This window comes from Balaenoptera ricei, chromosome 17 (assembly GCF_028023285.1).
Source record: "Balaenoptera ricei isolate mBalRic1 chromosome 17, mBalRic1.hap2, whole genome shotgun sequence".
Taxonomy (NCBI): Eukaryota; Metazoa; Chordata; class Mammalia; order Artiodactyla; family Balaenopteridae; genus Balaenoptera; species Balaenoptera ricei.
The window spans coordinates 1742225-1883768 of record NC_082655.1 but is presented as its reverse complement, the minus strand read 5'-3'; the positions used below and the strand labels follow the sequence as shown (position 1 = coordinate 1883768).

The 141544-nt window shown below is 58.3% G+C and overlaps 1 protein-coding gene across 5 annotated transcripts; it reads right to left on the bottom strand.

Moving 5' to 3' along the window:
• Positions 1-39436: 39436 nt before the first annotated feature.
• TSNARE1 (t-SNARE domain containing 1) lies at positions 39437-131354 on the bottom strand. 5 transcript variants are annotated; one of them, XR_009498508.1, is made up of 15 exons: positions 131187-131354; positions 101402-101527; positions 89395-89472; positions 88593-88662; positions 83794-83884; positions 81003-81077; positions 80504-80563; positions 70371-70529; positions 58937-59009; positions 57129-57587; positions 53590-53672; positions 51592-52165; positions 49632-50513; positions 48573-48959; positions 39437-39457 (listed from the first exon to the last, which is right to left on the bottom strand). XR_009498508.1 is itself a non-coding variant. In XM_059901967.1 (14 exons), exons 2-14 carry the CDS (start codon positions 101487-101489, stop codon positions 48949-48951), a joined length of 2703 nt encoding a protein of 900 aa, XP_059757950.1. In that variant the 5' UTR covers positions 101490-101527; positions 131187-131354; the 3' UTR covers positions 48349-48948. The 5 variants fall into 5 exon arrangements, 4 of the variants coding, with proteins under 4 accessions (XP_059757950.1, XP_059757952.1, XP_059757949.1 ...); XM_059901967.1 differs by lacking the exon at positions 39437-39457 and having other exon boundaries at positions 48349-48959; XM_059901969.1 differs by lacking the exons at positions 39437-39457; positions 48573-48959 and adding an exon at positions 102613-102712 and having other exon boundaries at positions 49337-50513; positions 131187-131282.
• Between the last annotated feature and the right edge of the window lie 10190 nt (positions 131355-141544).

Below are 141544 nucleotides of genomic sequence, written 5' to 3'. Positions count from 1 at the left end.
TCCTTCCCAGGGGAGCCCTCAGGCGGGGGCGGGGGGCTGGGCGGGGCAGCACCAGCTGGGCCTGGGCCACAGGCCGGTCCCTGGGCCTCCCCCATCTCACATTTCACGCCCATGTTGCCACCTCACGCGCACACGCACACTCACACTCACAAACCCATGCCACCCTTCCCACCCAACGCGGCCCAGGCTCCATCTCTGGGGTCCCAGAGCCGGAAAGCTGCCACCCGCCGACAGATGACAGATGGTGACAAGTGCCCACCGCGGCTGGCTACGACAGCAGTTTATTAGGGCTCTCCGCCAGGGCCGGCACAGAGGCAGGGGGTTGGCACACGGCAAGAGGCAGGAAGGTGCAAAGCTCTGCGGTCCATCCACGCAGGCCAGGTGACAGCATCAACCTGCAGAACGAGAGGCTCCATCAGCTCGGCGAGAAAGCCGAGGCTCAGGTGCAGCGACAACGGGCAGGGAGGAGGCCAGGGTGCCAGCAGTGGGTGAGGGGCCATGCGGGCTCCCAGGCCTGGGTCTCTCAAACAGGCCACCCTCCCTGGGGTCCGAGAGCTCTCCCTCGGGCAGGGCTGTCAGAGCAGGGGTCTTGCCTCCCTGCTCTGCTGGGGGCAGGAGGCTAGGTCATAAGGCAGCAGAGACTTGCCCCGGCGAGGGTGGGCCCTGATGACCAGGTCTCCATTTCACAGATGAGAAAGCGGAGGTCCTAGGGGGCGAGCCGCCGCCCCTAAGCCCCTAAGCCCCTAAGCCTCAGGCTCACCCTGGACCCCCTTTCCCTCACCCCAATCCATGAGTGAGTCCGGCAGGCTCCCCTCTCCCGGCCACGCGCCCACCTCGGCGCACGCCCTTCCCTCCCCCGTTTCTCCCCCGCCCCGGTCCTCCGCAGCTCCCTGCGGCCTTCTCCAACAGCAGAGCTGGTCAGGGCACCGTCTCTCTGGGTCAGAGCCCAGCCCCCGGGGACCCGGGGACCCGGGGAGCCTGGCTCGCCTGCCAGCCCACTGGGCTCTGCTGCGGCTCTGGCCAGTCTTATCCCACCTCAAGGCGTTTGCACACTGCTCCCTCGGCCTGGAATGCTTTTCCCGGGGACACCAGTTGGCTCCTCAAATGGCACCCTCTTAATGAGGCCCCAGAGCACCCTGCTGAAAATCACAACCAGCCTCACTCCTGGCCTGAGGTCAGGAACCTGGATCCCAGTTCTCCTGTGCTCCCCACATCCGGGGCCCAGTGGGGTCCGTGATGGCTGTGGTAAAGGTGCCGATGGGCCCCTGGCCCCTCCGTGGTAGTCGCTGGCCAGGCCCCTGCAGAGGCCCTGAGGAAGCAGGATCCCCACGCGGGCGCCCCCGGCAGGTGGAGGTGTGCTGCCTCCCCTTCCTCCCCGCAAGCACCCCTGCCCCCAGCCAGGGCCGAGGGCCCAGCAGCAAACCTGAGGACCCCAAGGAGAATCGGCCCCCAGCTGCTCGTCTGTGGGTTCCCTCACCTGTTGGGGAACCTGGCCCGCACCCTCCCCCCGGAGGGGATGCTGAGTCCCAGAGAGGGGCGGGCAGGCCCCCGGGGAGCAGCGATCTCTCCCCACCCCCCACCGGACGCGGGCCCGCGGGAGTGACCACCTGGCACCTTGCAGAGGCTGCACCTGCCTCAGCCCCACCCCAGAGAGCCCCTGCCTGTACCTGGCGTGTCTCCCCTAAAGGCCTCACCTGCCATTCTTGTAACCCCATCCCTACCTCCACGCCTGTCACCTCCTCCTGAGGGGGAGAGCTGGTGGGGGGGGAGACCTGTCCTGAGAGCCGGTGCAGGCCACGCCCTCTAAGCTCAGTCTCCTCCTTGGTGAGATGGGGCAACGGTCAGCTGGCACCCCCTCTCCGCCCCAGCTGGCTTTGTGGCCCCAGGGAACTCTGCGCAACTCACAGCCCCTCCCGGAGGTCTGGGCGCCGGCCTGGCTGGCAGGACGGGGAAGCCCCAGGCCTGCCCCCCGGGCCTGTGCCGACCCCACCCCAGCCCTCTGCAGGGGCGCCTGCAGCTGCATGAATGGCCTCATGCAAGGTGGGGCTCTCAGAGGAGGGCAAGTGGGGGACTCCTCCAGAAGCAGCCCCCGCCCAGCGCCCTGCCAGCACGCTCCCCGCCCCCAAGTGCCCAGCCCCCCGCTCCTTCCTCTGCGGGCTGAGCCTCAGCCATAGGGCACTTCAACAACCATGCTATGGAGGAGATCTTTGGACCCGAAGAGATGGGCGGCAGCCGCTGGCAGGATTTGGAAGGCGCTGGGGGCGGGGAAGGCGAGGCCTAAAGGGTGAGCGGCAGGCACTGGCACCCGCCTGGGCTGGGGGTCCGAGGGGCCTCTAGGAAGGGCACCAGCAGGGCCACCGTGTCTGGAGACAGGCTCTCAGGGCCTTGGGGCTGGAGAATGGCCGTCTTTCCAGGCTTTGCACAATCCTGCCCACCCTGCCCTGCTCCCACCCCCACTAGTCAGGGGCCTCTGCACCCCCTTCCCTTTGCTAGGGACCCCCCCCATGGCGGCCCCTCCCCCATGGCCTGCCTCCCAACCCTGTTTCTGTTTCTGCCCCGCGCGTTGTCCACCAACCCTCAGAGGACCCTCACCCCGGGCCAACTCTTCCCATCACTCCCCTCCTCTGCAGACCCTCCCCGCCCTGGGCCCTGTGTCCACCCACAGCCCCTGTGCTCCCAGGACACAGCCTCGGCCAGGTGGCCCTGGGTTCGAATCCTCGCCTTTCTCAGCTGCGTGTCCTGTGAGCCGCTAACTCCTCCGGCGGTTCCCATGCCTTTAAAACAGGCAGGTGTTTGCACGGGCCCTTTCGGGTTGACGTTTATTCTCCTCTCTGGCAGTGAGGATGCCCCGAGCAGCCCTGTGCCGCACGCTGGCTGGACACACAGACTCCCAGGCGGACGCGGTCAGTGAACCCGCACAGAGAAGGTGCCCAAAGAACGGGCCTGGGCCGTCTGGCTGCGGGGGAGGATCTGGGAGGGCGTGGCAGCCCGTGACCTGTGGGGCCGCTGCCCGGGGCACTGAGAGTCGCACGGAGTGCCGCACGGGAGCTGGCCCCAGACAACAAATATCGACACGATGACGGTGGGGACTTCGCTGGGCTCTGAGCCCGGGAAGCACGGGGGTGTCCTCCCCAGTGGCTGACCAGGGACAGGGACGGCCTCTCCGCCTGGCCACGGGCGTGGAGCCTGGGCCCAGCACAGGCTGTGCTAGCCACAGGTGGGCCATGTGGGGACACCCCGCTCTGTGCCAGCCCCCCGGGCCCTCCGTGCGGTGGGCACACGGCACCTCCCGTTCCTGCCCCGGCCCCACCTCCTCAGTCCCCCTGTCCTCGTGGTGGCCGCCACCACAGGGGCCATGGGGCCTCACACCCCACCACCCCCGCCATGACTGTGCTCAGCTCCAAACACACTCAGGGGCTCACTGACACTGGACTAATCTAGATCCATAACCCGCATTCACCACCGGCATTGACCCTGCCCTGCCCGCCTTCCCTACCTCACCATCAACTTTGTGCTGCAGACAAACACAGTGTGCCTGCCCTGTGCTTTCTGATCTCTTAAAAAGAGGGTCAGGGCTGGTCTATAGCCAGGATCAGCTTCAGAATCAGGCTCATCACGTGACCAGGGCCAGGGCTCAGCTTGTGACCAAGGTCAGGGGTCAGCCTGTGACCAGGGTCAGGGCTCTGTGTGTGACCAGGGTCAGGGCTCAGCGTGTGACCAGGGTCAGGGCTCAGCGTGTGACCAAGGTCAGGGGTCAGCCTGTGACCAGGCTGTGCTAGTGTCCACCCTGGACACCGCCCTTTGATTGTCTGGGGCTCCGACACCTCTGAGCTCCCTGGGCCGTGCGGTGACAGTGAGAGGCCTTCTTGGGGTGCAGGCACCACACAGAGACTGGGCCTGGCTCACCAGGGTCCTGAGGGGAGTGGCGCCCATCCCTCAGGTCACATGTCATTTTCTCATCCACTCACCACACGCCAATGGCACGCCCACTCCCTTGGTGACGGGCAACCTCAGTTGCTAGGGGACCCAAGCCCAGACCCTGCCGGACAGGCCCCGGCGCTGGCACACTGACCATTGCCTCCTGGACCGAGGCTGCGTGTAGGTTAGTCCTGCCCTGGGAGGGGGGCCCTGGGGCCAGCAAGGGCTCGGGGGCCAGGCAGGGGAGTGCCCAGCACAGACATTGTCTGCGGGTTCTCCCTGGCGACACTCTCTGAATAGCTTATTAGAAATTAATATTTAATTCTCTTCTGTGGGTTTAGCTTAATTATTCAATTTATATTGCAATTACTGAGAAGCACCCGGAAGCAAAACTGCTTGCTTTGAGTAGGGAAACAGTCGGGGGGCGGGGTGGGCAGGTTCTTGCCAAGCACAGCTGGTGCTCAGAACTCGCGCTTGGTAGGCTTTGCCCCAGGGGCTCCCTCTGGCCTCCCCGAAGTCCTGGTTCTGCGTGAAGCCCTCTTTCCTCCTTCCAGGTGTCTGCCCTGCAGGTGGGGCCTGGAGCCTCGTCTGAGGGGGGTCCTTGAAGGCAGGACCCTGCCTGCTGCCTTCTGCATGGTTCTGGAAAAGCGGGAGGAGGAAAGTGGCCAGGGACTCACCTGCCTGGCCGGGCTCCGACCGGGGCCCCTGGAGGAGCCCCCCATGTCCGCACAGCACTGCGTCGGGGAGGGACTGTCCCACCTCACGGGTCTGATACCAAAGCTCCACTGAGTCGGTGACATGTCCCCGTCCCCCAGGAGGAAACGGCAGGCGGGGACTCAGACCCAGGACCATCCCACCGCACAGACGAGGGCTCTCCCCTACACTCGGCCTCGGGCGGGGTGTCCTCCTGCCCTGCCACGGGGGGGCGGCTTGCACCCCCAGCTAAGCCCCGAGCTCCCTCCCTCCCTCCCTCATCTCCTGCTGTCTGTGTCCTGGGGAGGAGCAAAGGTCCGGGGCTGCGGGAGCCCGTGCCTCCTGCTGCCTGGTGAGTGGGGGTCGCGGTGGACACGGGACTGGATGCCCGGGAGGGCGGACCCTGAGCCCCGAGGCCGAGGTGGGCATGCGGGTCGGGCCCGGCTTCGCGCTTCCCCTGCCTTGGATGAGCCCCTCTGAGCCTCAGGTGACATCCGTCAGGTGCGCATGCCGGCCCCCACTCCTGTCCTGCTGTCACTGAGGGCCCAGGGCCCCGGGACAGCCCTGGGCTGCTGTGTGTCTTCCGTGGTCACTGCAGGGGCACTGTGACCCACCAGACAGGTGCTGACCCAGAGCCAGAAGTCACAGCACCAAATCTGAGGCCAATGCCAGCTGGGGAGTGGAGGGGGTGAAGGAGAGGTGGATGGCCAGGGCCGGGGGCTGCCCCAGGGACACAGAGGGCCACGGCCACCTCTCCGGGAGCTGGGCCCGCAGGAGGCTGGGAGGCTGATGCCTGGAGGCTGGGGTCTGAGCGACGTTACCGGGCCTGGGCTTCAGGAGTAAGAAGGGGAACTCGAACCCCTGCTTCTGGGGTGTCTGTGGTAGGGGCAGGTCAGTGGCCAGTCTGAGGACAGTTCCTAGGAGAGGGGCAGGGGAGGGAGGAATGCACGTTTATTGTGCGCCAGCTGTGTGCACAGGGCACCCGTGGCCTCACCCAAGCCTTCCAAACACCCCAATAGGTCTTAGTGTCCCACGCCCACCGGGGAGGAATCGGGGCTCCACGCACGGCCTCCACAGTGCTGCGAAGGGGGCTCCACCCGGGTCATCGGACTCCAGAGCCGCCCCACCAGCTCCAGGCTCCCACCCCCTCCACAGGTCTGCAGCAGGGAGCTGGCCGACCCAACCGCTGTGGCCCCTTGGGGACCTGGGGCAGCTGTTCCCTCTGCCATCCCAGGCTGGGGGTTGTAAGGCTCCATGCCCGCCCCGTCTCCCAGCCACTGGCAAACACCACCGCGTCCACCAGTCTCTTCCAAGCTTCTCACACGGGCAAGCTGCCTTCTGTGCTGGCCGCCAGCACTTTCATGCTTTTATTTTTTTCCACCTTTTTCCTGGTGCAGCCTGATTCCTATGGGCCGGCTGGGTCGGGGGGCCCCTCACGTTGCCATCTGCCCAGCCATGGGGGGAGTGCCCGGGGCTGGGGCAACCACACGCAAAGGGAAGGGGAGCCCGCTGGGAGCGCTCGCCACTCCTGACAAGTGGCCCCAGGAAGCCTCCGGAATGTGGCCACGCAATCCAGCCGGGCCTGGCTCTCGCCTCAGCGCTCCACCCACGGTGACACTGTGCCTTTGCCTGGGCCCTGCCCTCGGCCCAGGGGACCTCCTTGCCTGACGGGGGAGCCCCTACCCGCCTCGCTCCAGAGCCGCCTCCTCAAGGAAGCCCTCCCGGCAGAGCTGCCCCTCTCCCGGCTTCCACTCTGCTCCTGGCAGTTCAGCACCTCAAGGGCCTGCCTCTGCCCCGGCTGCGAGCTGCTCCGAGCGGCGCTGGGTCTGACTTCCTCCTGGGGCCGACCGGGCGGGGCCCGGGTGCTTCCCGCATCAGACAGGCGCCTCACTGGCCTCTGGGCTGCTCGCAGCCGTGCCTGCGTGTCCTGCCCGAGGTGCCAGGGAGGACACGCCACGGGCCTGCTGGCGAAGCGCCACGCGGGTACCTCAGAGAGAAAAAGCCAGCCGTGCCTCGTCTCCATACACGAGGGCAGGTTCGTGGTAACAGTAATACCACTGTGATAGCGATGGCGGCGGTGAGGAGACAGCCCCGTCGCGGAGGGCAGGGCTGCTGTGGGCCAGGCGCCCGGCAGGCCTTCGTCACCGATGCCACGGGGACTCCAAAGGCAGCGCTGATGGCCCCATTTCCTAGGCGAGGCGGCCAAGGCTCAGATCGGGGCCGTGATGAAGGCCACAGGCCCCTTCCACTCCCCCCTCTGCCTCCAGCCTGGCTCACCGGTCTCTGCCCATCTGCCCGCTGACCCGGGGCTCTGGGAGGCGGGTGCTGGACCCCAGAGGGAGACTTCCATGTGTAAACCCCTAGGGAGCCACACGACCTTCAGGGAGCCTCCCGGCACCGCCGGCAGGCATGCCTACAGGCTGGGGCAGGACAGGCGGGGCTGCCCAAAGTCACCATATCCCAGGTGACCAGGCCCCTTGGACAGGCTCAGCATCGAGCAGCCATCTGAGCCGCCTGCACGAGCACACCCCAGTAACGGCGCCACTGACCGCCCAGGCCATGTAGACTGTGTGCAGACCCCGCCCCGCCAGACCTCCGGGTCACACAGACCCGGCTGGGACCTGGCACCACAGTCCCGCTGTGTGGCCTTGGGCGGCCCCTCAGCCTGCTTGGCAGCGTTCCCCTGGCAGTCCCAACCCCAGAAGGCTCACCCCTCTACACTGCCCCCTTCTGGCTAAGTCCCTTCATCTCTCTCCATGTCAGTTTTCTCATCTGGAAAATGGGGACATACCAGCACCTCCTTCATGGGGCCGTGGTGAGGATTAAGTGAGGTCCTCTGGTGTAAACTCCTACCGAGCGCCCGATGAATACATGTAAAATACACGCAAAATACACGCATGGAGCACAGCCGTCTCCTGCCCCGCCCGGATGACACGCTCGGGTCCTAACACTGCAGCCCCTGGGGAGGGGGAGCGGGCAGCTCAAGAGGGGGTTCTGTCCCTCCCTCCTGACCTCACACATGTGCACACACAGACAGACGCACACGCAGACACATACATGCAGATGCACACATGCACAGAGAAGCCTGGAGATGAAGATCCCACCACTTGCTTCCCAAATGGAAATCAATGGCTTTGAAGTCGATATTTCACGGCTTTCAGAAAACATTAAAAACTCGACTTGCTATGAGCCTCTATTGAGCCTCTTAAATTTTTGTGCCCGTGAAAAATGCTTCATTGATTGTTGCCCAGATACTGTAATTTTCTATTTGCTGAGGCCCAGCCCTGTGACTCTAGCAGGGAGCCACCGAGGACAGGCCCCACTTGCCCTGGGCCCCCTGCTCCCTCCCCCACCCCCTCCCCATGTCCTGAACCAGGCCTGGGGACCCAGAGAGCCCACATCCCACAGAGACACACAGACAGGTCCATGGTGAATGAAGTTCCACGTGGAAAGAGGTCCTGAGGGTGCAGGTGCTGCAATCATGGGCGTCCAGGAGGACAGAGGAGTGGGGAGGCCCCTCAGATCCCAAGGACTCACCTCCTTCTACAAGTTCCCCCAGCTCCTTCCCTGTAGGAGCCACGGCCGAGACCTGGGCAATCCTGCTGCTGGCCAGCTGCACCAGTGTACAGGTGACCCCGCTCCCCCGCAGCCTGGCCCCGCTGCCCTCACATCCCTGAGGAATGGCAGCCGGGGACATAGCAGTGTCCTGGGCAGTGCCGGGCACTCAGAGTCACCATAACATCGTCTTTCTGACCAGGAACCGAGTCCCCGAAAGCCGAGCCTGACCCCAAACCTTCATCTACAGGAGCCGCACAAAGCGACCAGGCCTGGTGGTGCTTCTGGAGACAGCTGCCCTTTCCTAAATGGGAAGGGGGTTCCCATAGAGCAATCAGGAGCTGAGCCAGGAGCTGGGCTTCATCAGGATGGGCACGCTGGCTTCCGCTGCTGTGCTGGCCCAGATGCTCACCAGGGCTGAGGAAGCCCAATGCTGACCACAGACTCGGTCTACACCCTGGTCCCACTCTGAGCCCTGACCCTGGTCCCACTCTGAGCCCTGACCCTGGTCACACGCTGAGCCCCGACCCTGGTCACACGCTGAGCCCCGACCCTGGTCACACTCTGAGCCCCGACCCTGGTCACACACTGAGCCCCGACCCTGGTCACACACTGAGCCCCGACCCTGGTCACACTCTGAGCCCCGACCCTGGTCACACTCTGAGCCCCGACCCTGGTCACACTCTGAGCCCCGACCCTGGTCACACTCTGAGCCCCGACCCTGGTCACACTCTGAGCCCCGACCCTGGTCACACACTGAGCCCCGACCCTGGTCACACACTGAGCCCCGGCCCTGGTCCCACTCTGAGCCCCGGCCCTGGTCACACACTGAGCCCCGACCCTGGTCACACACTGAGCCCCGACCCTGGTCACACACTGAGCCCCGACCCTGGTCACACTCTGAGCCCCGACCCTGGTCACACTCTGAGCCCCGACCCTGGTCACACTCTGAGCCCCGACCCTGGTCACACACTGAGCCCCGACCCTGGTCACACACTGAGCCCCGGCCCTGGTCACACTCTGAGCCCCGACCCTGGTCACACACTGAGCCCCGACCCTGGTCCCACTCTGAGCCCCGACCCTGGTCCCAGATGAGCCTTCATGCTGGCTGTACATTGAGTGCAGGGACCCCGGGTGGGCAAGGCTGCTGGGCGCCATCCTTCGTCACTCTGCTGAGCTCCCTGTCCTGACCTGCCCCTCAGGCCCCTGTGAGGACCAGGCAGAAGTGGGCTTGCAAACCTTGGCAGCTGGGAAGAGCTGGGCCCGGGCGGGGTCACAGCCCTGAGAGCCGGGCAGGGGTGCTCGGGCGCGGCCTGGATAGCGCGGGTGGGTGGGGATGTGAGGTGGGGCTGCACCTCCCCTTGGAGCTCCCTGGAGGGCACGCCCCCCCCCCCCCCCCCCCGGACGCACAGCAACAGGCACGTGCGAGGCCCGTAGGCACAGGGAGCCTGAGCCCCTCCCTCAGGGACTGCTTTTCTCTGCAGAAATAACAACCCCCTGCATTTGAATAGAGCCTTTCCCTTCCTCAGAGTGCTGTTTATATTTAGCCATTTTCCGCCTTTGTCCTCAGAGCAACTCGGCAGCAGGGAAAGAGGCAGACGCTGCAGCCCCATTGCTCTGCGGAAACCGGGCCCAGAGCGGGTGGGCCTCCAGGTCCCACAGGCGCCCCTGCCGCCTGGCCCAGTGGCTGGTCAGTGGTCACAGAGAGCCCGGGGGTGTCCGGACGGGATCTCTTCCAGCTCGGCGGACACTCCACAGTTGAGGTGCCCCTATGTGGGCTCAGGGCTCCCCTGGTCCCACGGTGCCCAGAGACCCCCACACCCACAGACCCCCACACCCACAGACCCCCACCCAGAGAGCCTGGGGTCTGGCTGCAGGAGCAGGAACTCCTGGCTTGTCCTGCCGGGCTCTGAGCTGCTAGGAGCCGGAGACCCCTCTTGCCCTCTGTGCCCATGGGACACATAAGTGGCTACTGGCTGGCCGTGTGGCCTGGGCCTCAGCCTCGTCTTCCATCTTCCGTCTCCCCGGGGATGGGGCCATGGCTGGCAGCCCAGCCGCTCCGGCCAGGGGGCTCACTGGAGGGGGATCAGCTGTCCCCACGGGTCTACATGAGCTGGCCGTGCGGCCCTGGCCCAAGAACGCCTCCTTGGGGTCCCTCTCGCACCGCAAGGGGTTCAGGGTACAGAGCTGCCCTGCCCTGGGGTGCAGTCAGATCTGATTGTGCAGCGGAGGGTGGGCCGGAGCAGAAAGCGGAGGGCTGCGTGGCCGCTACGGATCCCTAACCTCGGAGGAAAGGAGGGCGAGGGGGCTGTGGATCTGAAGGAGAGGAGAGGCAGCTGGAGAAATCAGGAAGCCCAGGCAGACCGGCCAGCCCCTCCCCCCGCTTCACCCACAGCGCTGGCAGGTGTCCCCACCCCAGGGCACAGGAGCACACGGAGACCCAGTCATCACAGCCCCTCACGCATGGGGGAGCCCGGGCTGGGATGCCACACGCCCTGCGTACGACCGTGGGCCTCAGTCTCCCCTGCAGGACGGTGCTGACGACGCCCATCCCGCAGGCCATGACAAGGACAACCCGAGTAACACGCGTGTCCCCCTCAGGCATCACACACACGGAGCTCTACCAGTGCCCTGGGGCTGCTGTCACAAATGACCGCCCCAGCTCTGGAGGCCAGAACCCAAAATCAAGGTGCCAGCAGGGCCATGGTCCCTCTGAGGCTCCGGGGGAGGGTCCTTCCTGCCTCTCCCAGCTCTGGTGGCTCCTCGTGTTCCCTGGCTGTGGCCTCATCTCTAGAGTCTCTGCCTCCGTCTCCATGTGGCCTCCTCCCATGTCTCTGTCCCTCCCCTTCTGACAAGGACACCTGTCATTGGATTCAGCACCCACCCTCTTCCAGTCTGACCTCATCTTAACTAATGAAATCTGCAAAGACTGCTTCCAAATACACTCACATTCTGGGGTCCTGGGGGTTCATCTGGGGGGACACAGATCAACCCAGTACAGTGGTCGTTGCCGTTGCCATGGTCACTGTTGCTCCCACGATGGCTGGTTTTGGGCTCCTTGCACGGCCTGGTCAGCGCAGGCTGGGACGTGGGGATGGGTGGCCGGGGCGCGTGGCAAAGATGCACCTGCATGTCTGCACACAGCCGTGCTTGGGCAGATGGGAACCCACCTGTTTGGAGGACTCGGTCGAGGAGGGAGGCCCCGGTGACACCCTCTGTGACAGGGTTCCTCCCAGGCCCCCACACCCAGAGACCCTGCAGCCTCTGTACCCGCTTAGCTCGCTCATTGGGCTAAAGTGCACCTGCCTTGGAGACCTGGCAGGAGGAGCCGGGGGACACGTCACGGCTCCTGGGCCCTGGCTGGGGGCCGCCTGGGCTCGGGGTAAGACGACAGTCAATCCCGCACAGGAGAGCCACGGAACCTCACCCAGACGCCAGGCACCACAGCAGGCACACCTAAGTCCTACCCGCGATCCTGCCCGCTCCCACCCCCAAGAAGCTCTAAGCACCAGGAGTTCTCTTTGCAGGGCCAAGACTTCAGCAGCAGAACCTCCATGTGTCCTGCTTTACGTTCATGTCCAGAAGTCCTGAAGCAGAGGGTGGACAAGCTGACCAGGGACACGTGGGGGACCACGTAACACCTGGGTCACGCGCCGCATGCCTTTGGGGAGATCCAAGACCTTCTGAATCCAGGGCCCCAGGGATCCTGCCCATCTCAGGAGGTGGGGAGGACCCATCAAGGTCATGGATGGGCAATGCCCACTCACAGTAGGCTGACAGTAAATGGGAGTCTCCCTTCCCCAGGCTCCACCTTCTGAAGTTCAGCGCAGACCAGAAGCTGGCTCCTCGGCCTCCTGGCGGCGCCCCAGCCCCAACTTGGGGACAGTGTCATCTAATCAGAAGCAGCCCGGCGAGGACAGGGCTCTGGACAGCATGGCAGCCAGTGCTCCGCACCCCGACTTTGCATCTCAGCCTCACCAGGGCGGCTCCTTTCATGACAGGGGCCCCTTCTAGGAGAAGTCTGAAATCCAGGAGTCCCAGGGCTCAGGGAGTTCGGCTGGCTGTGTGGCATGTCCTCTGCGAGGGCTCCCGACTGCAGTGACTTCCGTGGGGCTGCAGCAGCCCCTCACCTTCTGACCCCCACCCCAGATGCCGTCACAGGCTATGGTGGGGATCACGGGGGACGGGGACGGGTACACCCGAGGGCGGCCACGGAGCTCACTGGCTTGCCTGCCCCTCCCTAAGACCCTCGCCTGGCTCCTGCCATGCCCCAGAGCTGGGCCCAGGCACTGGATACCTGGATGCCCCAGAGGAGGCACACTGGACAAGATGAAGGCCGGCGCCCCAAGGCACCTGACCCTCCTCTGCCCCCTCCCTGAAGCCGGAAGTGTCCTCCTAAAGGGCCAGTGCACGAGCAGGTGGCCTGGGCATGGAAGCCAGCCTCCCAGATGCCCACGGTCAGCCCCCTGGACTCACTTAGGGGCCCATCGCAGCAAGTGGCACCGACCCTGTTTGAGCAGCAGAATGAGGGTGGCCTCCGCCTGCCTCTCCAGGAGCCCTCACTCTGGGGGAGCTTAGAACCAGACCCTCCAGCCCCTGCCGGGCCCTCAGATGACGCAGCCCGGCCGGCATCCGTCTGCACTTCCAGAGAGACCCTGAGCAGAACCGCCCAGCTGAGCCACCGCCCAACTCCTGACCCACATAAACTGCGACAGTACACGTCTGTTGCTGCTTTAGGCCCTGAATTTTAAGCTAATTGGTTACACGGCAGCAGGTAACCCAGACACCCGCTCAACACGCTGCGGGGCTCCGGCAGTCCATCAGGGCACCACACATGTTCTGTCCCAGATCAGCCTGCTCCGGGTCCTGCCCAGAGCCCGTGCCCTGGAGGACCCCCACCCCATCCCATCCAGGTCTCAGCACCCCCTCTTCCCCAGGAGCCCGTGAAGCTCCCTGACGACTCTCCCCACGAGGGGCCGCTCCCTGCCGCTTCCCCAGACTCCCAGCACAGGCCCACTGCACGACCCAACACGCTCTGCTCACGACTGCCCCAGGGGACTTGCCAGCCATGACCTTCTGGAAGTCAGTGCCTACACAGAGGGGAGCTTCAGGAGAGCCTGCCCCAAGGCTGTGAGTCCCAGGAACACAGGGCTCCCCTCTGCCTTGTTCACCAGTGGTCACCAGGGCCCAGCCTGTGCCTGACACAGAGGAGGATGAATGGATGGGTGGACGGATGGACGGATGGATGGAAGGATGGATCAAAAATGGGTAGATGGGTGGATGGATGGATGAATGGACTTATCAAGGATGGGTGGATGGGTAAGAGGAGGACAGATGGACGGTGTGGGGGCAGGTAGGGCACTCACCACAGTGGCATCACTTTCGGACGGAGGTGGCGACGATGAGGATGAGGACCAGCAGGACGGTGACTCCCGCCAACAGGAGGTAGCACTTGACCTTGCGTCTCTGCAGCTGCGGGAGAGAGAGAGTCGTTGTCGTGTCTTGCCCCCGCCCACCGCCTCCCATCCTGGGGGACAGTGGGCCTGTGACTTGCAGGGGGCTGGGCCCACCCGGGGGCAGGGCCCATGCAGAACCTGCCCGTTGCAAGGGGCTCTGCCCTGAGCTGGCACATATTCATTCAAGATCTGCCCTGGGCTGGCCCTGGAGCCAGGCCCGCAGGGAAGGAGGCAGGAAGGCCAGTGGGATTCCCGCAGCTCCAGAGGCAGCCAGGCCTGGGGGCGGCTCCTGGTTTGCCGTCCTCGAGCCAGGATCTTAGCCTCATCCCTTCTTGGGACCTTGGATTCTTCTGAAAGCATAGGATGATGTCATGGGCTCCACAGGGACACTTGAAACCTTAATGAAGATGATGCAGGGAAAGTACATAGCCTGGGGTCTGGCAAATACCAGACATGAAGTCCTCACCAGATACTCTCCTTATTCCTGCACACTGTCGTGGTTATTATAAAGTTAACAACTTCTGGGCCCACCAGAAGGCTTCATGGATGAGAAGACACACAGATCTGGGCTGGGAAACTCATTAGGGAGGGTTGGGAGGCTTCATGAAGAAAGTGATGCCTCATGTAGGTCCTGGGTGGAGGGGGTGTGACTCCCCAGACAGGCCAGGAGGTGGGAGGTAAGGGACCAAGGGAGAGCCTGGGTAGAAAAGCGAGAGCTTAAAATAACTGGTAGGTCACCAAGTGTCCGTGGGATGGGGAAGGGGAAGGGAGATGGGTAGGTCAGGCCCGCAGATCACAGAGAGGTTTGGACAGCACGCCTGAGATAGCACAGTGAGGAAATGTAAGCAGGGGAGTGACATGTTCTAGAGAGTTAGTGAAGAGGCCACTTAGGAAGAAAATAGGAGGATGGATAGGAAAGGGGAGGAGAAACAGGAAGACCGATCCCTGGAAGGACAGGGGCCTAGTGCAGAAATGGGAGATCAGAGGGGACAGAGGCAAGACCAGGAGGGGAATCCTTAGAATCTGGCTGTGACGGGATATTGGAGAGAAGTGAAATAGGTCAAGAATGAGTCCCCAGGCAGCTCATCTGAGTCATTAGGTGGATGTTGAGGCTGGTCATTCTTTCATCCATTCATTATTCCACTCACTCATTCACCCACCTACTTGCCAATCCATACACCCGTCCATCCCTCCATCTATCCATTCGCCCTTCTATCCACCCACCGTCTCAAGGGGGCTCTAGGCTCTAGAGTAGGGGTTGACAGTGGAGCATCTACTCAGCTGTGGGGAAGGGAAGAGACTGGCAGGGACAGGGTAGTGGGGGGCAGTTCCTGGAGTAGGTGGGACTGAACTCTGGTTGGGGAGGTCGGTGTCCTCCCAAAACAATGAGTTTTGGGGTGAGGACTGGGTCTAGGGAGGTGTTTCAGATCTGCTGGGCATTGGATGGATGACTGGCCCCCATCTCAGCTGCCTTGGTGTCTTTCCATTTTGGGAGGGACCCACACACCAGCCTGAAGACCAGCCATCATCAGAACAGCCCTGCCTCCCAGGCCTGGGAACAAGTATTGTCACTGTGTTCTGGGCCAGGATGCTGGTCTCAGAGAGGTTAAGTGACCTGCTCCAGTCTTCACAGATGGTGTGGGGCAGATCTGAGGTTCAGGCCTCTCTGGCCCTCTTCCCAGCTACTGTCACAAGTCACACTGCTGCCCAGACATGCCAGCTGTGAGGGGCTGGGAGGGGCCAGAGCGAATCAGACACAGCCCTCAGGGAGCGCACAGCTTGGGGTGGGCAGGAGGCCAGAAACCCACAGCCCTCCTGGCAGGGAGAGGGCTCAGAGGGAAAGGTGCTCCGAGCCGGGGGCCCTGCAGGACCCTGGACAGCACCCATGCCCTCGGTCCTCGTGCGGCAGGACAGCCGCTCCTTCCCGAAACCCTGTGATGAGCCCCGTGCCCTACTCGGGTTGCGTGGACTCAGACCCTCGCCCGGCGCTGGCAGGCGGGTCCCGTCGACACACGGCTGCAGATGAGGCGATGGCTCAGAGAGCCTCCAGCTCGTGAACGGCAAGCAGGGTTCGAGCCCGGCGCCCGGCCGCAGATCCTGTGCGCGGCACTCCACACCCCTCACAGGAGGGCCGACGCAGTCCAGCAAGGTGCGCCCTGAGGGTACTCAGCCCCCCAGCACACCCAGGCCCCCAGCGAGGACCGACGGGGACATCTGCGGGAATCTGGGTGCCCGTGAGGAACACAGCCGCGGGGGTCAGGCAGGGCGGGCTTCCAACCCCGTCCTCGTGTCGCAGCCTGACCACGTGACCTGGGGCACATCACTGGCCTCTCAGCCTCCGGGTGGTCGCACTCGGCTCTCCCATCGGTGCGGCGCAGGCAGAGCCCAGTGACACGGCCGGCACTGGCCGAGTGCTCACCACCTGCCGGGGTGGGGGGGAGCAGGGGGTGGGCCTGTGCCTGCCCAGCCCGGCCCAGATCAACCTTCCGGGGACCCTCAAGCTGGCCTCACACTGGACAGCGGCCGAGCGCCCGCTTGGGTGTGATCTGCACTAGGCCTGTCCCTCCCTGGTCCCCCCTCGTCCACCCTCCGCGCCCCACCCCACCCCCGCCGGGTTGAACAGAGGAGGGGAGGGAAGGCAGGGAAGCTGGGAGCCGCAGCAGCCGAGGGACCTGGCTGGAGGGAGAGTGACCCCAAGAGAAGCGGGAGAGGTCACCTGAGGGGAAGGGGGGAGGCGCGTGACGTCCCAGGGCCCTCTGAGCCCACACCCAGCCTCCACCAAGCCCAGCCCCTTCCCGTCCCTCCTCTTCCCCCCAGCAAACCACGTGGGGCCTCTCCACCGACTTGAAGGGGAAGAGGCGGGCAGGCGATGACAGGCGGGGCCCAGGGGCCACCAGATGCTTGGGCGAAGACACATGGCAGAGGCAGAGGCAGGCCTTGATGCTGCGCTCTGCTCTGCAGCCCCCGGTCCCCTCCTGGCACAGGGCAGAGCCCCCAGCCTCTGCTCAGCCCCCGCACCTGCAGCCTCGCCCACCGGGAGGGAGCTCCGGTGCAGAGGATCCAGCTCCTGGGGGGCTGGCCTGCCCGGAGCCGCGGGCCTCCTCCCAGCTCAGTGCCAGCAGCGGGGTGGGGGAGGGGGCAGCCCAGGTCCCTCAGCTGGAGGCCGCATCTCGCTCCCCCAGGAGCAACCAGTGAGACGGGAGCCCCTCCCCGAGCTCTGGGGAGCAGGCGGCCGCCCTGAATACCACCTCGACCGAGGGGCTGACCTTTCCAGCTCCCGATGAAAGGGTATTGACCACATCCGTGACCCTCCAGGAAAGCGTGGAGGAGACTTCCTAAGGGGGCAGGATGTGTTGTCCTGTTCATGTCACTGCGCCTGATAAGGGAGAGGGTCTGGAAAGGCCCTCAAGGCGCTAGAGTGGGCATGGCTCATTTGCATGGAGCTCGGGCCATTTATAAAGGCGGGAGGGACCCAGGGACCTGGGCAGGGGCTGCTGGATGGACGGTCGGGGCCTCGGACCCCATAAACCCCTACTCTCCAGGCTGGTGGGGGGGGGGGCGCCCTCGTCCACATCAAGCTCTCATGACCCCACACTGGGCTCCACCCTCGCCCCCTGCTGTGGAGGACACCAGGCCACAGACCTGGGACGTCCATTGTTACAGGCTGAACTGTGTTCCCCAAAAAGACATGCTGAAGTCTTAAACCCAGGACCTCAGAATGGGACCTTATTGGGAGATGGGGCCTTTACAGAGGCCATCAAGTTAAAGAGAGGTCATCTGACCGGCATCCTTGTAAGAAGGGGAAATTTGCACACAGCTTCACGGGGAGAACACTGTGTGAACATGCGGACGGCCGTCTACAAGCCCAGGAGGGGCAGAGTCTCCCTCACAGCCTCAGAGGCAGCCAGCCATGTCTTGGCTACTCTGAACAGAGCTGCAATGAACATAGGGGTGCACGTGTCATCTCGAACCACGTTTTACTCCAGATATATGCCCAGGAGTGGGACTGCAAGATCATATGGTAGCCCTATTTTTAGTTTTTTTAAGGAATCTCCATACTGTTCTTCATAGTGGCTGTATCAATTTACATTCCCACCAACAGTGCACGAGGGTTCCCTTTTCTCCACACCCTCTCCAGGATTTATTGTTTGTAGATTTTTTGATGATGGTCACTCTGACCAGTGGGAGGTGGTACCTCATTGTAGTTTTGATTTGCATTTCTCTAATAATTAGTGATGTTGAGCATTTTTCATGTGCCTCTTGGCCAACTGTATGTCTTCTTTGGAGAAATGTCTATTTAGGTCTTCTGCCCATTTTTTGATTGTTGTTTGTTTTTTTGATATTGAGTCGCATGAGCTGTTTGTAAATTTTGGAGTTTAATCCCTTGTCGGTTACATCATTTGCAAATATTTTCTCCCATTCTGAGGGTTGTCTTTTTGTTTTGTTTATGGTTTCCTTTGCTGTGCAAAAGCTTTTGAGTTTAATTAGGTCCCATTTGTTTATTTTTGTTTTTATTTCTATTACTCTAGGAGACGGATGGAAAAAGATATTGCTTCGATTTATGTCAAAGAGTGTTCTGCCTATGTTTTCCTCTGTTTACAACAGCCAAGACATGGAAGCAACCTAAATGCCCATTGACAGATGAATGAATAAAGAAGATGTGGTATATATATATACAATGGAATATTACTCAGCCACTAAGAAGAATGAAATAATTCCATTTTGCAGCAACATGGATAGACCTGGAGATTATCATACTAAGTGAAGTAAGTCAGACAGAGAAAGGCAACATCATATGATATCACTTATATATGGAATCTAAAAAAAATGGGGCTTCCCTGGTGGCGCAGTGGTTAAGAATCCCCCTGCCAATGCAGGGGACATGGGTTTGAGTCCTGGTCCAGGAAGGTCCCACATTGCCGCGGAGCAACTAAGCCAGTACACCACAACTACTGAGCCTGCGCTCTAGATCCCGTGAGCCACAACTACTGAGCCCACGTGCCACAACTACAAAAGCCCCCATGCCTAGAGCCTGTGCTCTGCAACAAGAGAAGCCACCACAATGAGAAGCCCGTGCACCACAACGAAGAGTGGCCCCCGCTCACTGCAGCTAAAGAAAGCCCTCGCGCAGCAATGAAGACCCAACACAGCCAAAAATAAATAAATAATATTTTTTTAAATAATAAAAAATTTTAAAAAGATACAAACTTATTTACAAAACAGAAACAGACTCACAGATGTAGAGAATGAACTTCTAGTTACAAGGGGGAAGGGTGGAGGGGAGGGATAGATTGGGAGTTTAGGATTGACATGTATGCACTGCTATATTTAAAATAGATTACCAACAAGGACGTACTGTATAGCACAGGGAACTCTGCTCAATATTCTGTAATAACCTAAATGGGAAAAGAATTTGAAAAAGAATAGATACATGTAGATGTATAACTGAATCACTGCTGTACACTTGAAATTAACACAACATTGTTCATCAACTATATTCCAATATAAAATGAAAATTAAAAAAAGAAGACAAAAGAAAAGGCAGCCAGCCATGCCGACACCTAGATCTTGGACTTCTGGCCTCCAGAACCGTGAGACAATAAATGTCCACCATTTCAGCCACCCAGTCTGTGGTGTCGGTCACAGCAGCCTGAGCTGACTAACAGACCAGGCCCTGGTCCATCTCCTCCGCTGACCCTGGGGAGCAGCGATGTCCCTGGGTGCCAGGGGCCCTCTGACAAAGAGCTCATGGGTCCAGCGGAGTCCCGGGCCTCGTCCAGGCCAGCCCTGGGCGCCCCCCACGATAGCACAGCTGCGGCTCCACCTCAGCCCTGCTCATCCAATGCCCTCGCTGCCCTGGGTGCCCTCGGGCCCTGTTTCTGACCTCCCAGGAGCTGGGTGCAGGACGCGAGGGCCCAGAGACCAGTAGGGCTGGGGGTCCACCAAGGCCACCACGTCCTACAGTGGAGGAGGTGGCCTCACCAAGGATGCTGTCAGGGCTGCGGACGCCTCCGGAGGCGGTGAGCACCTGCGCTGGGCGTGTCCAGGCAGCAAGGACCACAGGTCACTGTCTGGGAGCCATGCTGGTGGATGGCCCAGAGTCCCCCAGCCCTCTGCCCAGGTCCTGTTCCCACAGGACCATCACGAGGGCCCCGGGGAACAGGCTCCACGCAGAGGCTCCCGAGACACAGAGCAGCCCCGCCCTGGGGGCTGCCCGCCTCAGTCCCCGTGGAGAGGTGCTGGGCGCTACACACTGACCACCACCCTCAGGACAGCCCTGCGAGGGGCCCGAGCGCACCCATTTCACAGGCGCAAACACTGAGGCTTGGGAAGTGCAGCTCGCCCACAGCCCCTCAGTAGGGGTGTGGGGACAAAGCTGCTCAGGGACCACACAGAGGGAAAGAGCAGGAGAGGACACCATGGGGACAGAGCGGGTGAAGCCAGTAGGGGGGCCTCAGCCTTGCCTCCCCACCCAGGAGGGGGTCTCCTGCCTGCCTCCCGCCTCGCTCCCCACACTCCGGGTGCCCCGGCTGTCAGCCATCAGCTGATTAATCACTCTTAAACGGCAGACCCACAGTGAAGGAGGCTGATGGGGGCTGGCGGTGGGGAGCCAATTAACCTGAATTACGCTCTTGATTGGGGCCCAATTAGTGTCAGCTGCATGGGGTCAGAAGCAGTCCTGGTGCAGTAATTGTTGAATTAATTCCCTGGCTGGGAAGAGCTGCATCTTCCCAGCCCCAGCACCGGACGCCGGCTGGCTTCCCGCCACTTCAGTGAGGCTGCGGCCTCCCCCTGGCCTGGCCTGGCCTGGCCTGGCCCACTCGCGCTGTGAGAAGGGGTGGCTACGTGATGGTTTGGAAAGGGGGGCTTGCTCGGCACGTCCCAGCCCTGCAGGGCCTTCCCACATGTCCCTCCCTCTGCCTCTGCAGCTCTTCACTCAGAGAACTCCTCCTCACTCTTTAAAACCCAACTCCAGCATCACCGCCTCCAGGATGGCCTCCCAGGTGCTCCCTGGCTGCAACGGGAGCTGTCTCCGGGGTCCCTGGCCCTGCTTCCCTCTTCACCAAACTTGCCTCCTTCCCTCTACACCTGCTGAAGGTGACCATGACCCTCAGGAGGATTGCTGCCCTTAGCTCAAGCAGGACTTAGTGGAAGCAAGATGACCAAGAGGAGCGAACCAGCCATCCCAGCCAAGGGGTCCGGGGAGGGGCTCGGCAGACACGGCCCTCAGGCCCCCACAGGCTTGTGTCCACAGTGAGGAAGGGTGGACGCTGGCTGGTCAGTCCAATGCGCTCACCCACGTGCTGCCCTCTGCCTGCTCCCCCTTCCCCTAAAATGAGGGTCCAGGGTGTGCACCGCGGCAAAGACAGCAAGTGCGAGGCACAGGGGCTGGAGGTTGTTGGAGGTGATCCTGGCTGAGCAGGGCAAGGAGGTGACCCCCGGGGCCTGCAGGGGCATGGCCACAGTGAGAAGCAAGACCCTGGCTCCCAGAATACCGGACAAGCAGGGCCTCTGAGGCAGGGGAGGGCAGGAGGACACCGGCTTAAAGTGCCGAGACCCACCCCCAGGCTCCTCCCCGCCCCCGGGGACAAGGGCTGATCTCTGGAGGAATTCTCTGGGACCCTGGGCTCTGGGACCCCAGGCCCAGTGAGGGGAGCAGAAGCTAGGGGTCAGAGCAGGGCTCGGGGTAGAGTCAGCAGCGCCGGCCCTGAGCCCCGCAGGGAGAGCTCTCTCCAAAGGCCCAGCCGGCCCAGGGAAGCCACCACCCCAGTAAAGCTCACAACGGCTCACACTTCTCGAAGCCCCTTCCAGCCAGCATGTTAGCGCCCCAGCCCTAAGTACACGCAGACATCAGGGACCCCAGATAGTTGCAGGGTACCCATTGCAAAGGACAGAAAACAAAACAAACACAGAAACTCAAAGAAAGAGTCAGTGCAGGGCACAGAAGGAAACTTCCAACAAGTAACACAGTCCTGGGAGAGCAAGGAAAGCAGTGCCAGCAGAGTCCCCCGGGACAGTCCCCAGGGGAGGGGCCTGGGTGGTGGGTGTGAGAGGGCCCTCCAGGCCCCCAGCCCCTCCAGGCCCCCAGCCCCTCCAGGCCCGCCCCCTACACCCGCCTGCTGCACCTGCACCCCAAGATGGCGCCAGTGGAGTGGCCGAAGGAGAGGCCCCAGCCCCCCAGCCCTGCACCGAGGATGGGCCTGGTGGGAGTGGGGTGCGGAGGCCCCGGAGCAGCTCTGGGGTGGGACGTGCAGGCCCGGCGCTCCGCCCCCTCCCTGCCCCCTCTGGCCCCACTGGTTGCCCGGCGGCACTGGGAGCCCGGGGAGAAGGGCCTGGACTGCCCTCGGCCAACTGCTCTAAGGCTCCTCGGCCATAGCAAGGTCGTGGCTACGGCAGGCAGGAAGTGACCTAGTGACGACCATGGCTGCACAGTGCACGCTGCACGGGCCCACGCGTCCCCCAGACACACCAGAGGGGAAGCAACTCACCCACACCCGTGGCAGGACCTCAGCCTGTCCTGGCAGCCCCCCTCCCCGCCCCCTCTTCTTACCCATCGCCCCCCAGAGGCTGGCCTGCGCCTGGCTCCTCTGTCACACCAGCCCCTCTGAGCTGTTTCGGGCAGTCACCTCCCCTCTCTGAGCCCCAGTTTCCTCACGTGACAACTGGGGACAGTGACACCCCTCCCCATGGGTTCTCTGAAGGCGGATGCCCCTCCTGGACCCGGCACGGCTCATTTCTCTGTCCCTTCAGCCCCCAGTTCAAGGGCACCCCCGTCACAGGTGTCCCAGGCCAGCAGGGCCCGCATACAGTAGGTGCTCACTGAAGCGCGAGCCTCTTCCAGGGCCCAGGGCTGGAGGCCGGAGGCCCAACATGTGCTGAGCCATCAGGCCAGCCCTCTGGGCCCTTCTGGACTCGCTGTGCCGTGACGAGTGGGCCAGATGGGCTCGGGCCCTGGAATCCCCTGTCTCCAGCAGCTAGGGGCTCCGTGGGGGAGGACGGAGGGAGGGGCGGGGTGGGAGGGGTGAGGGCATTTGAGCATCAAGTGCCAGCTTGGGACTCAGTGGGACCAGCACCCGCTCTGCTCCCTACCCCGCCCCCGCTGCCACCATCTGCAGGGGGCCCTGGGGAGCAGGAAGCCCAGAGAAGGGCGGTGACTCGCCCAGGGGCCCCCAGCGAGGGGGACTCCCGGGGCCATGTGGTCCCTGTGTCCTGTCTCGGCCCCTCTCCCCATCAGCCCCTTCCCTCTGACCCTTGGGCACCCTCGTCCCCTCCTCAGAGGCCGTTGGGCTCCCACTCCCTTCCTCAGAAACCGCTTCTCATACAAATGTATTCAGAATACATGACATTTCAGAAACATCTATTTGTATATATTTAGACTCCATTTCAAAAGAATTATTCAAAATCGGAGCCATTTGGATGGATGGGTGTGGAACGGATTGTTTCTTAAGTGTTAGCCTCAAAAATACCATGTTTTCTAAGTGGATTACAAATGCTGTAATTATTGAAATGGGCACATTCGGCTGGGGGAAAATTTCAGAATTATGACTTGATTTAGGGATTCTGTGTCCTAAGACAGGGCCTCGGGGGCACCCACCCCGGGGCTGGAGCCCGAGGGCGGCTGAGAGCTCTCGGCTTGTCTGCCGCTCCGTCGGGAGGCTGAGGGCCCCTAGACCGAGCCAGGTCCTGCACGGGCCGCAGGCCTGTCCCTCCAGGGCCTGAACTGTCCTTGTCCGCTCTCCAGCTGGCTCAAGTCCTGACCAGAAGGCTGGGTCCAGTACCCCCGGGGCCAGAGCCCCACCCCATGCCTGCCCCGCTCCTTGATCAGGACAGGCGAGCTGGCCTACTCTCCCCTCCCCGACCATGACTTCTGGTTGCAGGGCGTGGCTGGGCCAGGCCTGGCACCCCACCCTGGGCAGTGTTGCCGGTGGGGACAGAGGAGGGCCGGGAGCCGGACCCCAGGCACTGGCTGTAAAATGGGCCAGGTGACCGCCCTTGGGGGTGCCCAGGGGCACAGTATCTGCCACATGCCCGACCCAAGCGGGCTCCCTACTAGTCAGCAGCTCAAACAGAAGGTCTTGCTGGTGAGTTAAGCCCAGGCTGTGTCCTTCTGCCGGTGGCGGCCACGCTGCCGGTCAGCTCGGCTGAGAAGCAAAGGCGGCTGAACCAAGCCAGCGGTCTGGGCCGGGCTCTTCCTGCCACACTGGGGGCGGAGTCCACTGGTGGGACCTCCTCCAGGTTCAAGGGCACTCAATAACAGCTAGAAGGCTCCACATAGGCTCCCCGGCCCAGCAGTGCCAGCGGGGGCTACACAGGAAGTGATGGGCACTCACGGCCACACGGTCCCCGCAGCAAGGGTGAACCGGAGGTGCTCCGGAGGCCGCCCGCCAATCAGGCGCTGGTCGGTCAGTCGGGGCACAGCCAACAGCAGAGCCTCCTGGGCCCGGGGGCGGCCCGAGGAGTGAAAGGCGAGGGCAGCCTCCCCACCGGCAACTCCCGTCTGTGTAATACATGTGCACACGCGTGTGCGTGACGATCCGATCACTGGAAGCATCACGATTGTTATGTTGTCAGCAGTCTTTCCTTTGCAGGTGGGGTTATGGGGAACTTTGTTTGATTTTTGGTTTTGTGTTTTGGCTGCAATGAGCTTCTGTAACAAAGTTCCGGCTCCTCCAGACGTCCCCCCACCCCACCCACCGGGAGGCCCACAGGAGAGGCAGGAGGAGGAACCTGTGGGGCGGCAGCATCCGGGCTGAAACTCACGCCCCAAAGAGGTCACAGCCCCCGGCCCTCAGCCCTGACCCCCATTCCCTCGTTTCTGCACTGAGCCTCCCCTGGGCACCCTCCCTGTGCCAGGTGACCCTCTGGACACATCAGGCACGAGAAATCCCACCGAATTACCTCTCCCCAGTCTCCGAGCACGGTCCAGGCAGGAGGGCAGCACGTGCCAAGGCCCTGAGGCAGGGGACACTTGGTGTCCCTGGAACGAGGGGGCAGCGCTGGTGTGGGCTGAGCAGGGTAGAGGCCTCCACACGCACTATCCCTCCGCCTGGGTGCTCATCCCCAGATATCACACGACCCACCCCACCTCCCGCAGGTCTCTGCCCATCTGTCACCATGTCAGCTATCCCTCACTGCCTATCCTATCTAAGAGGGCACGTCCACGCACTGGCCACCCCTCCCCGACTCATCTCTCCGCCGGTTCTCCCGGGAGCCGAGCTGGATGTCTCCTTCACTCCTGGTCATGTCTGGTTCCCGTCACGGCAGCGTCAGCTCCATCAGGGCAGGGTCTTTGTCACTATCGTTCACTGAGCCCTGGGAACAGCGGCTGCACGTGGTAGGGGCTCGTATTTTTGTGGGCTGTGTTGGTGACCAATCCCACACAAGGAATCCACAGGCCTTACACAAGCTGCTCCATCTAAAACGGCCTGGCACGAGGGTGGTTCCCTGAGAACGGGCGGGTCTCCGGTCTCTGCCACCTCACACTAGCTGGGCGGCCTGGCCCCTCTGAGCCGCAGTTTTCTCATCTACAAAACGCGGTAATGAACGGGTCTCGTGGAATCAAAGGAGGGGACGCAATGGTCCCTGGTGACTTCATGCTGTGGACATGCGCGCTCTCATGCTTGTTAGTAAACAGCCCCCAGACTCTAGGGGATCACCCTGGGTATGGCTGCTCCCGTGCTGAAGCCCCAGGGACCCCACCGGTCCACGCCGGGCAGGAGCAGGAGACTCTGCGCCCTGGGGGGGAGCAGCCGCTTGCCTCGGGCAGCGCGCATGCCAAGGCTGCCCTCGGGCTCCTCCGTGCTGGGCTGCAGCCTCCACGCCCGTACCTGGCAGCTTTTCAACACATCCTACTTAGAGCGAGTGTCAGAGCGGGGGTGGAGGGCGGGTCTGTTAGAGACAAACCTCTGTTTGCTTCTCCCCCTCCCTCCTGCCCTGCCCCACTTGCCTGGGCCTCCGAGGTTCTCACCAAGGGCGGCAGCGTGCCTACCCCGTCCAAGGAAGCCCATCTGTTTTACCTAATGACGTGTTACGCCCCACCTCCGCCCGCGGTTTCTCCAGGAGAAGGAGCCTCTTTGTCTCTTTCAGGCACCAGGACTCTGGCCTCTGGTACCCCCACCCCTTCCCGGCTGCATGGGACACGCAAGGCTCCCCAGACCCCGGGGCCCTCTACGCACGGCTTCCCCGGGCCCCTAGGTCACCACCCGGCACCACCACGCCCGGCAGTTCTGTCTCCTCTGCCTCCCACTCCATCCGCTCCCACCAGCCGAGCGCCCGCACTGGGTGAGGAGCCATGGACCCCAGCCAGCAGCTCACCACCGTCCAGCAGGGGGACGCGAGGACGGAGAGAGGGCCTCACACTCCCGCTCTGCCCGTGGGCTGCCCCCGCACGCCTGCCAGCTCCTCCCAGGAACCCCTTTCCCCGCTCCACCCCAGCCTGAAACAGAACCCTCCCCTGCCTGCAGCGCCCAGAGGTTGCCACGCCCCCCGCCCCTGTCCCCAGAAGCGTGCCCTGTGTGGCTGGTCCCCGTTCAGTCTCTGTGCCAAGTGTGAATTCTCAGAAACCCCACAGCCTGACCCTGCCCTTGGGACTCCCTGCCCCTGAGAACCCAAAGATGTAAGCCGAGGGAGAGATGCGCAGGGCAGGCTGTGAACCTGCAGCCCCTAGCACCTCCTCCAGGGAGGCCCCCAGGGTTCCACTCTCCTGTGTGGGCACAGGTCTGCTGGCGGAGAGCCCCTGAATGTGAACCCAACCGTACCACTTCCTAGCTCAGTGACCTTGGCCGGTCCTCGAACACTGAGCCTCAGTCTCCTCTTCCCAAATGGGGCTGAGCACGGCCACTGCCCAGGCTGCTGGGAGGATTAAGAGATCTCGTGAGTGCTGAGCCCAGAGCCTGGGGCTGAACAACCAGGAAATGAGAAGCATTTGTCTCGGTGAGACTCCGCCTCCCTGGCCGCCTCCTCCTCAACATCAGCGGCAGCAGCAGCACAGACAAGGGACCACAAGCTACCCCCGTCCCCAGACAAGGAGAGGAGCAGGGACACAGAGGGGTCACCCTCCTCCCCCGGGCCCACCATGTCAGGCAGTGCTGACCGGGAGACCCCACCCCCAGCCTGCTCTTGACAGAAGCACACTTTTGGGGAGTCTTTCCTTTGGGTTCAGGCAAAAAGGACCCACCTTGGGAACACCGAAGTCTGTGGGGAGGTGTCCCCATGGGAGGGACAGGGATGCATCTGATTCCCCTAAGCAGAGTGTCACCCCTTCTCCCCACCTCCCAGGAGGGGGCCCTGCAGCTTCCACAGTGGTTTTCACCCCCCGATTCCTGGCCTGGGCAGGGCCTGTGCCAGCTCGCCCTGCTGTGGGCCCTGGAGGAATCAGTGTCCAGTGCAGGTCAGACCCTCCAGACCCAAGCTCAGCGAGGAAGCCCACAGCGCTGGGCTGACCTGGCGCTCCTGGGACCCCTCCCACTGCAGGACCCTGGGAGGGGCACTCTTTGAGTCCCATCTGAGGGGGCGGTCTCCCAGGAACTCCCTCCTTCAGAAAGCAACCCCAGAGAGTTGGGCAGGAGAAGCAGGAAGCAGGGCTGAGACGTCCAGCAGCCGGCAGTGGGGACCACCCAGGGGCCACGCTGCCAACCTCCTGCAGGAAGGGAGGCCAGACTCCACAGATGTGGTTACAACACCGTAGCGGCCCTGGCGGCCGGAAGAGCAGAATTAAATGCTCTCTGGATGAGAAGTCCCCCAATTCCAACTCAGTGAAGCCACAGGCTCATAATCAAACATCATCAAACAAGGAAGAAGGCAGGCAGGTCAAGAAATAGATTAGACAACCAGAGACTGTAAAAACGGAGGGAAACGTAAGGATAAAATGTCTAAAGAATGAAATATACGGTCATCAAGAGGCAACAAGGGACTATTAAGAATGAACAGAAGATCTGAAAAAGATATGAACTTCTAGAAATGAAAAACACAATTTTTGAAGTGAAAGACTTAGTTGACAAGTTAAGCAGAAGATGTGACCCAGCTGTAAACTTAGAGGCATATCCGAGTGAGTCAGCCATTATCCCACGAGACAGACGGGGACTGGAAAACACAAAAGAGATGGTAAAAGCGACGGGGACAGAAGGTGGGGTTTCTAATATATGTCCAGTTAGTGTTCCAGAATGGCAGGGGACGTGGGAAGCAAGAGGACAGGCGGTATGTAAAGGGGTGACAGCTGCAGTTTACTAGGACTTATACACACAGGCATCCACTGATCCAAAAGCACATAGAGCAGAAGAAAAAAACAATCCATATCTGGACATACCTTGGGAAAACCGCAGAACTGTAAATACAGAAACAAGGTTTTCCATTGGCCAGGGGAAAAAAGACAGATCCTGAAAAAACTAAGGCAGGTGGACGGCCAGCAGACTCCTCGGCAGCAACGATGGAAGCCAGCCGGCACTGGAGGGAAATCCCACTCAAGCTGGAAATCTGCACCGAGCCACACCTCACGTGAAAGACAACATGGGCAAAATGGCATTAAAGACAAACAGAACCCGTCCATGTGATCACCAAGAGACCTGTCCCAAAGGGTGACATCCAGAAAGGAGGAAGAGCCCAGAAGATATGAGATAAAGGAATGACTGGTGACCAAGGACATGACACCGCTGAGTCGTAATCAGCACGGGCTGCAAAAATCACACCATCCCAGGCGTGAGGTCCTTAAAAAACGGAGAACTAAGGATGGGGGTGAGAACAGCACGTGAGTTGAAGGCAGTGACCTGAGCTCAAGTGCTTAGAGGCCCACGTGTCCATCAGGAAGGGAGAGAGGGTGATAATGTCTGCCTTTAGACTCTGTGGCAAAATTTCAAGGGAAACAAATGAAAGGTTGAAATAAAGTGTAAGAAAAATTGAACTAACTTTTAAAAACGATGGATTAAAGAGACACGACTAAACCCATCTGGATTAGAATCCTGGACGTCAAAGAACGTTACTGGAATAATCAGTGACACCTGAATAGAGTCTGTGATTCAAGAGCAATGTTTGATGAGTGTTAATTTGCTGGTTTGCTGGTTACGCAGGAGAGCGTCCTGGCCCTCGGTAATTACACGCTGAGGTATGAAGGAGCGACGGGCATCGTGGCTGTAAGTGATTCTCAGGGCAAAGAAGTGCCAATGACTGGGGAGCACGGCTAAAGAAATACAGGAACTCTGGGTCCTAGCTCTGCAACCTTTACGTAAATTTGAACTCTTTTTCAAAACAAAAAGTTTAAAACTCCAGTACTAAAAAATAAAGCAGCTTTCAAAAATAAAGATAAGTATAAATCAAAAAGTAAGATGAGATAAACAAGAGCTAATATATCAACAATGGCTAAAGCTCAGCCAGGGAAAGAACGAGCGTGTCACAATGGATTTTAAAATCCAGCTCAATGCTGGAGACATTTCAAAAGCATAAAGGCACAGAAATATCGAAAATGAAAGAATAGGAAAATATATAGTGAAAGCATTAATCAAAAGAAAGCTGGAATAGACCCATTGATAGCAGACAAAATGGGTTTTAAGATACAAAGCACCAGGACTTCCCTGGTGGCACAGTGGTTAAGAATCCGCCTGCCAATGCAGGGGACACAAGTTCGATCCCTGGCCCGGGAAGATCCCACATGCCACAGAGCAACTCAGCCCAAGCGCCACAACTACTGAGCCTGCGCTCTAGAGCCTGTGAGCCACAGCTACTGAAGCCTGCGCACCTAGATCTCGTGCTCTGCAACAAGAGAAGCCACTGCAATGAGAAGCCAGCGCACTGCAACGAAGAGTAGCCCCCGCTCGCCGCAACTAGAGGAAGCCCACGTGCAACAACGGAGACCCAACGCAGCCATAAATAAATAAATAAATAAATAAATAAATAAGATAAAAAGCACCATGTGGGATAGAAAAGGTCACTTCATAATACTAAGAGTTTCAATTTACCAAGATGATACACCTATTCTACACTCATATGCAACCTAGAAAAAAGAGCCATAGAACATATAAAGCAAACATTTATAGAGCCACAGGGAGAAATTTCCAAATTGAGCAATGTGGTACAAGATTTCAACAGATTTCTCTCAATTTATGATAGGTCAGGCAGACCACAAAAGGGAAAGACAGAGCAAATTTGCATTACCAAGTTAACAAGCTTGGTTTAGTGGACACTGATAGAACTTTCCATGTCTGTGTATTTAAAGAATGCACATTCTTCTCAAGCACATTCTCAAGTATGGAATATTTAGAGAATTGGAAAGCTCTAAGCCATAAAGCAAGTCTTAACAAATCTCACATAAAAGAAATACTCTAAACAAAATGCGACTGTTAGAAGGTAAGAAGGGTAAATCTTAAATCCCCGTGCATTTAGAAATTTTACCATTCATTTCTAAATAACTCATAGGTCAAAGAAAAAATCATAATAGACATAATATTTTAAATTGAACAATAATGGACATATGATATATCACAACGCGGGGGCATAGTAAACGTGGCCCTTTAAGGGAGGTTTATAGACTTGAAATGCTGGTGTTAGAAAAAGAGAAAGGCTGAAATTTCATGGACTGAGCATCCAGCTTTAGACATTAGGAGGAGGAAGAACTACCATACAACTGAGAGAGAGAAAGCGAGGAGATGACAAAAAGTAGACAGCAATCGAAAATCGAAACTAGCACAAAATAGAACAAAGCCAAAGACACTAATTAAAATTACAAACCTCTGGAAAGACTGACCAAGGCAAAAAGGAACTGGACAGATAAAGTAGGAATGGAAAATGTACAGACCTCAGATGAATGGGACACTGTGTAGTGATATACAAGATTATTAGCACCCAGAGCCACCACATCCGAAAACCTAGACAAGTGGATAGATTCCTAAAAACAGGTGACTTACCAAAACAGAATCAAGAATAAAAAAGAACCTGAATGATCTGTGTGTGCTATGAGAACTTATAATATAGAACAGAGGACGCAAAAGAGAGAATACATCCCTAACTCATTCTATGAGGCTGATATAAACTTGTTATCGAAATCAGACAAGATCAGGAAAAGTAAGGAAATGTAGAGGCCAATATAGAAGCAAAAATCCTAAATAAAATAGTATCAAATTAGAACCTTCAGTGAAAGTGAATCATCATCATAATCATCATCATTATTTACTATTATTATTTACTCTGGCACGAGTGTGAGAAAAGCTACACATGCCATGCACCACATTTAACAGATTCAAAGAAAAAAACCAAATAATCGTCTTAACAGATATACATATATATATAATGTAATCCAATACTTTTTTTAAAAAAAAAGCTCTTATCACGCTCCTAGCAAATTTCCTTCATCTGACAAAGAGTACAATAAATCTAAAATTAACATTCTTAAGGGGGTAAGGTTGGAAGCATTCCTTTTAAAATTCCTTTTAAAATTCCTTTTAAAATTAGGAGCCAGACAAGGATGCCCATTGTCCCTCCTTCTAAGTCAGGACTCACCAGGGCTCCCTGCCCACACAGTGATCAGGAAAGAGAAATTAAAGGCATAAGTATAAGGATGGAAGAAATAAAGCTGTTATTATCAGTAATAACAGGATTATCTTCAAAGGAAACCTAACAGAATTCTTAGGCAAAGTATAAGAAATAATGAGACATTAACATCTGGTTGAATATAGACTCAATTCACAAAAATCACACATATTTCTATATACCAGCAATGTGCTGGTACATGTACCATTTATAGAAACAAACAAATATATGTTTAGGACTACATCTTTAAAAAGGTATGAGATATATATGGAGACAATCGTTTAAAATGTATTTTAAAACACTTTAAAAGACATAAATATAATAGAGAGACATATTGTGTTCACAGATAGGAAGTCCCAATATCACAAGGATATCAATTCTTACCCAACTTGAGCCATAGATTCAATGCAATTCCAATAAAAAATGCTAACAGGGTTGCTTATGGAACCTGACGAGGTGATTCTAAAATACATACGGGAGAGCAAAGGGCCAGGGAGACCCAAGCTGCTGCTAGAAATAATAAGGATGGGGTCCACCTGCCAGCCAGCATCATTTAGCACAAAGGCGGAGTGATGAACACAGGGAAGAAATGGTGCGGGGAGAGGGCTTGGCAGGAACAGAAGGGGCCACGCGTGGAAGCTGCCGTGGGACACGGAACAGGGCAGGTGGATAAGGAGGGGTCTTCAGACACGGTGAGGGGGACTGAATACCCGAGTAGGAATGTAAGAGGCAGAGCCGGGAGTCCATAGAAGAGAACAAATGAGCACATCTCCCGGACTTGGGATGGGGGCGCTTACAAGTGTGCAGGGACCCCCGGAGTCGTCAGGAGACCCCACGCTGGGGGCGGGAGGGAAAGCACCGGCGGGCAGTGACGCTGGCAGCGGGACCAGACGCCCGGAGCAGTGGCGTCCAGGTTACAACACCCGCGCATGTGTGTGTACGTTCCACAAATCACCAAGGAGGAAAAACAAACAATCCAAGTTTTTAAATGGGCAAAAGGCATAAACAGACCTTTCACAGCAAAGGAAACATAAATATAAATGTATGAAAAATTCCAACCGCATTAGTAATCAAGGAAATGCAAATGAGGACCACAATTACATCCTTATTTTACTCCCACCAGACTGGCCAAGATTAGGGAATCTGACGATATCACATACTGGACGGGCAGAGCCCACAAATCGCTGGGGGGAGTGTGACGATCGACACCCCCTTTGGAAGACAACTTAGTCTCATCAGGTCAAGTTGAACCGTCCACGTGCCCCACTCCTAGGTCTCAACCCAGAGAAACCCTTCCCTGCCAGGAGCAGACTCGGGGCACACGCTCTCCCTGCCCCGTCCCTCCCCCTCGCCAGCCGTGTCCCAAAGTCCTGGCTTCAGAGGAGGGAGGCAGCCTGACCGGACCCCCAACCTAGGGTCAGGCAGGCGGGGTTTCAGTCAAGCGTAACTGGGAAGGCCCCGTAGCCATGCTGAGCCCTGGGCCTATCTTCCACATGGGGACAGGGCGACGCCGGGCTCACCGAAGATCGCAAGTGAGCTGACACCTGCACACGACGAGGCTGGTGATCCTGAGCCCAAAGCGTGTGGTTCACACTCCTCTTCCCAGGCACTTCCGCCGAAGTGCGGCCGGTCCCGCTCATGCCAGCAGCCCCAGGTGTCTGGGCACAGGACGAGCCAGGAGGTCACAAAGGCTGCTGCCCAACGTGGCCGCAAAGCCCACGCGTCCAGCGCCCTCCGAGCACCCACTCTCTCACAGTCCTGCACCTGTGCCTGACAGCACCCCACCCGTGCAGCTCTCCTCCTTGACAAGCGGGGGCGCTAGTCCTGGCCTAAGGCACCCACAAAGCCCGAGCCTGGGTGGCCAGGGGCAGAGGCGGGAGACGGGCACCCCCAGAGGCCCGGGACCCCACCCAGACCAGAGGCGGAGGCTGAGACCTGACAGGGGTCAGGAGAGGGCTTCGGAGGGTGAGGATGCAGGGATGCAACAGGGACGGAAGCTCCCCAGGCAGAGCAGTACGAGGAGGGCCTGGAGGAGGCCCCCTGGATGAGCTCCAAACCCCACGGACCAGGGGCCCCAGGCCAGGCCACCTCCTCCCTCGGGGGTGGACTGTGCAGCCTGGGAGAGCAGGCCCAGGGGGTGAGAGGAGAGACGGTCCAAACCCAGCGGGTCACTGAGGTCAGTGTGTGTGGCGGGGGGACTGGGGTCCCTCCCTGAGTCCAGGGAATGAAGGAGGGGGTGGCAATTCCCCAGACCCCTAAGGAGGGCAGGGCCTGGGCAGAGGCCACGAGAGGAGGGGACGAAGGAAGCCGGGGTGGAGAGGGCTTGCCGGAGGTAGGGGTGTGATTCTGAGCAGGGGGCAGTTTCTACCCTCATTCCAAAGTGCACGGCCCTTCTCTCAGCACCTCTCCCCCCTCCCTCTTCCCTGCAAGGCCATGCACAGCAGCCCCGTTGGCCCCAGGTCTGGCCTGTGAAGTGCCTGGTGGGTGCAGCAGGTCACTTGCTGTTCCCAAGCACACACCCAAAGCTACTGTGAGATTCTTCCACTGCTCTGGTCTCTGCTGTGAGCCTGGCAATGTCTGAGGGGGGCTGCCCATCAGTCTGGGTCCCAGAGTCAAAGCACAGGAGCAAAGGCACCTCCAACCCACTATGGGCATGTAACACAAGCTAGAACCAAACCCAGCCTTGGGCTCATTTGTTACTACAGCCAAACAGCCTGAGCTGACTGATACAAGGAGGAACAGGATGAGCTCCGTTTAACAGAGGGATGTGAAATCCTGCCGCTAACCTGCTGTGTGATCCTCGGGGGCCCTTGGGGCCTCTCTGGCCTCTCGCTCCCTCCTCCAAAGCCGATAGCAAGGCTCTGGTGACCATTAACACACGGGACCCGGTGCCAAGGCCGGCAGCTCGGGGGGATGTGTGTGCTAGTCATTAATGCCGGCAGGCCCTGAGTTAACAAACACCACTTGGAACCCCTCACGCTCACAGCCACCTGCTGCTCTCTAATTCTCACATGTATTCTCCTGCCAGCAGCAAGAGCATTTTGAGGGAAAGTGCAAATCTGGGGGGCATGGAGAGCTCCTCACCAGCCTAAAAATGGTGTTGTAACGAGGCCTCCCTCCCCCAGAGCAGAGCAAGTTGAAACTCCTCAAGGTGCTAATGTTTCAAGCATGGGGGCACCAAGGTGTGGCCCCCGATCCCTTTCCCGGCAGACAGCAGTGGACGCTGGACCAGCGGAAACGGACACAGCCATCAGCGCCGAGGGCATCAGCGTGGCAGAAGCCTTGCTTGCGGGGACAGCATCAGGGATGGCTTAACAATCCCGGGATCGAAGCTGTCCCCTTGCTTCTGTTTTCCCTTCTGAGCCTTTTCATCTGCCCTGTTGGCATCATTAATGAGCCATCAACAGATGTTCCTGAAGCAGCAGTGAGGTACCGGGGCGGGGGGTGGGGGGCGGCGTGGGGGGGGGGGGGCGGGTAGTGGGGACCACGGAGTCACCGATGTGTGAGGGAGGCAAGGACATGGCTGAATGGGCCACCGGTGCAGGGGGGTTAGCCTAACCCCCTCCCCCCTTCTGCAATGTGCACTCAGCTCCTACCCTGGGGCTGCAGGGAGGCTCACCTGGGAAACAGGTAAAGCCTCGCAAAGGGGAGGGACGATGCTTAGTGACTACCCTTCCCCTCACGGGAGCCCCGCAGAGTGACAAGGGTGAATCGCTGCCCCCCTAGGCCTGGGGTCTGAGCCGGGCAAAGGAGAGCACATCCTGAAGGATGACCCAGTGTCCAGCTGCCCCTGCCTCTGTCCGTGGTGCTGACGCTCCTTCCGTGGTCCATTTACAGGCTGGGAACACCAAGGCCCGTGAACACACAGAAGGCAAGTGATGGGGTCAAGCCCAAGTCGTTTGGAATGGGATCCAGACTTCCCACGCCCACCTCGGTCAGATCCCTGTTCCCCAGACTGTGACCCCAGATCACGGGGATTCATCCAATGGTGCCCACTTGGGGCTCCTCAGAGTTCACGGTTTCCACCAGTTGGGGCTGAAAAGGAGAAGCCAACCCTCCAAAAACCACAATAAAGAAGGAGAGCTGGACCCCCCTGTTTCTGAGGGACAAGGAGGCTGGGGGAGCAGAGCGTGGGGAGCATTGGTCCTGCTCACGCCCTCCTCGCCACAGCCCATGCCTCCGGGACAGCGCTCCAGGCAGGTACAGCCCTTCCAATTAGGACGCAGCACACACCTGCCCACCCCGGGCGGGCTGCCTCTCGCGCCTGCCTTCTGAAAGCATCAGTCAGGCCCGGAGCCCTCCCGCCCTGGAGACAGGCCCGCGATTCGCTGGAGGGGTTGCATCCTTCAGTCTCCCAGCAGCCGTGATCCGCCCCTCCGCATTCTTCTATCTGCAGAGCACGCACTTTGAGAGAGAGCTTGTTTGATGTCTGGGCGGTTTGTTTGGCTTAATTTTGTTGTTTCCCCCTCTCTGCTGTCAAGAGGTAAACAGACACTCTGCATGTCTTCCTGGGAGGGCCAATTAATAATGCATCGGCCGCAGGTGGAGGAGGATGGCCAGGACCCGGGCACTGGGGTTTTCCTCCAGGCTGTGCCCCCGACCAGCTGTGTGACCCAGGCCACGTCTCTGAGCCTCTCTGGGCCTCTTCTCCTTGCATCCAGATTGGGGCTGGAACCCTGCCCAGCTCTGAACTTTGAGGTGGTGCCGGCGGTGACAGTGCTCAGTGCAAGAAGGGCCACCTGCGCAGGTGGGGCTCCTAACAGGCAGTTAGTTACCTGCACGGTTTCACCTAACCCCCAACCCCGGGCAAAGGATATTTCCAGACAAGAAAAGGATGGCTCAGAGATAATACGCAGTTTCGTCAAAGTCGCACAGCAAGTAACTAACGCAGCCAGTACTCAGGCTGGGGCATTTCCAAGCTCCGCTCCTTCCCCGGCTGGGAGCTCGTCAGGACCAGACAGCCCTGCAGGCACCCTTGTTACCTACTGCGATCACTGCCACCATCACCCCCACATGCAGGCCGCCCAGGGGTGGCCTCAGCACCGAGTCCCCATCCTGGCTCCTCCTTGAACTGGGGGCCCCCCAACCTCCCCGCACCTCGGTTGTTTCATCTGTACAATGGGCATGCTGCCCCCTGCCCTGTCCCCTGCGTAGGACAGGTGTGCGGCTCGGCTGAGTGAGGTTGGACTCGCAGAGCTGGGGCACAAGCCCCCTCCGTCCTGCCCTGCGCCTCCCATCCTGGAGGACACAATCTGATCCCTCACACAGATGAGGAGCCCAGGCCAGACACAGCCCCTCCCAGGGCAGGTGGCATTTTAGGGAGACTGGACGGGGCAGGCGGTGCTGACTCGGGGGGAATGGACTCAGTGGCAGGACAGGCTTGGAAGCCGGACAACCAGGGTGCCTGCCCAGCCACTGCTGGGTGTGACCGCGCTCATGCGACATTGCAGGAATGGCAGCAGCGACACGAACAACAAGGCTGGTGACAGGACAGGGGGCGGGGGAGATGGGGGTCTCAGGCCACCCCACTGCAGCTGCCCACCCACCCCTCAGACCCGAGGCTGGACCGGGGTGGCGGGGCTGGGCTAAGAGCTGAGCCTCTTCCAGAAACAGAAATCGATCTCACGCAAACACTCCTGGCTTCTCATTGCAAAAGGGCTACACAGTTCTGTCTCCCTTTCCCCTTCTTTCTTGGCGGCAAGCGCACGAGAGCCGTGGGCCCGGGCCTGTGGGCCTGGCAGCGCTGAGGTTCTCAATGAAACCAAATCTATATCTGTTTGCAGAAGGCAGGGCCCAGCCAACTGGATTCCGCTGGGTTCCAAGCCTAGGGGCTGCAGCTGGCTTCCCCGGCGCCCCATGTGTTCCGAGTCCTGGCACGGAGGCCACCCCCTCGCCCCAGCCTCCCCCTCCCACCGCCCACACACCGCCCCTCTCCAGACCACCTCCACCAGCTCGAGGCGACAGACACACCAAATCTTCCCCGAGCTTGCAGAGAGCGCAGAATCCCCGTCTGTGCACAGCCGGTGGGGGTGGGAGCTGTCCCATGGGACCGCTGCACCCTGCCTCTCTCTGGCCATCCTCCTCCTCCGGCTCCTCCCGCTGCCAGTACAACACCTGCCTGCTCCCGACTTCCTGGCTCTGTCCAAAATTCCGAGGTGCGCGGGAAAGCCTGGGCATCAGAGACTGGATTTGAACGCTGGCTCCGCCCCTCACCAGCTGCACGATTTGGGGCAAGTGCTGGTCTTTCTTGAGTTTCAGTCCCACGTCCACAAAATGGGCAACAGTGGGCTGTTTGTCTTGAGAGCAGGACAGGGACCGGCCACGCTCTGGGGCTCCTCGGGTGCTGTAGCCCCACGCCCCACGCCCCCCACCAACTGCACGCCTGGTGGGAAGCTCCCAGCAGGCCCAGCAGGCCCTCCGGCAGGTCCTGGACACACCCTACGCTCGGCCCTGTGCCAACAGCCAGCGTGACGAGAGTGGCAGACATGCCCACCTGGGGAGCTGGAGGCTGGAGGAGGGGCGGGGGAGGCTGGAGGGCCCCAAGGCATAATGAAGACAGTGGGCTGGGGGCTCTGCTGCACAGAGGACGGTGCGGGGCCCTGCGGGGCTGCAGTCTGAATGGAGCACAGAGTGTGTCCTGCGGGGGGGGTGGGGGAAGGGTGGTGCCGCGAGGCCACAGGAGAACAGTGGTCCCCCAAGAGCCAGGACCACGTGTCGTCCTCCCTGTGCTCCCTGCCCCCACCTGCCTGCACCGCCCTCCTGACACAGCAGGGGCTCTAAGGAAGGTCCATAGGTCAAGTCACAGCTGCCGTAAGGCAGGCACGCTGTCAGCACCGACAGCAGAGGTGACAGTGGGAGGAGTGTGGAGAGTGGAGCTCTTAGGTACAGAGGCCTGCAGGGGCTGGAGGGCACAGACGCAAGTTAGAACATGAGCCCCACCTTGGGGAGGGCTCTGAAGAAGATATGGGCATCGCAAAGACAGAGATCACTTTTCTTCTCCATTCTCCCAGGGCCTTGTACCATGCCTGCTGTGGAGGACTCGCTCCTATCACCATAGTCACCACCACAGCAGGATTCACCACCACCACCACTGCCACCACCACCACCACCACCGTCACCACCATCATCACCACCACTACCACCAACACCACCACCATCACCATCACCACCACCACCATCACCACCGTCACCACCATCATCACCACCACTACCACCAACACCACCACCATCACCATCACCACCACCACCATCACCACCATCATCACCATCATCATCACCACAACCACCAACACCACCACCATCACCATCACCATCACCACCACCACCATCACCACCATCATCACCACAACCACCAACACCACCACCATCACCACCACCACCACCACCATCACCACCACAATCACCATCAACACCATTACCATCATCACAACCATCACAACCACCACCATCACCACCACCACCACCATCACCACAACCACCACCATCACCACCACCACCACCATCAACACCATTACCATCATCACCACAACCATCACAACCACCACCATCACCACCACCACCACCATTACCATCACCATCAGCATCACCACCACCACCACCATCACCACCAGCATCACCACCACCACCACCACCACCACCATCACCACCACCATCACCACCACCACCATCAACACCATTACCATCATCACAACCATCACAACCACCACCATCACCACCACCACCACCATCACAACCACCACCATCACCACCACCACCACCATCAACACCATTACCATCATCACCACAACCATCACAACCACCATCACCATCACCACCACCACCACCATCACCACCAGCATCACCACCACCATCATCCCCTCCCCCACAACTACCATCAGCATCAGCATCACCACCAGCATCACCATCAGCATCACCACCACCATCATCCCCTCCCCCACAACTACCATCAGCATCAGCATCACCACCACCACCACTGCCACCACCATCACCACCACCACACCATCATCAGAACAAGTCACTGTGCTAAGTGCTTCCCATGCAACCCTCTGAGGCACTACTGTCTGTATTTTACAGAAAAGGGAAACGAGGAGCAGAGAGATTCAGCAACGTGCTCGAAGTCACCCACAGGCAGTCACTGCAGGGCTGGGATTAGAACCCAGTCTGCGTGGCTCCAGGGACCGTCCTCATCTGTTAAATAAACAGCAGCGGCTGCCCCTACTCAGCACAGCTTCCGAAGAAGGGGATTCTTGCTGTGAATCGGACAAGATGCTGGGCTCACTCTGGTCCTCCAGATCACTGTTTCTCTGGGCCACTCACTGGTACTGGAAGGAAGAGAGGTTCATTTGCATGCAATTTGCATACAGCTGCTGAAAATGAGCCCAGATTCCCTACCACTTCAACACTGCATTGTTTCTGCCTTGAAAGGGACCTTCCCACGCACACAGCCATCCCCCAGTCACCCCGCGGTGGGGTGGTGTCCCCTCGTCACCTCTCTGGAGCAGTCGATTCCCCACTCCCAGCCCAGCCCCCACTCAGAGGTGACCTCAGCCTGAGAACCTCCTTCCTCTGGAGTAGCCAGGAGCTCCCACGGCCCTCCCAGCTGAAGCCTGCGGAGCAGGGCAGGGCGGGGGCAGGCGGGAGCACGGGTCCTGCAAGGCAGACGCTGAAGCGGGCCACCTGGCACGCGCGGGAGCTCTCTGTGAGCCCCGGCACCCTGGACAGCCGGCCCGGTCAGTCTGACCACCAGGCCTGGGCCGGACGCCAGGCGTTGCCTCAGGAGTCTCCTCCCCTCCTCCAGGCCACCGTCTCCCCGCGGGACCCCCGGCCCGCCCCTCCCGTCTGCCTGCCCTGTGTCCAGGCTCGGGAAGGCCAGGCAGCTCCCCTGCTGGCACGGTGCTCCGCAGCTCAGTCTGGGACGGGCAGACCGGGAGGAAGCTCGCCCCCCAGGTGGGTGTTCAGGGGTACTGTGGGCGGGGCCTGGGCTCTCTGCGGACCCGCCCAGGAGAGGGGCCCGTCTGATCAGCGGCCAGGTGATGTGAGCTGCGGCCAGGCGCCCCTCCCGTGGAGGGGTGGGCAGCTCAGGGGCTGGAGGCCTGCCCCGTGCCCGGCTCCCTCACCGGCCTCCCACAGACCAGCGGCCTCCCGGAGAAGCCCTTCTGCCCACCCGATGCCCCATCTAGGAAGCGGACGCCTCCCACCTTCATGCTGCGGACACTGCCTGGATGGTAAGCAAGGAGAACACATGCCTGCGCACAGGCACACACGACACACGTGCGCACACACGTAAACTTCGTGCACGGCACTGCAACACACCTGAGCACGTGCGCGCGCACACCCATCACGTACACACACGTGCAGGTGCACACGTGCATGCACACGCGCACACACACGCACCGCCCCCCAACCAGGGCCTGCCCATGCCTGTGTCCCCCGCATGCTGTGAGCGGTGGTGGCTGCGTGTCCCTGAGTCTAGGGCAAGTCTTCACCATCTGGCCTCACAGGTCTCATCTGTGCAGGGGGTGAGACTCTTCTCACCTCAGGGGCTCAGAGGCCCCCCTCGGGGGGCAGGCACTACGAGCTTTAAGACTGCCCCTCAGAGCCAGTCCCCGCCTCCTTTGGAGGCCTTTCCGCATCCATCTGGGCCGTGTTGATTTATCCTCTGTCCTCCTCTGGCCCACGGGGCTGGCATTTCTTTAGCCATCTCTCTGGCAGTTTCTCCTGGGCCTCAAGGACACCCCTGACCCTTGTCTCCAGAACAGGAATGTGTGCCAGGCTAGACCCCCGCACCCACAGGGAGCGCCATTCGTGTGCTCAGCACAGCAGGAAGAACACGGGACGGCCCTGCACTCACTCCCAAGGGGCAGGCCCATCTCCCCTGAGCAGAGGCTTCTTCGCCGATCCAGAAAGGGTGAGAGGGTCTCTGCTGGGAGGGGCTTTCCTGCCCAGCCTTGCTGCCAGAGGTCCGCAGGCTGTAGTCGCTCACCCTGGGCCCAGGGCAGCCGGACCACAGCCCCAGGACCTGCGCCACCTCCCTCCTGCCTCCGGGCTCCGCAGGCTCCACCAGGTCCGGTCCCCAGGCCGGCCAGACAGCAGGCAGGTCGGCCCACGTCCGCCGCTTAGAGGAGTGGGGGCACCCGCAGAGTCACACTGAAGCTGGGCCAAGGCAGCGCCCACCTGACCTGAAGCTGCTGCGAGTCGCCAAGGACACTGGGGCAGGTGGAGCACAGAGCGGGGTGCAGGGCCCCCCCAGTCCCTCTGCCCTGTGCCCGTGACCTCTGCCCGTCTACCCAGGCATGGTGAGTCCAGTCACCAGCAGATTGACCTAAATCTTCGCCTGGGGTTACTTTTCTGCGGGCGATCACTCAGAGCAGGGCTGTGGAGCGCACAGAGCCGCGGTGGGCGGGAAGGGGCACGGCTTGGGGCCCAGCCCGAGGCCTGGGTGCACAGGGGGTCCCCCTCCCCGCCCCCCGCGGCCCCACCAGCTGTCCCTCCCAGCGCCTGGAACCCAATTCACATTTACATTTCCCAGCAGACGGTGGGGAGAATTTATAACAATCTGATCACGAAAATAAGATTCTCCGCTGTTCTCTGCACCCAGGGACTCAGGCCTCGGCAAATCCAATTGCTGCTTATTTACCCTGCTCGGCTCCAAATTAAAAGGCAGCCTCCCCTCCCCCACAGGCTGCCCAGCGTGGCCCTCAGCCTGGCCAGGGCAGCAGGTCCCAGCCTGGACGAGGCCCCTCGGGCTCTCAGATTACAACATCCTGTCACTGGGAACAGGATGAAGGGCTCTGGCCAGAGAGTCCCTCCTCATCCTCCCTGGAGGCTCGGGGCCTGGGCCAGGCCACCAGCTGGGCTCTTCGCGAGTCCTGCCCCTGGCTGGACTTGGATTAGCTCAGAAGCCCAAGCTCCGCAAGGCACCATCTGACCCCGGGCCTGGCCCACTGGAGACCTTCCTTCTTTCTGCACCTCCTAATCTCCCCTGCCCAGGGGACCATGCCCCGGCCCTGCCTTCCGGGTGCCTCTGCACAGGTACGGGCGGTGCGCGGAACATGCAGTGCGTCGACAGAGCACGGACTGCACGCTGAGCACTGTCGCGGGGGCCGGGCGCAGCCAGAGCCCGGCCTTGTGGAGGTCACCTGCCCAGGAAGACAAGGACTTACAGGGGGTGTTGGCACGTGTGGGGCTGGGAGGGTGAGAGGCAGCAAGGGAAGCCTCTCTGATAAGCACACGTCTGAGTAAAGACCTACACTGGGGAGCAGTTAGGATGTGGAAAGGACGCAGGAAGAAAGGAGGCCGACCTTGTCCCTGGCACCCGCGGGGCGTTCACTGCTTTTCTCTGCTGCTGCTGCCGGAGGACAGTTGCACAGCTCCCCACGCAAGGCCTCAGGGCGGGCGTTCAAAGTTCAGCATCATCCCTCACCCTCGTCCTTGAGGCAGCTCCATGGAGGGTGGGGGCATTACTTCCCCCAAAGCCGGTGGTTTGTCCAGGCTTCCTGCTAAACTACCAGCTCCAAAAGGCAGGCCACGGGACTCAGCACGGTCCGCTTGTGTTGTGATAGGATGACCAGGTCTGTGTCCATGAGACAGACAGGCCCACGATGATCCTTTCCCGTACGTATGTCATCTTTGATTTGACCTCGAGTTATGTATTTAGGAATTTCCCCTTTTTCCGTTCTCCGGGGAGGTTTGTACAAGACTGGATCTCTGCCCTGAAAGTTGGGTAGAACGTACGTAAAAGACCAATCGGGCTTAGTGTTTCCATGGGAGAAAGTCTTTCCGACGCATTCTGTTTCTTTAATGGCTACAGAACCACTGATCTATTTATTCTTGAGTCAATGTTGGCAAATTGTACTTTTCTAGGAATCTGTCCATTTTTTCCCTAAGTTTCCAAATTTGTTGGCATAAGACCATTCATAGAATTCTCTTATTACTTTGGAATTTCTGCTCTTTCAGTGCTGGATCAATCTTACTAGTGGTTTGTCTATTTTCACCATCCTTCCAAAGAACCAGCTCTTGGCTTCCTGCAGATGCTATTATAACTTAATAAATTCTGCTTAGTCTCTATAATCTTCTTCCTTCTAATTTCTCAGGGTTCATTCTGTAGTCCTTTTACTCTTGATGTCTTTTAAATATCTTAATTCATTAATTTTCAGCCTTTCTTCTTTTGTTGTGTAAGTATTTAAGGCTATTAATTTCCTTTGAAGTACCCCACAGATTTTGATATGTAGTATTTTCATCATTATTCAATTATGTCTTTTTTACATATCTATTAATGATTTCTTCATCGACCTCCCAGTTAGTTAGGACTGTTTTAAATATTTCCCAACATACAAGGAACTTTTTCTTTATTTTTGTGCATTTTCCTAATTGCATTTTCTAATAATTGCAGTGTTTTACCCATTACTGATTCTTTGAAGTTTGTTGACACTTGCTCTATGACCTAAGTCATGGTCAAAATCTGTAGCCGTCCCAGGCGTCCTGGAGAAGACTGTTATCTGCTGTTTGAGGGTCCAGTAAGTCAAGTGCTGATTATTACTGAAACCTGCACTATCTTCACTAATTCCTAGTCTCTGTGACCATGTTGACAACTTCTACTCTCCTGATGGAGTCCCTCTGCAGGTGGAAAGTTCTGGCTTTATTTATCTATTTAGAGCTCTTTTATTAGGTGTATAGAAATGTAAGATTCTTCATCTTCCTGAGGGGATGAACCGATCATGCAGTAATTTGTGCTATCCTGTTTATTTACTTGTATGATTAATTCTGATAGTATCCATGTACATATTTGTCTTCACGTCCATTTTGTCCAAAGCTGACCTTACCACTCACACCCTCCCTGACTCTGACCGGTGTGTTTTTCTTTATAGTTTCAGTCTCACCTTCTGGTCCTTATGTTTTACTGGATCACTTCTAAACGGCAAAGAGATATTTTTTTCCTACAGTCTGATGATCCTTGACATTTAATAGGCTCTTCTAATCTGTCCACATTTGTTTACTGGACAAGATTTCAAAAGCTTGCCTCAGGTTTTCTATTTGTCCAATTTCTTTTTCTTCTGTATTATTTTAGTTGCTCTTTTTTTCCCCCCTTTTTTATTCAGTAGACTTTTGTCTGCTTACTTGCATTCTTACTCCTTTCTTCCTGGTGTGGAAGTTATAGACTCCTACAATACTCTTCCAGAGGTTACTGCTGCCTTCAATTTTATTGTATTTTCCACTGTTGTCTTGTGTGTGTAGGTCTGTGAGACGCTATCGCACATGAAGATCCTTGTACCGCTGTGGTGACCGGATACAGAGCTGCTCCAATACCTCGGGGGCCCTCGTGCTGTCCTAGAGTTGCACCCACCCAGCGCACCTCCCGGCCCCGTTTCTATCTCCACAATCTCGTCCCTTAGAGGATGTCAGACCCACGGAATCACCCAGCATGGGCTCTACAAGACAGGCTCCTCCACTCAGCAAAATGCCCTCAGAACCCTCCACCTTTTCATCCATCTTTATTGCTGAGTAGTATTTCTTGGCGTGGATGCACCACAGTTTAACCATTTACCCACAGAAGGCATCTGGGTTATTTCCTATTTGGGGTTGTTACAGATAAAGATGCTGTGAATATCTGTGTACAGGTTTTTGTGTAAACATGACTTTTTATTTCTCTAGGATAAATGCACAGGAGTGCAATTGTTGGGAAGTATGGTAAATGAATGTTTAACTTTTTAAGAAACTACCACAGTGTTTTCCAGAGTAGCTGTATCATTTTGCATTCCTGCCAGCAGTGTATGAATGGTCCACTTTCTCTGTATCGTTGTATCTCTTATTTTAGCCATTCTACCAGGCGTGCGGTGGTATCTCATTATGATTTTAATTTGCATTTCTCTAATGGCTAGTGATGCTGAACATCTTTTCAGATGCTTATTTTCTATCCATATATCTTCTTTGGTGAAGGGTCTGCTCAAATCTTCTGCCCATTTTCTAATTCAAGTATATTTTTTCTTATTGTTGGATTTAGAGAGCTCTTTATATATTCAGGATACAAGCCCTCTGTCAGCTATGTGATCTACAAACATTATCTCCCCGTAAGTAGTTGGCCTTTTTATCCTAACAGGGTCGTTTGAAGAGTCTAAGTCTTTAATTTCAATGAAGGAATCCTTGAGTTTTTACCATGTATAGTTAACAGACACCAAAATTAATATTTAGTTTCTCTGAAAATGGGCTCAGAATAATTTAATCACTATCATTGTCCCATTGTTGTTCTGTCCTTTCTAAAAACTTAACTGCACAAATAAGACATTACAGTCAAAAATCACTGTTTAATATGAAATGATGTTATTATCTCACACAGTCCTTTGTTGGATCTGCCCCACATTTACCAGCTCCTTGGTTCACTTTCCTTGTCACAGACCTTCCTTCGAGGATTATTCTCCATCCTCGAGTCCATCCTTCAGAAGCTCCTTTGGTGAAAGTCTGTTGGCAGTAAACCCTCAAGTTTTCACTTGTCTTTGCTCTCCAGAGATGGTTTTGAGGGCGGCGCGATTCCAGGCTGACAGTCCCTTCTCTCGGCCTTGGTGGGTATCACTCCACCGTCCCCAGCCTCCACGGTTGCTGCTGTGACTGAGCTGGGAGCGGGGCTGTCATTCCGCCCCTCCTCCCGAGCCTCCTTCCCGCTCTGGGGCCGCGGTTTCTGGGAGGCGTGGAGCTGCCAGGTGTCAGGTGCCTCCTGTGTCTGCGGGATGGTGGGCGGTCGGGTGGGGCCTCCTCACGCACTGCCTTTCCTCATTCAATTCTCTTCTCCTGGGACCCCGCCCAGACCTGTGCTGAATTGCTGGTATACCCTCCGCACCCCTTCACCCGTCACCCTTTCCGCTTCCTTAGCTCTCCCTGGCACACTGTCACTTCCCCAGCTAAGCCTCCCAGGTTGCTCCTCTCACGTCATCCGGGACCAAATGTGTTGCCCGGTCCCCCGCCGACTTCTTTGTTCTAAAAGTCATCACTGACCTTTTCCAGACTCATTGGGTCACTTTTGATCATCTCTTATGATTACTCATCTTTGTGATTTCATCTTCTTTTTAAAATATTTCTTAGACACTATCTTATGTTAGGCATCTGATTAATTCCTTGGGGGTCTGCACGAGTCGGCAGTGGCTGCCCTAACAAGTAACACAGACTCGGTGGTTCAAACAACAGAAATGCACCCCGTCCCCGTCCTGGAGGCCGAAAGTCAGACGCCACGGCGTGCGCAGGCCTTCTCCTCCTGAGGCCTCCCTCCCTGGCGTGTGGACAGCCCTCCCCTCCCGTGTCCTCACGCGGCCATCCCTCTGTGCGCATCTGTGTCCTGATCTCTTCTTCTTATAAGGACACGAGTCACGTTGAATCCGAGGTCACCCCAGAGACCTCACCTTACCTCAATCACCTCTGAAGGCCCCAACTCCAAACACAGTCACCTGCTCAGGTCCTGGGGTGAGGACTTCAACATGTGAACTTTAGGGGGACATAGTTTAGCCTTTATCGGGCCTAAAGCCGTGGCCTTGTTGTTTCTGCAGCCGCTGGCCCTCCCTCCTCCTCTGCACCCGTGGCTGCCCACGGCAGACTAAGTGACCTCTGCCTGCGGGCTCACGTGGCTCTTCTTCTTCTGAGGGTCCCCCAAGGCCTACGGCACTCTCCCTGAAAGGACCGTCTGCCAGGATCTCAGCTGCCTCCCGTCCAGCGCTTTTGACTGCGGTGGCGAGGGGCTGGCGGTGAGGGGACAAGCCTGGTTATTTTGCTTCCCCCTGCAAGCCAGCAAAGCATTTACAGTCATGGTTTTTTCCACGTGAAGCTGTCTCCTAGCAGGGGAGCCGCGTGGGCTGCCTAACCCGCAGTGTACCAAGAGGGATCTGCCCAACTCCCTCCTTGCCTGCGGCTCCCCGGGGCCGGGGACCTGGCCTTGCTCACTTGGGGTCACATGGACGGGCTCATGCACTTGGTAAAGCAGCGCGACGAACGGACAGGGCATGAACTGGGAATCCGGAAACCGGGCTCCAAACGGCCCCCAGCTCTCTCCATGACCCCGGCCATCACCCCTGCGCCCCCAAGGCCACCCGGCCTCAGATTTGCCATGGTGACCTGGGGTCTCTTCAGGCTCTGATGAAAGCTGTCCCAGCCGCCCTCCAGCCTGTCTCTCTGGAACACAGAGGTCTTGCAATCAACCAGAGCAAGCCACAGAAACATGGTCTGCCGTGGTGCCTGACGCCTTCTAGACGCCCCGAGTCAGGGCCCTTCGGTCTTCACACCTCCGGGCTGTTCTGTGCACAGGACGCTGCTGCCCCTCCCCCTCTCCTTAAACGCCCCCGGGCACCTGTCACCCAGCCTCCACGGGGTCTCCTCCTCTCCCTGCCGCCCTGTCCCCGGGGCTCCCACACGGGGTCCTCAGAGCCCCGGCCTGTGGGCCCCGCCCTCCTCAGGCACACGGCCCCCGACCCTGGGCTGCCACAGCCCCCCTGGCCCCCGGGCCCCGCACAGGACAGCAACGCCACCCGCCCTCCCCGCCCTCCCGGTGGCCCTCCTCTCCCGCATGTCCCTGTCCGGGCCCGCCATCTGCCTGGTCGCCCGGCCCAGAGTCTGGGCAGAAAGCACACGAGGTGCTGGAAGCCCCCCAGAGGGGTCAGATGTCTCCCCGCTGCCTCACCTCACACGCGCCTCCCTCAACGCTCTGCTTCTGACCAGCTCCCGTCTAAACCAAGACCCAGCCTCCTTCTTAACGGACCTTCAGGCCACTCCCACCCCAGATCCTCGGCTCCCCTTCCCGCATGAACACCCCTGCCCTCGAGGCCAGGCAGGGCCCCTGTCCCCCTGCCTGCCACCCAGGCTCCCTCGTGCACCCCCAGACCGATGGCCCGACAGGCAGGCACCCCATCCCCGCCATGCCCTGCCTGGCCCTCAGCGGGCAAAGAGCATACCGGGCCTGTGGAGGCGGCCAGACCTCTGCTCAGCCTGGGCTGCTGTGTCCTCAGCACTCAGTGCAGGGCCCAGAGCAGGTGTCCAGTAGGGGTTACGGGACTGGCCAGAGTCAGAGTTCAGCACGGGACCAGGGTCAGAGTTCAGCACGGGACCAGGGTCAGGGCTCAGCACGGGACCAGGGTCAGGGCTCAGCGTGGGACCAGGGTCAGGGCTCAGCGTGGGACCAGGGTCAGGGCTCAGCGTGGGACCAGGGTCAGGGCTCAGCGTGTGACCAGGGTCAGGTCTCAGCATGGGACCATGGTCAGGGCTCAGCGTGGGACCAGGGTCAGGGCTCAGCGTGGGACCAGGGTCAGGGCTCCGCGTGGGACCCGGGTCAGGGCTAGGTTGGGATCTGAGTAGGTGCTGACCAGGGTTAGTGGGTAACCTTGGAGAGCAGTGTTCATTGCCTAGAGAGGTGTGTGTCCACTGCAGTGGGCATCTTAATGGACAAGCAGGGTCCATGCCTTTCACCTGGAATGAAGCTCTAGGAAGACGCCAGACATGGCACTGAAATGCACTCCGGCTTTGTAGGGCTGAAGGAAAGGCCGCCGTGGAGAACACACGGTGTCCTCCGGACCGCAGGGGAAGAGGAAGGCTGGAAGGGCGCTGGCCACACTGCAGAGGGCTGGATGGGCAGCTAAGGAGCTCGGGCTTTCTTTTGTGGACAAGAGTTGCTGACATGCTGCCGGCTCCACGGTAAACAGCGAAACCAGGAAAAGTCCCCCCCGCTGTGTTTGTTCCACCCTGGTCTCTGCGCCCCTCAGTGCCAGGCTGCCTCGGAGCCCCGGGACCAGCACGCTGTCCAGTTCATGCCAGGACCTCAGCCTCTCGCTTCCGGAAAAGGCTTTCACCACGAGTCTGGAGAAGGAGGCAAAGGGGAAGCTGGAGGTGGCACAGCTCCAGGGCCACGAGGACCCCAACAGCCACCCGAACTGTGCGCTGAGGCCCGTGTGCCCTGCCTGGCGGGGCCGGGAGCTGGGGCCAGCCCCGAGGGACCCCACAGGGCCAGGAGTCACAGGTGAGGCGGATCTGACACCCGGGGGGATCAGGGCTGCCTGCCAGGCAAGGGCAGAGGCAGAGCGCACGCGCAGACAGACGGGCTCCATCTCACTTCCTGTCAGCGTCACCCTCATTATCATCACTGGCTTTTTTTGTTGTTATTTTATGCTTATATAAGAAAAATATTTTTCTAAGAAAAGTCGACAGGTATAAAACGGCATCCCACCCCATCCAGTACCAACGAACATATGCGCACATACATATATATACCCCACACCACAGACATAAAATTGAGAGAAATACCCGCAGGCCCACGGGGCGTGGTTCCCTCGGGGCAGCATCAGGAGGATGCAGGGTCCCAGCCCCCCTCAGTCGGTGCGCCCACGGAGCACGGGGGCTTCCGGGAGTCACTCCAGGGCACACGCCGGGGGTTTCCTGGGTGCCCAGCGGAGCCACGCTCCAGGGCCCACACCCGAGGCAGTGGTTTGGGGGCGCCGCGCCCCGCGTGCTCCTTCCCGCAGCTCCACTCACCCACTGCCCGCCGAGAGGCGCCCCGTCCTGCACTCCACAGCACGCGCCCCGACGGTCGGAGCGCGGGATGGGAGCGGAGCGGGCTCGGTCCGCCCACCGGCGTCATCCCTGAGTAGACCCCAGCCGGCCCTCCTTTCGCGTCACTGAGGCCCACGGACAATGGCAGGACGGAAGGGGCAACCACAGGCGGAAGTCCTGCGTCCTCTCTGGCTCCATCGAGGCCCCGCCTCTGCCCCTCAGAGGGGCAGGACCGGAGTCCCTGCTCTGCACGCGGCCCACGGGGTCCAGACCCTAGATCTCCTCCTCCACCTTCAGGATCATCCCTGAGAAGCCCTCCTGGCCTGTGTGCCTGCCCTGGGGGCTGCCCTGGGAGCCTCCAGCTGGCCTGCAGGCCGTTCCGCCCCCCAGGGGAGCCATCCGGGACTGCGGGCGAGGCGCCCCGGGTCGGGAGGGCCTCCACCAGCCTCTCCAGGGTCCGGTTGAGGGCCTCGACGCCGTCGGCCAGCCGCTGGCTCTGCTCGGCCAGACGCTGCAGCAGCAGGTTCTGCTGCGCCATCAGCGCACTCTGCTGCTGGGACCAGGCGCCGAGCAGGGCGCCCTGCTGCCGCTCTGAGTCCAGCAGCCGCCGTTCCAGGTCCGAGGCCTCAGCCCCTGCGGGCTTCCCGGAGGGCTGGGGTGCCGCCGCGGAGGGCGGCGAGGGCCGGGAGGCCCCGGGGAATGTGGCCGCGGGGGGTGCCGAGGCCGGGGAGGCGGGCGGGGAGGGTGAGCAGGTGGACGCGGGGAAGGCTCCTCGGGGGTCCAGGGGGTCGGCTTCAGGCAGGCTCGGCCCATCCAGCGTCCGCAGGGGTAGCCACAGGCAGCCGGGGGCCTCGTCCTCGTCGGCTGGCAGAGGGAGACAGGAAACGTGAGCCTTCGCCGGCCAGGACCGGGGCGGTGCCGGGGAGCGCCACCTGCACGAGGCCCGCTGCCCACGCGGCTACTTCGGTCTCGCGGGGCCCCTCTGCAGCGGGCAGCAGCACCCTCACTAGGACACCAAGACTCAGGGGGCAAAAGACGTCCTCCAGTAACGCCGAGGTAGAACTTCAACCTGGCAGCTCCAAAGCCAAGGTGCCACCACCACATGCTGCCATCTGTCTGTCCATCCGCCCACCCACCCAAGCTGGCCATTAATCTACCCACCCTCCTGTCTGTCCAACTGTCTACCTACACATATCCACCCACTCATCCATCCCCTCATCTATCTGCCCATCTGTTTGTTCATCAAGCCTCCATCCGTCCCTCCATCTGCCCACCTCCTTCCTTCCTTTCATCCTTCTTCCTTACATCCATCCATCCATCCATCCATTTGTTCATCTCTCAGCCATCCATCCTCAAACCATCCATCCATCATCCATCCATCAACTATCCATCCTTGATCCATCTATCCATCCACCCACACCTCTATCCATCCACCCACTTGTGTATACACCCTTCCAATCCTTCAGTCCATCCATCTACCCATCCATCTGTCTGTCCATCCATCCACCCATCCATCTGTCTGTCCATCCATCCATCCACCAAGCAGACATCCCATAAAGATGAGCAGCTGTATATAAAGGCAGAGCTACCCCAGGGTAGCAGGAAAAGCCAAGACTTGGAATCCTACAAACTGGGCTCCCAAATCAGCTCTTCCTCTTGACAGCTGTGTGACCTTGGGGAAACCCTTCTCTCCTTTGGGTCTCAAATCCCTAGTCTGCAAATGAAAGGCCCAGCTGAAGGCTAACCTTCCAATTGGCTGGGTGTGGAGGGTGAGTCAACCAAGGTCCCAGGGAAAACCCCTGGGCCTGAGCCCCAGGTTGTGGTGTCCTGCCTTGCCGACTCCTGCCGACATGCTGCGTGGCAGTGGGCAAGGGCAGGAGGAATTACTACGGGGTGGCAACTTCGGGCTGTACCTCCTGGATCTGAGCCCCTCTCACCTCACCTATGGCACAGGTGGTCCTGCTTTGCGATGGAAAAGGGGCGATGACGGCATCACCCCCGAGGACTGGGCCCACGAGCTCCCGGGCACCAGGTAGGGGTTCTGAGCCTGATGTGTCCGTGGGCGCAGGTGGCTGCCCGGCCTCCTCCTGTTCTTCCTTTTCCTCCTCCTCCTCCTCACTGTCACATCCTCCTTCTGGGGTCCAGGCATCTGCGGTCCAGGCACTTGCTGACCCTTCTGAGCCCGGAGGCTCACGGGGGGAGCCACCCTGCCGGCGTGCTGCTTCCCTCTCGAGAGGAGGCTTCCTGGGGGTGAGGGCCCTCGGCAGGCACTGGCCCACTCGGAGGGCTCCCGTTGGAGAGGCCGGGCCCTGGGCGCCCGACAAGTCCGCCTTGCTCGTCAGTTGCAGCCTGTACCTTCTATTCTGGGAGGCCCTGGAAGGACCCAGCCAGGTGGAGAGGTCCGGGTGCAGGTCTGGCCGCCCTCGGCGTGCTGGAAGGTCGGGGCCCGTGGCTGGGGCAGAGAGTCCCGAGCTGGCACCAGCAGATACGATCTCCAGCCCTGCCTCCGCCCCGTCCTGCAGACACATGCCGTTTCCCCCCCTTGGTGTGGTGTTCACCAGCTGTCACGTGTGGCCTACGCTTGTCGCCCTGACTTAGGAGTCCAGTGGCCACTGACAGAGAAAAGGGGAGGCCAGCAGTGGGGCCAGCCTCCACCCCACGACGCGCTCTCGTGGAGTCCAGTGGCCTCCAGGCCCGCGTGTGCTCTGCCCACTGGGCTCCCTGAGGGAGGGGAAGCCTGGGAAGGGAGCGCAGCTGCTAGGAGGGGGCCGCCCTTTCCCGCTCTTTGCCCCGTCCACACCCCTGCCTGGTCCAGACCATCACCCTGTGCCCTCTCCTCCCCGCTAAGGCAACCGGAGTCCCTTGCCCAGCACAGCCCTGACTTCCCAAAGCCCCCAGGGAACAGGACGTCGTCCATCATCTCTCCCCGGCCCCCTCCCTGCTCCCGCCGGCAGGGCCCCCACGCAGCATCAGCACCCCGGCCTGTGGCGCCCCGAGCTCGCCTGGGCAGCCCCTCCCTTGGCCTCTGTCCCCTCTGCCAGGACAACTCCCGCTCGGCGCTCCCCCAGGAAGCCCCCCCTGCCTCGGCTGGCCCAGGGCCCTCGCGTCACTGGACTGGACTGTCCACCCCGCCCTCCCCCAGGACGCACGCTCCAGGAGAGATGCGCTCTGTGGGCTCCACCTCTGCGAGTCGGGGCGCGGCACGGAGCGGGGGGCCAGCGAGTGATGCGGAGCAAGCGGAGGGCCCAGGTCCGAGCCTGCCTGGCCCAGTCAGGGGCTCACGCGGCGGCTGCAGGTCAGCACGGCATTGGTCCCCAAGGCTGCCCTAAGCCCATCTCAAGCAAAGAAGGGTCAGATATTTGTCCTCACTCTCTGTGAGCCGGCCAACTCGTCCCAAGCAGAGAGGGCCCCACCAGCTCCAGCCGGGGGCCAGGCCAGGGGCAGACACGGACACAGCCGGCCCAGCGGCCGGAAGGCCAGGCGGCCCTCTCCACGGCCCGCGCCCTCCAGGAAGGCAGCAGACACGACAGACCCATCCTGCCCTTCTGAGAGTGAGGGAGAAGCCGCAGAGCTTCCTGCAGGGGCAGCTGGGGTGCTGCGCACCCTGGACACAGGGAGACACAGCCACGTCGGCACCCACGGCAGCGAGACCCAGCTGGCGGGCGCTGCTCCTGGCCGCCCCTCACCCCTGCCCTCTCACTTCACTGCCGAGCGGTGGGCAGAAGCCCCGACCGCGCTCTCGGCGGCGGGGTTGAGGGAGGGGGTGGTGCAGACTAGGGGGAGGCGGGACCTCCCACCCTGGGCACGCGGCCCGCAACCCCTTCCTCTCCCCTCCCCCACAGCAGCCCGCCTGGGCGCAGAGAAGACCCTGCGGGCCTGCCCCTCCCAGGCGCGGGCAGGGGTCGGAGGGGCGGCGGGCTGTCCCCTCACACTGACTTACTTGGTGCCGGCTGGCTCCAGCCAGGAGCTCACTGGCCGCCTCTGCGTGCGAGGACGCAGCCTCAAGGCCGGCTTCAATACTATCTGCAAATCAAGACAACAGAAGCAATTACAGAGTGGAGACCCCGAGGTCACCCAGGGCCGTGGGGATGGGGCGTGGACGGCATCTGCCCCCCGGTGATCCCTCAGAGGCACAAGCGGGGAGTCCAGCCTCCAGAGAAGAGAGGCTGCGGCGATGGGGCACCGGTCACCCCCCTGGCGTGGGCGCTGGCCGGCCTGAGCTGCCAGGACAGAGAGCCTGGGGGTGCCTGTCCCTTGGAGCCGCGGCAGCCCGCTCAGGAGAGGGTGAGGCCCGGCTCTGCAGTGACTCTGCACGCTCACAGAGTCGCCGTGAAGACGGCGAGGCTGGGCCTGGGAACACCCCGCTCCGCACTCGGCCCTGGACATCAGCAAGTGCACTGACCGGCCGGTTCTGACAACGGTGAGGGGCTGAGCGGGGACCAGGACTTCGGGCAGGGGCCGGCTGGGTGCGTCCACGCAGCCCCCGAGATGCCAGCCCCACAGCACACCTGAGCCGCCGGGACGAGGCCCAGGGGCCGCCCTTGGACAGCAGGAGACTCCCCTCAGCGACGCCCTTGGTAAAAAGGCAGCATCACATAAAACAGGTGCCAAAGCCATCCTTGCCCTGCTGTTGACGCACTGCCCAGCTGGGGGCACGCAGGGCAGGGGTGAGTTCGGACCGCGGTGCGTGACCCCAGCAGGACCCGGGTTTGCGCCCAGCTGAGGACCAGGGCGATTCTCTATGCTGTTTTCTCTCCTCCCAAAGGGAAGGCCCGCCCAGACGATCAGGGAGTGGCCGCGGCCATGGGCACGGCCCTCAGCAGGGACCAGACGCAAACACGCATCAAGTAAATTCTTCCAGGAAAAGAGGACAAGCTTCCAAATTCATGCGTTTTGGTGAGAACTCCAGAGGCAGAAGCGGCTAAACGCATATATCTCCCTGGAGAGCTGCGCACCTGGGCACCATCCAGGCCGAGGCAGGGACCATTCCCATAAACGCAGGTGCCGCCCAGGCACCAAGTCCCCTGGGCCCCGGGTTGAGCAGGGGGCGTCTTCCCTGCCTGGGGTTCCCTCCCTGAAGTCTGAGTCCGGCCCCTCCATGGGGAGCCCCATCAGGAGAGTATGGGGGCACCCCTGCTTCTCTCACATGCGCAGGGCCGGCCCCCCCAGAAGAGCAGAGGCGTCCTCGCCCCGTCACACCGAGGTCACTGTCTCCAGCCAGTCTGGAAGAGCAGCAGGGAAGGAAGGACTCACAGAAGGCTGATTTGTCCCTTCACAGCTGCCAGCGAGGCAGGACCAGGAGGCGCCCACGAAGGCCCCCGCCTCCCTCACCGCCACCGACTTAGGACTGAGGTGAATAGGAGCCACCTCGTGCCCCAGACCCTCTCGCCAGTGGCCCAGCCACGCCCGACAGGGAGGGAGGTGGCAGAGAGGTGAGAACGGCTGCCCCGTGTGCCGGAAGACAGCGGTGTCCGGGCCAGCTGGGCACTGGGGTCACAGCCTGGAGGGCTGGATCGTGGTCTGCTCAGTGCCCCCCAGATCAGACGCAGCCCTACCCTGGGACATCGTACACGCAGACCCCGGGTTTGCGGCCAGCTCCCTCCTCCTGAGCCCTGGGGGCTGCCAGGCAGGCGGGCAACGCCCACCACGGGGCCTGCGGCTCCGGTGCCTCCTCGACCCTGGCCACGGCCTTCGCATGTCTTGAAGACCCCGGGCTGGCCGGGGGCAGCCCTGCAGGGCCACAGGCCCCCGGGCTCACCCCCAGTCCCCGCGGGGGGTGCTCGGCGGGAGCTGCCCTGGAGGCCTCCGCTCTGGGGGTCTCCGGGGCACCCAGACTCTGGGCCAGGCCCCCCGGGACCAAAGAGGAGCCCCTCAGCACCACTCCCCCAAACTCGGACAGAGCTGCAGGCACGCCGGGGGGGCCCTGCACTCTGCCAACCAGCCGTCCTCAACCCTGCAGCCAGACCCTTGCCCAAGCCCCAGGCCAGAACCGACCCAGAGGCAGGAGCCGGTGGGGCTGGGCCGCGAGCCACCCCCGAACCAGTCGTGGCAGCCACTCCCCTGCTTGGTCTCAGCCCACCGGAGGGGGGAGGGGGTGTCCTGCCCCTACCCCTCCCTCACTCATTCCACAAACCTCTCTGAGTCAGCACTGTGCCCAGCCAACCCCAAGAGGAGCTCACCGTCAGCGGACTGTCCCGACGGAGGAGAGCCTGGGAGCCGCGGGGTCCGGGAGAGGGGGCGCTGGCGCACCAGGGCGGGCAGGGACGTCTGGGCCAGGCTGGGCCTCGTGACCCAGGAGTATGCCGAGCGCCACACACAGGGGCCACCAGGAGAAACACAGCCACCAAGCTGCTGCCTCGATCCGGGGCTGGGAACTCGCGGGACGGGTCTGAACACGCAGGGCCACACCCGTGCCACCTGCTGCCAGCCCCCCTCGGCCCTTAGAGTGTGCCCACCCTGCAGCACCCCAAAACCAGGTCTGGCTCTGCCTGTAGGGGAGCAGGTGGCCTCCCGAACTAGGCCCCGCCCCATCGTCCAGGCCCACGACCTGGTCCAGCCCAGGGCACGGCCGTGTCCCGGGTCTGCGTGCATCTCTGATCCGCCCAGCCCTGCTCGGCACAGACCCCCCACTAGAAGGTCTGCTGGGGCCTCTGCTGGGGGTGTCTGTGGCCCCTGCTTGTCCCCATGAGGCTGAATCCTGCCGTCCACTCTGCAGCCCTCAGGAGGGAGCTGGTCCTGTTTCTGGCATCGTCTCCAAAGTCCTTCCAGCAGCTCCCCAGGAAGGGGTGAGGGAAGGGTCCGGTGGGGCTCAGCTTCGAGCTGTGGGTGGAGCCATCATGCACAGACAGATGTACCCCTGGCGAAGGGCGCTCCTGGCGGACATTCAGAGGCGTCTTGAGGAGGAGGAGGAGAAGGAGTGCGAGGAGGGGGTGCTGGAGGCGGCCGGGAAGGCCCAGCCAAGCACCCGTCTTCCTCACCAGGCTCAGAACCTTCTGCAAAGGTGGCCCTGGCAGTGGGCCCTGGGCTCCGAGGGGTCAGCAGGCCCTGGGAGGCTGCGAGCCCCAGACACTGCCCTGGCCTGTTCTGGGGGCTGAGTGACCCAGGGAGAAGGGCCCCCACTCTGAGAGCACAAGAGGGCGTCGGGGGGTGAGGTCACCCCCACTGCCTGCCCCACGCCCGCGACAGGGCACAGCAGGGGCAGGGAGGTGAGCTGAGCCGGGCCAGTGATGGAGGAAACAGCGCCGGCCTCCCACGAGCACCCGAGCGATTCACGGGGACCTGGGCTCCCCGAGGTCTCTGAGGCCCTGCGGAGGCCCTGTCATGCGGGGCGACCCCAGACGGACCTGGCCCTGAGCCTCAGCTCCTTCACGCCCAGGACGGGCCTGGAGCCTCGGCCTCCCCATCTAGACGCAGAGGGGCCTCAGCTCTCCCCGCGGTTCTTGCTCGAAGCTCCGTGCAGGCTGTTGAGGGTCCACTTACTCGGCAGGGCCTCGGCGGCCTGGCCCTCGCCAGCGGGGCCCGGGGCCGCGAAGGTCTCAGCCACCATGCGCTCGACGGGCGTGAGGACGGGCCCGGGGGCCCGGGGGCGCTCGGCCAGCTTCCTGCGCACCGCCCCTCGCAGGTCCCGCCACTTGTGCTTGACGTCGCCCAGGTCCCGGCGGCAGTAGCCCAGCGCGTTCACCGCCTGCAGGATCGCGCTCCACACGCGGTGCTTCCGGGCGGGTGGGCCCCGCAGGGCCCCGAACAGCAGCGGGTAGTGGCGCGTCACCCTCTGCACCAGCACCTCGGTCTCCTGCGGGCTGAAGTTGGGCTTCCGCGTCTTGGTGCGTGAGTGGGAGCCCGGCCGCAGGGGCGCACAGCCCGGCCTGGGCAGCGGGGCCACCACGGCCGGCTCGGGGCTGGAGCTGCGCCGGCACGTGGCCTTGTCGCTGCTGGACCCTGGAAAGGCACCGGAGGCTCAGGGCGGGCGGAGGCCGACGGGCGCCTGGCGGCAGATGGGACGGGCCGTGGAGAGCAGAGCCCCCGACCCCGGCTCGTGGCCCCGGGTCTCCACCGCCCCCCGTAGAGGGGACAGTGGCCCCAGACCAACAACCATCGTCGCAGGGACACCCATAACAGCACGCAGCACGCAGCGGGGTCCCGTCTGGGCCCAGGTGCCCATCCCCTCTGCCGGGCCCCAACCAGGGTCACAGCAGGTGAGTCCTCGCCACCTCCCCGCCCGGGGGACAGCCCCTCCCAATCAGTGATGGGGCTGAGTGACCATCCGGGTGACACCTGGGTGTCCATCTGGAGCGTACAAGCCTCCTGCACACCCACCACGAGACGGCCAGCCAGAGCGAGGGTGAGGGAGGACGTGGAGACAGAGGGGGTCCTGGGGTGACGGGCGGCCCCGCCCAGAGCAGGGTCCTGCAGGAGCCCAGGCTCCGCAGGTGAGCGAGGGGCCTGAGGCAGCGCGGCCCGACCCTCTCCAGTCGCTCTGCTCCTGGGGGTGCAGCACACCCCGAGGAGGGCAGCCGGGCTGCCCGCTGGGGAGCAGGACGTGCGTGGGCCTCAGCACCTCCCCGGCGCCCGGGCCTGAGAGGCGGGAGGTTATTCACAGCCAGGGGACCCCAGTGAGGCAACGACTCGGCAGGGGAACGGGGTGGAGCGGGGGTGGGCGAGCCCTGGGCCGTGGCTGGGTGCTGACTGTTGGCCGAGTGGCTCTGGGCGCCCCGAGCCGCCTTGCTCTTCCAGGCCAGGGGCTGTGAGTACCCCTCCCCGACCTCCCCGCTGCCCGGGCCACCCGGGCACTCAGGGCAGCAGCAGGAAAGCCCCAAGGCCACAGCGGGTGGCAGGCCGGGCTGGGTGGGCGGAGGCCCTCACGTGGGGGAGACTGGGGACCAGCAGGGACGTCAGCTCCCCCCTCACAGCCCTGTAACCCACCACGCACGTTTCCTGGGAAGCAGCTCCCGGCTCCACACCCCCAGCAGTCTCCGCGGGGGGACCCGCTGCAGTCCATCCCCCGCCCAGGACAGCTTGTCCTCCCCCGGGGAGTCCTTGGTTGGGGAGGAAGGCCCGGTGGCGGGGGGGCGGGCAGGCAGGCCAGGGCTCTTCCATGAGCAGAACGGGTGGGCCAGCCTGTTGCGTGAGCCCCCTCAGGCCTGGCCTTCCCGAGGGGCTGGGGGCGACCTGAGGAGGCGGGGAGGGAATACGGCAGAAGCCCAGACCTCCAAACCTGCCCAGGCCTTGCCGTCTGCCCACGCCTGGGGGAGCGGGCAGGTGGCTGGGTGGATGGCATGGGTACCCACCGATGGCCTCTCCTTGCTCTGACACCATGGAGGCCAAGTCCTTGATGATCTGGTTCACATCCAATAGGTCACTCTGTGGAAACAAGATGGCAGCCATTAGGTCAAGGGCACGGCCACCAAGAGTGCTAAGTGAGAGCCAAGGACCAGAAACAAGCCCAGGGTCACCCCGCAAGTCAGAGACATTGCTGGGATCTGAATTACTGTCTCCTGACCCCAAGGCCAGACCCCATGCTGAGGATCCCAGGGCTGTGCGCTCCCTTGCTGTGTACAGAGGACCCAGGGTCTGGAAGGCTGCAGTCTAGTCTAGTGCAGGGCTGCGGCCCCAGCACGGTCCTGCAGGCCTGACTAAAGGAGGGAAGAGGCTGTCCGGAGCAGAGGGCACAGGCTGCACCTCCCACAGGCCTGTCGGTCCTGCAGACACCTCACTCCTCATTCCCTCCCGGGGGGGCTCCTTGACGGAGGGTCCACTCTTCCTTCTCTGTACACTCGGCACCTAGCACGGGCCAGCACACGTGGGTGGGTGGTGGGTAGATGGATGGATGGTGGATGGATGGACGATGGAGGGTGGGTGGGTGGCTGGACGGACGGTAGCCCCACTGCTGTCTAAAGAAGGAGTAGCTTCGTGAAGCTAGTGAACAGGGTAAGCAGCAGAACTGAGACCAGGAAACTCTGGGGTACCTCCCACCCGGCATGTCATGCTGGCCTCTTGCATCCTCCACGCCGCCCACCTCTATCCTAACTCCACTTGCCCAGCAAAAGCACCAATGATGCTGGTGAGGGATGTGGCCACACCACTCACAGACCACAGGCCTGGGGCTGTGCTAGGGGCACATCACACATGGCCACCTTCACACTGGCAGCACCTGTGAAGGGAGGTCACGGCACCCACCTGACAATGGAGGTTGTGGGGCTCAGAAAGGTGCGTGACCTCCCGGGCCTCACAGAAAGGGGGAGGGCTGGGGTTGGCACCGATGCCCGCTGACTTGAAGCCCTCTCCCTGCAGGAGACGGCTCCTCCACCGGCCAGCCAGGTGACCCTGCACAAAGCCATTCACCTTGGAGCCAGGTGCCCCCACCTACCACTGGGCAAACGCAAACCTCCTCCTCCCTCAGTGCCCGGCGCATGGCCAGGGTAGAGCCAGAGGGAAGGTTCCTTCACGCCCGTGAGACAGCGGGGGGGGGCGGGGGGGGTGAGAGTTCACACCCCGCCCCTGCCCCCACCACCCTGCAGCTCATGCGGAGCCTGGATTGACTTCCACGAGGGTCATTTCACCCCACTGCAAAATATTACAAGGAAACTCATTGCCTTTTCAGGAGCGCTCTGGGAAATGAAGCAATTAGCCTGATCTTAAACCAACATGTACTATCGACTGCAATTCCACCACTGGCTCACACACGGCGGAGGCGGCGGCTCTGCTGGGACGGAGCCCACGGCTGGGAAGGTGGTGGTGAGCGTGGGGCCTCGAGTGGCCTTGGCCTGGGCCCATTTCCGGGATCCGCGTCCCCACGGCCCTCCCTGGCTGAGGCCACTGGTGGGGAGGCCAAGCTTAGGCGCCACCCTAAGGTCCAGACCTCAAGGTCACACGCAACAGCCGGGGGCTCAGCCAGGCCTCAGGCAGACAGACCCACCTCTTCACACTTCCAGGTTCCCATCCCAAGGCCACCAGACCACCAACCTTGACTTCGGCCGCTGAGCCTGCCCGGTGGGCCGTGGACAGAGCCTCTCTCGCACAAGGCTGGCCTGGGGGCCCTGAGCCTGACCGTGGGTGCACTTGGACTCGGGGGCTCAGAGGAGCTTTTCTAGGGCACACAGCCTCCCATGCCGCGTGAGGGCACCGCTGGTACCCACACTTCACAGACAGGGAAATCGTCACCAGAGGTTAAGGGACTTGCCCCGGGACACGCAGCTGGGAAACATCGGCACCCACGTTCACGCCCGCCCGGCCCCCCGGCCCTGGGTCACCGCTGGGAGCGGGGCAGCCCCGGCAGTCGGGACACCTGATCAGCACCCAGGGGCGGCGGGCTCGCTCCCAGGGAGGTCCGGTGCCACAGCCACTGGCACCGGCAGACTTAACGTGCACGCGCTGGATCCCTTCCCGTGGGCACAGGGACAGAGCCTCGGCAAAGGAGAGGACAGGGAGGGGGTGGCTGAGCAGGGCCACGAGCCCGGTGCCTCCTGGGGGCCTGGGAGCGAGCCCGCCGCCCCTGGAGCAGGAGCAGCCGTGCGTCGCCGTGGCCCGGCCTCGGCGGGACACACGGCTACTGTCGCGGGTGTTCCTTGTCTGGAGCAGCACCGACCCCGAGAACCCGGGACAGCCCGGGGGGAACACGGGGTCCCCAGTCCGGCCCATGTTCTGGGCTTCGGGAGAGGCCCCCAGGGAGATGCGGCAGCCAAGGCAAGTCTCCAACCGCTGCCAACACACAGGCGCAGTGGCTGCCGACCAGCTCGACAAACTGCCGTCTCCACCAGGGCCTTGTCTCCTCCCCACGTGACGTTTCTGTAGCGAGGAGCCCTCCGAGCACGGTCGGGGCTGTGGCCGAGGATGGCGGCCAGGAGCGGCAATGACCCGGTCCGCTGGCGTGAGCTGAGATGCACCCAGAGCACCGGGCACACAGGCCGGCAGCACCGAGGCGGCAGAGCCTCACGCGGGTGACCCACCCGACGGCGCTCCACAGGCACCCGCGTCTCATTCTCCGGAAACTCATCGTCATGGCTGCCTCCTGGGACGTCTCCACTCACTGGGCTCCGGGGAGTCGACGTAACCTTTGACACGGACACCCTCCTTCATTTCCAGCCTCCCTCTTTTTAAGATGCCTGAGACCTCGACCGCTGACCGTCGCCACCTCTCTGCTGACGTTGAGGAGCCCCGCCAGCCCCACGTCCTGTGCAGACCGTCCTGGGGCCCTGCTTCGCCCTCAGACCCATGACCCTCTGAGTTGTTCAGCGATGAATAAATCGCTCGCTTGGAAGAGACGCTCAGGCTGGGCTCCTGGCAACACTCCGTGTTCCAGGAACGGCTTTCTGCGGAGACCCTTCCCCACGTGACTCGGACCTGACTCGCCCAGGACGAGGCTGGACCCGGACCCCTAACTCCCTCTCTGCCTCACACAAGATGAGCCGAACCACTCATCCCGCGATCCGTTGGGACAGGAGGCGTGCTGGCCACGTGTGAACCCAGCTCCTCTCCACGGCCTGGGCCCCCGCAGATGCCCCAGCCCAGCCCCTCCAGCTCGGCGCACTCCCTTGCAGACGAGAAGCCTGTCCCGACTCCCAGGTGTTTGCACGTCTTACATCACAGCGTTCTCCTCGCTCAAGAGCCCCCCACTCCCTGGAACAATCCTTTTGAATAAAGACCCACTCAAAAAAGAAGGAAGCCGCGTCGGGGGGATAAGGGGAGTGAGGGTGTCCCAGGGCCCCCTTGCTCCAGCGGGTCTCCACCAGCCTGGGGGCCAAGGGAGTGAGGATGGGAGCAGGGGACACTGCCCCAGCACCAGGCTGACCGCCGACCTCGGGCCACCGTGAGGGGGTCAGCAGGGTGCGCCCCCCGCGCAGAGCCGGACAGACTACGGGGAGAGGGTGGCGGGCGAGCCTGGGGCCACAGACCCCGCCTGGCCTCCCGGGCAGCAGCCTCCTGTGTGGCCGCAGAGAACGGACCAGACTGGCTCCGAGGGGCTGCTCAGAGCACGGGGACCCCAGGATCCCAGCTCCCAGCCAGACGAGCCTGTGGGCGCACAGCCTCCAGCCCCCCGCAGGGTCTGGGGCAGGGAGCCCCACGCGCACTTTCCTAGTAGTGGGAGCAGGTGTGACCCTGGCCGCCCGGGGGCTGCGGTCCCCACCCCCAGCCCCAGGCCTTTGGCCGGCGGAGGAGTTTGTGGGCTAGCGCCTCCTCCTCGTCCAGGGTCACTCACGGATGCTGGGACATGCTTGTTGCGGGTAGACCTGATGATGGGCCAGGAGAGGGAGGGGCCCAGGGGAGGGGGCAGCACACAGAGCGGCAGTGTCCGGGCACAGGCAACCGGCATGGATGGCTGTCCCTCCGGTCACCGTGCTGGGCACCTGAGCAGGCCTCGGCTCCCGATGGAGGATGCCAAGGGCAAATGAGGGGCATGTGCCAGAGATGTGGGCCCCACCAGGAGCTGGGGTAGGAGCCGAGCTCCAGGCAGAAGTCCAGGACTCAGTCCCCGGGGTGTGAGCTCAAAGCCAGGCTGGTCACGGGGACCATGCTGGGAGCCCAGAAGCCCCCCAGGGGATGGAGCCCCCGGGGACGGCAAGCAGCCCCAGCCGCGATGCACGAGGGCGGCAGGCACTGGGAGCCATGTGCCCAGGCGTGGGCACCAGAGAGCGGGAGAGACTATAAAACACCTTAACTTAGTAAATGTTTAAATCAGGCAATTATTTTCCTGATTGCTTCTAAAACTAGAACTCATTAAAAGCTCTCACGGAATCTTCTCTCTTCTTTCACTGGCGCTGAGGAATAACAACCTTGCACAGGACATAATAAAACCTCGGGGTGTGTGTGTGTGTGTGTGCGCGCGCGCGTGTGCGTGTGTGAGTGCCCTCCACTTTTAAGAGCAAAAAGAAAGAAAATGCCACTGCATTTTTCTCTATCATGCAATCTCTTCTCATAATTAGGATCTTGGCAACCATCCACCTACAGAGACGACGGTCCCAGTCAGTGGAATAGCCAAACTTTATTTATCGATTTGTTCACATATTTATAGCTAGATATGGGCCAGATCAACCAGCCCCCTGCGCTCTGGCCGCACAATGTCAGCTACTGGCAGGGCGGCTGAGGCCCCACAGGCTCTGCTCAGCCTGGAGGCCCCTCCTGGCCCCTCTTCACCCCAGCCTCCTCCCTCCTCGGCCTCCCAGGTAGCCATGGCAACAGAGCAGCTGGTGAGCACAGAGCTCTGCACCTGGGTCAGGTGACGCAGCAGCCCAGGAGGGGAGCAGGGAGCGCCAGGCCTCACAGGTGAGATCAGGTGAGCCGGGCTTGGCACAAGGAGCCGGTGAAGACATGGCAGCACAGGACGGCGGGCAGAGCTGGCCGGGAGCCAACAGGTGACTCGGCCAGACCAGTGCCTGGCAAGCCCGTTACATGCTGGCAGTGGCTGGGGGCACGTGCCCGTCTCATTCGACTTCCTCCCAACCCCCTGGGGAGACCAGGCACTGCCCTGCCCTCCAGACAGGAAGAGCCCACCTCAAGCAGAGTTAAGTGACCGGCCATGGGCAGGCGGAGCTGGGCCTCGTGGGCTGGCTCCCGGGCTCCACCATCCCCTCGTGGGGCGACCTCAGTGCCCTGCTGCATCCTCCTCGTCTGGGGAAGAGGTGTCAGAGCATCGCAGTCAGGACAGCCCCGCTCTCGAGTCAGGCAGCCGGGCTCCAGTCCCAGCTCGGCCACGCGCAAGCTGTGTGGCCCGGCCAAGTGACACGACTCCTGCGAGGCGCCACCTCATCGCTGGTAAAACTGGGGCGCCGCAGCGCTCACGCTCACAGGGCTTTCGTGTGGGCTGATGGAAGGTGCATATAAATAAAGGCAGCAGAGCCCTTTTATTATAACACAAATCTTCTGCGGAGTCCCAACACGTAAAACTTCTCAGCCATTCACCTGCCATCCACTCAACCCTGTCCATCTACCCACCCATCACCCACCCGTCCCCCTACCATCCATCTATCTACCCACTCTTCCATCCCCCATCCCCTTGATTGCTCCAGAGAGATTCACTGAGTGCCCAGACAGTGTCGTGCACCCTCTGGGGCGCCAGGGCTAAAACAGACGAAAATCCCTGCCTCCATGGGGGTTACGTTCTCCTGGAAGAAGAGAAATAATAACGAGATAAGTAATTAAGTGGTATGTTAGACAATGCAGAGGACAACTGAAATTTTAGATGGGGAACATCTGAGTCAAAACCTGAAAATAAAAGGAAACAAGTTGCTGGAGTGTCTGGAGGAACAAGGGTCCAGGCTCGGGATGGGGGTGGGGCTGGAGGGACACACCGGCCCGGTCCTGGCACTGTGACCTCAGCCCCACTCAGGGAGGAGGGACAGGGCAGCCCACTTCGGGGGCAACGAGGAGCCCAGGTCTGGGAGGTGGGACCAAACTGCCCCCGGGCTGGAGGGGGCCGCCCCGCAGAGGACCTGGGAGGACGTGGGCCCAGAGCTGTCCAGGGGGCAGCAGGAGCACGGGGGTGTGGAGGCACGCCTGGCAGAGGCGAGGGGCAGCCGTGCAGGGACAAAGCAGGGGTCACCCGTTAGCACTTGGGCAGCAGGGAGGGGCCTGAGGGTCCATGAAGACTGCCGGCCGCAGCTGTAGGGACAGCGGGCAAGCCACTGGCCAGAGGGAGACCGTGGGCTCTCAGGGCGGCCTTGTCTCCAGAAGAGGAAGCTCTGGAGGCCTTGCCTCCGCCCGCTGGGAGGACGGTCTCCCGGGAAAGGGGCCCCGGCGGAGGTCTGGGCACCTGAGGGAGTGTGGTGGGGACCTGCAGGCACCCCTCCTGCCCCTCGGGAGAGGCCTCGCCCTGCCTCCCAGCCCGCAGCTCAGCCTGCAGCCCCAGGGGTCACCCCCGCGGCACCCAGGGATGCCCCACCTTCCAGCCTGCCAAGCACCCCGCAGCCCAGTATCTGAGAGTCCCCCATTTCTGATCACCCCACAGGACTAAGAAACAGGCTCAGAGAGGGGACTGAGGCTGGAAGGGACACGAGGAGGGGCCAGCTGGGAGAGCTGGCTCTCCCCAGGCTGGCCACAGCCTTGCCGTGTGTCTGAAGGGACCCCAGCCCTTCTCTCGGGGCCCCACACGCTCAGTTACAGAAGGCACACAATGGAGGGTACACGGCCACTGAGAATGGGCAGTGGGCACCCAGCCCTGCAGGCCAGACTCCAGAGGAGGGAGGGCCGAGGCCCTGGAGGAGGCAGGGCTCTGGCACAGCTGCGGGTGGACAGACAGGCCGTCGAGGAGCAGAGGACAGGCCTGGGGACAAAGCTGCCGCTGGCCGACAGCGGGGAGGGGCAGCAGCTCCTGGACACTACTTCACCGGGAGCCCAGACGCCTCCTGATGCCCCCCGATCCCGCCGCTGCCTGCCCACACCCAGCCTCACACCGCTGCCTGAACCCACTTACAGCTCACACTCCATAACGAGATGGACGTTCCCTCTCCTCTCTGCTCCAGGCAGGGCCACTGGCCAGGAGGCTGCGAGCTGCCACCTCCGCCCCAGCAGCACCCCTCCCTGACCCTCGGGGTCCTGGGAGGTTTGGGGCCCCTGAGGCCTGACCCACCTGGGACCAGTGTCAGGGAGGTGCCCTCAGCTGGGAAGCCAGAGACCAGCCACCTCCAAAACAGGGCGGGGGGAAGGAGCCTGAGAGGGGAGCCAAGGGTTGGCGGAGGGTGGACGGTGCCGCGGGTGCCCTCCCGTCGGAGGGACCCGCCCCGCAGACCAGGCTCCTGTATGCTCGGAACTCCCCTCGGCCTGGCACGGCCCTCCTGATGCGCCTCACCTGGGTGCGGCCAGGGCTCAGACCACCTGGGTCCCAGCCATGTGGCGTGCCTGTCGGGAAGTGGGTACCGACATCCTGGCTCCACGGGAGCACGTGCCAGGGACACGTGTGCCCTGGGCTGGCGCGGCTCCCCTTCGTGATCAGCCACTCTGCCCTCTGGAGCCACGAGGTGCCCCCTGCTCCTCTGGCCGGAAGGGGCTGTCCAGAGGGGTCTCCTGCACTCTGGGAGCCTGCAGGCCAAGCACAGCCGTCCTTGGGGCAGGGAGCCAGCTACTGGAACACCCGGCACACAGCTCTCCATTGCCAGGGCCGCCTCTAAAGCTCCAGGCAGAGGGCAGAGCAGGGGAGGGGACCTGGGGAGGGGCTTCCGGGCGGCAGGCGCCACAGCAGTAGTAGGTGAGGGCATCACGGGAGCCCAGGGGTGGGGGGGGGGGTGTCTGCGGGGTAACAGGGAAGAGGGCAGTGGGGGCCATCTGATCGGGCCCACAAATGGGGAGCCCCCAAAGGGTCTTAAAGGACATTCTGTGCTGCCAGAGGACGGGTTGCCCGAGGAGGTGGGTGGAGGTCTTTACGGCGCCCTCAGGGCAGGATGCCCTCACTCGAAACCTAACTGGGCAGGTCCAGGGGCCACTGAACCAGGGAAGGGCCCAGAATCACTGCAGGAGGCCCTGGCAGCCCTCAGTCTCTTGCCCACTCACCACCTGATCCCTGGCCAGCAAGCCAAGGTGCCGGTCAGCCCCTGACAGCCCTCCATGGGCCATTTGAAATGGCAGGGCCCTGAGAGGGAGGCTACCCCCTGACCCACCCATTTCACAGATGAAATGACCGAGGCGAGAGGCAGACCCAAGGTCACCCAGGCAGTTAGTGGAGACTTGGGTCTAAAGCCAGGAAAAGGCACCCCAGGCTGGCACTTTATTTTGTCCCATAAGGTGATTCGGGGAGGGGGAGGAGAGCAGGGACAGACACTGAGCAGACCCATCAACTCTACACCCTCAGCACCAGGCTGCTTGGTGCCCAGCAGCCGCCCCGAAAATGCCCATCATGGACCAGAAGCAGAAAAGAGAAGACTATGAAGGAATCGGATGTGATTAACCTGTTGTCGTGACTTTAATTCCACCTTTTGGGCCTCAGTTTCCCCATCTGTCCACACCCCCTACCCCCCACCTAATAGGTAAGTCCTTGAAGGCAGAACAGGGCCTCAAAGGGGCTCCCTGGGACCACAAGTCTCACTCCAGTAACACTGTGAATGCATAAACCCATGCAAGTCCAAAAGCCCCCTTGGAATGTGGGGGGCAGTCGGGGGGGTTGCAGTAAGGAGTTTCCACACAGAACCAGTCTGCAGCCTGCCAAGATGAGAAATGCCACGTGTGTTTCCCGAGGCTGTTCCCACAGTCACCTTCCCAGAGCACTACAGCCCAGCCCCCGAAAGGCCCTGCAGATCTGGACAAACCAATCCCAAGAAACCTAAGCAGTGGGGTTCTGGCCGTCCCTCGAGGGGGCCGGGGGCCGCCCACCTGCACTCAGACCAGTCTCTGCTGCCGAGACTCCTGGCTGGGAGTCTCAGCACCTTACCGACAAGTCCTGTCAGAGGTGTGCTGTCACCAGGACAGCTGCAAACCTGGGGGAGGGCTTTTTAAAGGCTAATGACAATTTGCATTTGTCTTTCCCACTTCCAAAGACCCCGAAGTGGGGGAGGGAGGGAGGCAGGGAGGTGTGGTGCCCAAGACCAGCGATGCTGACTCCCCGTCCCACGCCATCACCCTCCGGCCGGCACCTGCTTCGTACCCACATCACCCCACGCTGCAGATGAGGAAACAGGCAAATCAGCGAGGCTGGCCTCAGGTCCCGCCCACGGCCGCCCAGGAAGCTCCAGCCTGGCTCTGAGGGCCACAGACAAGACACTGAATTCAGGCCGGCCCCGCATTAACCGAGATCCTAGTCGGCCCAGAGCCCCACTCCCCTCCCACCGGCCCGTGCGCCTCCATCTTGGCTAAATGACAGCAGTGGCCTCCACATGGGGCCCCCTCGCCCCCAGTAAAGCCCACCCCCTGCCTGTACTCACCACTCACACGAGGAGGGGCTGGCGGTACCTGGGCCTCTGCTCCCCTGAACCCCACCCTGGGGGCCTCCGCGTGGCCACAGAGCTGTGCATCTGGCCCCCACCTCAACCTGGCGGCCACGAGAGGCTGTCCAAAGCGCTGGCTGACCCCCTGAGCAAACCCCACGACCTCCTGGGGCTTTGCCCTCAGAGCGGAGCGCCCACCTGCTCAGGAGCTTCCAGCATTTCCTGGGGCGCGGCCCTCACCCCACCCACGTCCTCAGGCCCTGGGCCCTGCTGGGAAGCCTGCACCTCTGCTCCCTAGGCGCCAGGCCAAGGCCAAGTCCGTCCTAAGCAGCCGCTTCATCCCACCTCACACAGGCGGTCCAGACCCCCGGGTGTGCCCGAGGGGCTGTCGGGGGCTCTCCCTAAGAGGGCTTCAGCTCTCGAGCTGCAGGAAGAAGCGGGTCCCTCTCCGCCCAGGCCTGCCGGCACCCGGAGTTGTCAGGGCGATGGCTCCTGATTTGTTCTCAGCTTCTCTGGGAAAGCAGGTCTCACTGTGCCAACAGCGGGATAAAAACATCTCTGTGTGTCTGGTCCTTTCTGGACCATCTCGGCAAGAGGGAGAGGCTTGCCTTCCGAGACACGGCCCCCACGTGGCCGCCTTCCTCTCTGGGCAGCGAGGTCTGGTGGGGGGAGGCGGTCCGCTGAGGCAGGTCCTCTGACGGGGGCTGAAGGAACAAGCATTCCTCCACCAGGCCGAAGTGCGGAGGTGGGCAGAAGGAAGGGGGTCGAACCCCGCCTCCCAGGGGGGCGTCCACCTCCTTCAAGAGTGTAGGACCTGCTCGTTGCAGACATGGTGACAGAGCCTGGGCCAGTGGCTCAGTTTACCAACTTGCCCAAGTCTCTGTTTTTCTAAAAGAAGCTGCTTTTAGGGAAACTTTGTTCCAGAAACCCAGCTCCTGAAAGCTTCGGGGCAGGCAGGCCCCCCAATTCCTCCACCGGCAGGCAAAACCGAGGCCCAGAGGGAGGAGGGAACACACACTCGGAGGCTCAGGCCCCACCACCAAGAGAAACAGGCGGCCCAGCGGCTACATTCTACATGCACTTCCCACATCAGGAGGCCCCCTCACACACTCACTGGCACACCTGCCCCTGCACCTGCACATCCACCCACATACTGGCACACCCACTCAGGCACCTGCTCCCACAGGCCCATCTCAGGGAACTGCACACCTCTGGCAGTTGTCACAGGTCATCCGTGGCCAGCAAAACATCTGGCAGCACGTATGACACACGTGCAAACTTGAGAAGAACAAAGAACTAGCAGCCCCCCACATCCCATGGTTGGACCCTGACACCACCACTGCCACCTGCTGGCAGCTGCCCCAAATTACAGGGTCAGTTCTCTGGGCAGTTCACTCAACCACTCAAAAACTATCCACTGGAACTAACTGCTCTGGGCGCTGAATGGCCTCATCAGAGTGAAATGGCTTCCTGGAAACCTAAGCATGCAGTGAAGGAAGCAGCCACGGAGACTGGCACGTGCCACCCGGGCACAGGCCCTGGGCTCCAGGCCAGAGGGCTGAGCCCACTAGGAAAACGTGGGGGGGGGGGGGGGGGCGATGAGACACAGGGTGAGACTCTGTTGGGCTCCCTGGACTCCCTCTCTCCACCGGGCGGCCCAGGTGGCCAAGCTCAGGCAATGCCCTGGGAGCCCAGGTCCAGCCCCTCTGGGCTCGGGCAGGGGGCGGGCCTCAGTCTGCTGGTCACAGGGCAGTGGCACCAGCGCAGGGCCGGCCCAGCCTCCCCTGCTGGAGGGCCGAGAGCTGCCACGGCCGGGAGCCGGGGACACCCGTGGGCACACACACACGCGCGCACGCGTGCTCACGCCAGCCCGCACCTCGATCTGCAGGATGGCCTCCTCGCGCAGCCGGATGGCCTCCAGGTCCTCCTCGGTGATCTCCGGAAGCAGCGCCTGCCCCTGGGCCTGCCACATGCCGTCGCCCCCGTTAAAGATCTTCTCGTCCTCGGACAGCTCAGCAAATGGGGCCTGGGGACTCTGCCGAGACACAGACCAAGGTTACCCGCACGCACAGCCCGCTGCCACCAGGCCGAGCTCTCGGCAGGCACCCAGGAGCGCCCAGCCTGCAGCCCTGAAGGGGCGGGGGGCGGGCTCCACCCTGTCACTCGAGGGACATCCCCACAGGGTCCCGGGTGCCGGGGCTGCCATAGATGGGGGGCAGACACCGGGCCCTGTGGCCGTCCCAGACCTGGCTGCGGGGAGCACTCGGCAGGACCCCACAGCCCCCCAGAGCAAGGGCCACACAGAAGACCCTGCAGAGCACAGCCGCCACGTTCCCAGCTCTTGAGGGGTCACAGGTCTCTTCGTGAGCCCCCAGAAAATGTCCCTACGTGCACACAAACCCCAGCTTTTCGTCTGGGGGCTGTGGCCCCCCCAAAAGCCCGTCCCAGAGCTGGTTACAGACCAAGTGCAGCTGCCGGGCAGGGGCCGTGGAAACCAAAGCATAGACGTCACCCAGTAGGGCACACACCCGCCCCAGCTGGGACCAGATCACAGGGAAGGAAAGCCTGAGGGGGGTTTTCAAGTTGTCTTATCCTTTACTGATTTCTTTAATTCACCAAATTTTCGAATTCAATAAACTAGTAGCTTCTCCCTTTAATGAACTCTGTTCCCTGATGGGACAACCTGGGTGCAAGTGAGCTGACATCCACCCCTGAGGTGCGGGTCCCGAGTGGGGAGTGGGGTGCCAGTGGGGGGCCGCACCTACTCAGCCCCCGCAGAGATGAGACAGCAGGAGCCAGGGGTGCCCCTCCCCCCAGAGCCGTGCAATGCTTCCAATTTACCTGCAAACGTTCAGCAACAAAGACTACTGACCTGCACCCCACGGCAGCCCCCTAGGAAGACAGATAACGGCACACGCACTCCCCCCAGCCCCGCTCCCCCAGGCCTGTCGTGACGACCAGGGCAAGAGGAGAAGGCACAGAGGACGGGCAGAGCCCCGGGAGGGCAGCCTGCCCACCAGCGCCCCTCACCTCCCACGTGTGTCGAAGCTCCTTGGAGCCGCTGTCTCCGACGCTCCCGACAGACATCCTTGCAGGGAGCAGCCAGGAGCCCACTTTACAGGTGAGGCCACAGAGGACGAGAGGCCAAGAGGCCACGGAACCCAGAAGAGCCGGGACGTGGAGCAGGGCTCCGGGCTCCCACCCGGCACAGGGAGCTCCAGGGCGAGAACCACAGACCAGGAGAGAGGACGGTGCCAGCACAACGCTGACCACACGCCCTCCTCCCGGCCCGGGGACACACTGTCCTGGAGGCAGAGGTCAGTGCTGGGTGCACAGACAGGGGACGGCTGCCGCTCTTCTTGAGCCCCTCCTACAGGTGTCTGGGCAGCGGGGACGGGGCTGAAACACAGGACTGCCGTCGCCCACGCAACGGCCCTCTGCTGGCGCCACGTCCCCAGGACACTTGGCGTCGGTCACCTTGGAAGGAGGCTGCAGAGGCTGCCACTTGCCTATTTTCTGCTTCCCCTTCGTTATAGGCCCCTGATGTCTGCCTGCAATGAAGACCACCTTCCCATGCCCTGTGCAGCTCAGGGTCACATGGCAGAGTCCTGGCCACACTGACGCCAGAGAAGTGACTCTGGGTGTGTGTGTGGTGGGGGGGGGGGGGCGGTCCAGGGGTCCACTCGGCTCCACAGGACAGTCTCCGTGCCTGTCCTCCCAGCAGACCCTGCTCCCTGCGGGCCCTGCCACACCACCTCCAGGAGGCCCCTCAGGTCAGCAGGAGGAGAACACAGTCGAGTGTCCACATTCTTTCCTGCACTTTTGGGCCCATGATGGCCGCTGCAGGCCTGGCCTGCGGTGGAGTGGAGCAGATGGACACTGCACACATCTACTCATTTGGGCACCAAAAGCAGCAAACGGCACAAACAAGAACCTTGGGGCATTTGGACAAACGCCAGTACAGGCGGGCGCGAGGTGCTGGAAAGCCACATGTGTGACTGCGCTAGAAAAGGGGACACACCGGATGCCGCCCTTTCCTCTGCTCGCGGCCCCGCGGGGTGGCACGCTCCCCTCGGTTACAGGGTGACATGTCCGCACGCACCCCGTCCTGCTCGCAAAGCTGGCACTCTCCCTACAGACCACACCGATACACGCAGCACCTCGTCCCCGGAGTCAGCAGAGGCCTTTAAATAAATAAATACGTGGATACATGAATACAAAATAAAAGATCTAAAATATCTGCTGACGGGCGCGCCTCATCCAAGGCGGCAATCACCACCTCCCCTTCCCGGTGTGGGCGGGAGGAAGTGAGCAGCGCCAGGCGGGCAGGAGCGGGATGGGGGCTGGCCCCGCGCCAGGCCGCGCGGCCGCCACCGCCTCTCCTTCTGCGCCTCCCAGGCCCCGCCTAGGCTGCTAAGCCAAGTCAGGTTCCGGCCCAGCACCGGCACCGTCGGGCCAGCGGCACACTCTCAGGGCCTCAGCGTTCTCCTCCATAGAACGGGAAGAGTGACCCGCGCCCAAGGCCTGTGGCCTGTGCTCACCACACAGCAGCTGTGCTGTCTGCACCCCCGTCCCGTCCCTTCCTCGTGCTGCCCGGCACAGCCCTCACTCCCAGCAGGAGGCGCGGCACCTGGTCCCCCTCGCTGATCCCACGCCCTCAGCCCAAGGCGGGGAGGGGACCGAGAAAGCTCGGCTCTGCCGCTTACTAGCTGTGTGATCCTGCCGAGTTCCTGAACTTCTCCAACCTCAGCCTTCGCTTCCCTAAGACGGGGCTGATACCACCCATGTCCCAGAGTCGCATAAAGGAGCGACTGGGATGAAGGCGAGCACACATGAAAACGAGACGCCAATGGAAAGCCCAGGTCGGGAGCCATGCAGGGCCGCCCAGCCCCGGGCAAGTGAGTTACAGGGCACAGGACACGCGTGCCTGCGGGGGACCCCAACGGTGCACCCCTCCCAGCAGCGGCTGCTCCAGAACAGGGCACCCAGCCCTGAGCTGCACTGACGGCCGCCCCCCACCCACCTGATTCCATTGGCCCGGGGCACCGCCTGGACAGGGGCTTCTAAAGGCCTCCCTGGCAAACCTAACAGCCCCCGTGGGAAGAGCCCCGGCCCGCGCACCCAGGGCCCGAGACGCGGGCACGCCCACTGCAGCTCTGCTGTAAAGCACAGCCTGGCCAGCAGGGGGTGGGCAGGAGCACCGGGGCGCAGCCTGCAGTGAGCACCAGGGACCAGCTGAAAGCGAGTCAGACGCTACGGTGCAGAGGTGACACTACGGGTGTCGCGTGAAGCCTCCTGGAGTCTGGGTTTCCGTGGGAGCTCCAGGAAGCCGAAGCAAAGGGTGCCGGCCTCCCTGCAGGCGTGGGTACCGCGCCTGGCCTCCACAGGTACCGGCCGCCCTCCCCAAGCGGCTCAGGACAAGGGACCAGGGAGGGAGAGATGGCTGATCCCGCCACAGCCCCCCTCCTGTAAGGATCAGAAAGCACCCTTTGTTCTCCTCACAAAGCCTCAATTCGCATCTTGAGCTCTGAAGCCAGGATTAGGATGTGCGGGCAGGGCGGGCGCCGGGAAGGCAGCGCAGGGGATAGCCGTGTGATGGTTTTCCAGTTTGCGGGGCAGCCAACAAAGGCGCCTTTCTCTTCGTTCCAAGGCCCAGGGCTTGGGTTCCGTTCCGACACGTCCATTAGAAGCCCACAATCCAACGTGACTGCTGGGGGGCGGGCCCAGCAGTTTCCCGTGAGAAGAGATGGAGCCCAGTGGGGGTTCAGGGAGGCCAGGAGGGTGCGTGGCGGGAGCTCAGCGTGGCCCCCCACCCAGGGCCAGTGAGCAGCGACCCAAGGGTCTCAGGGGCTCTGGGAAACGGGCCACCGTCTCGCCAACTCCGGCCCAGGGCTCTGCACGGGAAGTCCGTGACCCCGGCGGGAGGGCAAGCGTCAGAATGAGAGCTGGTCACACGCTTGGGAAACACAGCTTCTGTGTAGTAGCCCGAGGCTGGTCGTCCACTTCTCCAAATAGCAAAAGGCTGTGTGTGTGTTAGCTGACGGAAGTCTCTGGAGGCTCAGTGAAGCCCAGGACACAGAACAGGCGTGACCGTCGCAATCCTTCCCTGGCCCCATATTAAATAAAGGCGCTGGGGCCCAGGGGCAGGGCCAACCCGCCCTGCGCCTGGCGGGGACGCACGACTAGGGTACTTCCCAGCAGACGCGAAGGTGAGGCGGTCTTTACTGCTGCTGCCGGGAGCACGGGGCTCTGGTGAACCCACGCCGAGCTGGCGATGGCGATGCAGACTTCAGAGTGTTCCCAGCGCTGGACAGGCACGGCCCTGCCTTGGGACAGAGGCCGGCCCAGAAGCACCTGGGGGCTGCCCACTGCCTAGGCCTGGGTAGGAGACTGACCCAGGACCCAGCTGAGGCTGCGGCCGACCACAGCCAAGAAGGCGACTCCAGAGAAGCCAAGCTGCTCCTGCTCACAGCCACAGCCAGCACTCGGCTCGGAGGAGAGCCGGCAGGCAGCGGCACCCTGCTCCTGCCAGGCCCAGGACCACCCGTCTGCAGATGGTGGCCCCGAAGTCCGGGGCATCAGTGCGGCAACATCCCCGGGCTGAACCCTGCAGTACGTCATCTCATCAACTACAGCGTGCAAAATTCCTGGAAATAATCTAATCTTTCATAACTTCCGTCAGAAGCACTGTTGACCACTCTCTTCCTCTTTAAGAAAAACTCTACTGAAATAGGACATCAGTAGTTGAATGAACAAATCACAAGTGTAGATCGGTCTGTGAATTGTAACAAAAGAAAGACTTCCGGGTCAAGATACGGACATTCCAGCCTCCTACTCATTACACTGTCCCCTACCAAGGGTAGGGGCTTCTAACTCTGCCCATTGGTTTGGTCCGGTTCTGACCTCTATCCTCTTTGGGCTCAGCGTGTGTCCAAGATGTCACCGGGGCCTTGCTGGCCACAGCACAACCCTTCTGCTGCCAGAGTCTCCCATTTACGGACTCGGCACAAATGCTCTGTCCATCCCACCGCAGGCTGGCTCTCCCCCAGGTGTCTGCTGCTGCATGTCACGTGTGCTCAGCGTTCTTCTATGTGACTTTTCACTGGGTATACACTTGAGGTGGAGCTGCAAGGCCACAGACAGGACGACGTTTCACTCCACAGGTGGGTTCAGCTACCAGAGAGGGGGCACCGTTCACACTCCCGTCGACCGCGCAAGGTCTCCAGCTGCCCCACAGCCTTGCCGGCACTCGGCATACTCCCGCGTTTTCATTTGTTCTTTTTAGTTGTGTTGGTGGGTGTGAGGTGTGCAGAGACGGAGCATCGCGGGTTAACTTTGCCTGATTCTAATGACACATGCTGAGCACACACCCATGTGCTTACCAGCCATCCCGACGTCCCTTTTCAACGTGCACGCCCAAGGTGTTTGCCCTTTTTTGTCTTTGAATTGAGTTGTCTGCCTTTTTTCCTACTGATTTGTAAGAGAGCTTTACATATTATGAAGTCCTTTCAGACACGTGATGTGCAAATGCCTTGTCTCACTCTGTGGGTCACCTCTTCACTCTCTTAGGGTTGTACAGACTATAACAAAGTCAAGTTTATCACTTTTTCTTTATAGTGAGTACATTTTCATCTGTGTGGGAGGAAGATAGCCTCCTACGGTAGCCTCTAGAAGCTTCACTGCCTTACCGTTCACATTTAGATCTGTGATCCAGGGAAGTGTTCTGAGCCTGGGTGAACCGGGGTGAAGATCTGTTGGGGGTGCCAGCCTTGTGCCAGCAGTGCTCCAGCCCCCTCCCAGCCACGCAGCGGTGGCGCTGGGCCCGGAGCACTTCCTGGCTGAGAGGGTACTCACAGCCTGAGCTGGCTTGTCGCCTCGTGTGAACATCCTGTCCTGCACACCGCTCCTCAGTCACTCCGACACCGAGATGAAGTGGGCGGGGTGTTCGGACCTGTACTTGCCGTGTGCTCAACAGGACCTTTCCCAGCTCAACCATCAGCCAATCAGCATCAAGTCCTGTGCAAATCCTGTGTTTCCCACTGCGTGGCAGTGCACCTCCCACAAACCAGGTAATCACATATGTGTGAGTCTGCATCTATATGCGACTCTGATCCCACTGGTCTGTTTGCTTAGCCTTCAACAAATACCACACTGTTCCAATTTCTATTGCTTTATATTGTGTTCTGATACCTGGGAATGTAAACCCTCCAGTTCTGTTCTTCAAAATTGTCTTCTTTATCCGGGGGCCTTTATATTTCCATATAGATTTTATGATCAGTTTGACAATTTACACACACATCATATACAAACACATATTCAAAACCTGCTAGGATTTTTATTTGGATTGTATTGAACCTACAGAACCACTTGGTGAGAAATGACATCTTTACACATCAAATTTTCCAATCTACAAATATGGTGTACTCCTCCATTATTTAATCTTCTGTAATTTCTCTCGGTAATGTTTTATAGTTTTCTATACAGAAGCTTAAACAACTGGTCATAGATTTCTCTCTAGTTTTGATGCTATCATAAGTGCTATCACTTTTTAAGTATCATTTCCAAATTGTCTTTTGCTGGCACACACACAGTTTTCTTGCATACTGACATGATAACAGAAATCCTGTTACATTCACTTACGAACTCTTAAGTTTCATCAGATTCATTCACATTTTCTAGTTACACAATCATGTTGTCTGTGAAGGGGTTTTAAACCTTCCCAATTTTAAACCTTTTATTTCTTTTTCATCTCTTATTGCACTGGATATGCCCTCAGTGCAATGAAGAATAGAAGCAATAATACTGGACACTATGTCTCCTCCTCACTCTCAGGAGAGAAGATTTTAATATCTCACCAGTGAGTGTGCTGCTGACTGTTGGACTTTTGAAGATACCCTTTATCAGATTAAAGGCATTCCTATGTATTCCTAGTTTGCGGAAAGTTTTGAGTCCCCCTAAGTGGGTACTGAATTTTACCAAATGCTCTTCCGTGTCTATTGAGATGATCGAATAGATTTTCTTTCTTACTGAATTAACATGGCAAATTACTCTGATTATTTCTGAATGTAAACCAACCTTGCATCCCTAGAATAAATCCCACTTTATAATGATGTATTACCTTTATATATATCGCTAGACTTAGCTTATTAACATTTTGGTTAGGATTTTTGCTTCTATGCTCATGAGCCAGCACGTTATTTTCCATTTACTAGCCTCATAAAGCAAGGTGGGATGCATACCTTTTTTTATATTCTATATAAGAGTTTGTGTAAACTGGTATTATTTATTCCTCAAATATTTGGGAGAATTCATCAGTAAAGACATCTAGTCTGAAGTTTTATTGCTAGGATGTTTGTTAATTATGGATTTCATTTCTTTAATAAATACTGGACTTTCCAGATTTTTTACACATCCTGGGAGGTTACATTTTTCTTTAAAAACTTGTATTTCATATAAGTTGTCAAATTTATCGGCATGAAGTTGCTAACAGTATCTTATTATTTTTTTTTTAGTTTTTAGAAACTATAATGATATAGCCATTTTCATTACTGATACTAGTAATTTGTATTTTCTCTCTGTATCTTGATTAATCTTGTAGGATTTAACAATTTTATTAATCATTCTAAAGAACCAATCTTTGGCTTTGTTGAATTTGTCTATTGTGCATCTATTTTATATTTCATTGGTTTCTGCTTTTTCCTATATATTTTCTTTGGATTTAATTTTTTTGTTGTTTTTCTAGCCATTTGAGATTGAGAATTAGATCACTAATTTTCACACGTGCTTCTTTTCTAATATATGTATTTAAAGTTATAAACTTCCCTCTAAGCACTGCTTTAGTTGCAACCCATAAGCTTTGATTTGTTGCATTTTCATTTTTGTTCAGTTCAAGAGTATTTCTAATTTCTATTAGGGTTTCTTCTTTGATCCATGGGTTATTTCAAATTATATTATTTAAATTCTCAACCCCTGGTGTTGAGAATTTTGTTACCAGATTCTACTTTAATTGCACTCTGGTTAGAGAACATATTCAGTATTATGTCAATCATTTAGAATCTGCTGAGACTTGCTTTACCATCCAGCATATGTATTATGCATATATTCTCTTAGTGTCATCAATATCAATTAGGTCAGTGTATTAATCAGTAGTATTGCTTGAATATTTTATATCCTTACTGAATTTTTTCAATTTATTTTATTAGTCATTTAGAGTGGTGTGTCATAATTTCCGACTATGATCGTGGATTTACTAGCTTTCCTTTTACTACTATCAGTTTTGCTTTATATTTCTATTTTTGAGGGTATATTGTTAGGTACATATAAATTTAAAATTATATCTTCCATTTGAATTAACTTTTTATCCTTACAAAATATACCTCTGTATGCCCACTAAGAATTCTTCATGTGAAGTCTACTTATTCTGATATTAATATGGCTGTAGCAGCTTTCTTTAGCTTTTGGTTGCACAATATATCTTTTTTCCATCTTTTTACTTTCAACATTTTTCTGGATTTATATTTAAGGTTTGACTCTTCTAAGCACTACACAGTTTTTTTCTTTTAACCAAGTCTGACCATCTGTGCCTTTTAATTGGAAGGGTTAGTCCATTTTAGCTTAGCATAAGTGGTATAAATCAACCATCTTACAATTTATTCCTATTTTTTCCTGTTTTGTGTTGATTTATTTATTTTTTGCTTTTAAATTAATCATTTGTTTTATTATTTCATAGGTACCTATTAATTTATGTTATAGTTTCTATTCTTATATTGTCCTTTTAGTATTACCTACAATGCAATATGCATCCTTGGATTATTACAGCCTACCTTACGTTGGTATTTTTGTCTCTTCTCTGATGACGCAAGGACATTACAATACCTTAACACCATTTACCTCCTTTATGTCCTCTGTGCTGTTGTTGTACAAGTATTTTCATTTGCCCCATATCTTAAACCTCACAAGTCATTATTATTATTGCTCAACAGTCAACATGAATTTAGGTGTATCCACATTTTACTGTTTTCAGTGCCCATAATTCCTTCCTCCATTACTATGCTTCCATCTGGGATTGTCTTCCTTTTTCTACTTTTAGAGAGTTCTGTTGATGAATTCTCTCAGTTTTTGTTTCTCTAAATATGTTTTCATTTCACCTTTACTTCTGAAAAATATTTTCACCAGATGTAGAATTCCAGGTTGGTAGTTATTTTCTTTCAACTGTCCTCTGGCTTCCACTGTTTCCTTTTAAAAGTCAAGTGTAAGTCTCATTGCTTTTTTAAAAATAATGTGACTTTTTCTTGGGCATCTGAGTTTAAGATTTTTTTCTGGCTTTAATCTGCTTTTAAGATTGTATTTTTGTCTTTGGTTTTCAAGTTTTTATTATGATGTGACTAAGCGTAGTTTTAAGAAACAGGGTAACTTTATCCTATTCATCATAGAGCTTCTTCAATCTGTGGCTTGAAGTATTTGGACAGTTTTGGAAAATTCTCAACCATTACCTCTTCAAATATTGTTTCTCTCCATTCTCTCTCCCCCCTGTTCATCTAGGACTCCAATTACACTCTTTACTGGATTTTCTATCGTTCCTACTCACAGGAGGGTTGGTCTAATACAAGTTGGTCCTGTACAGCAGGTAGAACTGTCAGCAACCACTTCCCTGTATCAAGCCCATGCCAGAGACCTGAGGATAAAATGTCAATTTCTTTTTCTGTTTTAAGGATATTTAATTCATTATTTTATTTTATTTTATTTATTTTATCTATATTTTTATTGAAGTATAGTTGATTTACAATATTGTGTTAATTTCTGCTGTACAGCAAAGTGATTCAGTTATACATGTATACATTATTTTTTTATATTCTTTTCCATTATGGTTTATCATACGATATTGACTATAGTTCTCTGTGCTATACGGTAGGACCTTGGTCCTCCCTGCCCTTCCCTGGAGCCCCAGTGGCACTGGATTCTATGCTGTCCTCTAACGCCCACTGACCAGGGTAAATACTCAGCACCCACCTGCTGCTTGCCAACCCTCTGTGCTGTGGGAAGCAGTGCTCTGGACTTTTCTGCAATTTTCTGTTGGATAAAGTACAAGAAAAGGGAGACGGGAAGAACAGAAAAGGTGGGGAAAAGAGAAGAAACAGTCAGATAAACACAAAGTACTGGGCGATGACCAACAGCAAAGCACACCTTCAGCTGCCCCAGGACTCTGGAAAACTGGGAGCTTGGCTGGGCTTGGGGGATGATCTGCTAGATGGCTTCCTTCCACACACTCAGGCAGGTGTGGAAGGATGGGTGATACCTGTTCTCCCACCTCCCAGGGGGCTGTCATGAGGACCCTCTTGGGCAGCACTCCAGAGGTAAACATCCCTCACTTGCACGCATGCTGCGGTCCCACCAGCCAGATCCTGGCGATTATCCAATGTCTGCAAGGTGGCCCTTCCTCTGCTTTGGGGGATGGGACTGTACCAGGCCGACCCAGAGTGGGGGCTCAGGGGACCTGCAGGGGCCTCACCTTTTGCACCACTCCATAGCTCTGGATGGCGTCTGAAAGCTGAGTTTTCAGACGGTCCAGCTGAAGACGCTCCTGCTGCAAAGAGGGGGGAAGGGGGGCTTCAACAGGCTGCCGAGGCCTCATCTTGCCCCCGCGGCCCCTCCATCCCTGGGCGCTCCAGTTCGCTATGCTCCTGGGCCCCTCCCGTCCCTCCTGGCGGCACCTGCACCACAGCGTCCCCGTCCATCCATCTCCAGCCTCACGGCCGTCACCACTCCCTCTGCCATTGGAACTGGGTTCATCCCCATCTTCATCACCCGGTGCCGTCATCTCCATCACCTCAAACACCAGCAAGGGCTCCACGCGCTCAGCCAGCATCACCGCGAACACCATCTCCACCCAAACCACACGCACCGTCAACACTGACCTCGGGGCCAGCTGCTCTAACGTGATATGCCTGTCCGGTCCCCAAAACAGACTACTCGGGTGAGAGGTGTTACGATCCCCATCTAACAGCTCAGGAGACCTTGGGCACAAGATCCTAAGTGGCCTGTTCAAGGTCACACGGGTGGTGACGCTGCATCTCATCCCAGCGTCGGAACTGCAGTCGGCAAACCACCCGTCCTGCCCCCAGCGCCTCAGCACTCACACGCGGCCTCTGCCCTCCTGCTGGAACGGGACCCCTGGACCCTGGCACCGCCAGGCCGTCAGGAGCCACCGCCCCTCCTCTCTCACCGCACAGCACTAGCACCAGTGGAGCCACGCCGGTGCCGGTGTCCTTGGACCAGGACGCGGACACAGGCTCCTGGTTCCCTCCTGCCCCCAGCACCTCCTGTCAGCTCCCAGGAGGGCCCCGGACACCCCCAGACCCTGCGTCTCAAGTCCCAAAACCCAGCCCTCGCTGCCACCGTGCACCCCATGCACCCCATGCAAGCCCATGGGTGAGAAGGAGCCGCGGGGCACCAGCAAGCCAGACACGTTTCGGGAGACCAGCTCTCCAACACCTGCCCTTCGAGGGCACTTGGCCGTGTCTGGGCCTCACAGTTCCGTGTGGCTGCAGCTCTGTGGGGTCTGTTTCAGTGTCCAGGTAGGGCTCTTGTAATTGGCACCATATGTATGCCCCAGGACAGACCTAAGAGCCCAAGAGGCTATTTAGTGCTTTTGAGCAAAACATCTGAAGCTCTGCAGCCCATTTGATCCACCACCAGCTCCGGGTGATGGGCTCAGCCTTTCTTCCCTGCGAGGGCAGTGCCCCAAGCTGCCCGCCTGGACGAGACGTCCTCCCGCAGGACCTCATTTGTGTTCTCCCAGCATCCGGCAGAGTAGGTGTTCAATAAATGTTTGTTGGTTCTCAGATGGATGGATGGGTGGGTAGATGGCTGGGTAAGTCAGTGGATGGGCAGGTAAATGGATGGAGGGACAGATGAACAGACAGGGGGGCTGGTGGGTGGGTGGATGGCAAGAAGGAAGGATGTATTAGGCTAAAAGTGAGCCCTCTGAACTCCCAAGGGGGTCAACTCTGCTTTCCAGCCCTCGTGACATACACAGAGCTGGGGACATGCGTCACAAGGCCACACGTGAACAGGCCCATGAACACCAAGGCCTCAGAACCGCTGCAGACGCTGCCCTGTGCTGCGTGAACCCTGGGCGAAGGCCAGGACCAGGCGCCCGCCTCTGGTCCCGACGAGCAGGCTGTGATTGTTCTATCGCATGCAGAGCAGTGCCCGCCACTCCCGACAAAGCTCTGAGTGCCTCCTCCACCTGAGACCTCGGGTGCACCCTGCCCACGCCACGCGGGGACCCCTGACCCCTGATTCTGGGACGTTTTTTTAAGTGTATTTTTTTTTTATCAAAGTGTAACTCAAGTTTTCGAGCTGGGTCTACTTTGTTAGGTAAAATCCATCTATCTTAAGTGTACAGTTCACCTTAAGTGTAAGCTTCAGTCGTACAACCATCACCAGCACCTGGTTTTAGAACATTTCCATCGCCCCCAAAGCCCTCTGTGTCCTCCTGAGGCCAGTCCCCAGCCCGGGCTGCCACGTCTGCTTTCTGTCTCCAAAGGGACCTCCGGGCGCCCCGGGCGCACAGAATACACACGTGCTCCTCCCCCTCTGCGGGACCCCTGTGCCGCCCAGGCTGAGCGGTGTCTGCGGTCCTCGCCTGCCCACTGCTGGACGGCGCCCGCGGGGCTCACCACGGGGCCTGAGTCTTCCTCACCAGGGGCAGGGCCTCTCTGCGAGGGGCCACACTTCAGCGCTTAGGATTTGGAGGTGGGTCTCTGCTGCTGTAGCTCCTGGCAGCCCTGGGCCACGTGTAAACGAATGGGCAACAAACAGGCTTCACTGAAGAAAACAGGCCCCCGCTCTGTAACCTGCGAGGGCTTAACAACACCGCATGCTCAGGGCTCCCCCAACTTCTGGGGGAGCAGGTAGGGTGTGGATAACAGACAGCCGGCCAGGGCTGGAGGTACGTAAGAGGCCAGTGGGGAGGGGCGGCGGGGACATGGGGGCTGTGAAGGGGCCGTGGCCTGGGATGCGGTGGCCGTGACCACGCTGAGGAGGCCGACAGTGAGTGCAGTGGCAGGAAGGGCACACGCAGAGGTGGCAGATGGGTGAGGCACGTAGAGCAGGGCAGGGGGACGGGCCACTCTTTCCCAGGAGGCCGGGAGCCCACGGCACCTGCACCGCTGCCCGGCCTGCGGCCCAGTGAACAGAGGAACGCGCGACCTCTGCCCCGAGCAGCCGCGTGGTCCGCATCTGTCTCCCCACCCCGGGCCCCGGGCCCCGTCCCCCTCGGCCCCCAGGGAACATACCCGGGAGCAGCCCCGCAGGAGCTCAGCCATCTGCTTCAGGGCACTGGCACTGGCTGCGATCGCGTGGTTGGTCTGCTGCTGCACCGTGTGCCTGGGGTGGGTGTGGAGGGGAGAGAAGACGGGGGGCGGGCAGCAGAAAGGGGGGATGACACAGAAGGGCGGCACGGCAGGTGGGGGGCTCGCGGAGGGACAGGAAAGTGCACAGGAAGGGAGGAGTCGTGCAGAGGAAGAAGGGAGCAGACGGGAAGAAGGACGTAAAGACAGGCCCAGGGAGGGACGGACACGGGAGGGGGGCGGGCGAGGCGGGGGGAGGGGGGAAATGACATGACACAGTGAACTCAGGTCAGCGTCACCAGGCCCCTCACCTCCCGGCCCCCATGGACCCCATACTCAAGCCACGGGCTCGGCACCTGCAGCCCCGGGGCCCCAGCCATGAGCCCTCCCTGTGGAAAGGCCGCTGGGGGTCAGCACTGGTCGGGGCCCAGGAGGCATGGTGGCCGCACAGGTGGCCCTGGGACCACTGCTGAGGAAAGCTCGGCCCTCTCCCAGGCCTCTGGGGGCCACGGTGAGACTCCCACCTCCAGACCCAGGAACATAGGGAGGCGGGGCCCGGGGCCTCTCCCAGCCCCTCGGTTTATGATTCTGAGTGTGACCTTGAAGGTGCTGAAAAGACCAGCCCCCCGCCGCCTAGGGCTGACCACTGCCCCTGTGGACAGAGTGACACGGGGCAGACCCTGTCCTCAGGCCTCCTGCGGGCTCACAGGCCCAAGCGAGGGAAGGGCCCTGGCCTGGCTGCGGGGCGCAGACACCAGAGACCCTCCCGACCTTCAAGCTGCAGCGCAGATGCCCCTCTTTGCCCCCTGTGGGACCCCCGCGTGGCAGCAGCGGGCGTGGGCACCAGGCCACCCCGGGCTGAACATGGGAAGCTCCGGAGAGGCCACCCATGGAGCCGGGCGCCGTCTGCCGAGGTGGACACCCCGGGAGGCACGGGCAGGACCCAGGCCCCAGCGCTGGCCCCTGGGTCACACGGAGCTGTGGCATGCGGAGAGGGGGACGGGGGTGGCATGGGAAGGAGACCCTGCACCAGCCTAAGGGGGCGTGGACTGAGGACGCGGTGCGGGAACCCTTTCCTCCCAGGTCGCCCGGAGGCCACAGGAAACAGCAGGGACACACGCCGTGTTTCCCCTCGGGATTTGGTCACGTGGCCGCTGGCGCCACAGAGCCCTCCCTCCTTGTCACACCTCCCACCCAGATAAGGAAATATTATGAATCCCAAATGTCAATAAATTTGACAACTAAGATGAAAAAGAAAAATTCCTTGAAAGACAAGAATTATCAAAACTGACTCAGGAGGAAACAGAAAACCTAAACAGCTCTACACCTACTGAAGGAATTAAATTTGTTCTTAAAAACATTCCCACAAATACAGAGGACTTCACCATCAAATATTTAAAGAAGAAGTAATATCAATACTATAGAGTCCTCCAGAAAACAGACAAGAAGGGACACTTACATTTTATGCGGCCAGCGTTACCCTGACACCAAAACCTAAACAAAGAATCTAAAAGCAAAGAGCAGCAAAAGTCACATAACAGAGGAGCAAAAATCCTGAACAAAATATTAGAAACCTGAATCCAACCATATACAAAAAGGATAACATATCGTCCAAGGAACGCAAGGTTGGTCTGACACCCAAAATCAATTAATGTAATCCTCATACTAACAGAACAAATTTAAAAAGGAGAAAATCATCTCAATAAACTATGCAGAAAAAGCATCCGACAAAATTCAACAAGAATTCATGACAAAAGCTCTAAGAAAACTAGAAAAGAGAAGGGAACGTGATCAACTTGATGAAGAGAGACTGTAAAGTCAAAGCAGCATCCTGTCACTGCCCAGAGAGGCGGGCGGCTCCCCCTGAACGGGCACCGGCAGGGGCGTACCCTTCCAGGACTGCCTACCGCCACGTGGAACTTCACAGGTTTATGCCATTCTAACTATAAAAGGACACGGTTACAACACTGTAATGGGACAAAAGAGGTAAGCAGCACAGAGATTTAAAACAAACAAGTGGAAGAGTCTCTGTCACAGACGACAGGTTCATTTATGTAGAAAAATCCTAGGGAATATGGAATCTAAAGAGGGCACAGGGCACAGGCAATAAACAGAATCAGCTGTATTTCCATGTACCAGTACCAAAAACGGGAAATGAAATTTAAGCAACAATACCTCTTACAATAGTATAAAAATACAGGGACTTCCCTGGTGGCGCAGTGGTTAAGAATTCAGCTGCCAATGCAGGGGACACGGGTTCGATCCCTGGTCTGGGAAGATCCCACATGCCGCGGAGCAACTAAGTCCATGCGCTACAACTACTGAACCTGCGCTCTGGAGCCTGCGAGACATAACTACTGAGCCCGCATGCCACAACTACTGAAGCCCACGCACCTAGAGCCCGGGCTCCACAAGAGAAGCCACCGCAATGAGAAGCCTGCTCACCACAACGAAGAGTAGCCCCCGCTCACCACAACTAGAGAAAGCCCGCGCGCAGCAACGAAGACCCAACACGGCCAAAACTAAATTAATTAATTAATTAATTTAAAAATATATACATATGAAATCATTACCATAAATTTAACAAAATACATGCAAGACCAGTGCACTAAAACCTACAAGGAACTGCTGGAAAAAACGAAACCTGTAAATGAGACGAAAGCCGACCACGTTCACGGCCAGGAAGACTCAGGACCCCTAAGACGTCAGTTCTCTTTAAATGGGTCTGCAGAGCCACTGTGACCCCATCTAAAATTAGAGCAGGCTTCAAAAAACAGAAAAGGACAAGCTGACTCTAAAATTTATGTTGAAATACAACCAATCGGAAGTAGCCAAAACAATTTCAGGAAAGATGAGCAGAGCTGGAGGACGTCCAGCAGGAGGTGAGGCCGCAGGGCAGACTTCCTGCCCGGGGCTCCTGGAAGGACGGTCCATCCATTCAGCTACTCTCCCCGGGGGGTCCCAGCAGTGCCCTGGGCTGACACCGATGAGCCTCACCTTCACCTCCCCGGCCCCCTCGGCCAGTCTGGGAGCCCGTGCTGGGGGCGGGGCAGAGCCGCTCACGTGGCTGACAGAAATGACAAAGCCCACACCTGTCTCACGCAAGATGAGAGAACCAGGCTCAACCCTGTGAGGTTCTCATGAAGCTATATTTATTCACTTTGAAAGACTGTCCTTTCTCCTGAGATCAGGTCCCGCCTACTTCAGGAGTACTGAAATATCTTTTTTTTTCATATGATGGCAATAGTGGATGGTAGTGTACTTTTTTTTTTTAATGTCCTTACTTGGCAAAATACAAAAGCTGGCGACTGTCAATGTGGAGAAAATACAGACTTGACAACTCTGTGCTGGTCTCAAGTCATTTAAAAATGCTAACGGTCCAGGAGGTGCACAAATTCCCCCCACACATGGGGCCACGGAAGGCTCTGGAAGGCCAGGACACACAGGCTAGGAAGCCTGGTCAGCCCCACCTGGAGGAGGGGCAAGAGGGCTGGGGTTCCTGGGGGGCGGCGGGGGGCAGGAAGGCACTCAGTGAGCTGTGGACCTGGAAGCTGAGGCTGCAGGGGCGGGTGAGGAGCAGCTGGGGCCCGGGGAAGGGCCCGCTCCCCTCTCCAGACCCGCATCGGTGATGGCATCCTCCAGCCCCCAGACCAGGCAGCCCAGGAAACGCGCTCGAGGGCCAGGGCTCTGAAAAGGCCACCCGTCTGACCTTGGAGACCCCACTCCAGGAGCCCAACCCGGAAACAGGCAGCAGCACAGAGACAGACTGCACGTTCCTGATGCTGAAGACAGAGCAGCCCGAGAGCGGCCCCGCGTCTCAGCTGAGCAACCACACGGAGCCGACAGCGCCGTCTGTGCCTCTGAAGGGCATGTCTTCAGTGTGTGACGGGGGCACGCACAGCCCCAGCCCTAAGTGTAACAAGCAGGATCCAGAACATCAGTCACTGAAACGCGACTCTACGGAACACCTGTGGGCCTGAGAAGAGGCTGGCAGGAGGCCATCCGAGTCCCCACGAGCACGCCCTACTTTCACAATCAGGAAACAATACGTGCTACTTTTAAAAAGAAACGTAAAGAGTAATTTAAAGCAGAATTGCACACAAAATCTGCCGAGGGCCCTCTGTTGCCTTGCTCTGCACCCCGAGACTTGGCAGGGGTGGTCCCAGACTGCTCGGGTGGACGGAGAGAAGGAAGGACGGGTGGGTGGACGGACGGACGAGTGGGTGGCTGGGTTCTGGCCTGTCCACTGAGAGAGGTGCAGCTTGAGCCACACATCCAACCCCTCTCAGGGCCTCAGTGTCTTCCTCCAAAACGGGGAATAGCCTTACCTGCCCTCTTCCTTCCCAGGGTACTTGCGGGATGCAAGGAGCCGAGGGCAGGGCTGAGCCCCGCCACGAGGAAGCCCTGCCCTGCTGTCATAACCGCTAATTCCGAAGCATCATCCGGGCAGAGAACGCTAAACCCACCGATGACTGGCCCAGACCTCGGAGGTGCGGCCGGAGCCCTGGCGTGCGGCAGACGCACGTGGGGACAGCCAGTGAAGCCAAAAGTGTGCAAGAGACGCACGCCCCGCCACCCGAGCGCACACCTGTGCACAGGTGTGTCTACATGGGTGTCACACATCCGTGTTGGGGGTGGCCCCATGTGAGCCCAGCCAGCTGTCGGGCTGGCACGTGGATGGGCCGGCAGGCGAGTGGGTGCAGGGCACACCCGTGTACACCCACACGCACCACACGCACACTCACAGGCTGTCCCGCAGCTCCTGCGTGTCACTTGGCGTCCCCAGGGACTGGAGGCTCTGCTCCAAGAAGGTCACTGCCGAGAGAAGGGGGCAGGCGTCAGGGGCAGCGGGGCTCCACCACGCGGTCCCCACCCTCCAGGATGCGCCCCCAGCCTGCCTCTGCGCAGGGACGTGGGTGCCGAGGCCCCACAGCAGGGCCCCAGGGCAGCCCTCTCCCCAGCTGTCCAGAGACGGGGCCCAGGCCCGAGTGGGGCTCAGGGGCCCTGGGGAGCTGCCCCAGTGGGCCTCGCCCTGGCTCTGGGGCCGGGGGGGCTTCTCTCCCCTCCCCCGGTCAGCGCTCTCTGACCTGGGAGAGCTCAGAGTTCAGGGCAAACGGGAGCCCCCACCCACGAGGGTGCAGGGCGCCCGGGCCGCCCCGTGTCCATGCCCCCGTGTCCTGAGGGAGCGGAGGACAAGCCCTGTCCTCGTGGACTGCGGCTCTCGCCCTGACCCCTAGCCTCGGTGACCTGTGAGGGGGCGGCCCTGCCAGTCTGAGGGAGGCTCTGACGCTCCCCCCAAGGCGGCCTGTCCAGGTCCCAGGCGTGCGATGGCGGAGGGAGGAACGGGGCCGAGAGGGCACCTGCCGAGGACACAGCCCAGCCCGAGCCCGCAGCGCTGGGCTCACGCCCTGCCCCCACCCCCGCTGTCCTGCGTCGGCCGGGCCTGGGCCGCGGGGCACCCTAGCGCGGGAGGCCACCACCCCGAACCTCGCGCAGCGCACTCCGCGGCCCGGGTCAGGGCGGTGTGAGGCCAGGGCACTGACTCACCATTCGAGTTGATTCGGAAGACGCTGGCCGACGTCTCCTGGAACAGTTCCTGGAGGTCACTCGGGTCCATCTGGGTGGCTGCGAGGAGACAGGAGGGGGAGGTCACATCTTCACGGCGCAGCCTGCCGGATCCCAGGGCCACCATGCTTGGGCAGAGTCACCCCCTCCCAGCTGTGCCCCCTCGGGGTCCAGCAGAGCCTCAGAGATGGAACAGGAGCCACAGTGCTCAGTGGGGGACGAAGAGAAAGGCAAAGAGGGCAGCTCCTCGGGCCAAGCCCCCCACTGCTGGGCACACCCCAGGGCGACGGCAGCCTCAGAAACCGTGGAAGCCAAAAAACCCCGGAATGACATCTTTAAGCACTGAAAGAACGGAAAAAAAAAATCAGTCAACCAGAACTCCATACCCAGTGGAGGTATATTTCAAAACTAGAGGCAAAATAAAGATTGATTCTCAGACAGAGAAAAGCTGAGAGAAGCTCTTTCAGCCAGAGATGCAGGACAGGAAACGTTAAAAGCAGCTCATGAGGTCAAAGGACGCTTGGATCTGCCGGAGGAGCTGAAGATTGCAGAGGGCAAGCGTGCAGGCAAACGAAGACGTCTTGTCTCGCTCCTGATCTAGTGAAGAGACCGTGATCATCGAAGCAAAACAAGTACCAACTGCGTTAGACGTGATGTATGTGCGGGGTGGAGGGGCGCAGATGGGAGTCCTGTAAGGAGCTCACGCACCAGGTGGAGGCGAGGCTGTTCCCTGAGGGAAGGCCATGGACGCTACAGACGCTTGTTACACACTCCAAGCAAAACCGCTCCAAACAGGAACACCCATAAGCCAACAGTGGAGGTAACACAGAACACTACGCTACACTCGGTCACTCCAAAGACAGGAAGGCAGAGAGAAAAAGGACAAGGGGTCACAGGGAAACAAAGAAAGCAACTATCGAAATGGCAGATTTACCCCAAACACACACGTTTTGACACGAGAGAGAACCCATCTAAAGCAGGGTCGTGCGTCACGGCCCACGCATGACCAGTAAAGACCACGCTGGAGTGTGGATTCAGAACATCTCTGCCGTCACCGGAAGTTCAGGGTGAACTGTTGCCACCACTCAATCCACAGCAGAGATGTCACATGGGACAAAAGCAAACTCGACGGCACACCAAACACAAGAAACCCAGCTCACATGTAAAATCAGATACAGCTTATAAATTAAAGGATTGGAAAATGCATCAGTGTAACAGTAATCATGAGACAGCTGGAGTGGCCACAACTGACATCAGACAGAGTAGCATTCAGGACAATGGCTCCAACCAGAGACCAAAAGAACATGGTTACAATGATATCGGGGAAGAGTGATAAAGACAAATGACCCTAAATATGCACCGCGTATCCCTGTGTGAAAATACACAAAGCAGAAACTGGCAAAACTGAGACTCGCCAACACCCCACTCTCAGGAGTTCCCAGTACGAGCAGACAGAAGATCAGCTGTCCGTCAGTGCTCTCCAGCAACTTGACCGGAATGACATTACAGGATGCGCCACCCAGCAGCAGCCGAACGCACGTCCTTGTCAGACACACAAGGAACTCGCAGAGGATGCCGATACCTCAGGCCATAAAGCGAGTCTCGATTGTTGATCATAGTTGAAATTACGCACAGTATATTCTCTGACCACAACAGAACTAGGAACCAATAACAGAAAGAGATCTGGAAATAGACAATTATTTGAAGAACAACACACTTCCAAATAACCATTAGTAAAAGAAAAAAAAAATCACAAAGGAAATTAGAAAATATTTTAAACTGAATGAAAACATAATAAATACAAATGTGTATAAGTAAAGCAATGTGCTGAGGATAATTTATGGCAATAAATACTTACATTAGGAAAGGATAAAAGGCCCAAGTCAATGATCTAACAGAAACAAATCAACCCCAAAATAAGGTCAGCAGAAATCAGTTAAATCGATGTGGGTAAATAGAGAAAACTGATGAAGTAAAAATCTGGCTCTTTGAAACTATCAATAAAATTGATAGACTTGCAGCCAGACTAGTTGAGAACAAAATAGAAAAGAAACAAATTAGCAACATGAGGAAGGAAGGAGGAGCTCTCACTACAGGTCCTACAGGCATTCAGATGACACGAGGGGAACTTTAGGAACAACTCGTGCCAGCAACTCTGACAACTTAGACAAAACAGGCAAGTCCCTCGAAGGACACAAAACAGTGAAGCTCACTCAAGAAGAACCGCAGCAAGGGTGGCACAGACTGTTAAAGAGACTGTGGGTGACAATGCCATCTCAGATGGTGGCCACATATTTAAGGGAAGAATAATACCAATTCTATAGAAACCCTTTCGGAAAACAGGAGGAAATGATTCCCCACTCATTTCAATACTGGCCTTATAGTTTCCGTAATCAGACAGTGTGGGCTGCATAAGCAGAGACACAGATTGAAAGAAACATGAAAACAGAGGTGCCCAGGTCATTCCGTGTTCAACCAACAGTGCGATAACTGGATATCTACGGAACCTCGACCCCAAATCCACCACACTCAAAACTTAACTCAACGTGGACCACAGGGTCAATACAGGTGTCTGGCAGGTCCCTTGCCTTGTCTCCAGAATCAAGACTGAGCAGATGCACGTGACAGGCCAGCAGCCCAGGAAGAGATGGACGTCGATGTGAGCAGACACTGCACCAAAGAAGACGGATGAACGGACAGAGAGCGCAGGAGAAGCCCCAGGTGCTGAGACCGGGCTGAAACTGCAGCGAGGCCCCTCGCCCGCCAGCTCTGAGTGGCCGAAACCAGCATGACTGCCAGCAAGGACGCCAAGCGCAGGGCTTCTCACAGCTGCCCTGGGGCCTGAAAACGTACAACCGCTGTGGACGACGGTTCGGCAGTTTCTTACAAAGTTAAACTTACACGCACAGTGGACTAGCAATTCGACTCTCAGGTATTTATCCAAACGCGCCAAGAAAGCGAGGACGTGTGTCCACACAGACGGTCGCACGCCCTTTTACTCTGCCAAAAGCCGGCAACGACGAGCCCACCCACCACGTGGACGGGACACAAACCGTGGAGCAGCCCCTCCTGAGCAACAGAAGGACAAGCTACTGACACACCCAACACCCACGGCCAGTCCTCGAACATATTAGGACAGGGAAGGGAGCCGGAGCCGAAGGAGAGCAGCCCGCAGACCTCACACAGGCTGGGAGCGAGAGCAGAGCTGGGCTGGCATCTGGAGGGGAGCAGGGGCCACCCACTGCAGCCCCGGCTCTAGGCCAGCCCAGCCCCAGGGCAGCACGGGGATGTGACACCCGTGCAGCAGGGCCCCGCGCAGCGGGGACCCAGCGTGGGTACTGGGCGCCCTCACCCTCCTCCGGCTCCACAGCTGCTGCCACGATGGCCTCACACAGCAGTTCTGCGGCCCGCGTGCCACCCAGACGGCACCTATTATTACCACCCCAGCGCTCTCTGGGCTGCCAGACAGCAGGCCTGCGCTGCCCTCGCCCTCCCTGACCCACTGTGCCCGACTGGAGCCTCTGTGGAGAAGTCAGGCCCCGCAGAGCAATGCTCCCCTGGAAAGCCCGGGAAGGGCTCTGCCTGGGAGGCCCGAGGTACCCGGGTCTCAGGTCCCCACCTGCCCATCCTGAAGCTGCAGGGCCAGCCCAGCCCGAGCCGAGGCCTCTTCTGGACGCTGAACCAGAAACAGAGAGAGAAAAGCCAGCGCGTCTGGGACGGAGCAGGGTAAGCGCTGCCCTGGAGACCCTGTGTTTCAGCTTCGCGTGTGACACTGCCAGGAGAAGAGGTCTTTCTCATTGTAGGTCACAGCCCAAAGGCTGGAACTAGACGCCCTCGAGGAGAGAGCTGCATCTTGTCTGTGCCTGGCTCTGCTCTGCGACGTGAGGGTGAGGGAGGGGACGAGCACCGCCGAGAGGAAGCCAAGCCCCCTGAATGCCTGGGGTTTAGACGCTGTCATGTGCACGACGGCCGGCTGGGCGAGCACGTGAGGGAAGGAGCAAAGGATGAAGGACAGGAAGGGTCCGGAGATCGTGGAGGGAGGAGCGAGGGGAGGGGCCGCGGCCTTCAGTGGCCACGAGCTTCCTGCCGGGCGAGCTGGGCGATGAACTCACCTCTGGGCAGCTCGGGGCTGAGGCCCTCCGAGGGCAGGGCCTGGCAGGAGAAGGTCTTGGCCACGAGCTGCTCCACGGGCGTGAGGGCCAGGGCCTGGGGCTTGGCGGGGCCGGGGCCAGGGGCCACTCCACGCAGGTCGCCCAGCTTGCGCCGCACGACGGCACGCAGGTCCCGCCACTTGTGCTTGAGGTCCACGATGTCGCGGCGGCAGTAGCCCAGCGCGTTCACGGCCTGCAGGATGCGGCTCCACACGCGGTACCTCCGGGCGGGCTCGGCCCTCAGCAGCCCGGTGCCAAACAGCAGCTGGTGGTGCTTGCTGACCTTGGCCACCAGCACCTCCGTCTCCTGCGGACAGAAGCTGGGCTTCCTCTTCTTGGCCCGGGAGGCCCTGGGCCCCGCCACCCGGCCATGGGCCCTTGCAGCCAAGTCCCTCCTCGGGCCGGCAGGCAGTGAGGTGCGCGCCGGTGTCCCGCTGCCATCCGTGAGAGAACCCTGGCCCTGGAAAGGCACCAAAAGGCGGGTGTTTACGGCCCCAGCCAGTGGGGTGGCAGACACGGTGGAGGCTCCCGGGAAGCCTCTTCAGATTCAGAGCATTGCTGCCGGCTCCCACCCCCCGGCCCCTCCCTGCTGCGCCGTCCAGAGGCCTGGGTCCAAGTCCTGGCCCTGCGGCTGCCTGGCTGGGCGCCATGCGGCAATGGACCTCACTTCCAGGCCACGGTGCCCATCTACCTCCAAGAAGGGCCACCCCGGCCCTACCCACCTCCAGAAGCTGATGTCAGGGGCAAAGGAGTGAGAAGGCTGGGACAGCTGTCTCCTGTCCACAGGGAGAAGGCCCTCTGGGGCCAGGGCCAGCCTGGGGACGGCACTCACCACTGACACACCAGACACCCTGACCAAGAACCCACCCCTTGGGGCGCCAGTGACCCCTGCCTTCCTGCCCAGCTGCATGAGTCCTGCCCTCGGCTTCCCCTCCAATGCAGCGTCCTCCTAAAGCACACACCGAGGACCCGACACTCCCCTGCCAGCCCCCTCTGCAAGGAGGATGCAGGCTCTGGGGCCAAGAGACCAAGGGGTCACGGGAGCCGGTCCAGCCCCTCACTCTGTCCTGCAGGGTCAGCCTCGGCCCTGAAGCCCACAGGGCCCTGACAGCCTGGCAACATCCCTCCTGTCACTGGTCCAGCCCCACCACGCCATCAGCTGGCCCTGGGGAAGGGACGTGCTGGTGGGGGTGACGGTGGAGACGGGCCAGGCCCCCGTTTTTTTGGTCTGTTTTTTTAATATTTATTTATTTATTTGGCTGCACCAGGTCCTAGTTGCAGCACGTGGGCTCCTTAGTTGCAGCTTGCCAGCTCCTTAGTTGCAGCACGCGAACTCTTAGCTGCTGCATGCATGTGGGATCTAGTTCCCTGACCAGGGATCGAACCCAGGCCCCCCTGCATTGGGAGCAAGGAGTCTTATCCACTGCGCCACCAGGGAAGCGCCCACAGCCTGAGGCCCTGGAAGTCCATGCCCCGCCCACTGACCCTGCCTCCTCAGTGCTCGTCATCTCTGGGTGGCCTTCCCTGGGACCCCCAGACCCAGCATCCCAGCGGAAGTACCTCGCTTCCTGGCCCTCGGGCCTCTGGGCGTACCGGCCGGCCCCAGATCACCTTCCCCGTCCTTGCCCACACAGGGGTCCTGCAGGCTGCTCTCTGGCGACGGGCAGGGGAAATGACGGATTCCGTACTCAGTCCAACATTTAGCGCACTCTACAGACAGCAAGGGACAGTCTCGGTTATGCCCCGCCTGCCTGCAGAGTGGCTCAGGGCGCCGCTGGTAGAACAAGGCTCTCACGCAGCACAGCAGGTGCGCCAGGCCCTCCAAGCATCCATGTGGAGAGCTCCACTCACTCAGACCCACCTCCTCCAGGAAGTCCTCCCTGACTGCCACACCCTCCAGAATGCCCCGTTTGCTGAAAGAGAGCAATCAGTTCAGAACTTTAGATTTTCCAAATCTTTCTCCGCACCCAGGTTCTTCTGAAAGGTAATTCCAAACCAGTACGAAACTCCTTAGAGCAGAGCCTCAGGTGTGGCCCACAGACCAGGCCAGGCCTTTGACAGGTGTCATCTGTGTGCAACAAACAACGTCGCAAAAACGGAGAATAAGGCCTTGGGAACGTCTGTGGCAATTTGAAATCGCCGCAACACCAGCACAGGACCATACTGCTGTATTTTATAAAAACACTGTTCGTGGTGTATTGGAAGTGAAAATAAAAACAAAACGAGTTCCCCTGACACTCGGCTGCCGAGCTGAGGAGCAACTGTGGGGTTTCCTCTTCGATAATTTTCATTTATTCAGAAACACTTCCTGGACAGGTTTGCCAAAATTCCTGAGCCCTAAGACGCACGTTGTGAAGACACTCAGACACCTCTGTGAGCAAGCTGCCTTCTGTCCGCGGCACCTTGGGGCCCACGGAGGCGGTGGTGCCAGGCGGAGGCTACACACCAGAGCCCATGAGGGTACGTGGGCCCTGCTCCGCCCGGCTCTACGAGGAGGGCACCTTCCAGGAGCCTGCTCCAGGGGAGACATCTGAGCACGTCGACAGTCTGGCAAAGTCCTGGGGACTGGCGATCCCGGCCCGTCTCAGCGCTGAGCTCCTACAGCAGCAGCTCCTTCGCAGAAAAGGCCTCCACGTCAGGTGTGTCTGTGGGTCTGAGGGTCCAGGACAGGGCCCATCTCGCAAGAGGTCAGGGCCTGACCTCCCCTCTTCCCCAGGGGCTTCCTGGGGAGCCTCCAGGCAGGGCCTCCTCCTCAGGCACCCACCCAGGCTCCCCTGCAGGCAGACACTCCCCAGGCCCGGGAACCCCGGCCCCAGCGACGGCTGCCCGACAGCACTGTGCAGGGCGGAGATGCAGCCGCCCAGGTCCCGGGCGATGGGGTCACCCTTCTGCTTCGTGGGCAGCAGGGAGACCGCAGGCCCGGCTGGCAGCCCAGGTGCCACCTGATGCCCTCGCCTCGCTGGCATCTGGTCACCAGGAGTCCAGACCCTGCCCACCTCCCCCTGGTTGCTCCACAAGGTCCCCAGACACCCATGGAGGGGCCAGTCTGATCTGCCCTCCGGAATCACGTGAACCTTGAACTTTGGGGGGTGGGGGGACTGGGACAATTTACATGTAAATACAGACAATTATAAAGAAAACAATAAAGATCATCTGCAACCACACATCCCTAGGTAAACACTGTCCACACTCGGGGCTGAGGTCTCACGCAACTAGAAGACCGTGGACGGGGCTTTGCCTGTTTCATTCGCCACGTCCGTCCGTCATCCCGCCGGGCCGTGGATGGGTCGTCGGCCTCCCCAACAACGGATCCCCACGGCGGCCTCACATCCCGCCCCCGACCGCGGCTCTCTCCACCGTCTCCCCAGCCTGAGGGGTGACGGCATTTCTGAACTCTGTCTCCTACCCCCATGCAGCAAACACCTCTGCCTGTATCTCTGATTATTCCCTAACAGAAAAGAGGCGTGGCTGGGCCGAGAGAGGGAAGGCAGCGGGGTCTGGAGGCAGGGAGCCGGGTGCCCTCCCCTCCGGGGGAGCCCGCCCCCCCCACCCCCCCACTCCCCCACCCCCCCCACCCCAGCCTGGCCACGGGAGAATGGCCAAGTTCACTTCCACCTCTCCAGGTACCGGTGAGGCTGAGTGCCTTCTCACGTGCCGTGAGCCATCCCGATCTCTTCACAGATCTGGCCCATCTGTATGAAGATTTGGCGGTGTGGGGGGAGTTCCTTCTATTTATGTGAATTCTTTATGTGTTAGTCATGCCCCACTTGGCTTTTTGCTGCATTTGCGATGGGATTTTACGATAAGAGCCCACTCTGAGCTCTTCATAGTTAACTTTAGGGTCCCCGAGTAACCCGTAACACACGGTGCTTGGCACACAGCAGGTACTGGTGATGGCAGCTGCTCCCACACCTGGGGTCTCCGTGGGGCCCCACCATCCTGGCTGGCAGGCCCAGCCCTGCCTCCCTGGGAGCCTTTCTGGTCACCCCCAGAATCACACCAGCATCCCAGAAGCAGCCCTGGTCTCAACAGCTGTCAACAAATCAGGAAGATGCAGATCCTTTTCTGACAGAAATGCAATTAACTTAGAAATCATTTTTAAAAGACAATTAGAAAGAAATACGTGTTTGGAAATGACGAACTACAATTCTAAATAAATCCTGGGTCAAAGAAGAAATCATAATGGACATAAAACATTTACAACTAAACATTAACAAAAAAAAATACTATATATTTTTAAATGTGTGAGATTCGACTAAAACAGTAATTATTTGGACATTTATAATCTTAAATGCTTTTGTTAGAAAAGAATAAAAACTAAATTTGAATGAGGTAAACATCCAGCTTAGGACTCAGAAAAATAAAACAGCATCAACTCAAAGAAAGGAGGAGGAAAAATAGTAAAAACATGGGCAGAAATCCATCAAATTTTAAAACTAGCATATAATAGAGATCAGAAAGTCAAGTCAGCTCTTTGGAGAGGCTTATAAAACTGCCAAGGGTCTGTCAATATTGCTTACAAAAGAAGAAAATGGGAAGGTACAAATAAACAACATTAGGAATAAAAAAGAGAATGTGATCCAGGTACCACGGACGTTATCAAAACAATAGGAGCAGAGCTTCACCGTGTTCACTTGCTCAGTCTCCACCATGACAGGAGGGAAGCCTAACCTGGTCCATTTTCAGGCGGTCGGGGCACAGCTGGAATGCGGCAGAGCAGCGGGTCGGAACCAGAGCAGCTACCCTCAGAGCCGTGCCCTTGACCAAACAACAGTGCTGCCCGGGTCCCACTGGACAGTGACACGCTACCACGTACAACGTTATTTCTGTCAATTTGAACATTTAGAAGAAGCAGACACACGTCCAGAAAAACACAACAAACTGACCCAAGAAGAAACAGAGAGCCTGGACAGCCTTCACAGATGGAGAGAGTAACGGGCAGTCCAAAGCAGCCCACAAAGAAAACTCCAGGCCCGGGTGGCAGTTTTACAGCAAAATCCCAGACGCCTGTGAGGAACACAGAGTCCTCTTGGTCCCAAAGCTCACACAGAACACAAAACACCATTTCTACTCAACCCTGAACTAGAGCATCGGGCTGGCTCTGGACGGCAGGAAAAATAAGTAAAAGATAAAAGCATTGAAATAGAAGAGGAACCTACTGTTGTTATTCATAAATGACACTGTCTATACAGAAAACCCAAGATTCTACAAATTATTACAATTAATAAAAAGACTTGAGCAAAATAGCAGGACAAAGTCAGTGGGCAAAAGTCAATTACACTCCACAGGGAAAACCTGGCTTCTTCAAGAAATAAAACTCAGGGGGAAAAAAGAAAAACTAAAAGATAGAGGAGAATCTAGAGATTTGGAAAGACTTAAAAGGCGCATCATCGACTACAACGCGTGGATCTCATAAGGACCCCGTGGAAACACGCGTCTCTGTGGTGCTCCGGAACCCACCGGTGGGCAGGAAGCCACGGCTGCATCTGTACGACACTTGGTCACGGAAAGGAGACACACGCTGAAATACTCACACAGGAGATGTGCTGACGTCTGGGGCTTCCTTCTAAATGCCCTGGGCAGGGGGGTCATGAGGGCACAGGCGAGGCTGGACCAGCCATGGGGGATGCCCCTCACCCCAAAACCCAGTGGACGGGTGCTGGGTTCATGACATCACTGCGTCTACTGTTCTGTTTGAAATATCTCACATTTAGAAAGTTAAAAAATAGGATGTAAAAATTAAATAAAACCTCTGGACTTTCCTTCTTAAAACAACCAGTTGTGTGTGCATGCACCAGCAACAAAGACTTGGAACGTGTAACATATTCCATTTATAATGGTACCAATTATAAAAGCAGCAAAAAACATGTTTTCATTTTGTTAAGTTTAATGGAAGATATGTAAGATCTTTGTGGAGAAAATTATAAACCTTTATTGAAAGACATTAAAGACCCAATAAACAGAAAGACCTACACGTTCATGGGTTGGAAGACTGGTGATGACAGAGATTCCGATTCTCACACGTTAACATAGCGGATGCAAAGCAATTCCAGTCCAAGTTTGACACGGGGATTCTATCATCTATTCAGCAACAAAAGGCCAAAATACCCAAGACATTTCTAAGGATAAACAAGTAGAGCAACTTGCCCTAAAAAATATCAAAGTTACAACAACTGTATGAAAATTAGGGTGGAACTTTGCACAGGAATAGAAAACTTGACCAGAAGAACCTGTATGGAAACCGTATTCATCACAGAGCTGGCACTGCAGGTCTGTAGAAAGGGATGGAATTTTCAGTCAAGGGCTCGGGGACCATTTGTTATACAGAGAAAAGTGGTATTGCACTCCACCCTCCCCTCCCCACCTCTCACCGTAAACAAAAATCAATTCCAGGTGACTGCAAGACTTAAATATGAAACACAAATTATACAAGCTTTAGACGAAGTAAAGGCAAAATCATTATCACCTTATCATAGAATTTATTAAACAGAAAGTGCACACCATGACAGGGATGATTGATAAACTCAGCTACGTCGTGATTAAGAACCTGCTTTCCTCAGCAGCACCATAATGAAAAGCCAGCACAGTGGACAAAGGTTTCACCTCCAGAAACCTTGTACATCGACAAGAACAAGACAAACTCAAAGTAAAAATACACAAAAGAGTTACCCGGAGAGACCCAAATGCCCAGTGATCACACGAAAAACTGATCAATCCCATTAGTTACCAGAGAAATGTGAATTACAACCAGAAGACACCATTCCACGCCCACAGACGGACAAACAGTCAAGGCCACCACCGTCTGGTGCTGACGGGATGGGAAGCAGGGGCAGGTCAGCACAACCACCAGCCACCGAGCTGGCCACCCCTGGCCACCCCTCGCTTGGGCCGTCCCGACAGCGCCAGCGTCCAAGGGTCCTCAGCACCACCACACAACAGGGCCCAAAACAGGTGCCCTAACAGCCCCTCGCCCATGGACCAGGTACGCCTGCCATGGCCACGCACACGACCCGGCGCCACAGAGCAGGGAGATGGAAGGGCAGCCACGTGAACGGCAGTGACTCGGGGGCAAAACAGCAAAACCAGCAAACTGCAGAATGATTCGACCGTACAGAGTCCCAAAACACACAGACTCGCAAGGTCTGTGTGAGACTCTGACATGTAGCAGCAAAACCACAAGCAAGAGCCAGAAAGCCGTAATCCACAGCCCAGGGGCGACGGGAAGGCACTGGGATCCAGCGGAGGCACCTGGGAATCTGCGTCGCCAAGCCTTACACCGTCACGTTTAAAGTCCCCATGCACACTCACTCACACTCACTGAGTCGCACATCTGCCCGGCACCCCCAAGGACACGAAATCAGTTACGTAAGCCACACGTCCTGCCGAAAACCCCCTTCACCCGGGGAAGGGAGCCGGCGAGTAAGCAGACTGCGCGGTCAGCCTGCGGGGTGAGGGCTCGGCACCCGGAAACCTAGAAGCGGATCCCGCCCAGTGTAGCCCAGGACGGCGTCCGTCACCCCGCGGGCCTCGGTTCCCGCGCTGGGCACTGCACGCCAACACCTGCCCCACACTGTCACCCACTCAGCCATCTGCCAAGCACCCGCAGGCCACCGCAGAATGACCGCAGACACCCAAGTCCACCCCACAGCAGAGCAGCCTCTCCCACTCTGCTCTCTCCTGGTGCCGACTCAGCCCAACACCAACGGCGCCAGCCCAGCCCAGGGCCAGGGTCACCCCTGGTCCCGGGTCACAAGCAGCGCCGGCCAGGACAGAACCCATCTACGGCCACCAACACAGCACACTGGAGACCCGTCCACGCTGCCAGCCGCTGTCCTTACCTAGAGGCTGATAGCCTTGTGCGGAGGGCCCCCCAAAAGGGCCGCGGCTCCCCAGGCCGCCGCTGCCAGCGATGGATCCGTAGGACATCTTCTCACAGAAGGCAGGGCCGCCGCCTTCCTGCAGAGCTGGAAGAAACCAAACCCCGGCAGGGAGGGAGAAAAGAGGGTTTAGCGCTGGGATTCAGGATGCACTCTGGCCCCGCCCACCCCACCTAGGAGTCTGATTCTGCTGCACCCTCACCTTGCAAGTCAACAAATAATGTCTAAATGTTGAAAAAAATCAAGCAGTAGTGACACGAGTGTGTTATTCAGAGGAAAGCATCAAAGATCTACTAGAAGAATCCAAAGCAGCTGACTCGGGACAGGAAGGAGGGCGACTAGGGGTGACTTTTCTCTGAATTAACCATGTAGCGCTTCTTTACGCCATAAACTTCATGCATGGGTAACATAAAAATATCAAAGCTTAATCTGAAAAATTCCAATAAGATCCTCCTCCAGAAAGATCAGTGTGGAAACAAGAGCTGCGGGCTGCAGGGGTGTCTGCCTTGAGCAGACAAGATCCAGGTGGGGGCCCAGCATCTCCTCAGATCTCTGGAAGGCCGCCCCATCATTGTCCTGTGCGGCCCTGCAGACCCCAGGCAGGCACAGGGACCCAGGAGGACTTGGCCCAGTTCCACAGGTGCACCCGTGCACCTACTGTGCACCAGGCGCTGTGTCCAACGTGGTCAAGGAGGCCTGTCCCTGGCCCCGGGGACCTGAGCATCGAGTAGGCGACAAGGGATCCAACAGCAGCTTTCAGAGACCCTAGGGGCACAGCAGAGCCCCAGACCGGCGGGTCCCCAGGGCAGCAGCTCAAGCAGGATCTGAGCCGGGAGCAGAGAGCAGGTGGCCAAGCCGCAGAGCCACGGTTTGAAGGGAGGGGCAGGGCAGCCCTGGGAAGATGGGAGGGACAGCAAGTGTAAGGCGGTCCCACGGCCACCTGGGGGACTGGCGGAGGCTGCGGGGCGGCACTAGGGACCCTCCAGCCCAAGCCCACCATGCGCCCGGCCACAGGCGGGCAACTGGAAGGGACTGCGGGGCCCAGCCAACGGCACCTGTTGCTTGAGAGGCAAAAACAGTCCGAGGGACTGCCACCGACGTCCAGGCAGCTGAGGGGTCGTGGCAGTCCTGGTCTGAGAAGGGAAAGTCCCCAGCCTGCCGTCTCATCTAACCTGCAGTCTCACACGGCCTCTGCCTTTGCTCAGGAACTGGGAGATGGAGGCCATCCCACCGCTGGGCCACAAAGACTCGGTCCAGCCCGAGGACACTGGTCTGGGAACACAAAACGCCACCGGGCAGGACTCTGGGCCTCAAGGCCCTGGGGACCTGGAGCCCAGCGGGCCCGTCCCCGGTGGCTCACAGGCACCCACCCCCACCCCCAGGCTCCCCACGTGCCAGGCTGCACCCTCAGCTTCCTCCCCACCCCTCCCGCCCATCCGCCCACAGCCAGTTCACGCCCCGACTTCTGCACCAAGGTTCCCCCCCCCCCCCCCCCGCAAGGGCAGGCAGCGGGCAGCAAGGACCCAAACAAGGAAGAGGGAGGGAGCCGCTGGCAGCCCAGAGGGCGGGCGGAAGCTGCAGCAGGGCCAGGCCAGAGGGCCGGGCGGATGCTGCTGGGCTGTGGTGTCCGAGGGCAGCCCCAGGCTGCCTCCAAACTGCCGGGCAGAGGCCAAGGGAGCAATGCCCGCTGCCCGGGAGGCCTCCTACCAAGCGGCTTCCGTGACCGCCCACCAGGGCTGCCAGCCTCCTCCAGCCTCGTGCCCCTGGCTCATGTTGGCGCCACGCTGTGCCCTGGACGTCAGCCCCCCGCCCCCCAGCAGCCTGAAGGGAGCCGTCTGTCCTCAGACTGCCCAGATCCTGTCCCCCAGGCACCAGAGGAAGTGCGGGTGCCAGGGAACACCCCCAGCAATGCAGCCCTGCCTTCAGGACAAAGCCCCAGGCCCGGGGAAGGAGCGGCCCGCCAGCAGGATGCCAGGGGACGCGGGGCTGGAGGGAGCACCCGGACACAGCTCAGGCTGGGGGCCAACAAGCCGAGCCCCAGGGCCAGCGCTGAGGCTGTGGTAGGGCCGTCTCTGCCCCGGATGGTCTCCCACGCAGGGCGCGACCTCTGCCTGCAGCTCTCTCCCGCCGGCCTGGGCCTCTCAGAGGCCGGGGCACCCCAAGACCAGGGCCGACCTTCCCAGCAGCAGACAAGGAACGGTACTGTCTAGACGGGGGTGCCACAGAATGGGCCCTGCCCCCCTCACTAAGCTGAAGGGACCCCCCCAAGGATGGAGAGCCGGTCCTCCCAAGCTGGGGCCTGCACAAGTCACTTCAGCCCCCTGGTCCTGTTTTCTCATCTGTAACAGGGGGCAGCGCGCCCGCCCTTAGCAGATCAGGGTGAGGCGTCAATCAGTGACCTTCAGGAGCTCACCTGTGAGCCTGTGCCCCGCGGTGACACGGGGCCACACGTGGCACTGGACGGCAGCGGTGAGTGAGGGCCAGGCCTGAAGGCCGGAGAGGCGAGAGCAGCACAGCTGTCCCTCCTTCCTCCTGCCCTCAGCCTCCCGAAGGCCTGAGCCGACCAGGAACCGCGAGATGCGCCCAAAACCCAGAGCAGGAGGAGGGCACGGGGACCCCGCAGCCCCCCTGCAGGTACGAGCTGACCTCTGCCCGGATGGCTGCGCGTCGCCCTGCACCTCGCTCCTGCTGGAGCCTCTGTGAGGCCCTCCCGGCCGTGGCGACGGGCCTGACGGCAGCAGCGGGCGTCCTCCCCCCTGAAGGGTCCACTCCCGGGCCCGCCCCACCCGGCCAGGTGCCCCCCAGTCCTGAGCCGGGACCCAGTCTCCTCCCTGTAGGAGGTCCCGGGAAGGCAGCCCCGGGGCGGGTGGGAAGTCAAACAAGAGGCAGCCACCCTCCAGGCACCTGTCCCCACGCTTCCGGGCCCCCGTTCCACTGCGCCCACCCGAACACCCACAAGCCCCAAAGGGCTAACAGAGCCTGGTATCCAGCCGCCCTCAGGCCGGCCTGCCCTCCCCCCGAGGCAGCCACATCAGGGCCTGCGGCCCCCATACCCATGGGAGGGAGTCCCAGACCACCTAGCCCAGAGGAACCACGGGGGCCGGGCGAGGAGCGGGGAACTGCTGGACCCACGGGTCCGCAGAAGGAGGTGCGCCCAGCCTTCCTCCTGGCCGAGCCCAGAGCCCCTGCCGCCCCGGCCTGCATCCCCAGGAGGGGCCTCAGCACCTGGCCGTAGGCAGGGGGACCACTGCACCAACTCAGGGACCTCCCCTCCTCCAGGACCTCGTGCTCATCCTCCACACCTTCCCTCAGTCTCACCCAGCCCTCGTCCCCGCTGACAGCGCTCGGGACCTCACCCTCACGGCCCGAGCTCCAGCCACAGCCCCTCCGAACCCACCCCCAGCACCTCCGGGTCGCCGTCCTTCAGCCGTCCGTGTCCCCTCTCCTCTCCAGGCCCCGCGCCGACCCTGGGGCTCGGCCCTGCCACCCCTCCCTTGCCCTTCCTCCCCTCCCCCTGCACAAACACAACCCTGGTTAATCCAGCTCTCCAGGTGCCCTGGAGCCCAGGTGGGTGTCGTGGGCTGCTGCCCGCCCACTGTCATCGCCAGCCCCTCCCCAGATACACAGTGGGCCTTCCTCCGGCCACAGGCCAGGCCGGAAAATACACAGAAGGCCAGGCGAGGCGCTGAGGTTGCAGGTGCACCGGCCCTGACTCCAGAGGGTGCTATTCCACTGCTCAGTGAATCCCGTTCTTCACTGAGCCAAAACGAGCAAAGGGGTCAGGGGCAAGGGGACTTTGGGGGTCGGGGGGGGGGGGTGGCTCATGCCTCAACACCTGACCCAGACCGAGAGCGGCCAGGAGGCCTCGCCAGGGCATCCTCAGGGCCCACTCCGTGCGAGGCGTGCGGGGGCGATGGGGAGGCTCCTTCCTGAAGGAGGCAGGGCAGAAGGAGAGCTGCCCGGGGGCCTCTCCCACTGCCCGAACCCTCCTGCTGCGGCCGCCCTCGGCTCACCTGGCCCCACGCCCGCCTGCAGGGGAGCTGCTGGGGCAGACCTGCCCCCGATGCTGCTCTGGGCCCAGCGGCCTGGCTCCGGGTCCTGACCTGCGTGGCTTAGAGACCGCAGCGCTGCCCCAGGGAGGGCGAGGTAGAAGGCAACACTGACGCCCAGTCCCGCCCACGCCACTCCAGGTGGAGGCTGAGCGGCCCAGGCTGCTGCCCACTGAGGGCCAGGAGGACACCGTGCACCAGCCCGCGCACGAGAGCCCGCAAGCTAGACCCGCACTTCCCCCACTGACCACCACCCACGGGCCCACCAAAGTGGCTTCCGATGCGGGGCACTGGGGAAGCCAAAGCAGCTCGGAGACCCCAGGATGAAGGCGAGGACATCACTCAAGACCCGGCTGCCCGGCCCACCAGGCCCCGCATCTGGAGTGTCCCGTAGAGAGGACACCTGGGACCTGGCCGGGGCCACGGGGGCCTTGGAGGATGGCAGGCGTCTGCCGTGGGCCCAGGGGAGGGGGTGGAGGCCCCTGTGCCAGGCATCCCCTGATCTAGCTCAAACCCCCAATTTTTTTTCTAACATCTTTATTGGAGTATAATCGCTTTACAAATGGTGTGTTAGTTTCTGCTGTATAACAAAGTGAATCAGCTATATGTATTCATATATTCCCATATCTCCTCCCTCTTGGCGTTTCCCCCCCCTCCACCCTCCCTATCCCACCCCTCTAGTTGCTCACAAAGCACCGAGCTGATCTCCCTGTGCTATGCGGCTGCTTCCCACTAACTATCTATTTTACATTTGGTAGTGTATATATGTCCATGTCACTCTCTCACTTCGTCCCGGCTTACCCTTCCTCCTCCCTGTGTCCTCAAGTCCATTCTCTATGTCTGCGTCTTTATTCCTGTCCTGCACCTAGGTTCTTCAGAACCATTTATTTTTTTTTAGATTCCACATATATGTGTTAGCATACGGTATTTGTTTTTCTCTTTCTGACTTACTTCACTCTGTATGACAGTCTTTAGGTCCATCCACCTCACTACAAATAACTCGATTTCATTTCTTTCTATGGCTGAGTGATATTCCATTGTATATATGTGCCACATCTTCTTTATCCATTCATCTGTTGATGGACACTTAGGTTGCTTCCATGTCCTGGCTATTGTAAACAGAGCTGCAGTGAGCACTGTGGTACATGACTCTTTTTGAATTATGGTTTTCTCAGGGTATATGCCCAGTAGTAGTGGGATTGCTGGGTCATATGGTAGTTCTATTTTCAGTTTTTTAAGGAACCTCCACACTGTTCTCCATAGTGGCTGTATCAATTTACATTCCTCCCTTTTCTCCACACCCTATTCAGCATTTACTGTTTGTAGATTTTTTGATGATGGCCATTCTGACCAGTGTGAGGTGATACCTCATTGTAGTTTTGATTTGCATTTCTCTAATGATTAGTGATGTTGAGCATCCATTCATGTGTTTGTTGGCAATCTGTGTATCTTCTTTGGAGAAATTTCTATTTAGGTCTTCTGCCCATTTTTGGATTGGGTTGTTTGTTTTTTTGATATTGAGCTGCATGAGCTGCCTGTATATTTTGGAGATTAATCCTTTGTCAGTTGCTTCATTTGCAAATATTTTCTCCCATTCTGAGGGTTGTCTTTTCGTCTTGTTTATGGTTTCCTTTGTTGTGCAAAAGCTTTTAAGTTTCATTAAATCTCATTTGTTTATTTTTGTTTTTATTTCCATTTCTCTAGGAGGTGGGTCAAAAAGGATCTTGCTGTGATTTATGTCATAGAGTGTTCCGCCTATGTTTTCCTCTAAGAGTTTGATAGTGCCTGGCCTTACATTTAGGTCTTTAATCCATTTTGAGTTTATTTTTGTATACAGTGTTAGGAAGTGTTCTAATTTCATTCTTTTACATGTAGCTGTCCAGTTTTCCAAACACCACTTATTGAAGAGGCTGTCTTTTTTCCATTGTATATTCTTGCCTCCTTTATCAGATAAGGTGACCATATGTGTGTGGGTTTATCTCTGGCCTTTCTATCCTGTTCCATTGATCTATATTTCTGTTTTTGTGCCAGTACCAAACTGTCTTGATTACTGTAGCTTTGTAGTATAGTCTGAAGTCCGAGAGCCTGATTCCCCCAGCTCCACTTCTCTTTCTCAAGATTGCTTTGGCTATTCGGGGTCTTTTGTGTTTCCATACAAATTGTGAAATTTTTTGTTCTAGTTCTGTGGAAAGTGCCATTGGTAGCTTGATAGGGATTGCACTGAATCTGTAGATTGCTTTGGGTAGTATAGTCATTGTCACAATGTTGAGTCTTCCAATCCAAGAACATGGTATATCTCTCCATCTGTTTGTATCATCTTTAATTTCTTTCATGAGTGTCTTATAGTTTTCTGCATACAGGTCTTTATTCTCCTTAGGAAGGTTTATTCCTAGGTATTTTATTCTTTTTGTTGCAGTGGTAAATGGGAGTGTTTCCTTAATTTCTCTTTCAGATTTTTCATCATCAGTGTATAGGAATGCAAGAGATTTCTGTGCATTAATTTCATATCCTGCTACTTTACCAAATTCATTGATTAGCTCTAGTAGTTTTCTGGTAGCATCTCTAGGATTCTCTATGTATAGTATCATGTCATCTGCAAACAGTGAGAGTTTTACTTCTTTTCTGATTTGAATTCCTTTTATTTCTTTTTCTTCTCTGACTGCTGTGGCTAAAAATTCCAAAACTATGTTGAATAATAGCATTGAGAGTGGGCAACCTTGTCTTGCTCCTGATCTTAGTGGAAATGGTTTCAGTTTTTCACCATTGAGAACAATGCTGGCTGTGGGTCAAACCCCAATTTTTAAGAAGAGAAAACTGAACTCAGGGAGGGAAACCGACTCACCCAAGTCACGGAGACAGACGGGGTATAGGACAAGCCCCCCCACCCCCCGCCCCGTAGCTGCAGTCCTCCCACCCGCCCTCCCCAGTACTCTCTGTCCTGGGTACTGCGGTCCCACTGTGGTCCCACAGCTGCAGAGGAAGAGAAGAGCAACTCCCGCACCTGCCTGGTACCCTGCCAGCACCCTCCCTGCCCACTGGAGTTGGCAGGCAGCGTGTGAATGCAGTCTGCACTGCGCACAGACGGTGAAGAGAGAGATGTGAGTGGGTACACAGAGCCGCACAAAGGCCACTCGTTCACACAGCTGTGAGTGTGATGTTCATCTTCTTCCCAGCTTTGTCCCCTAAGACGGGGTAACGCCCCAGAGCAACGGACACGCCCAGCACGCAGATCTTGGTTACAAAATATCATTCTTCACAAAAAGGAATTAAGATTCCTTGGAGAAATGGTTGATTCCAGGACTGGGCAGAGAAAGTAAAAGATAAGCCTAGAATATTCTGTTACACAAAAGAGTAAGGAAGTGCTCAAAGCAAGGTGGGGCTGTCCCAAAAGGACACAGGAACCAGCTTGAAAGGCTTCCACTGGCCAAATCTGAGACAACTTGAGCATGAAAATAGACAATGGCGGGACTTCCCTAGTGGTGCAGTTGTTAAGAATCCGCCTGCCAATGCAGCGGACACGAGTTCGAGCCCTGGTCCGGGAAGATCCCACATGCCATGGAGCAACTAAGCCCGTGCGCCACAACTACTGAGCCTGCGCTCTAGAGCCCACAAGCCACAACTACTGAAGCCCGCGTGTCTAGAGCCAGTGCTCACAACAAGAGAAGCCACCGCAATGAGGAGCCCACACACCGCAACAAAGAGTAGCCCCCGCTCGCCGCAACTAGAGAAAGCCTGCGCGCGGCAACAAAGACCCAACACAGCCAAAAAATAATTAATTAATTAAATTTTTAAAAATAGACAATGGTAATAAAAATAACTTTTATTTATTATAGCCTTATACACTGACAACTGGGGAAGGAATGATGGAATTAGCAACATCGTGGTCATAATTGATTCAGGCAAGAACGTCCAGTGGACCTTAGAGCTAGTGGGTGAAAGTCCCATGAGTAACAGGATATTCCCACAGTCTCAAAGTATCTTCCCCAAGAAACTTACTAGTTAAAAATGGAAAAAGACCTTGTAGAGGAGAAACCTGGCAGACCAGTCACCTTAACCCAAGGACCTACATCACACCATCGGGGACATATCAGACGTCATGTGCCTCCTGCTGCCACACGCTGAGGAGGACACGGCAGCGCTTTCCAGGTCCGCCTGCCAAGAACAAACAACTGTGGAGACATCAGACACACCCAGCTGAGCGAAAGCCTGCAAAACAACTGACCTGCAGTCTTCACCAATGTCAGTTTCGGGAAACAAAGACAGACAGAGGAACTAACCGTCCAGGTTCAAGGAGGCTAAAGGGACGTCATTCCCCAAAACCAACACACAACCCTGGATTTCATTTTGCTAAGACAAGTTACTGGGATTCCTCACAAGGTCTGTCCTGTGAACACCAGTAAGACCCTTAGGCTAGAGTACTGGCTGGTGTTAATGTCCTGATTTTGATAACCGCCCTGCAGTTACGTAAGAGATTATGTATTTGGGGATCGAGGAGCATCACATCTGCAGCTCGCCGAGCGGTTCAGAAGAACACACGACGTTCACACGAACACAAAGAGGGAAGGGGATGAAGCAAATACGGGGAAACGGTCACACGTGGGGAATCTGGTGGAAAGGCAGGCTTTCTGTTAATCTGGTAACTTTTCTTTAAAACTAGAATTACTATGTCCGAGAGTTTTAAGTTCAAAATAAAATGAAAATTCTACTAGAGTATTTTTTTTAATAAATTTAAGAAAGATGCAAGATATGCGTACTGAAAACTAAAAAAAAAAAATTATTAAAAGAAAGTAAAGAAAACATAAACAAATGAGGGGCCACGCCGTGTTCGTGGGCTGGGCACCAGGACTGCACAGCTACAGAATCAGCTGTAACACAGTTCACAGGCAGTAACACGCACACATGTCCGACATATCTTCTAAAACCAAGAAGCTCCTCCCACTTCAAAAATAATTAGACAAGTCTTGGAGAAAAAGGAAAAAAAAAACACTAAAATGAAGAAATTGCTTTTAAAAAAGTGAAAACACTACATGTGAAAACCAACGGAACACGTTTAAAGCAGTGATCAGACGAAAAGTCATAGCGCTTAACATTTCATGAAAAGAAAAGGAAACAAATGGACTTCATTCTTAGCTCAAAAAGTTGGAAAAGAGCAAAAAGAAAGTCAAAAGTAACCACAAGGAAGAAAGCAATATAAATATAAGCTAATAATATTAATGAGGTAGAAAACAGAAAAACAATAGACCTAATTTATAAATCAAAATCCTGGGGGCTTCCCTGGTGGCGCAGTGGTTGAGAATCTGCCTGCCAATGCAGGGGACACAGGTTCGAGCCCTGGTCTGGGAGGATCCCACATGTCACAGAGCAACTAGGCCCGTGAGCCACAACTACTGAGCCTGCATGTCTGGAGCCTGTGCTCCGCAACAAGAGAGGCCACGACAGTGAAAGGTCCGCGCACCGCGATGAACAGTGGCCCCCGCTCGCCACAACTAGAGAAAGCCCTCGCACAGAAACGAAGACCCAACACAACCAAAAATAAATAAATAAATTTATTAAAAAAAAAAAAATCTTGTTTTCTAAAAACTACTAACAACCAATAGCTAACTTAGTCAGGAAAGGAGGGAAGAAGCCACAAATACACAATATAAGAAATGAAAAAGGAGGCAAATCACTGAAACAAAAAATTTAAGGAATCATTAAGGCTCTACTTTCAAATCTCTATACAAATAAATCGTAAAACATGGACGAGATGGATAATATCTTAGGAAAACGAAGTTCACCAAAAAAAAAAAAAAAAAAAAGCGACCCACTGGAGACAGAGAGCTCTTACAGACAAATTTGGATAAAAGAAATAGAAAGTTATCATAAAAACCACCCACCAGAAAATACCAGGACAAGATGGTTTTGCAGGGGGCTGGGGGGAGGGGGGGTGATTCCACCACATTTCCAAAGCCAAATATTTCCCGGGCTCCATAAATTATTCCAGGGTGTTGACGACGCAGGAGAACCTCCTGATTCTTTTATGAAACATGTACAACATTGATACGGAAACCTGATGAACACAGTGCAAAAAACGGGAAAGTTACGAACCAGTATTGGCTATGAATATTGATGCCAAAACACTAAATAAGGTACTAAGAAACAAAATTCAAACCTGATTTGTTTATTTTTCTAGGAATGTGGGGCACGTTCGCCATTAGGAACCCCGTTAATGTGACACCACGTTAACAGACCGAAGGGAAAGGCTTATGAGTTTCTCCACAGACGCCAAAAACAGACGCATAAACAAAGCTCCTGATGAAAACAATCAAAAATCTTTCTTAAAATGGTAAACACCCTTTAATCCTAAAACAGGCATCTGTTTAAAGGGAAAGCACTGGAAGCAATTCCCAGAGATGCAGGAGAGGGCAGAGGTGCCCTGCGTGTGCAGCACCACCCAGCGCCGCTCCGGAGGCGTCGGCAACACAGGCCAACAGGCGACACCAACGGGACGTGGGAAACAGAAGTGGGACCAATGCCAACGGCACGACGGTGACTGGGAAACCCTGAGACAAGGTTCAAATTCCAAGAAGTAAAAACTTGGGCAAAGCAGCAGCGTATAAAACTCACATACAGAAAGCAACCGTCTTCACATACACACACCCAGTTAGGGGACAGAATCGTAAGGAAAACCCCAGTCACCAGAGTAACACATCAAGGAATGAAGCTAACATGAAATGGGAAATACCCCTGAGCTTTAAAACACTCCAGAAGATGGAAGGCCGAGAGGATCGCATGGAAAGCCATCCTTGTCCTTGGATAGGACGACCCTATTCACAAAGACGTCCCTTCTCCCACCCCAATAGAAACACCAACAAGGGCTTCCCTGGTGGCGCAGTGGTTGAGAGTCTGCCTGCCAGTGCAGGGGACACGGGTTCGAGCCCTGGTCTGGGAAGATCCCACATGCCGCGGAACAACTGGGCCCGTGAGCCACAACTACTGAGCCTGCGCATCTGGAGCCTGTGCTCCGCAACAAGAGAGGCCGCGACAGTGAGAGGCCCGCGCACCGCAATGAAGAGTGGCCCCCACTTGCCGCAACTAGAGAAAGCCCTCGCACAGAAACGAAGACCCAACACAGCCAAAAATAATAAATTAATAAATTAAAAAAAAAAAAAAAAAAAAAAACATCAACAAGCATCTTTATAGAGCCAGACAGGCCGAGGGAGTTCACGTAAGAAAACGCTACACAAACAAGCAGGTAAAAAGCACTGCTTCCCCCAGACGTAAAAGTCCCAGAGAAAGAAGTGCTGATGCTGCTACGACACAGATGAACCTTGGAAGCGTCACACCGACTGAGCGGAGCCGGACGCAGAGGTCACGCACGCACGATCCCATTTCTGTGAAATGCCCAGGACAGGCAGATCCACGGAAACAGCACACAGACAGGTGGCTGCTAGAGGCTTGGGCGGGGGCAGGGGAGTGACTGCTAATGGGTGTGGGGCTTCATCTAGGGTGATGGATGTTCAACTCTGTGTAGATACTGAAAACCACTGGACCGTACACGTCAGAAGGGTGAACTGCAGGGTACGTGAGTTATATCTCAACAAAGCTATCATAACAAATGCTAGAAAGTCTCTATAATTAAAACCAGGCAGGAAAACACCAACAAACCAATGGAATAAGAAAGTAAGCCTAAAATCAGACCCGCATATGTATGGATGTTTAGGATAGAATAAATGCAGCACCTCAAATCAAAGGAGAACTTTTTAATAAATGGTGCTGGGACATCTGGTTAGCCACGTGGAAAAAAAGTGGTTCATGCCTAACACAATAAAAAGAACATATGCTAAAAGGATCATGGTTATCCAAGTAAAGGATAAAACAAAGTATCTGAGAAAAGAAGCGCTCCTCTTCAACCTGTATGCAGGGAAAGTTTCCTAAGTAGGACTCAAAATCAAATGCTGTGAACGGAGAGACTGGCACATGTGACCACTGTCTCATGGAAGCTCCCCTCACCTGGTCTCCTCCTCCACGAACTGGGCCCGACCACAGCACCGGCCCCCCAAGGGGTGCAGGGGTAAGGGAGCTGTGTGTGCAAAAGGTCCCAGAACCAATGCTCCCATCCGTCCCTGCTGCTTCCTGCCCCAGCACCCGAGGGTCAAAGGGACACATGCTCACCAAGGCCATGCGGCCTCTTCCGGGTCCTAGCCAAGCCCTGCACCTGCTTCTGGATCCTTCCTCTGCTCCTCCAGGCCACCTCCCCATCCCGACCGCAGCAATGCCCCAGCACTCCCCTCCCTCACCAGTCTGCTGAGACCCCAAGCTCTCTGGGATGCCTCTGTGTGTGACTCCCCCCAGAAAAAAGGTGGGGGTAGGGCAGGCCCCCAGGACTGGGCAGGGGGCACACGGACCAGGCTGGGAGCTGAGCACAACTCCCTGGGGAAGAAAACCATCTGGTCTTTGAAGGAGCCGCAGGGCGCAGACCCAGGGCCACGGGAGCTGGCTCAGGCCCGGCACAGGCACCTTCAAAGGACAGCTGGGCGGTCTTAAAGGCCCTGCGAGCCAATGCCTGGCCCCGCCAAGTTCACACACACACGGGAGACGGGACAAACACCCCACCCACGAGGGAGGCTGTGACAACCTGATTCTGCCCCAACGCCTCACCCCCAGCTTGTCTGAGAAACCAGGACACAGACACTGAAGACAAGTCAGCCCTGCCATCCTCCAGGAAGGAGGCCCAGGGCGGCCTCAGGCCTCCTGCCTGCACCATCCCTCGGCCACAACCCCCAGGACCTGCCCCAGGCCACTGCGGGAGCCTGGGTTGTGAGAGGTGGGGAGCCCCGAGAGTAGGGGACCCCAAGACCACCACACCGCAGAGGAGCACTGACCCTGGCTCAGAGGAGATGACCCCCCGACCACGCCAGGATGTGCCCAGGCCCGGGCTCCTGACCACAGGCTGGGCAAGGGGAGGCTGGGCAGAGCCGAGGACGGGCCTGGCAGAGAACCACCCCAGGGGCCCACCAGCTACCTGCTGGGCCGGAGCTCCAGAGCCCAAGAACCTGGACTGAGCCCGTGGCTGTCGGAGCCCAGCAGGGACCGAGACCCCTCCTGGCAAGGACAGAGACGCAAGAATGTGAGACAGAGGGAGGCCTCGACATAGATGGGAAAGGAGGGAGGAACACAACCCCACGTGATGAAAAAGCAAAAAGAAAGAGCCCCCTTGGCCTCCTCTGAATGTGCGAAGGTGCAGGTCTTCTCGAGATGTTAGTTACAAAATTCAGGGAAATTAAACACTAAAGTTCATTCACTGGGGACTTGGCTTCCAAGCACATCACTTTAGAAGTGGGAAATCCATGAATTACAGGCCCCTGGAGGGTTCTCGCAAATGAAAACCGTATGAAATGGGGGAGAGACACTGAGATGCAGACAGAACCAGTGCGGCAGGGAGAGGCCGGGCAGCGGAGGGAGGGACCCAGTCCCACCTCGGTGCCCTGCCCTCGGCGGTGGGGGGGGAGGGGACCCTGCGAAGAAGGTCCCCACGGCTCGCCCCCCCCCAGTCAGACTGTTCAGCTAGACAAACCCACGCAGGACAGAACCTGAGGGGGCCCAGCGCCTGGCAGAGCCCAACACCCAGTCCCCTGCCCCCAGGGAGGTGCCAGGCTTAGTGAAAAGACGAAACCCAAAATCACAGCACAGCAGGAGTGGTCCCCCACCCGAGAGCGCACCCCCATGCAGCCGGGGTCCACTGCGGAGGGGTCGGGGCTGGTGGCCCTGGGGGAGCGCAGAGGCAGGGCAGCACCGGCCCCTGCAAACCGATCTGCAGAAGGCACCACACCCTGCACCCCAAGAGCTCTGCTCCAAGGAGCCAGACAGGAAGCACTGGGAAGCCAGAAACGTTACAAAATAAAAAACAGAAAGCTACGAACAAGCAAAACAGCCAGCAATAAACAATTAAACACATCACGTTAGGTATCTAAATAGCGTGTGATGAAGTGACTTTAAAGAGTGTTAAAAGTATATACTCAGTCGTGGGTGGGAAATGCTCACACACGACGCTAAGGTGAAAAATGATGCTGAAAACACAGGACACACAGTTACCCTGAGGAGTGCGCATCCTGGCCACGGGGACGGAGGGACCGCCACTCAGGAGAACTGCTCAGCGATTCTTATGAAGACACGTCTACCTCCGCCAGGGTCGCCCCACTCCTGGGCACCTGGACATCATCACCCACACTGAAAGCAGCCCGGACGCACACCAACGGGAGCAGGGACACGCCGGGGTCCTCCGTGCGCTCAGGCTGCTGACACGAGTGACACACACAGGGCTCGCAGAATCCTCGTGTCGAGCACGAGAAGCCCCCAGTGATCGCGTTCATGCGACAGTGGGAAGAGGCACGAGGAACCTCCAGGGATCACATCCCAGACCCACGGCACACGTGCACGGACCAAAGACTGGAAGGAAACGCATCACCGGGGCCTTGAAAACACGGGGCGGGGCAGAGGCAGCACCACAGAGGAGTACGAGGTGCCAGACCCCGTCCACGTGAGACGTCAGAACACACAAATCCACAGAGACAGGACGTGGCCCGGGCTGCCGGGGGGAATCAGAGGTGGGAACAGGGAGTGACCGCCATGGCTACGGGGTTCCTGTGCGGGTGTGGAAAAGTTCTGGAATTAGACCGTAGTAATGGCTGCACAACATCGCGAATGGGTTAAGAATCACTAAACTGTACTCTGTAACGGGCGAGCTGTACGGTGTGTGAACCACATCCCGCGGCGGTTACAAAGCTGCTCAGAGCACGGTGGCTGGTGGCGGGCCACCGGAGGATGCGGGCGGATGCGCTGCGCTCGGGACCCAGGGCATGCTCGGGGTGTGAGCCAGGGGCCCCCCAAGCTCTTGGCCAGGCATACACGTCATTTTTACAATCAGGAAAAATACATGTGGTCACTTAACCCAGCAAGCAAACATGCTAGCGCTGCTGGGCTGGACGCACAGGCCAGCGAGCGGCACTCCACCAGGCCAGGGCTGCGTTTTGGCCATGGTCCCCGGGGTGGACCAGTGCACAGCAGGTCCTCAGGTAGTTTGCTGGCTGATGGACCCACGGCACGCCAACACCCCACACGGGCCACCTGGTGCCCTGGGAGCTGCCCGGGGCAACCACCTGAGACAGCCCACACCTGCAGAGCACACGGCCGGGAGTGAGCGACGCGTCCACGTCCTGCCCGGCCGGCCTCGGCAAGTGGACACACCCCATTTGGTTTAGGGTCATTCTGTGAACTTCTGCAGCTTGGTGGAGGCTGAAGACCCGTCCAGTCCACGGAGGAGACCTCATCCCCGGCCAGAGCCTAGTCCAGAAGGGACCCAGCCTGACGCCTGACTCGGTCGCAGTTGGGTCGGGCCAGGGCACATGGTGACCCCTGACCCTGGCCACACACCAGCCGCACCCTGGGATACCCTGGCCCCTCACCTCGCAGCTAAGAGAACATGGATGAGACTGCGGCCTCCCGCCTCCCTGCGCCGGCAACAAGGAGACAGCTGCCACAGACCTACTTCTCCAGTGGCGGGGGAGTCGGTGAGTTAAGCCACGTAAGCGCTTCTAAAGCACCAGGCGTGTTCGGCGCTCCATCCGTGTGCTAGCCAGCCACGCGCCACCACCCCGACAGGGGACCCTGAGGCACAGAGCCTGGCTCGGGCCGCCTCTGCCCACGCACGCGCCTGGGCCAGACCCCAAGGGCCCCTCGCACGGGTGCCTGTGTGCGCAAAGGCAGAGGAGGGGCCAGGGGCTGCAGTGGCATGCGGTGGAGTGTTGCTATAGCAACTTGGACTCCTCGTCAAACAGCGCGCCAGCCAGGCACCCCCGGCACCCCGAGAATGACGCCCAGAACGGCCACGGAGAAGCAGGATCGCTGACGGCACCAAAGGGCGGTTGGGATGCCAGCCGCTCATGCCCTTCCCCCATCCCACCTGCCACACCACCCCTACCCCACCCCCCCCGCCCCCTCCCCGGAAAGGCCACGGGAGGCCCGGCTTCAGGGCCTAGCTCTGCCCACCGCCCTGCCGCCTGCCCGTCCGCCAGGCCCTCTCCCAGGATGGTGGCAGCCAAGGAGCAAGAAGACTGTGCCTGAGTCACGAGGGCGGGGGCCCACAGCACAGCTGCACACGGCCAGGACTCACACTCGCCTTCAGACCCCAAGTCTTCCTGGGCCGTGGGGCGGAGGAGGATCACGGTCTAAGCCGGAGCTGGAGGCCCCATGCTCTTGGGCACGGCCCACTCAGGAGGGAAGCCAGCCCACTTCACCAGACAGCCCGGCTTCCCAGGGACAAGCTACCCAGCAGGCCCCGGACTCACAGCCCGTGGTCACCACTTAACTGCGGGAAGGAACCTTTGCTGTCACACTTCATGAACCGGACACTGAGGCTCAGAGAGGTGAGGAACTTGCCCGGGAAGCCCAGCTGATCCGAGGCCAAGGTGGGAACCAGACCCAGGTCTGTCTCTGGGCAAAGCCAGTGCTGTCCCCCCCACCATGGCCGCGGCCCCGTCGGAGCAGCAGCAGACTGGAGCTCAGGCCGCACCTGGGCGTCACAGCCCAGCTCTCCCAACAGCGGCCAGCGAGGCAGGGATGGCCACGGTCATCCGACGCGACAGCAGACGTCCCAGGACCCTCCCCCGGCCCTCCGTGGGGAGCCACAGGGCGGAGGGGCTGCCACGCACCTGCCATGTCCTAAGAACAGGCCGGCTGAGGGCACTGCTGAGCCCACCGGCCACAGGGAAAGGGCATAGGCACAAACCTGAAACCTCTATCCTACGGGCACAGGCTTCCGGACGCCCACACCCAGAGCTCCTTCTCCCTGCCTCGCCCACCCTCACCCTCACCCAGGCGCATACTGACTACCGCTAGGGAAGGCGGCCGTGCGGGAACACTGGGGGCACCGAGGGGAAGCCCGAGCAGCGGGAGCGGGAGACGGGGGCTGAGCGCGCTGAGATCTGGGCCTTCTTCTGAGGCACCGTCACCGCCTCAGCGTCCAGGGTGCAGCTGCATCCCAGCCTCACCGCCACATCACGCCGCCCCGCCAGGAGCAGCGCGACCGGACAGTGTCACCACACCACCCTGACCACTGGGAAACCTCCACTGCCATCCCCACCCCTCGGTACCGCCCCCCCAGTGGCAGCAGCGCCAGGCCAACCCTCGGCAGCAGCCCTGTCCTCCTATGAGCCACCGGCCCCACTGCCACCCCCCAGGTCATCGCCACCTCCTCCCTCGCAGAGGACAGGATGAAGCGATGCCAAGGAGGCAGGGGCTGGTGGACAGCTTGTTGTCTGCTGCTTTAATGAGGAGGGCAAGACCCCTCCTGCAGGAGATGGGGGGGCGGCAGGAAGATGGGGGGTCCCCCTTTCTACAGATGGCAGAGGTAAACCACAAGTGTCACTGCCCAGGGTGACAGGCAGGAGGCGTGGGCTGGACCCCCAAAGCCCACACTCTTTGCCCCGGACCTGAACGTGCAGACCCAGCTGGAGGGGTCCCTGGGGAAAGGAGAGCTTGCCCTCACCCCCAAACCCACAGTAACACCCTGCAGCCCCTCCCCTGACTGCCCACTAACCCGCTGGTATTGATGCCAGGGCAGGCCAGTGGCTCAGACCCGAGGGCAGCCCTGGGCCTCCAGCCCTGCCCCAAGGCCTGCAGGGAGGAGGTGTCCTTTGGCAGGATGGGCTGCGGGGATGGAGGCCCCGCCCTAGGAGCTGTCTGCGGTGCTGAGCACAACGGGCCCAGAGACAGCCGGCTGGCCGTCAGTTAATGGCACCGAGTTTCACTTCTCTAGTCAAAGAAAAAAAGATTATCAGATTGGATCACAAAGCAAATCCAACCTCATGCTTATGGAAGAGACACCCACAAAGGAACGCAGGAGGTGACGGGCAGAAGAATGGAGAAGGCGCGCCAGGCAAACCAAGAGGGAGGGCAGCGCACCATGATCCTGAAGTCAGGCAGCGTGGAGACGAAACAAAGGACGCGATTCAGAATAAAAATGATGGTTGTACCACAGCCGCCAGCAGTCACAGGAGACACAGGAGAAAGGGGCAGAAACAGACCTACAGCAGGACCACAATTCACTTCTCTCAGTCCACGACAGAGCGGGTAGACAAAAACTAAGACCTATGTGACCCACGACACGATCAGGTGGTGAAACTGACTGACACACCCACCAACTGCTGTTCACCCAAAAGAGAGAACAGATCTCTTTTTCAAGTGCCTGTGGAACAATGGTGAAAACTGACTCCATGTTAGAACCACAAGAAAAACCACATAAAACCCAAAAAGTTCAAAAGAGAATAGTCAACATTCTCTGATCAAAATGCAATTAAAACCAGAATAACAACAAAACCAAGAAATCAAAAGATGCTTTTAAGACTTGCTCCTCAACAGCTCTTGGACCAAAAAAGAGACTACAAACCAAAATCATAGCACTTCCAGACAGCACTGATAAGGAAAACACATACAATCAGAACTGAAGGAACTGCCTTTAAATATTAAACACTTTTTTGAAAAGAACAGAAACAAGTTAATCAAGCCTCTAAACACCTAGGGAGAAGGATGATAAGATAAACTGAGAGAAAGCAAAAGAAATTCTTAACTATAAGCAAAAAGGGATGCATTAAGAAGCAGGAAAAAAAAGGACAATGAATTTTTAAAAATACCCAAAAGGTAAATCTTTGAAGAAAAAGAAAAACCATAAAATGGAAACAACTAGCCAATCCAACCAAGAAAAAACAGGAACAAATATGATGGAAATAATCACAGAAACCAAGAAAATTATGAGAAGAGTGAAAGATAATTATACTCAAGTCTACATGAATAAATCTGACAACCTGGATGAAACTGATAATTTTCTAGGAAAATATAATTTCTAAAACTGACCCCCAAAAAAGAAAGAAAAAATTTACAGGATTTTCTTCCTCAAAACAAAAACAAAACTAACAGAAGAGCACCGGGTCCCAATAGTTTCACAAAGTCTACCAACACTTTAAAGACCAGGTAGTTCAACGCTATTAAACTACTCTAGAAATGCATCAGAAAGAAAACGTTTATTTTTATGAAGCAGATGCGACCCTGATATCAAAACCTAGAAGAAAGTACACACCAAAAACAAAATGACAGACCAAGCCTACTTATGGAGAGCAATATAGATGCTAAATTAAACAGCACAAAGTATCCAGCAGCACCTTAAAGGAATCCCACATCAGACCACGTGAAGGGCATTCTAGGAACTCAGGAATGTCTCGCTGTTAGCAATTCCCATTAGTGTAATTCATCATATTAACTATATCTAAGGAGAAAAGTCATATGATCATCCCATAGATGATTTTTTTTAAAGAAACTGACAAAATTCGACAACAATTCTTGATTTTTAAAAATGAGACCCTCAGTAAAATGGGCAGGACAGGCTCTTCCTTGACACGTGGAAGGCACGTATCTCATTCCAAACCCACAACTGCCCCATGGGGAAACACCAGGGGTACTCAAGAGAGGTGGCCCCCACCAGCTCCCCAGGGACACTGAAGGATGAGTCCACGCAGTTAGGTAACAGAAGGAACCTGGGATATAAAAACTGGAAAGGGGAAGGTTAAATATCACTATTTGCCACTGCTATGATCGGATACCTGGAGAACTCAAGGTAATTACTATTGGGTTGGCCAAAACGTTTGTTCGAGTTTTCGTAACATCTTACAGAAAAACCCGAATGAACTTTTTGGCCAACCCAATTAAAAAAACAGAATTCAGCAAGGTAGCATGGGACAAACTCATATGAAGAAATCCAGAGTATTCATACACGTATATACAAACAGAGGATAATACAGAAGAAAAGACTCCTAACCATCACATTTAAAAGGATAAAATTCCTGCAAATAAACTTGAAAACATTACAGAAAAAGAGACCTAAGCAATTGGGAAAGTACAGCACATTCTTTTTTTTTTTTTTTTAAATAATTTTATTTATTTATTTATTTATTTATTTTTGGCTGCATTGGGTCTTCATTGCTGTGTGCAGGCTTTCTCTAGTTGCGGTGAGCGGGGGCTACTCTTCACCGCAGTGCGCAGGCTTCTCATTGTGGTGGCTTCTCTTGTTGCGGAGCACGGGCTCTAGGTGCGTGGGCTTCAGTAGTTGTGGCACATGGGCTCAGTAGTTGTGACTCATGGGCTCTAGAGTGCAGGCTCAGTAATTGTGGCACACGGGCTTAGTTGCTCCGCGGCATGTGGGATCTTCCCCGACCAGGGCTCAAACCCGTGTCCCCTTCATTGGCAGGTGGATTCTTAACCACTGAGCCACCAGGGAAGCCCTACAGCACATTCTTAAGAAGGAAGATTCAATGTCATAAAGATGTCACTCTCCCTAAGTTAGTTTGTACATGTAACACAATTCCAACCCCAAACCAATCAGGTTTTAGGGATGCGAGTGTGTGTATGTGTGTGTTTGGTGGGGGGGACTGAGTAAAGCACAGACAAGCTAATTCAAAGTTCATATGTAGGGCTTCCCTGGTGGCGCAGTGGTTGAGAATCTGCCTGCCAATGCAGGGGACACGGGTTCGAGCCCTGGTCTGGGAAGATCCCACATGCCGCGGAACCACTAAGCCCATGAGCCACAACTACTGAGCCTGCGCGTCTGGAGCCTGTGCTCCACAACAAGAGAGGCCGCGATAGCGAGAGGCCCACACACCGCGATGAAGAGTGGCCCCCACTTGCCGCAACTAGAGAAAGCCCTCACGCAGAAACGAAGACCCAACACAGCCAAAAATAATAAATTAAGTAATTAAGTAATTAAAAAAAAATCCGTACTTTATAAAAGAAAAAAAGTTCATATGTAAAGATAATCTAGAATAGGCAAAAAAATTATGACAAAAGAGCAATGAGTTCTTTGATATACCGAAACACAGTACAAGGCCTTAAAAATTAAAATAGAGGTTACAACTGTACACATGGACAATGGAACAGCTTACAGGCAAACAAACGTAATCAATCTTGAGAAAGAACAATAAAGCTGGACGCATCACCCATCCTGATTTCAACATATACTACAAAGTGACAGTCATTGAAACAGTATGCTACTGGCATAAGACGAACACACAGACCAATGGCACAGAATAGAGAGCCCAGAAATAAATCAACACACAGTCACTGTATCTGCCAAGGGTGCCAAGAACACACAGTGGGGAGAGGACAGTCTCCACAACAAATGACGCCAGGAAACTGAAGCTGAACCTGCAGGAGAATGAACTTGGACCCTGTCTTACACCACGCACACAAGTCAACTCAAAATCAATTAAGGACTTAAAACAGAAGACCCAAACTGTAAAACTCCTAGAAGAAAGCACAGGGGGAAAGGTTCACAACACTGGTTTTGGCAATGATTTCATGGATATGATGCCAAAAGCACAAAATAACAGAAACAAAAAACAGCTAAGTGGGACTACATCAAACTAGAAAGCTGCCGCAAAGCAAAGGAAGTAACCATCGAGTGAAAAGGCACCTACGGAGTGGAAGAAGATCTTCCTCGCCTCACAATGGGGTTGCACCCTGATAAACCCATGGTAAACTGAAGGTAAGTCAAAAATGCATTTAAAACACTGAACCTACTGAAGGTCACAGCTTAGCCTGTCCTTCCTGAAACGTGCTCAGAACACTCACATTAGCCTACAAGTGGGCAAAACCATATAGCACAAAGCCTATTTTACACTAAAGTGTGGACTATCTCATGTAATTGAACACTGTACTGAAATTGAATACAGAATAGCTGTCTGGGCACCGGCTGTTCACCCTCGTGACCCCGGGGCTGACGGGGAGCTGTGGTTGTCACTGCCCAGAATCACAAGAGTATCCACCCCACATCTCTGGTCCAGGAAAAGATCAAAATTCAAAATTCGAATCATGGTTTCTACTGAATGTGTATCACTTTCACACCATGAAAAGTCAAAAAAACTGTAAAATTGTTAAGATGAACCATCCTAAGTATACGACTGTGTGTATCTTATAAGGGGTTAATCTCCAAATCATATAAGGAACTCCTACAATTCAGTAGTTTAAGAAAACTAATAAATTACCCAATTATAAAACAGGCTAAGGACTCGAATAGACATGTTTCCAAAAAAGACATACCAATGGCCAAGAGGTAGATGAAAAGATGTTCAACATAAGTAATCATCAGAGAAATGCAAGTCGAAACCACAATGAGACGTCATCTCACACCTGTGAGAATGGCTATAAGCTAGAACCTAAAACCGGTGGGGGAAGAAATGGATTCTTTAGTAACTCGGACAGGACTACTAGTAGACCATCTGCGAAAAAATTAAGGTCAGACTCGTACCTCACACCATACACCACGATAAAAGACAAATGAATAAAAACTTTAAAAGGAAATCAATGAAAATGAGAAGAAAACACAGGAAATCAACGAAAACAAGAAGAAAACACAGGACTTCTTTTTAAACTTGAAGAAAAGAAGCCTTCGTTAACTACGACTCAAAATCCAAACACCACATGTGAAAGTTGACGGATCTGACTACACGAAAGCTGCTACATGGCAAAACAGTAAGGACAACAAAAGACAGCAGCAAATGCCCTGAATTCATCTGACATTCAAAGAACTCATCTCCATAATCTACAGGGAAAAAAATCAACAACGCAGTTTTTAAAACATGAACAACGTCAAGGAACAGAAAGCTCACAACTAAAACACAAATGGCTCTTTGATATATAAAAAGATACCAAACTCATTCATCATAAAGGAAATGCAGATGTGTCCCCCCTCTGAAGCCTGATCGGACTCAGCGTGGGAGCAGCTGGGGGACGGGCGCCGACAGCTTTCCACGGGTATGTGGACCGGTGCCTCCCCTTTGGAGGGGGCCTGGCAGGGTGTGTCCTAATGAGGAAAGTCTGAGTCTTCTGACCCAGCACTTGCACTCAGAGCGTACATCCTACATACATGCATCAAATGACATACGAAGAGGTCATTCATTCTGTAATAGACAAAGACTGAAAATAACCTAAATTTCTATCAACAAACAGACTATATTAAATCGATTCTGACATACCCATATTCGAAATATTCTGCAGTTGTCAACAAGAAAAAGAGAAGCTCTCTGTACGGATACAGGAAGACCTCCAGGACATTTTGGTTAGTGGGGGAAAAAATAAAAACCAAGGTGGAGAAGAAATTTATAACATGACTTGTGACAGAAAAAGGAAAAATATCAAAGTGTAGATTTGCATTTGGTAGATAATCGCATTCTTACGTATCTGGAAGGACAGATAAGAGACCAAGAGCAGAGTCACATGTGGAGACAAGGACCGGGTCGGCTGGGATGGGGAGACTTTTAACTTTCTACTGTATGCTTCCTCATATGTTTCTACTTTTGAACAATATACACTATTCAAAAAGTGCTAGAGCACTGGAACAGTTAAACCATGGCCCATTCACACCATGCAACAGGACTCAGTGATCAAAACAAACAAACTACAGGTACATGTGACAACCTTGAGAAATCTCCAGGGAATTATACCAGATGAAAAGAGCCAGTCCCCAAGGGCTACATACTGTATGATTCTATTTGTATAACATTCTTTTATTTTTTTAATTTTTTTTAACATCTTTATTGGAGTATAATTGCTTTACAATGGTGTGTTAGTTTCTGCTTTATGTATAACATTCTTGAAATGACATAAGAAAAAAGGAGGACAGACTGGGGCTTCCCAGGAGTTCAGAAGGGTGAAGGTAGCAGGGAGGTGGGTGTGGCTACAAAACTACAATCACATGACAGCAACAGCCTATATTTTGACTGCATCCATTGCTGGTATCCTGGGTGTGACATGGTGCTACAGCTCTGTGAGATGCTGCCTTTGGGGAAACTGGGTAAAGGTACACAGGAAGGCTCAGAATCAGTTCTTACAGTTGTACATGTGAACACACAATGTCTCAAAATATAAAGTTTAATAATTAAAAAAACAAAAACAAAAGACACCGGGCTGTCAATCTCCATGCCCGAGGTCACCAAGTGGCCAGAGCAGAGGACATATCCAGCCTGATCTGCTTCCCGAGTGCCTGCCTCCTGGGACATGGGGGCCACAAGGGAGGTGACCCCGCAGGGCCCGACCTCTCTCTGAGCACAGGGCAATCCTTCAAGGAAAAGGGGAAGCCCAGTGAGGAAGGGTGTCTTTCCCAAGGCACAAAGCTGACTCTGTGGTTTTAAGCTGCTGGCACCTGGGGGCTACTTGTTACCGCAGCAAGACCTACCCTACACCATTAAGACTTCTGTCCATCCAATCACATCTGTGCCTGCACCTGCTGCCTGACTTCACTCCTGCCCAGCTGGCCCTCCTAGCCCATAAGACAGAACCCCACCTGCTGCCTGTGGGGCCCCCCCTCCACGGGCCTCCAACCCCTCCTGCAGGTGGGCAACGGCACACACTGCCAGACGGAAGAGGCAGGGCAAGGCTGCACCCCACAGCAGCAGGCGGCTCTGGCCCCTGCCTCCCCAGGTGTAAAATGAGGGATGAACCAGCTTTAGAGCTTTTCCCAGCTACAGAATCCTTTCTTCAAACACAATCATCCTCAGAAGGTCCAGGCGAAATGGATGAGATCGGAGCTGCTCTTGCTGAAGGAAGAGGATGCTGCCAGCTGGGGTGACTAGAGCCCCCCCAGTTCCGGGGACCCCCTCAAGCCACTGGTCCAGCAGCTCTCCACAACCCTGGGTCGGTAACGCTGTGGGGCAGAGTGGGAAAGCCCAGGTTCTAGGGCTGGACACGCCAGGTCCTACGCCCAGCCTGCTCTGCACTTCGTGGCCTTGGGAAAACAGGCATCACCTCCTGAGGTCTAAGAGGAAATGACTGCCCCGCTTCCCTGCTCTGACCAGTGGCACTAAAACCACCACACCCTCCACTCGGAGCTGCGGCCACGCTCCTCAGGGTCCCTACAGCACGTTCCACGTGCCACCCACCTGCAGGGCCCTGGAAGACTCATCCCCACACAGCTCCGCCCCCTGCAAGCTGCCGTCTCCCTTCTGCTCTGAGGAGCCGGGGCGCACGTGTGAAGCACCCGCTCACGGCTGGCCCTCCTGGAGATGCGGGTGGCCCCCGGCACAGCAGGTGCCCAGAAACCAGCTGAAAGAGCTGAGAAATAGCTAGCTTGTGCTTATTACATGAGCATTTATCAAGCACCTACTGTGTGCTCTTCCTGTGCTGGGGCCACAGAGACAGACAGGGTCCTGGCCCTGGAGAGCACATGGGGAGCCCGACACCAAACAAATGACCACAAGGAAACGAGGGAGCAGCCACGCAAGGCTCTCCATCAGTCTGCAGCCCCTGCCCTGCCCTGTGCCAGGTCCCCGAGGACGGGCCAGGCTTCCACACGGCAGCGCAGACCTGAGCCTTGACCGGTCGGAGGACGTCCCCGGGGGCGCTGGTGCCCGGCCATTCCAGCCAGACGGGCAGCCAAGCTGACCCCAGAGGGCAGGCTTGGGCAGCCGAGAAATCGGCCCAGCAGGTTGACCAGAGGCTGGAAAGACATTCAGGTCACACTGTGAGAGCTGCAGAGGCCAAGTGCGGAGGCGGCCTGATGCTGCAGATGGGCGCCCTGAGAGATGTCAGCCGGGGAAACACGCCAGAGCGGCCCCCGGGCAAGAAGAGCCAGGACACTGAGAGAGGAATTACGGGGTCCAGGCTGGAGGTTGCGGACCAGCGAGAACGTCCGCCCTGCGACTGAAGGCTTTCCGGACCCTGGACCCGGTGGACACAGAACCGACTCAGCGCCCAAGCCCAGGCCCGCCTCCCACCTGCCCAGGCTCATTAGCACCCTGGCTGTGGGTGAGGCCGTAGCGGGGAAGGAGGGCAGACCCGAGGCAGGGATCCAGCTCCTCGTTGGCACCGCCACTGAAAGCCTGTGCTGAGAGGGCAGCCAGGCCCGGGAAGGGGGCTGTTGTGCCGTGTTCACGTGGGAGAGATTGATTCCGGGCTGCCGGTGTAAAACTGTGTCCCTTTCCAAATACTTGGCAGGAATAGATTATGGCTCCCGGTGGAGGGCAGCCAGCCAGAAGTGTCTGGGGCGGAAGGCGGGGGGGCTGCCCCCGGCCGGCTCTGTCTGGCGTCAACTCCCTGAACAGAGCTCTGATGCCCCTGCCATCCCCCAGGGTGCCTGCCCCCCATCTTCCCCAGACAACATCCCACCCCCCTCCTTCCCCACCACCCCGCACCCCTAACATCCGGCTTCCTAGTTGGTGCAGGCGCAGCCTGTGACCCTGCGACCACGTCCAGGGTCTGGCTCGGGCAACAGTAGGACAGACGTGGACAGACAGGTGCCTGAGCATGGCACCTGGTCCCAAAGCCCTAAGGACCTGACTCCTTTCCACAGGTCCCAGAGAGTAGCCATGGCCAATAGTGGGCTCACTCTAACCCCCTTTCATCCGGCCACACTGGGAACAAGAATTCCAAGTTCCAGCCCAGCCGCGACCCCCCCGCCATGAGAGATACCACACTTCCAGACCTGGACTCCCTAATGCCCTCGACCCTTGCCAGGCTCTCCTTTAGAACATCAATTCAATATGGAGGGAAAGTCAGGATTAAGTCTTTATTAGTATAATCATCACCACTACCAAAGACGTTCTCCAACTCAGAAAGCATCCTCTGGGGTGGTGGCATCTTCCGATCTGGTCCTCCCAGGAAGCAGCAGAGCAGGAAGGCTGGGCGGGCGGGACAGCAGAGCGGTGAGCGGGCTCTGGAGCCAGAGTGCTGGAGGCAAATCCTGGCCGCTCACTTATGGGCCTGTGACTCCGGGTAAGTTACTCAGCCCTGGGAAGCGTCCTGATCTTAGGAATATGAGGAACCTAGCAGGTGCTAGGTCCATAAACGGTGCTGACTATCACGATGGTGATACAAAGAGGGTGACGATGGCCAGTTCTCCTGTGTTCCCGCTCATCCACCTCAGACGCAGGCCAGAGGGCACCCTCTGGAGCCGGAGGGCTGCTCAGAAGAGGGGCAGCTGCACCAGCCTCCCGGGCACTCCCTGACTCCACAGCCCCTCCCACAGCTTCAGTGCCTGTGTCTCTGCGATGGCGCGGACGCCACCACCTCCCGGTGGCTGCGGGATCAGAAAGGACAGAGGGCGGGGACGTGCTCATGAGCAGCGTGGCTCAGGGCCCCACAGCTGAGACTCCGCCACGCTGTGTCCGCGGGGCTTCACTGTTCGTACCCGGATGCTGACGCAGGGCTGGGTCCCCATCCTTCCCTCGGGGGACATCAAGAGGCAGAAAACGAGACAGTCTTCCATCAACCCACGTAAAGGAAACAATAAAACTTTATTGACTGGGAGCTCCGAGCTGGGGGCTCGCAGGGTCAGCACGACTGCCTGGCCTGCTCTCCTGCGTCCACCTCGGGGCGGGCTGCCCTCTCCGGGAGGCGGGAGCGCAGGGCTGCTGGGACCGTGAGCAGCCTGCCGCGCCGGTTCCCGGGAAGACCCCGCTCTTCCCCGCCAGCAATCACTCCGGGGAAAGGTCCACGGCACTGCTACCACCATCGTGGACCCAGCCACACGATACCGAGCCAAGGGGCCGACAGCCTGGACTCTGCGGGCTGGGAGGGGGCGCACACCTCTAGCCACAGGCCCCTCGTGTGATCCGGCCCAGAGCCCAGACCTCAGACCCCTGGTCCCTGCTCCCCACAGCCCTGTCTCGGGCGCTCTTCAAGCGACTCGCAGCGCGGCACAGGCTGGCCCTCCTGGGATCAGCACCCAATCTGGGCCTCACCTGCCTCCCTCGGGTCTGCTGCTGTTCATTCTCCCTTCACTTTAGTCTTTTGTCACCCACTCCTCCATTCAGGGATCCAGCAAACACTTAGCAGCCCCGCGGTGCTGAATGTTCTGGCAGAAAACAGAGGAATCCGAGAGGCGGCCTACCTTCACAGCCCAGCAAGTCCATCATTACTGGCATGGCACAGATCACAATTCAGAGAACAGAAAGGATTACGGCTGGACTGAGCCACCCAGGTTAAATTCCATTTGTAGCAAATAACACAATCAAAACAAACCCAGCAACCACAGATATGCCTGTGCGCGTTAAAAAAAATCTAAGCCTTGGCCAACAGTTTGTTTCTCCCAAACACTAGTCCAAACACTAGTCGGAGAGCAACGAAACTCTCAGTAACACAGACAGGTGCTTTGTGCTGTGAGCCATGGTCACAAACGTGGGTGAACTGACCCAGGGGAGGAAGGGGACAGGAAAGCGTCCAATGAGAACCAGAGTACAAGGCATTCCAAGTGGAAGGCACAGACATGACAAAAGACATGGGCTGCGCAGGAAACAAGGGCTTCTGCACTGGCAGGGCACACGAAGCAAGTGGTGGAAGATGTGGCTGGAGCAGTAGGCAGGAACAGGGTCCCGACCTTCACCTTGCAGGAAGAGACTTACGGACTCCCGTCTGCCCATGAGCCCCCAAACCCCTAGACTGCAGTGCCCGTGTCTAGGTGCCCACCTCAGGGCCCTGCAGAGGAGCGGCCCGGAGAAGGTAGCCTGGATACAGTCAGAGCAAACAAAGGAGGAGAGAAATGTGCACGTGGCCCAGGAAGCTCCACCCCCTCCAGGAAGCCTTCTCGGACTGCCACTCTCCCACAGCCACTGCAGTCACAACTGGGCTCCTGCACTGTCCTGGTCAGGCTGCACCGGGTTTCTACCGAGGACCTACAACATATGAGGTTGACCACTCAGAAGTACCATTTTAATAGGCTGAAGCACTCCAATACTGACAAACTTCACCTGGACCTCACCCTGACACTCTGTCCACCCTGGGGCTATAGTGAGGAACAATCCCAATCCCTGCCTCCTGGGGACCCAAGATAAAGCGGAAAACAAGCAAACAAGCGACAGTGACAAAACATGAAGTGCTGGGAAGGAAAAGAGAAAGGACCTGAACCAGGGTACTGGTAGGAGAGGGCGGTCAGGAAAGTGGGCTATGACCCGCCGGAAAGATGGTGAGCTGCCATCCCACCAGGAACTAAGACAAGGGCAGGAAGAGGGTGGGTGAGGAAGGCGCCAGGTGTGCCTGCAATGGCAGCAGGCCCATCGAGTCCAGCAGCTCGACCCACAGAATTTTCTGCCATGACCACAGTGTCCCATGCCTGCGCCGCGCTGGCTAGTGGCCGCCACACTGGACGGCGCACAAAGAGCCCAGAGAGCAAAGGAGGAGTGAAACGTGAGTCTCCCCACAGGAAGCCTCTGGAGGGCTCCCGCGGGGGCAGCACAGATCAGTCACCTGGAAGCTGGACGGGCGGGAGGGCCCGTGCCCTCCGTGCCCCAGAGGCACGTTTTAAGCCAAACGTAGAGGAAAGGCAGAAAGGAGCAGAGGGGAGGCGCATCGTGTCCGGGTCTCCCTCAAGGGCTGCCTCCCGCTCGCTGGTGATGAGCAGCGTCCCTGGCGCCCAACTGGTGGGCACCCGGGCCTCGGTGCGAGCGCTCCGCCCCCGAGACCCTGCCCCTCCCGCGACCCCGCCCCCTAGACCCCGCCCCACCCATGGCGGTCCCGCCCCTCCCGGAGGCCCTCCCGCCGCGCGGGCCCCGCCCCACCCCGCCCCCGACCACCCCTGGCCGCGCGCGGCCCTCCTGGCCCCGGCCTCCGCCGCCTCCGCCTCCGGCCTCGCGCCCTCCCAGCCGAGCCAGCCTACCCCCGCCGGCCCGGCGCCACCGCCTCACCTGGGCCTCGGTGGCTCGCGGGCGCGCTCCGTGCGCTCTCGGCGGGAGGGGCGGTACGGGGGGCGGAGCCGGCACCCAAACATCACGTGACGGCCCCTCTCGCGCCGGCTAGGGCCGCGAGGCCGCCCCCCGTCCGTCCCGTCGGCCCCGACGCCTCGCGCCAGCCAATGGCCGCCGAGCCGCGGACGGGCTGCGGACGGCGTGAGCCCGGGGACTGCAAGTCCCAGAGTGCCCCGCGCGGGCGGCGGAAACAGCTTGGGACGGCGGCCGGCTGGGCCAGAAAGCCTGCGCCCGGCGGGAGCGCCCGCGGGTACCCAGGGCCGGGGCCCTCGAGGGCCACCGAGGATGCGCCGTCCCAGCCTGCCGGGCTGGGTCGAGCCGTTCCCGCCGCCTTCCCGGGCCTGTAGGTGGCCGGCTCACTCGCACCCCCGAGCCTCAGTCCCCCCATCTGTGGAACGGGGGTGACAGACGCGGAGTGCGCGGCCCCCGCCTCAGAGGCCCGACCGGATCTCACGGGTCTGAGAGGCAGAGCCGCGGCGGCGCAGTGGCCGTGCGGGCCCCGGACTCGGGTCTGGAGGGCACAAGGGCCAGCGCCCGGGTCTAGGGCGGCCGCTGAGCACTGCCGGGAGGGGCCGTGCCCTGCGGACCCCACGCCTTGGTCCGTGCCTGCGGGGGAGTAGACGGGATCGTCACCACACACCAAAGCCTGTCCTCGGAGGGCCTTCAGGGGACGGGTCTCCAGAGAGCGGGGTCTGAGGGTGCTCCGGCCACGCCCCACCCTCAGCGGGCGCGGGTGTGGAGGAAAGGAGGGGAAAGCGAAGTACACCTCCTCCAGGACGACCACGTGCGGAGTGTGCTTCCCGCCAACCCAGCGGGCCGAGCGGGTGCCCCCGGGGCTGCGGACCGGGTGGTCTAGCGCGAGCAGGGCCGCCCAGGGCGGGTGCTCAGTACCTGCTGCCTCCTCCCCAGTCTGGGGCGAGGCCCCCTAGCGCGCCCCGGAGAAGCAGGAGAGACGGCCCCCTCCATCAGGACCTTCCTCTGGGAGAACCAGGACCCGGACGGTTGAGGGTCAAGGGGATGGCCAAGAGACCCCCAGAGGAAGAGCGGAGGGAAGAAGCTGCCGCAGCCCCCACGGGGCATCTGTCCGCTGCACTGCAGCCTCACTGTGCCCGCGGGGTCTTCAGAAGGAGCCTCCGTGTAGCGCCCGCCGAAGCCGACCCCAGAAACGCTCGCTGTAACAGGAGAAGCCACCTGGGCTTCTGCGTGGTTGTACCAGATCCCTGGGTCAAACACTGTCAACCTGGGGTCTGCAGCGAGTTCCCCTCCCCCACCCTTCCTGTCCATCCCCTGAAGACCGGCTCCCAGGTCAGCTTCTCTGGGAAATCAGCCCACCCAGCCCCGTCCAGGGGAAGAAGGTGTTTACACTTCCACGCTGCGCCCCCCCCCCCGCCCCGACCCAGCACGTGGCAGCCGTCACTCACCCACCACAGACCCTCCTCCATCAAATCCTGTGAGCAGGTCATCCCTGCGGCCCAGTCCCCCTTTGTCCCTTACCAACAGAACCCATTTTGTTCAAGGCAGCAAGGTAGTGCTGGCCCGGAGGACGACGGCAGAGGACACGGTGAGTCTTCAGACCCAGAAGGGACCGATGTAGCCAGCTAGCCCTCTGCCTTCTCTTGTTCCAGCCTGGAACGCGGGCACGGTGTCCCAAGGAGAGCAGCCATTTGAGGAGCAGAGGGGTGGGTCCCAAGCTGTGGACAGGGAGCAGCTGCGTGGTGGAGCCTCCGCCCCAGCTGCACCCTCTCATGAGACAGGAGACCAGCCCCTGCTTCCTCCACACTGCTGCTGGCACCGCTCCTAGCCCGTACGACCGCATCCGGCATGACGACCACCCTGGTAGGCTTGTGACCTGCCCACCGTGCAACAGGCCTCTTGAGGGCAGGCCCATGTGGTTGAATTTGCATCTTGGCACTCAGCAGGGCACCCTGCACGTGGTGTGGCCTCAGGGAGTGATGACAAGTCAGTGAGCACACAAGCTGCACTCACGGGGGCCTAGTGTTCACTCTGTGTCCCCACAGAGCCTACTCTCTTCTAACACCAAACCTATCCCTGTGTTGCTGTGTGATGTTGAGCAGTGACACCTTCTCTGGGCATGGTCAAAGCGGTGATGTGGGAGCTGGCTGGAGAGCAGGCATGGGAGTGGCAGGGTGGCGCACCGCTACCCTGTCACCTGTCACCCGTACAGGGCAGTGTCACTGGGGGACACGTGCTGGGGAAGGGCTGGCGCAGGCCCAGCACCTAGCAGGGGCTTGACCAAGACAAGCACCTCAACCCCAGCTGTTCGAGACCAGTCTCAGGCGCTTAGAAAACTGACTCCACGTGAGACTCCTAGCAGCCTACCAAGGTATTTATCACCAAGCAGGAGTGGCAAAAAAAAAAAAGAAACTCCATGACAGGAGCACTTGAGTGTTGTCTTTGCTAATCGCATCCTCTGTGAAGGAGGAGTTTGCCGCCCCTCCTGGGAAGTAGCAGAACCTGCTTATTCCCCACCCCCATGGGAGGAGGCATCTCCACACCCCAAGGAGCCAGTCTGTCTGTCCCTCACCCACCACCCAGGCTTGCTACCTGGCACAGCGTCCCCCTCTCGTCTTGCCAAATCTTATCCTGTTTGCCATCATTTATTCATTCAACAATCTTCCGATGTCAGGCAACATGCTAGACCTTGGGGATGCCACACAATTAGATTTGGTTGCTAATGCCAGAAAATCCCAATAACAGTGGCTTAAATAAGATCAACGTTTACTTTCAGTGGTGCACATTCAAGTCCAAATAGGCCATAGGGCTGGGAGGGTGGGCCTCGCAATCATCAGTACCCTGGACTCCTTTAATCTTGTTGTTTCTCTGACCCTCTAATGGGCCCCTCTGCCTCATGGCACAAAATGGCTGTATAAGTGCCAGCCATCATGTCTGCTTTCCAACAGCAGGAAGGAGAACTGGATAGTGGGAATGCACGCACCCCCAATCCCATCCTTTTAAGTACACTTCCTAGATACTGTACACCGCATATCTGCTTACACCCCCCACCACCACCACCCCCCCACTTGCCAAAACTGGGTCCCTTGGGTACTTTTAGTTGCAAAGGAGGCTAGGAAATGTCTTCTCCCCGAGGACTATGTTCCCAGTGGCCATCTGGCCTCTTGTACCAAGTAAGAAGGGGAGGATGGGGCCCATCTAATAGTCTCCACCAAGACACAGCCCTTGTCACAGTGCTTGCTGTTTAGCAGGCAGGCCACAAAACGCACAAATGTGCACTGGGAACCTGGGTGAAGGCTGTACAGGAGCAGAACGGGGGTGTGGGGGATCCAAAGGGGGGCTGGGGGTCAGGGAAGTTCCCCTTGACAAGGAGGCCTGGCACAGGGGAGTGTTGAGGGGTAGCGTTTCTGGGAGGTGAGTTGGGAGTGTCCAGCAGGAAGGCAAGGAGACTGCGGACATCCGTGTGCCGCTGTCACACCTCCTCTGTGGAGGCGTCCTGACCTCTCCAGCCACTGATGGCCTCAGAGCCCCTGCCGCTCAGACCACCCCTTCTGCTCCCTCAGCCACAGGTGGGGAACCTGGCCCTGGCAGCGAGGGGCACACACAGGCCCAGCGCTGCTGAGGCCCCAGGCCTGTCTCTGACGCCCAGGCCAGAGCTCTACCTCTACATCACAGCCCGCGCCCCTCGGGGCTTAAGATCATGGGCAGGTAGTGGCCTTCAGATCATGGGCCGTGGGCTCGAAGACCAGCCCAGTGGACTTTAGGGAGGGTCTCGTCTACTTCTCCCTTGAAGGTCCACCACACACAATTTGGCCTGATTACCTGTGCTCGGTGTGTGCACTGATGCGCAGTACACCTGCGCCCAGGTGACACTGGGACCCCATGAGGGCCGTAAGCGTGCTGGCCACACCCCCAGCCCCTGGGCAGCCTGCGGTACTCACGTGGGGGGCGAGAGCAGAAGGGATGGGAAGACAGACACTGAAGGGGACACCTTGGGGGCCAACCGAGGCAACCAGAGCTCACTGGCGCTTATTTCTCTGCCCAGGACACACCCGCATTCTGTGGCCTCCCGGGCAGTTTGGCGGCCCCATGGCTGGCCCCAGACATAGGACCGGGAGCAGCAGTGAAGGGCGCCTCTTTCCAGCTGTGCCAAGCCTGCCCCACTGTCCTGCGTGCATCCCCCTGGCCACCAGGACATAGAGGAGCTCCGCCGGCTTGAGGGCCTCCAGCTGACAAGCCCCAAGAGGGAAGGGCCCCAGGCCGAGGGGCTCTCTCATCCATGGGCGACTGAGTGTGAGAGGAGAGGACAAAGGTTGGGCTGCAGGAAGCGGACAGAGGAAAAGGCACCGCCTCTGCAGGGCCTGGACTGCTATCTGAGCCCCAGACAGCACTTGGGGTTTGGGGAAGGGGGTGCGTCAGCCCAGCGCTGTTTCCCAGGGGCTCAGGGAGTTGGCGTGAGGAGCTGGCAAGTGGGGGAGGAAGAGGACAAAAGAGCAGGGGGTGTTGGGGGAGGGGGAAGGGAGCAGGAGGCCACTGCCGCACCCTGCGTGGGTCTGGCTCACCCCCAGGTAGGGCGGTGGGAGCTGGGCCTGCGCTTTGGGCTCCTCTGGGAGGAGTGTGGTGAGTTCTCTCGGCCCAAGGCGTCCCCATGCCGGGACCAATGTGGCTTCTGCCCGCACCCCGCCTTGATTTCCTCTGAGGTGCTCTGCACACATGGCACCTTGTTCTTTTGGTACCAAGTCTCTGTTTAAGGACAGGCAGACTCCTTCTCCTCTCCCTGTCCCTCTTCTCCCTCCAGCTGGACCGCCAGATCACTGGCCACAGTGGCCCACCAGCCCTGCAGCGCCTCCCCCTGGCTCTACCACTGGCCAGCAGGGGCGGCACGTCGGCACCTGCCCTGAGCCTTGGCTTCCTCAGATCTGCAGCATGGACCACAGTGTCCCCTGCTCCGTGGAGCTGACGTGAGGCTTGTGTGGGCCAACGCCCGTGAAGCCTTCACAGCCCTTAGCCCAGGCCTGGCCCACTGGAGACCCTGGGCACGTGTGAGCACATGGCCTGTCTGACTTGTCATTGATCTCTTGGGTGGGTGCTGAGCACCAGTGCCAAATACCAGGGCCAAGAGCATGTGGAGGCTGCCCTCAGGGTGTCTCAGAGGAGCAGAAGGGGACAGACAGGCCCAAAGAATCACCTACTGGGCTGTAAGTCTGTTGTTAGAAGGTTGTATGAGGAAACAGGGTGTTGGAAAGGTTTCCCAGAGAAGGGGCATTTGGATTGGGTGCTGAAGGATGAGTAGGAGTTGGCCAGCAGGAACGGTATGAATTTAACATGGCTGCTGAAGAAGGTCGCCATGTCCACCTCCTGTGTCGGATTCTGCCCAAACTCCTATCCCAAACCTAACACGTGGGGGTTTGCCCGGTCTCCCCCCTGCTTCCCCCTCCTCTCCTCCCTGCACACATTGACATTGACACAAACACAGTCCCACACACTCATACACAGTCACACACATTCTCACACTCATAGAGTCAAGAACTGATTTCAGTGTGTTCCTCCCCATCCCCACCCGCCACGGGCAGGGAACTGCAGTAACGAGATGCTAATGAGCAAAGGTAAAGCTCAGAGAGAACAGCATTTTACAAAATCAAAACACTTTGTGCTTCCAGGGCCCCCTCCCGGCAAGCAAGCTGCCAAACCTCACTGACAGCGCTGTGTGTGGGCAGAAAGCACCCGACAGCCCCACCTCCCGGGTTGTTGATGAAGTAGGAGGGGTCTGCGAGGTGGCAGAGTGGGAGCGCAGGCCCCAGGCCCTGCCGGACGCTGCCGCAAGCCCACGGCCACTAACTCTCCAGGTGCATCCTCTCACCTGTGCCCAGCCGGGTCCCTCTGCCTGGAAGGTGACGTCCCCATCCTTCAAGCTGTCCCTCCCACACACCTGCACCTTGACCTGGGGCTGGGGTCTCCTCCAAGCTCCCCGGCCCCGGGCTTGCCTCTTTCACAGCACTGATCACACTGTCCACGCCTCCACCCCCGCCCCCAACCCCAGCATACCGAGAGCGACCTGTCGGCAGCACCTGTCACGTGGCTGCTTTTCACTGTGTGTTAATAGAAGGAATGAATGAGTGAGTGAATGAGTGGTAGATGGAGTGGCCGAGCTGAAGAGGTCTTGGAGATCATGTGGAATGTTCTGGGGGAAACTGAGCCCCAGAGCAGGGAGGTGGCCCCCCAAGGCTGCCTAGCAATGGGGCAGAACTGGGCCTGGAGCCTGAGCTCCTGCCTGCCTGTCCGATGCCCTTCCCTCCTCCTCTGACTGCTGATGTCCCCAGGGCTGGGGGCTCTGCCCTCGCTACGATGGTCTGTCCCCTTCCCTGGGGTCCCCACGAACCTCAAGCTCCATCAGCTCTCTCTCAGCCCAGACCTGTGACTATCCCTCCTCCCTCTCGGATATCTGCTCCCTGGCCGAGCTGTGGGCTCTGAAAACAGGTGGACTGGGGGCTTGAGGGCATGGCTGGGGGCTTCTCCCTGGGGCCAGTGGGCCCTGCGCGCCTTCATCTTCGGAGGTGTCCGACACCAGAACGAACAGCGTCTCTGGCCCCTCAGAAGTCAAGGAGGCCTAGAGGAAGGGAATCCAGGCTGGACCACGGTGGGCTGCTTCCTCGGCCTGTCTGCAGGGAGCTCCCAGGGCCTATGAGGCCATGGGATGAGGGCCTTGGAGCCCCCTGGGCAGTGCACAGTTACTGGGTGGAGTTATCCTGATGTTGACCATGGAGCAGACAGCCCAGGCGTCTCCCCTGGTTCCATCAGGGTGGGTGTTTAACAAGGCATGATTACAGAGACCAGCCCGTGGGGCTCCAGCACAGTCCCCGTGTAATGGGGGAACCTGGGGGAGGGGGCGGCACACGGTGCCAGAGCGGCTCCCCTGTGCCCGGCTCAGGCTGAGCCCTGAGCGGGGCCCCAGGGACATGTGCCCAGGCCCCTGCAGGGCCAGCCAGGCCCAGGAACGGTGGTCAGTGGGGTGAGATCAGGGAAGACCAAGGCCCCAGCCTGACCTTGACTCCCCGTGTCCTGAGCCACATCAGCATTTCCGGACATTCCTCTCCCATCTGGAAAAAGAAGACATTGGCCTTGATTCCGAGTCTCACCTGGGGGCACCGTCACCTTGGGGGACAGAGCAGAGCCTCCTGGCTGGGGAGCACCACCCACGTGGGTTTTCTGGATTCATGGCCCCTCCTCCTGCCCCTGCCTGGGGGCCTCCCAGCAGTCCCGCAGGTGAGCTGCGGAGCCCCTCCTCCCTCCACGCCTCGACAGATCCCCATCCACGAGGAGGGGCTGCCTGGAGGTGAAGGTGGGGCGGCCGCCCTGATGAAGCGCGGTGGTATCGCCCTCGCCCCGCACTGAGCCCCTCCTGGGCTCAGCGGGGCCATGATTTCATGTCCCCCATCCATCTACCCGCCCACCCACCCATCCCTCCTTCCTTCCATCCATCCATCCATCCATCCACTCACTCAACGAACATTCACAGAGGGTCTTGACCAAGCACAGGGGACAGAAGAGACCGAAACCAGCGAAGCCCCTGTCCCCTCCAGGAGTGGGCGTTGGGCGCGGGGAAATGACCACATACGAGGTCCACCCAGGTTGTCACCCCCATTTCTCTAATGGGAAAACTGAGATCCAGAGACCCCAGGGAAAGAAAATGTCCTATTAACTTGGCATCACAACTGAGAAGAAAGATGAGAGGTGCCCGCATGTCCACTGGGGGGGAGATGGGGTCTGTCCCAGGGCTCCAAGCTGAGGATCTGCCGCACCTTCCCTAGAGCCTCGTGTGTCAGTCCCTCTGCCCCGGGTCCCCGGCTGTGTGGGCGTGCAACACCGCGGGCAGGAGGCGTTGGGCACGTTGACTGTGTTTGGTGATCACTGCTGTATTTATAGGGCTTGATGGGGATAAAAATAAAGTGAGGGAGCATTGCAGGAGTCACCGTGCGGCACTGCGGGCGGGCGTGGTCCCTGCCTCTCCCGCCAGGAGTCGGGGTCTCGGGGGCAGTGGGGAGGGAGTAGGGGCACGTGGGCCCAGGACAAGGTGTGGACCTGCTGGTGGATGTCAGTAGAGCCACGTGCCCAGCTCAGAGTGGGGTCCCCATAACCACTGCCCCTCTGCTTCTGCTACCCAGGCTTCCCTGTGGCCAAGGACTGTGCCACTGGGCTGTCCAGTGAGGTAAGGGCTCGGACTGGGACCAGGGTCAGCCTGTGACCAGGTTCAGGGCTCAGCGTGCACCGAGGTTGGGTCTCAGTCTGGCCCCGAGGCGGGAGGTCTCCCACGGTCCTGGAACCCCAGGAGGAACCGTGCTCAGGTCCTGTCTGGGAACCTGGGTGCCTCTGAAAGTGTCCCCATCAAGCATCGCTGGGTCTGGATCCCCTCCGAGTCACTCTCCTGGCGAGTCCCTCACAAGCAACCAGGGCAGTTCTGTGTGGAAGGTGGGCACCCTGCCGGCCCTCCCCGTCTAAGGCCCCCAGCCCTGTCCTCCAGGGGTAAAGCTTCCTCTCCAGCTCCATCCCACCAGCTATTTTTGCTTTGAATTCAGCCCCATGAAGTCACCACACTGGGGAGGAGCGAGGTCAGCAATGACCCCACCCCGGGCCATGGGGCTTGCGGTGGCTTCCGGGGACACCCCCTGATTCTCCTTCAGGCCAGGCACCGGCTCTCCAGCGCTGGGGTGCTGCCAGCCCCATCCGGTTCCCTCTGTGGGACCGGCCTGGCTGGAAGGGGCCTCCTCGCCGTCCACCGCAGGGCAGCCCACAGCCCAGGACTGGTGCATAGACTCTGCAGAGGCCCAGTCTGGGACAGCTCTACAGGGTCGTCCCCCCTCCTGTGAGGCCAGCTGGGGTCTCTGGGTCGAGGGCACCTAGTGCAGTCTCTCCCTCGGCCCAGCCTCCCCCCGCCGCCCCAGGAGCTGTTCCCATCTGCTTTCCACAGTAAACTTCCAGCGGGCAAATCTCTCAGGACCCAGAGGCGGGACCTTGGCTGTGGACCACCACCTCCCTGTCCCCGACCCTGGACTGTGAAGGGATCCTCTTGGGTGACGGCCCATCCCCACTCCTGAGTCAGGCAGGGGCGGAGGAACCGGAGGAGGGATGCAGCGGGCAGAAGACCGTACCCCCCAACCGACACCCCCGGCAGCTTTAGGCCAAACTCCTGCCCGGATCCCACAGGCAGACGTGGCCACCGTCCAGCCTCCGCCGTCTGATGTCAGGCCGGGCTCACGCACCAGGCGTGCGGTGACTGTGATGGCGGGGTTTCCCGCTGCTGGGCGCGGGTCCAAATGTCCACACCACCGTCAGCCATTGCCTTCACTTCACCACTGGCTCCATCCCTGCCGTCACCGTGGGACCACCGACATCTCCACCGTCCCCACGGTCACTGCTGTACATGGTGCCACCTCACGTCCCCTCTGCCGCCATCACGGTGCAGTCACCAACACTCGGCCCCATCGTCCCCCCCCCCCCCCGAGGCCCACCAGCTCTCGGGCCTGGGAATTCTGTCCTTCATCTAATGGATGTTTGGTTTTTCACCCCTTTGATGACAGAAAAGGATGAGAACTTTGGAACAAACGTCTAATGGCCCAGAGGGCCAGCATCTCGTGAGAAGATAAAGGCTTTTCTTAAGGGTCGAGGAGGGAAGTTTAGGTTTAGGCGGTGCAGGGAGAGTCCAAGCACCTTCAGGAGGTCAGACGATGACGTTCCTTCCACCTGCCCTTCCTGAATTCCGGATGACTCTGGGAGCCATGCTCAGGCCGAGTGGTCCGCGATGGCTTTGGACCTTGCCTACCCCGTCATGTGGCCTGGCTCGCTTCACCCCAGCCTTCTGCACGTGGGGTGATGCTTGGCTTGGCGGGTCAAGCCTAGACCCTCCCTAGTGTCCCAGATGGAGGGTCTAGGACTCCTCTGTGTTGGAAAGACAGATAATTAAACGGGGGGACCCCATCCCCTTTTGCCTTCTCCTCCCGTTTGGAGACAGGTGGGGGGCCCCAGAGGCTGAGACCGTGGGGAAGGGAGGTTGGTGTTAAAGTCTCTGGGGGCTCGGTTGCAGGTAGGACGGTGCAGGCACACACACCGCCTCATTGATCGTGGCTGCAAACCCAGACGGAGTGCCCAGAGCAGTGCGAGGGGCTCTCGCAAGTAAAGGTTAGCAGGTGCCTGAGAAGAAAACTGGACTTTGAAGCACCCTCAACTCACTGGCCAGTTCCCCCCCTTTTCCCTCCTGTCCTCCAGCTTAGATCAAGGCTGCCTGAAGTCTGGAATGGGCCTCAGTGCCACCAGAGAGAGTTCAAAGAAAA

Coding starts and splice junctions, on each gene's coding strand:
- TSNARE1 (XM_059901966.1), bottom strand. CDS start 101,489: ATGTCCTACGGATCCATCGCTGGCAGCGGCGGCCTGGGGAGCCGCGGC. Junction 80,564..81,002: donor GCTATGGAGTGGTGCAAAAG/GTGAGGCCCCTG, acceptor TTTATCCAACAG/AAAATTGCAGAAAAGTCCAG. Junction 70,530..80,503: donor AGAGGGTTGGCAAGCAGCAG/GTGGGTGCTGAG, acceptor GTGTCTCGGCAG/AGTCCCCAGGCCCCATTTGC.